We start from the raw sequence: 144,179 nt of genomic DNA, 5'->3' as shown, positions 1-144,179 counted from the left end.
GGGCCCATTGGAATCGTATGAACGACACTGATCCGTTTCTGGTATTAGATCTTGGTTTTGAGTACTTTGGAAAAATGACTTTTTTCACTCACCGAAATGGCCAAGTCTAGCACTTGAAGTCCTCCATATTGAACTTGTCCTTGGTCCTTTGATCACGCTTGATCCTAGGTTGGTCCAATACACCCGTAGACACAAGAAAACAAAGAAAATTAGTAAAACCAAATAAAATACTAAATATGCAATGCTCACAAGGAAAAGTATAAAGATCGAAAATCATGCATAACGGACACATATTTGGTTCGATGGGACATAATATATAGAGAGAACATGTAAAAAATGAGCTCTAAAAATGCGTAAAATATAGAGCCATCAAGGTCCATGACAGGTGGGCTGCCTAGTGCACCCGGGCCACCGTCATGAGGCAGCTTTGGGCGCGCCCACACCCGTGCTCGAGCGCCTAGCCAGCCTCGTCTGTCGGTGTCTCTTTGTGTTGGGAAACATAGCATGCAATTTCAAAAAAATTCCTACGATATCCCAAGATCTATCTAGGAGATGCATAGCAACGAGAGGGGAGAGTGTGTATACGTACCCTCATAGACCAAAAGCGGAAGGGTTTAGTAACACGGTTGATGTAATCGAACGTCTTCACGATCCAACCGATCCTAGCACCGAACGTACGGCACCTCCGTGTTCAGCACACGTTCAGCACGATGAAGTCCCTTGACCTCTTGATCCAGTTGAGGACGAGGGAGAGTTCCGTCAGTACGATGGCGTCGTGATGTTGATGATGAAGTTACCGGCACAGGGCTTCGCTTGAGCACTACGACGATATGACCGAGGTGGTAAACTGTGGAGGGGGGCACCGCACATGGTTGTCTGTTCTGCCTTTGGGGTCCCCCCCCCCGCCTTCGTATATAAAGGGGGGAGGAGGAGGTGGCCGGCCTAAGGGGGGAGTCATACTTGGACTCCTAGTCCAAGTAGGATTGCCCCCCCCCTTCCTTCCTTCCACCGGAGAGGGAAAAGGGGAAGGGAGAGAGAGGGAGAAGGAAAGAGGGAGGCTGCCCCCCTCCCCTATTCCAATTCGGTTTGGGCAACGGGGGCGCCCCTCTCATGTGTCCCTTCTCCTCTCCTCCAATAAGGCCCAATCGGCTCAATACTTCTCCCGGGGGGTTCCGGTAACCTCCCGGTACTCAGAAAAAATGCCCGAACCACTCGGAACCATTCCGATGTCCGAACGCAACCTTCCAATGCATGAATCTTTACCTATCGACCATTTCGAGACTCCTCGTCATGTTCTTGATCTCATTCGGGACTCCAAACAAACTTTGGTCATCAAATCACATAACTCATAAAACAAATCGTCATCGAACGTTAAGCGTGCGGACCCTACGGGTTCGAGAACTATGTAGACATGACCGAGACACATCTCCGGTCAATTCCCAATAGAGGAACCTGGATGCTCATATTGTCTCCTACATATTCTACGAAGATCTTTAACGGTCAAACCGCATAACAACATACGTTATTCCCTTTGTCATCGGTATGTTACTTGCCCGAGATTCGATCGCCGGTATCCTCATACCTAGTTCAATCTCGTTACCCGCAAGTCTCTTTACTTGTTCCGTAATCCATCATCCCGTAACTAACTCATTAGTCACATTGCTTGCAAGGATCATAGTGATGTGCATTACCGAGAGGGCCTAGAGATACCTCTCTGATATACGGAGTGACAAATCCTAATCTCGATCTATGCCAACTCAACAAACACCATTGGAGACACCTGTAGAGCATCTTCATAATCACCCAGTTACGTTGTGACGTTTGATAGCACACAAGGTGTTCCTCTGGTATTCGGGAGTTGCATAATCTCATAGTCAGAGGAACATGTATAAGTCATGAAGAAAGCAATATCAATAAAACTAAACGATCACTATGCTAAGCTAACAGATGGGTCTTGTCCATCACATCATTCTCTAATGATGTGATCATGTTCATCAAATGACAACACATGTCTATGGTCAGGAAACTTAACCATCTTTGATTAATGAGCTAGTCAAGTAGAGGCATACTAGGGACACTCTGTTTGTCTATGTATTCACACATGTACTAAGTTTCTAGTTAATAAAATTCTAGCATGAATAATAAACATTTATCATGATATAAGGAAATATAAATAACAACTTTATTATTGCCTCTAGGGCATATTTCCTTCAGTCTCCCACTTGCACTAGAGGCAATAATCTAGTTCACATCGCCATGTGATTTAACACCAATAGTTCACATCACCATGTGACCAACACCCAAAGGGTTTACTAGAGTCAATAATCTAGTTCACATCACCATGTGATTAATACCCAAAGAGTACTAAGGTGTGATCATGTTTGTCTAGTGAGGGAAGTTTAGTCAACGGGTCTGCCACATTCAGATCCGTATGTTTATATTTTGCAAATTTCTATGTCTACAATGCTCTGCATGGAGCTACTCTAGATAATTGCTCCCACTTTCAATATGTATCCAGATTGAGACTTAGAGTCATCCGGATCAGTGTCAAAGCTTGCATCAGTGTAACCCTTTATGACAAACTTTTTGTCACCTCCATAACCTAGAAATATCTCCTTAGTCTTCTAAGGATAATTTTGACCGCTATCCAGTGATCCACTCCTGGATCAATATCTTACCCCCTTGCCAAACTCATGGCAAGGTACAAATAGGTTTGGTACACAACAAAGCATACTTTATAGAACCTATGGCTGAGGCATAGGGAATGACTTTCATTCTCTTTCTATTTGTTGTCGTGGTCGTGTTTTGAGTCTTACTCAACTTTACAACTTGCAATACAGGCAAGAACTCCTTCTTTGACTGTTCCATTTTGATCTACTTCAAAATCTTGTCAAGGTATGCACATTCTGTTAGCACCTTTAGGATTGACAAAACCTTCTGGTTGTATCATATACAACTCTTCTTTAATAAATCCATTAAGGAATGCAGTTTTGACATCCATTTGTCAGATTTCATAAAATGTGGCAATTTCTAACATGATCCGGATAGACTTTAAGCATGGATATGAGTGAGAAAATATGATCGTAGTCAACACCTTGAACTTGTCAAAAACCCTTTTCGACAAGTTGAGCTTTATAGATAGTAACACTACTATCAGTGTCCGTCTTCCTCTTGAAGATCCATTTATTCTCAATGGCTTGCCGATCATTGTGCAAGTCCACCAAAGTCCACACTTTGTTCTCATACATGGATTCTATCTTAGATTACATGGCCTCAAGCCATCTGTCGGATTCTAGGCTCATCATCGCTTCCTCATAGTTCGTAGGTTCATCATGTCTAGTAACATGACTTCCAGAACAGGATTACCGTACCACTCTGGTGCGGATCGTACTCTGGTTGACCTATGAGGTTCGGTAGTAACTTGATATGAAGTTTCATGATCATCATCATTAACTTCCTCACTAATTGGTGTAGGCATCACTGGAACTGATTTTTGTGATGAGACATTTTCCAATTCGGGAGAAGGTACAATTACCTCATCAAGTTCTACTTTCCTCCCACTCACTTCTTTTGAGAGAAACTCCTTCTCTAGAAAGGATCCATTCTTAGCAACGAATATCTTGCCTTCGGATCTCTGATACAAGGTGTACCCAACAATTTCCTTTGGGTATCCTATGAAGACACATTTCTCCGATTTGGGTTCGAGCTTGTCAGGTTGAAGCTTTTTCACATAAGCATCACAGCCCCAAACTTCAAGAAACTACATCTTAGGTTTCTTGCCAAACCATAGTTCATACGGTGTCGTCTCAATGGATTTAGATGGTCCCCATCTAACGTGAATGCATCTGTCTCTAATGCATAACCCCAAAACGATAGTGATAAATCGGTAAGAGTCATCATAGATCGCACCATATCTAATAAAGTATGGCTACGACGTTCGGACACACCATTATGTTGTGGTGTTCCAGGTGGCGTGAGTTGCGAAACTATTCCACATTGTTTCAAATGAAGACCAAACTCGTAACTCAAATATTCGCTTCCACAATCAGATCGTAGAAACTTAATTTTCTTGTTACAATGATTTTCCAGTTCACTCTGAAAATTCTTTGAACTTTTTCAAATGTTTCAGACTTATGTTTCATTAAGTAGATATACCCATGTCTGCTCAAATCATGTGTGAAGGTCAGAAAATAACGATACCCGCCGCGAGCCTCAACACTCACCAGACCGCATACATCAGTATGTATTGTTTCCAATAAGTCAATGGCTCGCTTCATTGTTCCGGGGAACGGAGTCTTAGTCATCTTGCCCATGAGGCATGGTTCGCAAGCATCAAGTGATTCATAATCAAGTGATTCCAAAAGTCCATCCGCATGGAGTTTCTTCATGCGCTTTACACCAATATGACCTAAACGGCAGTGCCACAAGTATGTTGCACTATCATTATCAACTTTGCATATTTTGGCATCAATATTATGAATATGTGTATCACTGCGATCGAGATTCAATAAACCATTTATATTAAGTGTATGACCATAGAAGGTTTTATTCATGTAAATAGAACAACAATTATTCTTTGACTTAAATGAATAACAGTATTGCAATAAACATGATCCAATCATATTTATGCTCAACGCAAAACACCAAATAACATTTATTTTAGGTTCAACACTAACCCCAAAGGTAAAAGGAGTGTGCGATGGTGATCCTATCAACCTTGGAATCATTTCCAACACACATCGTCACCTCACCCTTAACTAGTCTCTGTTCATTTTGCAACTCATGTTTCGAGTTACTAATCTTAGCAACTGAACCGGTATCAAATACCCTGGGGTTACTATGAACACTAGTAAAGTACACATCAATAACATGTATATCAAATATACCTTTCACTTTGCCATCCTTCTTATCCGCCAAGTATTTGGGGTAGTTCCGCTTCCAGTGACCATTCCCTTTGCAGTAGAAGCACTCAGTTTCAGGCTTAGGTCTAGCTTTGGGTTTCTTCACGAGAGTGGCAACTTGCTTGCCATTCTTTCTTGAAGTTCCCTTTCTTTTCCTTTGCCCTTTTTCTTGAAACTAGTGGTCTTGTTAACCATCAACACTTGATGCTCTTTCTTGATTTCTACCTTCGCCGATTTTAGCATCGCGAAGAGCTCGGGAATCGTTTTCGTCATCCCTTGCATATTATAGTTCATCATGAAGTTCCTGTAACTTGGTGATAGTGACTAGAGAACTCTATCAATCACTATCTTATCTGGAAGATTAACTCCCACTTGATTCAAGCGATTGTAGTACTCAGACATTCTGAGCACATGCTCACTGGTTGAGCTATTCTCCTCCATCTTGTACACAAAGTACTTGTCGGAGGTCTCATAACTCTCGACTTGGGCATGAGTCTGAAATACCAATTTCAGCTCTTGGACCATATTATATGCTCTATGGCATTCAAAGCGTTTTTGAAGTCCCGGTTCTAAGCCATAAAGCATGGCGCACTAAACTATCAAGTAGTCATCATACCGAGCTTGCCAAACATTCATAATGTCTGCATCTACTCCTGCAATAGGTCCATCACCTAGCGGTACATCAAGGACATAATTCTTCTATGCAGCAATGAGGATAATCCTCAGATCACAGATCCAGTCCGCATCATTGCTACTATCATCTTTCAACTTATTTTTCTCTAGGAACATATCAAAAATAAACGGGGAGCTATAACATGAGCTATTGATCTACAACATAATTTGCAAATACTATCAGGACTAAGTTCGTGATAATTAAAGGTCAATTAATCATATTACTTAAGAACTCCCACTTAGATAGACATCCCTCTAGTCATCTGAATGATCGTGTGATCCATATCAACTAAACCATGTCCGATCATCATGTGAGATGCAGTAGTTTTCATGGTGAACATCTCTATGTTGATCATATCTACTAAGCGATTCACGTTCGACCTTTCGGTCTCAGTGTTCCGAGGCCATATCTGCATATGCTAGGCTCATCAAGTTTAACCCGAGTATTCTGCGTGTGCAAAACTGGCTTGCACCCGTTGTATGTGAACGTACAGCTTATCACACCCGATCATCACGTGGTGTCTCAGCACAACGAACTGTAGCAACAGTGCATACTCAGGGAGAACACTTATACCTTGAAATTTAGTGAGGGATCAACTTATAATGCTACTGCCATACTAAGCAAAATAAGATGCATGAAGGATGAACATCACATGCAATCAAAATATGTGACATGATATGGCCATCATCATCTTGTGCCTTTGATCTCGATCTCCAAAGCACCGTCATGATCTCCATAGTCACTAGCTTAACACCTTGATCTCCATGTCGTGGTCGTCTCGCCAACTATTGCTTCTACAACTATCGCTAACGCATAGTGATAAAGTAAAGCAATTACATGGCGTTTGCATATCATACAATAAAGAGACAACCATAAGGCTCCTGCCAGTTGTCGATAACTTATACAAAACATGATGATCTCATAAAATAACGTATATCATATCATGTCTTGACCATATCACATCACAACATGCCTTGCAAAAACAAGTTAGACATCCTCTACTTTGTTGTTGCAAGTTTTACGTGGCTGTTACGGGCTTCTAGCCAGAACCGTTCTTACCTATGCATCAAAACCACAACAGTGATTTATCAAGTTTGTTGTCTTAACCTTCAACAAGGACCGGCCGCAGTCAAATTCGATTCAACTAAATTTGGAGAAACAGACACCCGCTAGCCACCTTCATGCAAAACTAGTTGCATGTCTATCGCTGGAACCGGTCTCATGAACGTGGTCATGTAAGGTTGGTCCAGGCCGCTTCATCCAACAATACCACCGAATAAAATAAGACATTGGTGGTAAGAAGTATGACGATCACCGCTCACAACTCTTTGTGTTCTACTCGTGCATATCATCTACGCATAGACCTAGCTCGGATGCCATTGTTGGGGAACGTAGCATGCAAATTCAAAAAAAATCCTACGATCACGCAAGATCTATCTAGGAGATGCATAGAAATGAGAGGGGAGAGTGTGTCTACGTACCCTCATAGACCGAAAGTATAAGCATTTAGTAACGCGGTTGATGTAGTCAAACGTCTTCACGATCCAACCGATCCTAGCACCGAATGTACGGCACCTCCGTGTTCAGCACACGTTCAGCACGATGACATCCCTCGAGATCTTGATCTAATTGAGGACGAGGGAAAGTTTCGTCAACACGATGGCATGGAGACGGTGATGATGAAGTTACCGGCGCAGGGCTTCGCCTAAGCACTACGACGATATGACAGAGGTGGTAAACTGTGCAGGAGGTGTCGGTGTCAAAACCAGCGGATCTCGGCTAGGGGGTCCCGAACTGTGCATCTAAGGATCGAAGGTAACAGCAGGCAGGGACACAAGTTTACCCAGGTTCGGGCCCTCTTACTGGAGGTAATACCCTACTTCCTGCTTGATTGACTTTGATGAGCATAGGGGTTACAAGAGTTGATCTACCTCGAGATCGTAATGGCTAAACCCTAGATGTCTAGCCTGTATGATTATGATCTTCTCTATGGACTAAACCCTCCGGTTTATATAGACACCGGAGGGGGCTAGGGTTGTACAGAGTTGGTTTACAGAGAAAGGAATCTTCATATCCAAACGTCAAGCTTGCAATCCACGCAAAGGAGAGTCCCATCCGGACACGGGGAAAAGCCTTCTATCGTGTATCTTCACGGCCCATTAGTCCGGCCCGTGTCACATAGCTCGGATGCCCGAGGACCCCCTAATCTAGGACTCCCTCAGTAGCCCCTGAACCAGTCTTCCGATGTCGATGAGTTCGGCACGCAAGTTGTTTTCGGCATCGCAAGGCGGGTTCCTCCTCCGGATACTCCAAAGTAGTCTTTTGAACAAGAGATCTATATCTGGCTCTGTATAACAGGTTAACCCTTACAACCATCAAATCATAATACTTAAAATAAGATACATCCATCGACAGCTTTTTCTGGCGAAACGTCACGCTTAGCTCTTCTATCATTTCAAACCGTTTTTGGGCCTCCCGCCTCGCGGTCCAATACGCAACTCCCATTGACACGTGTTGTCAAAGCAAAGAGTGTGCTCCCTTATTGCGGGATTCTCATCAATATGAGTTTTGGTAATCTAACTGTGTTGTTTGCATGACCCCTTGGTAACCGGCGAGTTTTAAGGCTCGAGGGAGGGGGACGCTTGTTATTCACAGTCCATATAAGTGGATAGAATCCAACTCTTCCATCCCACGCCTCATTCTCTCTCTGCCTCCCCATCCTTGAGCTCCAACGCCCAAGTTCCAAGCTTTCCTCCCGTCCGCAACTCTTCCGACCATGGCCGGCTCTCAAGTCAAGTGGATGGTGTAAGGGCATTTTTATCCCTCAAGTAGTTTTGGTGATTGATGACAATACGTTTGCGGACTAATCGTGTGCACTAAGTGTTTCAGGTGATCTATTATAAGGGCACTTTGCGATTGTTCCCCTCGAGGAATTCACTTTAGATGGATTATTTTCCTTTGTTTCTTTTCGGTGGAATTGAGTCGTAGGGATAACCGTACTATCAAGAGGGGATCCGTTTCAGAAGAGTATGGGTGGAATCATCACGTAAACATTTTCCTTGCACCCTCGTTGTCTTCTCTGTTGGCGTTTTCGTGTTGTGCAAAACAAGTGGTGCCTTGTGCTACACGGTAGTACCGCCGATCGGCAGTAGTACCGCTTGTACTACCACCCCTGTTGTGGTCTCGACTTTTTCGTGTAGGGTTTTCGTAAAAGATCACGCAGGGGAGCGGTAGTAGGGACGGCAGTAGGGCGCGGTAGTACTGCTTGTTTAAGCGGTAGTACCGCTCCTACATTTGCTCCAACTGACGCACAGCATGTTGCCCTCCTCTGTTTTTCCAGTGGCTGTAGGGAGCAGCGGTACCGCTCACTAGCGGTAGTACCGCCCGCAGGGCAGTAGTACCGTTCTTGTGTGTGTACTTCTTCTTTCTCAGCCATGGTTGACCTATGCCTGCTTGCCATAGCGGTAGTACCGCTATGGCAGCGGTACTACCGCTCCATCAACGGTAGTACCTCCCAGATGCAGGCTGCGGGCTACATAACGGTTGGATGTGTCCCCCCACTATTTAAAGGGGTCTTATTCTCCAAGAAGACTTACTTCTTTTCCCCAAAACTCCATTGTTGCTCCACAAGCTCATTTTCTCCCGATCTCTCTCCCTAGCCAATCAAACTTGTTGATTTTCTAGGGCTGGTTGAGACGGCCCAGATCTACACTTCCACCAAGAGAAATTTGATTCCCCCACTAATCCCTTGCAGATCTTGTTACTCTTGGGTGTTTGAGCATCCTAGACGGTTGAGGTCACCTCGAGGCCATATTCCATTGTGGTGAAGCTCCGTGGTTTCATTGGGAGCCTCCAATTAATTTGTGGAGAGATCCCCAACCTTGTTTGTAAAGGTCTAGTTGCCGCCTTCAACGGCACCAATAGTGGAATCACGGCATCTTGCATTGTGTGAGGGCATGAGAATACGGTGGCCCTAGTGGCTTCTTGGGGAGCATTGTGCCTCCACACCGCTCCAACGGAGACGTACTTCCCCTCAAAAGGAAGGAACTTCGGTAACACATCCTCGTCTTCACCGGCTCCACTCTTGGTTATCTCGTGCCTTTACTTCTGCAAGCTTATTTGTGTTATTTCCCTTGCTTGCTTGTGTGCTTGTTGTTGTTGCATCATATAGGTTGCTCACCTAGTTGCATTTCTAGACAACCTACTTGGATGCAAAGTTTAAATTGGTAAAGAAAAGCTAAAATTGTTAGTTGCCTATTCACCCCCCCCCCCCTCTAGTCAACTATATCGATCCTTTCAATTGGTATCGGAGCCTCATCTCTTTACTAAGGACTTTGCCGTCCAAAGAGTATGGTTGACACCGTAGACGGTGCGGAGGAGCACTCCGGTGTGAATCCAATCTCGTCTATAGCCGATGGGGGAATCGTGGTCTCTCGTGAGGAATTCAATGTGGCCTTGGACACATTGAAAACCTCCATGACGACCGAGGTTGAAAGTATGTTTAATAAATTCATAGAAGGGCTTAAACCATCCACCGCACCATTGAGAGTGGGTGATCCCACTAACAAGGTGACGGATGCTAACTCTGACAATGGGGAAGCTACTAGTGATCAAGTCCCTTCTTCTAGTGGTAAAAATGGCACCGGCATCTTTGCCCATGTGGAACCTCCACTTTTTTATGGTGGACCGATTCCTTCCACGCATTTGACTCATGCTGGTCCTCCCCCCAAGATTGTGAAAAATGGGGACTTTGATTCTTGGGTCTATCGCTTTAAGCGTCATTTAAATCATGTGAATACTAATCTTTGGAGAATCATTGAAGAAGGTTTCTATCCATATGACCGAAGCAACTTCACTCCTAGAGAAGCCGCGGATAATCAATTCAACGAGAATGCTCTCTTCATCATCCAAGATGCAATTCCACCCGAAGATCTTCCTCATCTCCGACCCTTCACCATGGCCAAAGATGCATGGCATCAAGTTGTTTCCCTCTACAAGGGAAGCGCAAGCATTCAATGCTCCAACTATGAAGTGGTGCAAGATGAAGCCGATGAGTTTGCAATGAAAGAAGATGAAGAACCTCGTGAGGTTTATCGGAGAGTAACCAAACTCGCGGTCTCACTCCGAGATCATGGGAGCAAGGACACGGATGAAAATTGGATCAAGCGCAAATTCCTCAAGGCAATGATGCCTTACCACAAGACCATGTCCTCCGTCATTCGTCAAAGGCCAGACTTCCACACCTTGTCCTCAAGTGAAGTGTTGGATGAGTTTGTGGCCATGAGCATCTTGGACAAGACCGCCGACAATGTGGTGATACATTCTCGAAGAGCAAAGAATCCCAACCTTGCATTAAAGGCCAAGGTTAGTATGGAAGAAGAGGACGAAGAAGAAGAAGAGGAGAGCAACCCCGAAGATACAAAGTATGCCTATCATGAACACATGGCTCTTGCTTAAAGGCAATTTTGGAGCAAGAAAAACTCAAGGCCCAACTTCAACAAGAACAACTCAAGTGGCACGAAGGGCAAGCAACGTGTGAGGACTTGCTATAATTGTGGCAATGTGAGCCATTTTGTTGTGGAGTGCCCGTATGAGAAGAGGGAAGACAATGGTGTCAAGCTCATCCGAAAGGACAAAGCCAAGTCTTTCCCAAACAAGAGCAACTTCACCAAGAAGACTCCTCACCAAGCGTTCGTGGTACAAGAAGAGTACCATGAGGATGATGATGATGATGATGATGATGGTGAGTCGGTTGCCATGGCCTTCATTGCCATTGCAACAACTCCACGGGTGTCTCTCTTCGACTCACCTAATGATAACATCACCGCCAAGTGCCTCATGGCTAAAGCCACCAACAAGGTAACCCCCAACATCAAAACTATCATCATTAATAATCCCTCTTTGACGGATTGCATTGATGAACATGAGGGGTCTAATGTGGAGGAAAATGACTTTGAGTCTTTTATGAACAAACTCAAGGGTAAATCCAAGAAGCACTTTGTTGCTCTCTTGGAACAACTTGGTGAAGCCACTGACATGATCGAGGCTCACGAAGATACCAGCTCTAAGATGGAGGGGCATAGTCATGACTATGCCGATGAGATTTCGGATCTTTCCAATGCTCTTGAGGAAGAGTGTGGTCTTCTTTCGGCTCTTGAGGAGACACACAACAATGATCATGCTAAATTAAAGAACGATCTAGATCATGCTCTTGTTGTATCACGTGTGCTAATTTCCGAGAAGGCCAAACTTGGGGTTGATCTTGCTAGACTCAAGAAGGAGATTGATATACTTGACAAGGTCACAAGGCCTTGAAAGGTGTTCATGCTAGCCTCAACGAGTGTCATGATCAACTCCAAGTGAAGCTAACCAAGGAGAAAGCCACCTTTCCTCATATAGTGTTAAGTGATAATGCAAATGCTACTAACCCTTGTTGTGAGCATGTGCATCTTGTTGAGGAGAATTCTAAGTTGAAGGAGCAACTTGATAAAGGCCTTGTGTCATGCATGCAAGGTGAGAAGAACCTCAACGACCGTTTGAGCAATCAAAAGGAAGTTGTGGCCAAAGAAGGGATTGGGTTCGCACCCATGCCCAAGAACAAGAAGAAGAATGACAAGAACAAACGACCTCCCCCTCTCAAGCAAACCTTTGTGAATGAGGGAGAGGGTGCTTCCAAGGAGAAGAAGAACAATGTGAAGGGTGGTGGTGTCAAGAAAGGCAATGCCACTCCGTCCAACAAAGCCGGCGACTTTAACCCTTCTTATGTGTTGTGTCGTGCTAGTGATGGGCATGTTTATGCCAAATTTGTTGGTTCTCCCTATGAGTACATTGAATGGTCTATTTGGGTTCCTAAGACCCTTGTTACTAACATCAAAGGACCCATTACAATATGGGTACCTAAAACCAAGCATTGATTTCTTGTAGGTGTTTGCTTCCGGTGGGGGATCATGGTTGCTCGATAGTGGAGCTACAAATCATATGACCGGAAGCGAGGACTTGGTGGTGGACGTGCACAAGATTCCATCTATGCCCACCAATGTTGAATGGGGTGATGCCTCGTCTTCTAAGGTATTGGGACTTGGCAAGGTTGTCATCTCTCATGATCTCACGATCCAGAAGGTCATGCTTGTTGAGTCCCTTGCATACAATTTACTTTCCGTTCGTCAACTTGCACTCATGGGCTTTGCCACTTTCTTTGATATTGATACCATGGCCCTCTTGTGGAGCAAGACTCTTAAAGTAGCCTTTGTTGGGCATGTTGATGACGGTCTCTATGTGATTAACTTTTCGGAGCCACCCACTAAGACCGCGACATGCCTACTGGCTAAAGTTGACGTGGGATGGCTTTGGCATCACCGTCTAGCCCATGTCAATATGAGATATTTGCAAAGTCTTCTCAAGGGGGACCATGTCCGTGGACTAACAAATGTTAGTTTTGCTAAAGATCATGCTTGTAGTGCTTGTATCAAAGCAAAGCTACATGAGAAGGCTCACCCTCCCACGACTATCATTTACTCGAAGAGGCCTTTGGAGCTCCTTCATATGGATCTCTTTGGGCCTCCATCCTTTGATAGTCTTGGGGGAAGAAAGTATTGATTGGTGATTGTGGATGACTATTCAAGATACACGTGGGTATATTTCTTCAAGAGGAAGAGCAAGACCCAACAAACCGTCATTGACTTTGCAAATGAAGCTCAACATCAACACAATGCAAAGATCTTGACTATAAGAAGTGACAACGGCACCAAGTTCAAGAATTACACCTTGGATGAGTTTCTTAGTGATGAAGGGATCAAGCATCAATATTCCGCACCATACACCCCTCAACAAAATGGTGTAGCGGAAAGGAAGAAGCGGATGTTGATGGATGCGGCAAGGACCATGATTGCAGAGTTCAAGTCTCCATACAACTTTTGGGCCGAAGCCATCAACACCGCTTGTCATGCTTCCAATCGGCTCTACCTCCGCAAGGGCTTGAACAAGACTCCATATGAGATACTCACCGATAACAAGCCCAACCTCAAGTACTTTCGGGTGTTCGGGTGTAAGTGTTTCATTCTCAAGAAAGGTATTCGGTTGTCTAAATTAGAGGCTAGAGCTTATGAGGGAATATTTGTTGGTTATGCTACAAACTCTCATGCTTACCGTGTCCTCAATAAGTCCACGGGACTTATTGAGGAGACGTGTAACATGGAGTTTGATGAGAATAACGGCTCCCAAGTGGAGCAAAGTGGCACTTGTGATGTAGGTGATGAAATTCCTCCTCAAGCCATAAGAAGAATGGGAGTTGGTTTTATCCTACCCATCGAGGAACCCCTTGTGGACGAAGGATAAGGACAATGCTCCACTCAAGTGGAGCCATCACCAACCCAAGGCCCACACGCTTCCGAAGAACAAAGTGAAGGCCCTCAACCTCATGAAAAAGACCAAGGGCAAGATCGATCTCAAGACTATGTTGAATCACCAAGTGATGACCAAGGTCAAGTTCTCTCCTCCGAGCAAGTTCAAGATCAAGAGCTACCTCAAGATCAAGAACAAGCTCAAGACGGCGCTCAAGATGATCAAGTGACCGCTCCTCGACTCACCCCCGAGGAGGAATTGGAGCGTCGTGCCGCCAAGATTGCATCCACGCTCTCCACCAAGGGTCATCTCATGAAGAATGTGCTTGGAAGCATTCAAAAGGGGGTAAGCACTCGTAGAAAATTGGCAAACTATTGTGAACATCACGCGTTTGTCTCTTGTGTTGAACCCCAAAAGGTATATGAGGCGCTCGAAGATCCGGATTGGCTAAATGCCATGCATGAAGAACTCAACAACTTCCAGTACAACAAGGTGTGGAGATTGGTGCCAAGGCCAACGGGGAACCACAATGTCATTGGGACCAAGTGGATATTCAAGAACAAGCAAGATGCTCATGGGACCATCGTTCGCAACAAGGCAAGATTGGTGGCACAAGGCTACTCCCAAGTCGAGGGTATCGACTACGGTGAAACCTTTGCTCCCGTTGATTGCCTTGAATCCATTTGTTTGTTGATTGCTTATGCTTCTCATCACAACTTTAAGTTGCAACAAATGGATGTGAAAAGTGCTTTTCTTAATGGTCCTATTAATGAGTTGGTATATGTCAAGCAACCCCCCGGGTTCGAGGATCCCTACTTTCCCGATCATGTGTATCAACTCAATAAGGCACTCTATGGCCTTAAACAAGCCCCACGTGTGTGGTATGACCACCTTACCGAGTTTCTACAAGATCGTGGATTTGAAGTTGGGATGATTGATCCCACTCCTTTTACTAAGAAGGTCAAAGGGGAGTTGTTTGTGTGCCAACTATATGTTGATGATATTTTCTTTGGTTCCCCTAACAAAGCTTTCAATGAGGAATTTGCCGCTCTCACGACCTCTAAGTTCAAGATGTCTTTGATGGGAGAGTTGAAGTTCTCCCTTGGATTCGAAGTCAAACAAAGAAGAGAAGGAACCTTCATCAACCAAGCCAAATACACTCAAGACATGCTAAAGAGATTCAAGTTAAGTGATGTCAAGCCGGCTTCCACTCCAATGCCCACCAAGTGCCAACTTGACATTGATCCCAATGGTAAAGCGGTGGATCAAAAGGTATATCGCTCCATGATTGGCTCCTTGCTTTACTTATGTGCATCTAGACCGGATATCATGTTGAGTGTGGGAATTTGTGCACGGTTTCAAGCCACACCTAAGGAAAGCCACTTTGTGGCGGTCAAGCGAATCTTTCGATATTTGGCTCATACCCAAAACTTTTGCTTATGGTACCCAAGACGAGCAAACTTCAAGCTTGTAGGATATTCGGACTCCGATTGGGCGGGAGACAAAGTGGATAGGAAGTCCACTTCCGGAGGGTGCCAATTTCTTGGTTGCTCTTTGGTGAGTTGGTCTTCCAAAAAGCAAACTTGTGTGTCTCTCTCGTCCACCGAAGCGGAGTATGTGGCGGCCGTTAGTTGTTGTGCACAACTCTTATGGCTGAGGCAAACTTTAAAGGATTATGGTGTCATTTGTGACAAAGTGCCTCTTTGCTGTGATAATGAAAGTGCCATCAAGATTTCTCTCAACCCGGTACAACACTTCAAGACGAAGCATACTGAGATTCGGTATCACTTCATCCGGGATCATATTAGGTGAGGGGAGATTGAGCTCAACTATGTCAACACTCATTCAGGGAGTCCTAGATTAGGGGGTCTCCGGACAGCCGGACTATATCCTTTGGCCGGACTGTTGGACTATGAAGATAAGAGATTGAAGACTTCGTCTCGTGTCCGGATGGGACTCTCCTTGGTGTGGAAGGAAAGCTAGGAAATACGGATATGTAGATCTCCTCCCTTGTAACCGACCTTGTGTAACCCTAGCCTCCTCCGGTGTCTATATAAACCAGAGGGTTTAGTCTGTAGGACAATAGACAATCATACCATAGGGTAGCTTCTAGGGTTTAGCCTCTACGATCTCGTGGTAGATCAACTCTTGTAATACTCATATCATCAAGAACAATCAAGCAGGACGTAGGGTATTACCTCCATCAAGAGGGCCCGAACCTGGGTAAAGATCGTGTCCCCTGCCTCCTGTTACCATCCGCCTTAGACGCACAGTTCGAGACCCCCTACCCGAGATCCACTGGTTTTGACACCGACATTGGTGCTTTCATTGAGAGTTCCACTGTGCCGTCACCATAAGGCTCGATGGCCCCTTCAATCATCGGTAACGATGCGGTCCAGGGTGAGGTTTTTCTCCACGGACAGATCTTCGTATTCGGCGGCTTCGCACTGCGGGCCAATTTGCTTGGCCATCTAGAGCAGATCGAGAGCTACGCCCCTGGCCATCAGGTCAGATTCGGAAACTTGAACTACACTTCTGACATCCGCAGAGACTTGATCTTCCACGGATTCGAGCCCGTGTCAGGTGCGCCGCACAGTCACGACGAGCATGACATAACTCTGCCGTCGGACAGTATTCGGGAGATCGCATCTGCAAATACTCCGGCCGTCAATCTGGAGCAAATCGCGCCATCCGAGAGCAGAGGGATAGACCCCGCCATGGAGGCCGCACTCTCAGTGGAGATAGTGCCGGATACTGACTTCACCCCTTAGAGAGCCATGTCGCCGAACCACTGGATTCGTCTCTGGCCACGGACTCCGAGTCGCCTGCATCCGTGCCCATCGAATCTGACTGGGCGCCGATCATGGAATTCACCTCCTCGGATATCTTTCAGCAGTCAGCACTCACCTTTCGGCGATGTGCTAAATTCATTAAGGTCTCTCTCCTTGTCAGGAGAACCTTGGCCGAACTATGTCCGGCTAGAATGGGATGCGGACGACGAAGAAATTCACTGCCCACCCACCACCCACTTAGTAGCCACTGTGGACGATTTAACCGACATGCTCGACTTCGACTCCAAAGACATCGACGGTATGGACAACGATGTAGGAGACGAACAGGAACCACCACCCACAGGGTGCTATACCGCACCTCATCATATGATATATACATGGTGGACACCCCCAAAGAAGGCAATGGCGACGAGACAGCGGAAGATAACCCCTCCAAGAAGCAACCCAAGCGCCGATGTCAGCAGCGCCACTCCAAGTCCCGCCATAGCAAAAGTAGTGATACCGGCACAGGAGATAATAACACTCCAGATAGTGCCGAAGACAACCACAATCCCCTCCAGCACGATGTAGAGCAGGAAGATGAACAAGCTAGTGTGGCGCCCCGAGACCGTTCCGCCAGGTGTCTTCCAGTTATTCGCTGTTGTTGCCCTGTCTTTCGCTTGCGTGTTGCATCTTGCCATGGCATCTTGTGCATTGCATTATCATGTTTCGGAACTTGCAACCATCCCGGTCTCCCCGTTTCTTTCGTTGTCAGTTCGGAGCCCAGACACTTTTGCACGCGCCCGCGGCACGTCCGAAATATTATTTTATAGGTGGCCGGAAAATGTTCTCAGAATGGGATGAAAATTGGCGTGTGGTCTTATTATAGTGTAGATAGACTGCCTGTCAAGTTCCATCGCATTTGGAGTCTATTTGATGCCCCAACAGATAACTATAGCGGCAGTATAGTTGGTCTTTTCGTCAGACGTTTTTCGGTCTCCGATGATAACCGTGCAGGTGACACAACCGAGCTCAAGGAGGAGCTCGATGAAGATCGTGTTCGTTGGGTTGTTTCGTTTTCCTTTCGATCAGTAGTGGATCCCAGTTGGGGCGATCGTGGATCTATTGCATTAGGGGTTGTCTTTCTTTATTTGGTTCCGTAGTCGGACCTTGATTGTATTCTGGATGTTGTAATGCTATATTTATGTATTGTGTGAAGTGGCGATTGTAAGCCAACTCTTTATCCCTTTCTTATTCAGTACATGGTATGTGTAAAGATTATCCCTCTTGCGACATGCCTACTATGCGTCTATGCCTCTAACTCGTGCTCCGACACATGGGAGATATAGCCGCATCGTGGGTGTTACAAGTTGGTAATCAGAGCCTTCCCCGACTTAGGAGCCCCCTGCTTGATCGAATCACTGGCGTTGTTGAGTCTAGAAAAACGTTTTGAGTCTTCTAGGATTATATATATCGGAGAGTTGGATTCTTTTTACTCCTCGGTCCCTTCGTCGCTCTGGTGAGGCCTCCTGACGTAGAGTTATGACTTTTCTCTTCTCAAATTTCACGAATTTTTTTTAGGATCACGCGGGTATCTTGGAATCGTTCCGATGGTTTTGTGACAAGAACATTGTTCTTGGTGCCTCCTGACATTTAGGGGTTGTGGCAGTGTCCCGGGGAGTTGAGCTCCGAGGTCTTGTCGTCACAATTTTATTGTTGCAGTTCTGGAATGCCTGAGTTCGCCGACATCGAAAATCTCTTTTATGCAGTTGTTGGTGAGATAACCTCGATGCCACCCAGTACTGGGGCGGGAGTTCGGGAGTATCGCCATAACTCGTATAACGGATGCTTTTCAAATGTTGAGGTAAATGATTTCTGAAGATTTCTTGGTTATGTGTTGAAGGATGGATACAGCTGGATGTAGGATTTGTTAGTTTTGGGTGAGATATTATGCTTCCCCTGTATCCCCAACACCTGATTGCATAACCAGAAAGTTTCGGGATTTCATAAGTGGGAATTCAAGTATATCGTAGGATATCCGTCCAAAAGACACATGATATGACATGGGGTCTATCTTATGTTTGTTTCTGGCTTATTTTGCAAGCCAATCCTTTGTTTTGTTTTTAATCGGGTTGCTTCAATGTCAAGTGTTGATTCCATACCTTTCCTAAATGGTGTTCTCATATTTCTATGGGAATATTAATCCTTCTTGATCATCGAGTTTGTCATCTCAATTTCTTCTCAACCGGTGTGCTCCTCTTCAAGTGGATCTGATCATTTCAACATCCGCAAGATCACCTCCCGGTTTTTCCCAATGTTGTTCGTTTCATCTGTCCCCAAGTTGCCTTTGTTTTCCCACCCACCCACCCCTTTTTCTTCAAGGACTCAGATTTCTTAATCAAATATCCATTTTATTGATATGAAGTCTCTCCATTCTTTTCTGTCAATGTTCTTATCCGGTGATTCTCATGAAGATACTAACGGAGTCTTATCTTCATCTTTATTCGTTCTCTTTCCTCTCCGGTGGATTCAATTCAAACTTTGTTGATCATATTCCTTTCATTGTTTCAAATGATTTCCCGTGCAGTTGCACCTCATAATCATCCACTCCTCGCTATTCATTTGTCTGGAGTGCTGTAGAGATTTCAGAAGGCTCGTCTTTTCATTCAAGATCAGTTCAACCTATTTCGAGGTTGTTATCTCATTCAAGCCATTTAACTCAACCGGTGCAATCTCTCTTTTCAAGTAATTGTTCAACGGTGTTTATTTTGAGTGGGCCCTAACCCACAGATCTTTTCCCAGGATATTACCTGACTCCTCTATTTTCTCAGAGCTGCTCTCAAATTCTTCTCCAAGTTTGACGTAAGAATGAATTATCATCATTCATATGTATTTCTCCAAGATCTGTCAAATTCTTTTCATCGTTGGTTCAACCTCTTCGCTTCTGATTCTCCCAGAGTGTCTAAACAATTCTTGGTGGTGTTTCTCGTCGTCATTCTCAGATTTTGAAGACCGAAGAAGAGTTTTCCTCCATATCTTCCTCCATTCTCTTCAAGATTCATGGCTCTAGCTTCGTGCTATCCTCTCATAATTTTTTTTTATTGTGAGAATTATTTTCACCCATCCGGAGAAATTCAAGAGTCTTTTCAGTTTGATTCTTCGGAGCCCATCACCTCAGAATTATTCATTCCAGCTTTCAGCTCTTGTTCTCCAAATCCTACCGGTGCATCATTCAAATATTCTCTAGTCAGTTTGTGATCTATTTGCTCTCATGTATGAAATTCCCTCAAGTATCTTCATTCGTTTTCTAATTATTCCCGGTGTTTCCTTATCTTTTCTTCGTTCGTTTTTAATTCTTACGGTGGTTCATTCAAGATTTCTCTTCCTTCGTTATCATATCAATTCATTCGTTCTTTCCAAATCCTACCGGTGGTTCGATGAAGACCTTCCTCAAGTTTGGCTATATCTTGTCAATCTTTTCAAGAAGAATAAGTAGTATGCCAAATCCGTTGCTGGTCATCAAGTTAAGTTGACGAAGGATAAACATACAGTAAATCTTATTCTTGTTTTCTTTGAGGTGATTCTATTCTTTTCTTCCGGAGCTCATTCATGATATCAATTCTTGGTTTCTAGTGTTTCACCTTTTCTTTTCCTGGAGTTTCAAGCTCTCTATTATATCATCGCGAAGATCCATCTAAATCATTGCAAGGCTTCAACCTTATTCTTTTCATCCTTCATTTCGCTTGATCATTCTCTTATTACCGGAGTTCTTCATGGAGGTTCTACATGGTGGTTCGTCAAGGATTCTTTTCATCTCTTCATTGTTCCCTATTCAATCATTGTTTTCGGTGGCAGAATTTCATCTCAAATTTTGAGATGTTTTCCTTAAGCCCACTACAAGCTTATTCTTTTCGTTGTTGATTTCCCAACAACCCCATGCAACCTTTTTCGCAAGGATGCTTTCCAAGTTCATTTGTGGTAGAAGTTGTCTTTTTCTCCTCCGTTCTTTCGTTCCGACGATCTACCTTTTATTCCTTCATCCGGAGGCATTGTGATGTTGCTCTCTTCACTCATCATCTCGAAGCATGAGGATCTGTTCTTTTCATGTTTACCCATTCAACCGGAGTGTCATGTCCTCCATTCAAGTTCTTTCATCTTATCAAGTTTTGCCTCCCTTCTCAACCGGAGTGCTGTCTGGAATCCTTCTTACCCTTTGTGCCATTCTTTCAATAGTATCCTCTCGTCTTGTCAAAATCATGCTCTATTCCTTCCATTTTCAGTCGGAGTGCTGCCCAAATTATGTCATTCTTATTCCTTCTCTATCTTGTTTTAACTGGAGTGGTTTCAATATCTATCTTGCCACTGAACCTCTAGATTCTCGTCGTATCCCATGTTCCTCTTACCTATCGGAGTGTTTTCAACTTCTTGCATCTTTATTGGCTTCCTTCTTTCAATTTGTTCAACCTCTCAAGGTTCATTGGTTTCACTCATTTGTCAAAGAAGCAACTTAGTTTTACCTCCTCTCTTCCTCTTCCATTTCCCTCCGGTGACATCCTAGATCTCGGGACGAGATCCTCTCATAGTGGTGGAGTGTTGTGGCGCCCCGAGACTGTTGCGCCGGGTGTCTTCCAGTTATTCGCTGTTGTTGCCTTGTCTTTCGCTTGCGTGTTGCATCTTGTCATGTCATCTTGTGCATTGCATCATCATGTTTCGAAACATGCAGCCCTCCCGGTCTCCCCGTTCCTTTCGTTGTCAGTTCAGTGCCCAGACACTTTTGCACACGCCCGCGGCACATACGAAATATTATTTTATAGGTGGCCGGAAAATGTTCTCGGAATGGGATAAAAATTGGCGTGTGGTCTTATTATAGTGTAGATAGACCGTCTGTCAAGTCTCATCACATTTGGAGTCTGTTTGATGCCCCAACGGATAACTATAGCGGCAGTATAGCCGGTCTTTTCGTCGGACGTTTTTCGGTCTCCGGAAACCGTGTTGGGCTGCATCTCTCCCCTCTTCTCTTAGACCAACCCACTCTCCACAGTCCACCTAGGCCCATGCCTACCCCTCTTTGCACAGTGCATCGGCCCCTCGCGCGCGTCCGAAAGTTGTCCCGAACCCGACCCGAGGAGTCGTCACCGTTGGGTCCGGATCATCCCCAAACATCTACAAAACGTCTCCGTTTTCTTATTTGGACTCCCTACCTATTTTTTTCTCGACCCTCAAATTTTGATTGGAGGGGCTAGGTCGCCCATAGTCTAACCCACATGCTATATATAGGTCCAACCCTAGGATCTAGGCAGTTTGTCCCATCCTTCCCACTCCACCGCCGCCACCATCTTCCTGGGGATCCAACCCGAGCCAACCACCTCTCCACCTGCTCGATCCAATCCATTGACCCACTGTCGTTTTCCCCAGCCAACCACCTACCCGAGCTCCTTCCATTTGCTCTCACCCCCTGGCGCCGTCGCCGCCGATGCTCCCAGCCACCTGGACCGCGCCCCATCTTCCCCGTTGGCCAGGACCGTCCTCGACCCTCTCTCTCTCCCTTCGTTCTCCTCCTCCCGTCGTTTTCTCTCTCTCTCTCAATCTGAAGCTCATTTTGAACAGAGGACGTGCGTTGCCTCCTCCAGCTCCGTCGATCACGCCACCTCGCCGGAGAACGCCGCCACGCGTCCGGATCCGCTCGTCTCCGCCACCTCCCCAAGTTCTGTCGCTGCTGCTCCAGCGTCGTCCCGCCTCTGTGTGCTTCCTCGCGCTGGGACCGAGCAACCTTGCTCCCTTGCCGTCCGTCGCACCGCCGACAACCAGCTCGCCAGAGCAGAGCTCCTCCTGCCGACGCCTGTTGACGTCTTCCCGGCGACCACCACGGCAAGCTCCGCTGCCTCCCTCGCTCCAGCTCCACCGCTGCTTGCGTCTTTGCCAAGACCTGTCGTCGCCGCGCCAAGTTCCTCTGCCTCCCCGCACAAGCATGGGAGCGCGTCTGCTTCCTCCGGCCACCAGAGCCTCTTACCAGCCTCGCCGCGTGGACCTCCTCCCCCGGCTGGCAGATCCGGCCTCTCCTACCCGGTTGCGGCGCCGTTCGTCTTCGACTAGCGCCGCCCCGCCATGGTGTCCTCTGCATCGAGTGGGACAGCGAAACCTTCTCGATCACTTGCCTCGGTTGCGTTGACTAGTCGCCTCGCCTCGTCCCGATTCCCACCCTGCGTGAGCCAGCCTAGCAGCTCCCCTGTGCCGCGCCAAGGCCCAGCCGGTCCATCTTCTCCTCTGGGCCCAAAGTGAGCAGCCCCCTTGTGCACTGTTGGGCCAACCTTTTTTCGGCCCGTTTCTATTTTTTTAGTTATGCAAATTTGTCAATTTTCCAGAGACTGCGGTTTTACAGAAAAACCCTTGAACTTCATGCATATCCTAACTAATTAACCGTGCATCAGATTAAAACAAACTTTATATATGAAAAATGCTTAAAATTGTGTCTAGTTTCATAATATGCAACTTTCAACCATGTTTAAAATGTTTAAACTGTTGTTTGATTAAATTTGCTTAAATAACATGTTAAAATGTTTTATTTCATAACTAAATAACCATAGGTCCATTTTAAATAATCTTTATATGTAATTGGGGTATAAAAATGCATAGATTAACTTGGTGTACTTGCTTTGCATGTTAAAAAACTCTAAAATATGGTTTAGGGCAGAACATTACCAAACCTAAAATATGCTCATGAGGATTTTTCCGGACTTGTTGCTTGTTGTTCTGGCCTCATTTAAACTTGCCTAGATAGGTAGTTTTCATATGCTTCACCCTTGCCATGTTAAGAACTTTTAATATTGTTGGGGTACATATACGAGAGAGAACTAAATAATCAAATGTGGTGTCCAGCAATATGCAACTCGTTGCATATTGAGCTCCACTTAACTTGTAGTATTGTTTGTGCACTTTGCCATGCCATGCCTCTTTAAACCGGACATGCATCATACTTGGTTGTGCATCATGCCATGCTTATGTGATGGTTGTTTACCATGTTGTTTGCTTCTTTCCGGTGTTGCTTCTTTGGGTTAGTTCTGATAACGTCGCGTTTGTGAGGATCCATTTGACTACGTCCATTTGTCTTCTTCATGGACTCGTTCTTCTTCCTTGCGGGATCTCAGGCAAGATGACCATACCCTCGAAATCACTTCTATCTTTGCTTGCTAGTTGCTCGCTCTATTGCTATGCCGTGATACCTACCACTTGCTATATCATGCCTCCCATATTGCCATGTCAAGCCTCTAATCCACCTTTCCCAGCAAACCGTTGTTTGGCTATGTTACCGCTTTTGCTCAACCCCTCTTATAGTGTTGCTAGTTGCAGGTGAAGATGAAGTTCATTCCATGTTGGAACATGGATTATTGTTCGGATATCACAATATCTCTTATTCTAATTCATGCATCTATATACTTGGTAAAGGGTGGAAGGCTCGGCCTTATGCCTGGTGTTTTGTTCCACTCTTGCCGCCCTAGTTTCCGTCATACCGGTGTTATGTTCCTTGATTTTGCATTCCTTATGCGGTTGGGTTATAATGGGAACCTCTTGACAGTTCGCTTTGAATAAAACTCCTCCAGCAAGGCCCAACCTTGGTTTTACCATTTGCCACCTAAGCCTTTTTCCCTTGGGTGCTGCAGACTCAAGGGTCATCTTTATTTTAAACCCCCGGGGCCAGTGCTCCTCTGAGTGTTGGTCCAACCTATCAGCAGCCGGTGACCACCAGGGGCAACTCTGGGTTGGCCTACCAGAATCTTGGACAATCCGGTGTGCCCTGAGAACGAGATATGTGCAGCTCCTATCGGGATTTGTCGGCACATTCAGGCGCTTTGCTGGTCTTGTTTTACCATTGTCGAGATGTCTTGTAACCGGGATTCCGAGTCTGATCGGGTCTTCCTAGGAGAAGGAATATCCTTCGTTGACCGTGAGAGCTTGTGATGGGCTAAGTTGGGACACCCCTGCAGGGTTTTGAACTTTCAAAAGCCGTGCCCGCGGTTATGGGCAGATGGGAATTTGTTAATGTCTGGTTGTAGAGAACTTTACACTTATCTTAATTAAAATGCATCAACCGCGTGTGTAGCCGTGATGGTCTCTTCTCGGCGGAGTCCGGGAAGTGAACACGGTTCTTGGGTTATGCTTGAACGTAAGTAGTTTCAGGATCACTTCTTGATCACTTCTAGTTCACGACCGTGCTTTGCTTCTCTTCTCGCTCTCATTTGTGTATGTTAGCCACCATATATGCTAGTGCTTGCTGCAGCTCCACCTCACTACCCCTTTTCCTACCCATAAGCTTAAATAGTCTTGATCGCGAGGGTGTGAGATTGTTGAGTCCCCGTGACTCACAGATTACTTCAAACAGTTGTAGGTGCCGATGATAACCGTGCAGGTGACACAACCGAGCTCAAGGAGGAGCTCGATGAAGATCGTGTTCATTGGGTTGTTTCATTTTCCTTTCGATTAGTAGTGGAGCCCAGTTGGGGCGATCGGGGATCTATTGCATTAGGGGTTGTCTTTCTTTATTTGGTTCCGTAGTCGGGCCTTGATTGTATTCTGGATGTTGTAATGCTATATTTATGTATTGTGTGAAGTGGCGATTGTAAGCCAACTCTTTATCCCTTTCTTATTCAGTACATGGGATGTGTAAAGATTACCCCTCTTGCGACATGCCTACTATGCGGCTATGCCTCTAAGTCATGCTCCGACACGTGGGAGATATAGCCGCATCGTGGGTGTTACAGCTAGCCCTCCAGAGTAGGCGACAGATGGAGACCCAAAAGAGGACAATTACATGCCCCCCTCCGAAGACGAGGTGAGCCTCGGCGATGAAGAATTTATCATACCTGAGGATCCCGTCGAGCAGGAGCGCTTCAAGCGCCGGCTTATGGCCACAGCAAATAGCCTGAAGAAAAAGCAACAATAGCTTCAAGCTGATCAAGACTTGCTAGCAGACAGATGGACCAAAGTCCTAGCGGCCGAGGAATATGAACTTGAGCGCGCCTCCAAGAATTACCCAAAACGCAGGTTGCTACCTCACCTCGAGGAGGAAGCATTGAAACCTCCATCACTAGTGTACGATGCGGCTGACCGGCCACCGCGTGGCCGAGCCAGAGAGGCGTTTCAGCCTAAAGTTCAACCTGCACCCCGCCGCCACTCAATCAAAAATACCAAGGCCCGGGGCAACACACGGGACCTGCGAGACGTACTGGACAGCAGGGCAAAACTTGCAAGGTCAATATACGGGTCACGGGCACGCGCGCCAACACGGGACGATGATCGCCGCTCCGAATACACCAAAGGTAAATCCGGCCGGGCCGAATACAGTAGACAAGACTCATATGAACTGCTCGTGATATAGCCCGGCGCAGAGGCGCCGCACACCCCCTATGCTTCACTGATGAAGTTATGGATCACGAATTCTCGGAGGGTTTTAAACCCGTAAATATCGAATCGTATGATGGTACAACAGATCCCGTTGTATGGATTGAGGATTTCCTCCTTCACATCCACATGGCTCGCAGTGACGATCTACATGCCATCAAGTACCTCCCACTCAAACTCAAAGGACCAGCTTGGCATTGGTTGAATAGCTTGCCAGCAGACTCTGTCGGCAGTTGGGAGGATTTGGAAGACGCATTCCTTGACAACTTCCAGGGCACTTATGTGCGACCACCGGATGCTGATGACTTGAGCCATATAACTCAGCAGCCAGGGGAATCGGCCAGGCAATTCTGGACACGGTTCCTGACCAAGAAAAACCAAATTGTCGACTGTCCGGATGCAGAGGCCCTAGCGGAATTCAAGCATAACATCCGCGACGAGTGGCTTGCCCGCCACCTCGGCCAGGAGAAGCCGAAGTCTATGGCAGCCCTCACGACACTCATGACCCGCTTTTGCGCGGGCGAGGATAGCTGGCTAGCTCGCAACAACAACACATCAAGGAATCCGAGCACTTTGGATACCAAAGATGCCAATGGCAAACCACGTCGTAACAGACCAAAGCGCCGCAACAATGGCGATAACAACGATGATACGGCAGTCAATGCCGGATTCAGAGGCTCTAGATCCGGTCCACGGAAAAAAGCCATTTAAAAGAAGTACTCCGGCTCCGTCCAGTTTGGATCGCATACTGGATCGCTCGTGTCAAATCCACGGCACCCCCGACAAGCCAGCCAATCACACCAACAGAGAATGCTGGGTGTTCAAGCAGGCCTGCAAGTTAAATGCCGAAAACAAGGACAAGGGGCTGCATAGTGATGATGATGAGGAGCCCCGGCCGCCAAACATGGGAGGACAGAAGGGGTTCCCCCCACAAGTGAAGACAGTGAACATGATATACGCAACCCACATTCCCAAGAGGGGCGGAAGCGTGCACTAAGGGACGTCTATGCGATGGAGCCCGTCACCCCAAAGTTCAACCCATGGTCCGCTTGTCCGATCACCTTTGTTCGCAGGGACCACCCCGCTAGTATCCGTCATGGCGGATCCACCGCACTGGTCCTAGACCCCATCATCGACGGATTTCACCTCCTTCGAGTCTGGATGGCGGCAGCAGCCTGAACCTGCTCTATCAGGATACAGTGTGAAAAATGGGTATCGATCCCTCGAGGATCAAACCCACCAAAACCACCTTTAAGGGCATCATCCCAGGTGTAGAGGCCCGTTGCACGGGCTCAATCACACTGGAAGTGGTCTTCGGATCATCGGACAACTTCCGAAGCGAGGAGTTAATCTTCGATATCATTCCGTTTCGCAGTGGCTATCACGCACTGCTCGGACGAACAACATTTGCAAAATTTAATGTAGTACCGCATTACGCATACCTCAAGCTCAAGATGCCAGGACCTAGGCGGTCATACCAGTAAATGGAAACACAGAACGCTCGCTCCTCACGGAAGAGCACACTGCGGCCCTCGCAGTAGAAGCACAAAGAAGCCTTTTAAGGCAAACCATTAATTGTGTTACATCCCCCGGACACCTTCAAGCGAGTCCGGAGTAAACTACAACAGGATCTCCTGGTACGTTCAGAGCTCGCCTAGCAATTCGGCCCCCGTCCCAGTCCCAGTCAAGCGACGAAATCTATGCCACGCGTACATAATTACGCACTGAAAATACCATGGACATAGGCGGGGGCACGATCAGGGCACGTCCCGCAATGCGGCTTAACCGCCCTAGGGGTTGTATACCTTTATCATTTCTTTTCTCTTTCAGGGCCTAACTCTCTGGAAGCCCTTTCCGGCAGTATGATTGCCGGACACATTACGGGAAGGAACAACCAAGGCGGCAAGAAGCTAAGATGTACACGGGAACCCCCAGGTGGTCTCTAGTAATAATTGATATACCCGCTTTCTACTATCCATACGTAGCTTGCCCTTGGATAGGACATTTCGAATAGTCCTACTTTCTGCTTATTGCACTACTTGTACTAGTACGCTTCAACGTATTATTGAAATAACAATGCATAGCATTAGTCTATTATTGCATTATGTATCCTCTCTTTTTTCTTATATGTCCATTTATGACAATCCGCACCCGTACATTCGGGTATGGTCAGTATGCGAGGGGCTTTCGTTTACCCCATAATACGGTGCGAGAAGTCCGAACACTTTCGACAGTGCGGCACCCCGAACTTATAGTACCATATGCATCAGCTCTGAATCATGTCTTGGGTCAATAGTTGGGTATGCCCGGCTCCCATGCTTTTGTACCTTACGTTCCGCTATATCGGCTAAGGTAGCGGTGGGAGAACTACTACGATTGTGTCCCGGTTCTTCCGGACGAGCACCTCAGTAGAGAAAGCCGAAAACTGACTGTCATGATAAGGCGAGAGACTGGTCACTGTTCAAGAGGTCTCAAGTCCTTAAAGACTTTTTCCGCTTCGGGCAAGGAGTCGGCCTTGCCCAGCTTAGGCATGTATAGCGCCCCAAATTCGGCCTTCCGACTACTAGGGGCTTCACCAAGATTTAAAATTGTAGACTTCTATGGCTAAGTGAGAGTGATAAAGCCTTATAGTCTGATTGCATGGTTCGTTGTGCTGAACACCTCCCTTGATGGACCCAAAATTGGGGTAAAGAGTGCTCAGCTTTATCCCAAACACCCCAGTACTAGTTACATGGGGGCAGAAGCCGACGACTGGCCTACTCTCAGATTTTATAAACAGCCGCATAGAAGGTAATATTTTAAATTAAAAAAAAGTGTTGCATAGCGCAGATGAACTTGTTTCACATTATAGGATCACATGAGCAGGTTCATTCAAAAATTACATCCCTGGCACATTCATCTGCCACAAGGCGGGAACCCTTTAGGACACTCTCATAATACATCTCGGGGCAGCGATGCTCCTTGCCCTCCGGTGGCCCCTCCTTCACCAGCTTCACGGCGTCCAGCTTCGCCCAGTGCACCTTCACCCGGGCAAAAGCCTTGCGCGCACCCTCGATGCAGACGGACCGCTTTATGACTTCAAGCCGTGGGCATGCATCCAGAAGCCGCCTCACCAGACCGAAGTAGCTGCCGGACAGGGGCTCGCCGGGCCACATCCGGACTATAAGGCCCCTCATGGCCTATTCGGCCGCCTTGTGAAGCTCGACCAGTTGCTTCAGTTGGTCGCTCAAGGGCATTGGGTGTTCGGTCCCAGTATACTGAGACCAGAACAACTTTTCCGTCGAGCTCCCCTCCTCAGCTCGGTAAAACTCCACGGCATCCAGTACACTGCGGGGAAGATCTGCGAAGGCTCCTGGAGAGCTCCGAAATCGGGTAAGAAAAAGGGAAATTTCCTTCACATGCTTGCTTTGGATAATGAATGCCTTACCTGCTACTATCTTCTTCACCGCGTCAATCTCCTGGAGGGCCTTTGTGGGCTTCGGCCTTGCGCTCCGGGCGCTTTCAAGCGCCTGCGCGATCTCGGACTCTCGCGTCTTAGAGTCAAGCTCCAAGGACTCATGTTTTTTGGCAACCTCGAGCTCTTGCTGCACCTCGCCCACTCGGGCTTCTTGCTTCTCCCGCTCGATGCGCTCCTTGGCCACTTTGTCTTCGGCCTCAGACAGCGCCTTCTTCAGGGTCGCCACTTTGGTCGTGGCCCCTGGTAAATTCATGATGGTCCTATTATTTTACAACCGAACTTCTTTTCAAAGCGTAGATAAGGTATTTCTTACCTTTGCTCTCCTCGAGACGCCTCTTGGTAAGGCCGATCTCGTTCTCGGACCGCTCCAGGTCCTGCTTCAGTGCAGAGACCTCCGCAGTACGTGCGGAAGCGGCCAGCAGTGACGCCTGCACATACACATAGACATATTCTGATTAGACTCCTGAGTCATCATTTGATCCTCTATTCGGCCTTTCTTCTTGAACGCCGAATAGAGCATCAGGGGCTACTATCTATGCGGTAATATTTTCCTATATTTTGATTGCTTACCTCAAAGCCTGTTAGAAGCCTGGCGCAAGCTTCGATCAGTCCATTTTTGGCGGACTGAACTTTCTCGATCACCGCACTCATGATAGTGTGGTGCTCTTCGTCGATGGAAGCGCTGCGAAGCGCTTACAGCAAGTTGTTCGGTGCCTTTGGATGGACAGAGGACATCGGCACGGGCGGCTGGCCCCCCTTAACGGGGGATCGCCTGCCGGAGTCCGGAACCATCGAAGGTTCCGGTGTAGTGTTCGGCTAGGGGCCAAACTCGGAGCATGTGGGAGTTTTGCTCCCTTTGTACCCAGGGTCCGGGAGGTCGCCTCGAGGCGCCCCCAGGACCACCACCCCTCGGCTCGGTGCCTTTCGAGACAACACCTCGACATTGTCCGTAGGGCAAGGGGTGGAGGCGGTCGGAAGAGAACCACTGTTCATATCCGACGAGTCCAATGAACCGCTCGACGAGGATACGTTGAGATGAGCTCGGGACGGACTGCATAATCATGTTCGGCATGAGGAGAAGCAGTGCAATAAAACATACCATGAATTACTATGGTATCCGGATACTTACGACTTCGCCAGGGGCTTGACCTTAGGTAGCCACTCGTCGCCGCTATAGGCGGCCGTCGTGGAGCAGTCCGGAGGGAGGGTCCTTCCCTTCTTGGACCCTTCGACCTCCCCGGTTGGGTCGGCCTTCCTTTTCTTGTATCCCCTGGCTGGGGGAGAGAACTTTCCTCCTCCTCTTCGTTTTCGTGGGAGGAGTGCGCGTCGGAGTCGTCGGACGATAAGTCTGATACAACCTTGCACCGGAGACCCCTTCGGGTCCCTGTGGCCTTCTTCTTGGTCTTCTTCACCGGCACCTCGTAAGGTGCCGGAGCCAGCATCTCCGTTAAGAGAGCATCCGCGGGATGTTCCGGCAGGGGGGCTGGGCAATCGAGCTGCTCCGCTGTCTTTATCTAGTCGTGTTAATGGCATGGGAGCTTAGATCCCGCACATCATTTAACTGGGGCAAATAAATACCTTGTGAGATACAAAAACTTACCGGATTGGCACGGCGCTTTGCGCTGAGTCTGTGGTCCTCGGTGAGGGAAGGAGGTAACTCAGCGCCCTTGAACAGCACCCTCAGACGTCCTTGTGCGTCGTGTCATAGAGCTCTCGCAGCGTCTGGTGCTGGACTATGTCGAACTCCCACAAATTGAATGCCCGTCGTTGACACGGGAGAATCCGGTGGAAGAGCATGACCTGGACCACGTTGACGAGCTTGATTTTCTTGCTCATCATGTTCCTGATGCAGGTCTGGAGTCCGGTCAGCTCTACCGAAGAACCCCAGGTCAGACCCTTCTCTTTCCAGGAAGTGAGCCGCGTGGGGATTCCGGATCGAAATTTGGGGGCCGCCACCCAGTTAGTGTCGCATGGCTCGGTGATGTAGAACCACCCCAATTGCCACCCCTTTATGGTCTCCACATATGAGCCTTCGAGCCAGGTGATGTTAGGCATTTTGCCCACCATGGCACCTCCGCACTCTGCTTGCTGGCCGACCACCACCTTCGGTTTAACATTGAAGGTCTTCAGCCACAGCCAAAGTGGGGCATGATGCGAAGGAAGGCCTCGCACACGACGATAAAAGCCGAGATGTTGAGGATGAAATTGGGGGCCATATCATGAAAATCCATCCTGTAGTAGAACATGAGCCCGCGGACAAACGGGTGGAGGGGAAACCCCAGTCCGCGGACGAAGTGGGTAAGAAAAACTACCCTCTCATGGGGTTCGGGCATAGGGATGAGCTGCCCTGCATCTGGCAGCCGGTGCACGATATCCGCAGCTAGATATCCGGCTTCCCGTAACTTTGTGATGTTCTCTTCTGTGACGGAGGAGACCATCCACTTGCCTCCCGCTCCGGACATGCTTGGAGTGGTTTGAGAAGAAAGACGCGAACTTGGGCGCTGGAGCTCGAGTGTGCGAGAATGGGTAAGCAAGGAGGAAGAAGGCGTCGGTAAAAAGGGTGAATCCTTGTCCCTTTATAGGGGCGGAAGAGGCGATGCGCCTCCCCACTTGCCTGGTAAAATCACTTATTCCCCAAGCACCGTAATTGATGGCGCGGTTGGGTTACCCACGTTCGTACTGATGAGAATCCCATAATAAGGGGGACACAATCTCTGCTTTGACAAGACGTGTCAAGAAAACCGCCTCGCGATATGTGCGGTGCTGATTGAGAAAAAAGGGTTCGAATAATGACCGGGCCATGACATGATGTCGTGCTGTCAAAACGTGTCAACAGATTAGATTTGTGGAAATATTATTCTCTCTACGGTGGTGTGTGGAACTTGTTTTGCAGAGCCGGACACTATCCTTGTGTTCAAAATCTTCCATGGAGTATTCGGAGGAGGAACCCGCCTTGCAATGTCGAAGACAAAACTGCGCGCCGGACTCATCGTCATTGAAGCATGGTTCAGGGGCTACTGAGGGAGTCCTGGATTAGGGGGTCTCCGGACAGCCGGACTATATCCTTTGGCCGGACTGTTGGACTATGAAGATACGAGATTGAAGACTTCGTCCCGTGTCCGGATGGGACTCTCCTTGGCGTGGAAGGCAAGCTAGGCAATACGGATATGTAGATCTCCTCCCTTGTAACCGACCTTGTGTAACCCTAGCCCCCTCCGGTGTCTATATAAACCGGAGGGTTTAGTCCGTAGGACAACAGATAATCATACCATAGGCTAGCTTCTAGGCTTTAGCCTCTACAATCTCGTGGTAGATCAACTCGTGTAATACTCATATCATCAAGAACAATCAAGCAGGACGTAGGGTATTACCTCCGTCAAGAGGGCTCGAACCTGGGTAAACATCGTGTCCCCTGCCTCCTGTTACCATCCGCCTTAGACGCACAGTTCGGGACCCCCTACCCGAGATCCGCCGGTTTTGACACCGACACTCATGATAACCTTGCGGATATTTTCACGAAGCCCTTGGATGAAGCAAGATTTCACGAGTTAAGGCATGAGCTAAATATCATTGATTCGAGCAATGTGACTTGAACCCTTGCACACCCCACCACACTCATCTTAATGTCTAGTTTAGATGTAGGCATGGACATAGGGGGAGTGTTGTTCTCTCAATGAACTCTTCCTCCCCCCCATTATGCATAAATTGATCGAGTCTCTCACATTAGCCATTTTTTATGGTTCTTGTGCTTCAAAGACGAGTTTGGGTCATGGGCCCAAGGATAATTCTTCGCGCGCCATACCATTTTCTCAAACATAGGTGGCCTCGGCCACCGCCCTCTCTTATCGAGAGTTTGTCTATGTGTTGTTTCTTGTTGCTTGTGCTTCTCTCTTTTGAGTGGTTGTGTTTTGGTTTGGTCGTGTTCGGGTTTGGCTTGTCATGTCTTGTGTGGTTCTTTTGTTTTTCTGCTAGTCGGGCGTAAGCCATATTTTTCCCCTTATTCCTGCTTTGGGGCGCCTGAGCGGTACTACCGCGGCAGCAGAGTGGTACTGCCGCTTATACAAGCGGTACTACCACCCGGCCGACACGGTACTTGCTACCTCTTGAGCACCGCGTTGGTTTTCCCCGAAGAGGAAGGGATGATACAACAAAGTAGCGTAAGTGTTTCCCTCAGTTTTTGAGAACCAAGGTATCAATCCAGTAGGAGGCTACGCACGAGTCCCTCATACCTGCACAAAACAAATAAATCCTCGCAACCAACCCAAATAGGGGTTGTCAGTCCCTATAAGGCCACTTACAAGAGTGATATCTGATAGATAACATAAGATAATATTTTTGGTATTTTTATGATAAAAGATGCAAAGTAAAATAAAGGCAAAGTAAATAGCAAAGTAAATAACTAAGTAGTAGGAGATTGATATGATGAAGATAGACCCGGGGGCCATATGTTTCACTAGTGGCTTCTCTCGAGAGCATAAGTATTCTACGGTGGGTGAACAAATTACTCTTGAGCAATTGACAGAATTGAGCATAGTTATGAGAATATCTAGGTATGATCATGTATATAGGCATCACGTCCGAGACAAGTAGATCGACTCCTGCCTGCCTGCATCTACTACTATTACTCCACTCATCGACCGCTATCCAGCATGCATCTAGAGTATTAAGTTAAAAACAGAGTAACGCCTTAAGCAAGATGACATGATGTAGAGGGATAGACTCATGCAATATGAAGAAAACCCCATCTTGTTATCCTCATTGGCAACAATACAATACGTGCCTTGCTGCCCTTACTGTCACCGGGAAAGGACACCGCAAGATTGAACCCAAAGCTAAGCACTTCTCCCATTGTAAGAAGATCAATCTAGTAGGCCAAACCAAACTGATAATACGAAGAGACTTGCAAAGATAACCAATCATACATAAAAGAATTCAAAGAAGATTCAAATATTATTCATAGATAGACTTGATCATAAACCCACAATTCATCGGTCTCAACAAACACACCGCAAAAAGAAGATTACATCGAATGGTTCTCCACAAGAGAGGGGGAGAACATTGTATTGAGATCCAAAAAGACAGAAGAAACCATCTAGCTACTAACTATGGACCCGTAGGTCTGAGGTAAACTACTCACACTTCATCGGAGGGGCTATGGTGTTGATGTAGAAGCCCTCCATGATCGATGCCCCCTCCGGTGGAGCTCCGGAACAGGCCCCAAGATGGGATCTCGTGGATACAGAAAGTTGCGGCGGTGGAATTAGGTTTTTGGCTTCGTATCTGATCCTTTGGGGGTACGTAGGTATATATAGGAGGAAGGAGTACGTCGGTGGAGCAACAGGGGGCCCACGAGGGTGGAGGGCGCGCCTGGTAGGGGTGGGCACGCCCCCCTACCTCGTGGCCTCCTGTTTCCTTTCTTGATGTAGGGTCCAAGTCTCTCTGGTCTTATTCGTTGAGAAAATCACATTCCCGAAGGTTTCATTCCGTTTGGACTCTGTTTGATATTCCTTTTCTTCGAAACCCTAAAACAGGCAAAAAAACAGCAATTCTGGGCTGGGCCTCCGGTTAATAGGTTAGTCCCAAAAATAATATAAAAGTGGATAATAAAGCCCAATAATATCCAAAACAGTAGATAATATAACATGGAGCAATCAAAAATTATAGATACGTTGGAGACGTATCAAGCATCCCCAAGCTTAATTCCAGCTCGTCCTCGAGTAGGTAAATGATAAAAACAGAATTTTTGATGCGGATTGCAACTTGGCATAATTTTAATGTAATTCTTCTTAATTGTGGTATGAATATTCAGATCCGAAAGATTCAAGACAAAAGTTCATATTGACATAAAAAATAATAATACTTCAAGCATACTAACAAAGCAATTATGTCTTCTCAAAATAACATGGCTAAAGAAAGTTATCCCTACAAAATCATATAGTCTAGCTATGCTCTATCTTCACCACATAAAGTATTTAAATCATGCACAACCCCGATGACAAGCCAAGCAATTGTTTCATACTCTAAGTTTTTCAAAACTTTTTCAATCTTCACGCAATACATGAGCGTGAGCCATGGATATAGCACTATAGGTGGAATAGAATGGTGGTTGTGGAGAAGACAAAAAGGAGAAGATAGTCTCACATCAACTAGGCGTATCAACGGGCTATGGAGATGCCCATCAATAGATATCAATGTGAGTGAGTAGGGATTGCCATGCAACGGATGCACTAGAGCTATAAGTATATGAAAGCTCAAAAAGAAACTAAGTGGGTGTGCATCCAACTTGCTTGCTCATGAAGACCTAAGGCATTTTGAGGAAGCCCATCATTGGAATATACAAGCCAAGTTCTATAATGAAAGATTCCCACTAGTATATGAAAGTGATAACATGAGAGACTCTCTACTATGAAGATCATGGTGCTACTTTGAAGCACAAGTGTGGTAAAAGGATAGTAATATTGTCCCTTCTCTCTTTTTCTCTCATTTTTTGGGCCTTTTCTCCTTTTTTTATGGCCTCTTTTCTTTCTCTTTTTTTATTTGGGCTTCTTTTGCCTCTTTTATTTTTCGTACGGAGTCTCATCCCGACTTGTGGGGGAATCATAGTCTCCATGATCCTTTTTCTCACTGGGACAATGCTCTAATAATGATGATCATCACACTTTTATTTTTCTTACAACTCAACAATTACAACTCGATACTTAGAACAAAATATGACTCTATATGAATGCCTCCGGCGGTGTACAGGGATACGCAATATGACAATGATGGAGTGTGTTATAATAAACGGAACGGTGGAAAGTTGCATGGCAATATATCTCAGAATGGCTATGGAAATGTCATAATAGGTAGGTATGGTGGCTGTTTTGAGGAAGGTATATGGTGGGTGTATGATACCGGCGACAGGTGCGCGGTATTAGAGAGGCTAGCAAAGGTGGAAGGGTGAGAGTGCGTATAATCCATGGACTCAACATTAGTCATAAAGAACTCATATACTTATTGCAAAAATCTACAAGTTATCAAAGCAAAGTATTACGTGCATGCTCCTAGGGGGATAGATTGGTAGGAAAAGACCATCGCTCGTCCCCGACCACCACTCATAAGGAAGACAATCAATAAATAAATCATGCTCCGAGTTCATCACATAACGGTTCACCATACGTGCATGCTACGGGAATCACAAACTTCAACACAAGTATTTCTCAAATTCACAACTACTCAACTAGCATGACTTTAATATCACCATCTTTATATATCAAAACAATTATCAAGTATCAAACTTATCATAGTATTCAACACACTCATAAGAAAGTTTTATTATTAATCTTGTATACCAAGCATATTAGGATTTTAAGCAAATTACCATGCTATTAAGACTCTCAAAATAATCTAAGTGAAGCATGAGAGATCAATAGTTTCTATAAAACAAATCCACCACCGTGCTCTAAAAGATATAAGTGAAGTACTAGAGCAAAATTATATAACTCAAAAGGTAAAAGCGAAGCACATAGAGTATTCTAACAAATTCCAAATCATGTATGGCTCTCTCAAAAGGTGTGTACAGCAAGGATGATTGTGGTAAACTAACAAGCAAAGACTCAAATCATACAAGACGCTCCAAGCAAAACACATATCATGTGGTAAATAAAAATATAGCTCCAAGTAAAGTTACCGATAGAAGTAGACGAAAGAGGGGATGCCTTCCGGGGCATACCCAAGCTTTGGCTTTTATGTGTCCTTAGATTATCTTGGGAGTGCCATGGGCATCCCCAAGCTTAGGCTCTTGCCAGTCCTTGTTCCATAATCCATCAAATCTTTACCCAAAACTTGAAAACTTCACACCACAAAACTTAAAGTAGAAAATCTCGTGAGCTCCGTTAGCGAAAGAAAACAAAAGACCACTTCAAGGTACTGTAATGAACTCATTCTTTATTTATATTGGTGTTATACCTACTGTATTCCAACTTATCTATGGTTTATAAACTATTTTACTAGCCATAGATTCATCAAAATAAGCAAACAACACAAGAAAAACAGAATCTGTCAAAAACAGAACAGTCTGTAGTAATCTGTAGCTAGTGCAAGATCTGGAACCCAAAAAAATCTAAAATAAATTTCTGGACGTGATGAATTTATCTACTAATCATCTTCAAAATGAATTAACTAAATAGCACTTTCCAAATAAAAATGACAGCAGTTCTCGTGAGCGCTAAAGTTTCTGTTTTTTACAGCAAGTTCAACAAGACTTTCCCCAAGTCTTCCCAATGGTTCTACTTGGCACAAACACTAATTAAACACAAAAAACACAATCAAAACAGAGGCTAGATAAATTATTTATTACTAAACAGGAGCAAAAAGCAAGGAATAAAAATAAAATTGGGTTGCCTCCCAACAAGCGCTATCGTTTAACGCCCCTAGCTAGGCATAACAAGCAAGAATAGATCTAGGTATTGCCATCTTTGGTAGGCAATCCATAAGTGGCTCTCATAATAGATTCATAAGGTAATTTAATTTTCTTTCTAGTAAAGTGTTCCATGCCTTTCCTTCATGGAAATTGGAATCTAATATTTCCTTCCTTCATATCAATAATTGCACCAATCGTTCTAAGGAAAGGACATGAAGGATTGCAATCTATGTCAAGAACAATAAAATCTACAGGCACATAATTCCTATTGCAACAATAAGAACATCATTAATTCTTCCCATAGGTTTCTTAATAGTGGAATCCGCTGCAAGTTTAGAGAGCAATCATCAAAATCATGGAATCCTAACAAATCACACAAAGTCTTTGGAATTGTGGAAACACTAGCACCCAAATCACATAAAGCATAGCATTCATGATATTTAATTTTAATTTTTAATAGTTGGTTCCCACTCATCATAAAGTTTTATAGGGATAGAAACTTCCAATTCAAGTTTTTCTTCATAAGATTGCATAAAGGCATCAACGATATGTTTAGTAAATGCTTTATTTTGACTATAAGCATGAGGAGAATTTAGCACGGATTGCAACAAGGAAATACAATAAATCAAAGAGCAATTTTCATAGTTAAATTCCTTGAAATCCATAATAGTGGATTTAGCAACATCTAGAGTTTTAATTTCTTCAATCCCACTTTTCTCAAATTTAGCATCAAGATCAACAAATTCTGAATTCTTGGAACGCCTTCTAGGTAAAGGTGGATCATATTCAGTCCCATCATTATCAAGATTCATATTGCAAAACAAAGATTTAATAGGGGACACATCAATAACTTTTAGATCTTCATCTTTATTTCCATATGAACTAGAAGAACACTCTCTTATAAAGGCATCTTTCTTAGCACGCATCCTAGCGGTTCTTTCTTTGCACTCATCAATGGAAATTCTCATGGCTTTGAGAGACTCATTGATATCATGCTTAGGTGGAATAGATCTAAGTTTCATAGAATCAACATCAAGAGCAATTGTATCAACGTTCCTAGCCAAATCATCAATCTTAAGCAATTTTTCTTCAATCATAGCATTAAAAAAAATTGCAAAGTAATAAATTCTTTAATATTAGATTCAAAATCAGAGGGAATCTTATTATAATTTCCATAAGAATTGTTGTAGGAATTACCATAATTATTAGAGGGATTTCTAGGATAAGACCTAGGATTAAGATTTCCTCTATACGCGTTCTTACCAAAATTGTTCCTACCAACAAAATTCACATCCATAGATTCATTATTATTCTCAATCAAAGTAGACAAGGGCATATCATTAGGATCAGAAGAAACACTCTTATTAGCAAATAATTTCATAAGTTCATCCATCTTTCCACTCAAAACATTAATTTCTTCTATCGCATGCACCTTTTTATTAGTAGATCTTTCAGTGTGCCATTGAGAATAATTAACCATAATATTATCTAGGAGTTTAGTAGCTTCTCCTAAAGTGATTTCCATAAAAGTGCCTCCCGCGGCCGAATCTAAAAGATTTCTGGAAGCAAAATTCAATCTGACATAAAAATTTTGTATAATCATCCACAAATTTAAACCATGAGTAGGGCAATTACGTATCATTAATTTCATTCTCTCCCAAGCTTGTGCAACATGTTCATGATCAAGTTGCTTAAAATTCATAATATCGTTTCTAAGAGAGACGATCTTAGCGGGAGGAAAATACTTAGAGATAAAAGCATCTTTGCACTTGTTCCATGAATCAATACTATTTTTAGGCAAATATGAAAACTAAGCTTTAGCACGATCTCCAAGCGAAAAAGGAAATAGCTTCAATTTAACAATATCATTATCCACATCTTTCTTCTTTTGCATGTCACACAAATCAACGAAGCTATTAAGATGGGTAGCGGCATCTTCACTAGGAAGGCCGGAAAACGGATCTTTCATGACAAGATTCAGCAAAGCAGCATTAATTTCACAAGATTCAGCATCGGTAAGAGGAGCAATCGGAGTGCTAATAAAATCATTGTTGTTGGTATTGGTGAAGTCACACAATTTAGTATTATCTTGAGCCATCGTGACAAACAAGCAAACTAACACACAAGCAAACAAAAAGCAAGCGGGCAAAAAGAGGCAAATAGAGAGGGAGAGGGAGGAGAGAGAGAGGGCGAATAAAACGGCAAGGGTGAAGTGGGGGAGAGGAAACAAGAGGCAAATGGCAAATAATGTAATGCGGGAGATAAGGGTATGTGATGGGTACTTGGTATGTTGACTTTTGCATAGACCTCCCCGGCAACGGCGCCAGAAATCCTTCTTGCTACCTCTTGAGCACTGCGTTGGTTTTCCCCGAAGAGGAAGGGATGATGCAGCAAAGTAGTGTAAGTATTTCCCTCAGTTTTTGAGAACCAAGGTATCAAACCAGTAGGAGGCTACGCGCGAGTCCCTCGTACCTGCACAAAACAAATAAATCCTTGCAACCAATGCAAATAGGGGTTGTCGGTCCCTATAAGGCCACTTACAAGAGTGAGATCTGATAGATATGATAAGATAATATTTTTGGTATTTTTCTGATAAAAGATGCAAAGTAAAATAAAGGAAAAGTAAATATCAAAGGAAATAACTAAGCAGTAGGAGATTAATATGATAAAGATAGACCCGGGGGCCATAAATTTCACTAGTGGCTTCTCTCGAGAGCATAAGTATTCTAGGTGGGTGAAAAAATTATTGTTGATAAATTGACAGAATTGAGCATAATTATGAGAATATCTAGGTATGATCATGTATATAGGCATCATGTCCGAGACAAGTAGACTGACTCCTGCCTGCATCTACTACTATTACTCCACTCATCGACCTCTATCCAGCATGCATCTAGAGTTTTGGACATTGTTGGGCTTATCAGTACTACCGTGGAGTGGTTCACTGAGCGCGGTCGATGAGTGGAGTAATAGTAGTAGATGCAGGCAGGAGTCGGTCTAATTGTCTCGGACGTGATGCCTATATACATGATCATACCTAGATATTCTCATAACCATGCTCAATTCTGTCAATTGCTCAACGGTAATTTGTTCACCCACCGTAGAATACTTATGCTCTCGAGAGAAGCCACTAGTGAAACCTATGGCCCCCGGGTCTATCTTCATCATATCAATCTCCTGCTACTTAGTTATTTCCTTTGCTATTTACTTTGCCTTTATTTTACTTTGCATCTTTTATCATAAAAATACCAAAAATATTATCTTATCATATCTATCAGATCTCACTCTCGTAAGTGTCCCTATAGGGATTGACAACCCCTATTTGTGTTGGTTGCGAGGATTTATTTGTTTTGTGCAGGTACGAGGGACTCGCGCGTAGCCTCCTACTGGATTGATACCTTGGTTCTCAAAAACTGAGGGAAATACTTACACTACTTTGCTGCATCATCCCTTCCTCTTCGGGGAAAACCAACGCAGTGCTCAAGAGGTAGCAAGAAGGATTTCTAGCGCCGTTGCCGGGGAGGTCTACGCAAAAGTCAACATACCAAGTACCCATCACATACCCTTATCTCCCGCATTACATTATTTGCCATTTTGCCTCTCGTTTTCCTCTCCCCCACTTCACCCTTGCCGTTTTATTTGCCCTCTCTCTCTATCCTCCCTCTCTTTCTCTATTTGCCTTCTTTTTGTCCGCTTGCTTTTTGTTTGCTTGTGTGTTAGTTTGTTTGCTTGTCGTTATGGCTAGTCCCTTATCTTCTCCGTTGTCTCCCCAGAATGAAATTCTAAATTTTAAGCAAAGGGAGGGTGAAAATCTAAACGATGCTTGGTATAGAATTTGCAATGCTCAAAATAAATCTACTAGGAAGCAATCTACTACCATTCTCCTTCGCAATTTTTATGTAGGCATTACTCCTTGGCACCATTATGTTCTTGATACTATTATCGGAGGGAACTTTTTGGGTAGCCATACTTTTGATTCTTGTAATAAGGTTGCTACCATAGAGTTAATTGAAAATTTGGATAAAAAGATCCATAGCCGAATCTCTCAATATGGATCTAAAGTAGGAGTCACTTTGAAAGATATTAAAGAAAAGGAACCCATAGTTAATGAGAAAATAAATCATGATTTCGTTAGGATCAATAACTTGAGAATATTATTACCAACTTGGGAACCGCTTTTTCTTCCGTAAAGAATACTCCAAGTCCTTCCACTAAAGTTGCCAAGCTTACGTATGTTCCTAAAAACAAGGGTGAATCATCTAGTAAGGAAAATGCGGATCTTAAATCTATAAGTGTTCATCCCAATCTTTTGGCTATCATTAAGGAACCATTTGTTACAAATGAATTTTTCGATCTTGTGCCTAAAAGTTTGATAATTAATAAAAATAAAGAAATTCCTAAAGATGGTAGATGCCTCATTGAAGAATTGCTTACCAAAGATGGCAATACCTAGATCTATTCTTGCTTGTTATGCCTAGCTAGGGGCGTTAAACGATAGCGCTTGTTGGGAGGCAACCCAATTTTATTTTTATTCCTTGCTTTTTGCTCCTTCTTAGTAATAAATAATTTATTTAGCCTCTGTTTTGGTTGTGTTTTTTGTGTTTAATTAGTGTTTGTGCCAAGTAGAACCGTTGGGAAGACTTGGGGAAAGTCTTGTTGAACTTGCTGTAAAAGAACAGAAACTTTAGCGCTCACGAGAACTGCTGTCATTTTTATTTGGAAAGTGATATTTAGTTAATTATTTTTGCAGATGATTAATAGAAAAATTCCTCACGACCAGAAATTTATTTTAGAATTTTTGGGGTTCCAGATCTTGCGCTATCTACAGATTACTACAGACTGTTCTGTTGTTGACAGATTCTGTTTTGCGTGTGTTGTTTGCTTATTTTGATGAATCTATGGCTAGTAAATTAGTTTATAAACCATAGATAAGTTGAAATACAGTAGGTATAACACCCATATGAATAAATAATGAGTTCATTACAGTACCTTGAAGTGATCTTTTATTCTCTTTCGCTAACGGAGCTCACGAGATTTTCTACTTTAAGTTTTGTGTTCTGAAGTTTTCAAGTTTTGGGTAAAGATTTGATGGATTATGGAACAAGGATTGGCAAGAGCCTAAGCTTGAGGATGCCCATGGCACCCCCAAGATAATCTAAGGACACCTAAAAGCCAAAGCTTTGGGATGCCCCGGAAGGCATCCCCTCTTTCGTCTACTTCTATCGGTAACTTTACTTGGAGCTATATTTTTATTTACCACATGATATATGTTTTACTTGGAGCGTCTTGTATGATTTGAGTCTTTGCTTGTTAGTTTACCACAATCATCCTTGCTTTACACACATTTTGAGAGAGCCATACATGATTTGGAATTTGTTAGAATACTCTATGTGCTTCACTTATATCTTTTGAGTTATATAATTTTGCTCTAGTGCTTCACTTATATCTTTTAGAGCACGGTGGTGGATTTGTTTTATAGAAACTATTGATCTCTCATGCTTCGCTTAGATTATTTTGAGAGTCTTAATAGCATGGTAATTTGCTTAAAATCCTAATATGCTTGGTATGCAAGATTAATAATAAAACTTTCTTATGAGTGTGTTGAATACTAAGAGAAGTTTGATGCTTGATGATTGTTTTGAGACATGGAGGTAATAATATCAAAGTCGTACTAGTTGAGTAGTTGTGAAATTGAGAAATACTTGTGTTGAAGTTTGCAAGTCCTGTAGCATGCACGTATGGTAAACGTTATGCAACAAATTTGAAACATGAGGTGTTATTTGATTGTCTTCCTTATGAGTGGTGGTCGGGGACGAGCGATGGTCTTTTCCTACCAATCTTTCCCCCTAGGAGCATGCGCGTAGTACCGAGGTTTTTGATGACTGCTACGTCTTGAGCTTGCATTGGTTTTCCCCGAAGAGGAAGGGATGATGCAGTAGAGTAGCATAAGTATTTCCCTCAGTTTTTGAGAACCAAGGTATCAATCCAGTAGGAGGCCACGCTCAAGTCCCTCGTACCTGCACAAAACGATAGCTACTCGCAACCAACGCGATTACGGGTTGTCAATCCCTTCACGGTCACTTACGAGAGTGAAATCTGATAGATATAATATTTTTGGTATTTTTGGTATAAAGATGCAAAGTAAAAAGTAAAGGCAAAGTAAAAGGCAAAGCAAGATTAAAGTGATGGAGATTGATATGATGAGAATAGACTCGGGGGCCATAGGTTTCACTAGTGGCTTCTCTCAAGAGCATAAGTATTCTACGGTGGGTGAACAAATTACTGTTGAGCAATTGACAGAATTGAGCATATTTATGAGAATATCTAGGCATGATCATGTATATAGGCATCACGTCCGTGACAAGTAGACCGAAACGATTCTGCATCTACTACTATTACTCCACTCATCGACCGCTATCCAGCATGCATCTAGAGTATTAAGTTAAAAACAGAGTAACGCCTTAAGCAAGATGGCATGATGTAGAGAGATAAATTCATGCAATATGAAATAAACCCCATCTTGTTATCCTTGATGGCAATGATGCAATACGTGCCTTGCTGCCCCTTCTGTCACTGGGAAAGGACACCGCAAGATCGAACCCAAAGCTAAGCACTTCTCCCATGGCAAGAACTACTAATCTAGTTGGCCAAACCAAATGGATAATTCGAAGAGACTTGCAAAGATAACCAATCATACATAAAAGAATTCAGAGAAGATTCAAATATTATTCATAGATAGACTTGATCATAAACCCACAATTCATCGATCTCAACAAACACACCGCAAAAAGAAGATTACATCGAATAGATCTCCACAAGAGAGGGCAAGAACTTTGTATTGAGATCCAAAAAGAGAGAAGAAGCCATCTAGCTACTAACTATGGACCCGAAGGTCTAAGTAAACTACTCACACTTCATCGGAGAGGCTATGATGATGTAGAAGCCCTCCGTGATGACGGCCCTCTTTCGGCGGAGCTCCGGAACAAGCCCCAAGATGGGATCTCATGGATACAGAAAGTTGGGGCGGTGGAATTAGGTTTTTGGCTCCGTATCTGGTTGTTTGGGGGTATGTATGTATATATAGGAGGAAGAAGTACGTAGGTGGAGCATCGAGGGGCCCACGAGGTAGGGGGCGCGCCCTAGGGGGGCGCGCCCCCACCCTCGTGACCGCCTCTCTGATGCCTTGGCGTAGGGTCCAAGTCTCCTGGATCACGTTCGGTGAGAAAGTCACGTTCCTGAAGGTTTCATTCCGTTTGGACTCCGTTTGATATTCCGTTTCTTCGAAACACTGAAATAGGCAAAAAAAACAGCAATTCTGGGCTGGGCCTGCGGTTAATAGGTTAGTCCCAAAAATAATATATAAGTGGAAAATAAAGCCCAATATAGTCCAAAACAGTAGATAATATAGCATGGAGCAATCAAAAATTATAGATACGTTGGAGACGTATCAGGAATCCCCAAGCTTAATTCATGCTCGTCCTCGAGTAGGTAAATGATAAAAAGGGAATTTTTGATGTGGGGTGCTACTTGGCATAATTTCAATGCAAATCTTCTTAATTGTGATATGAATATTAAGATTCAAAAGATTCAAGACAAAAGTTCATATTGACATAAAAATAATAATACTTCAAGCATACTAAAAGCAATTATGTCTTCTCAAAATAACATGGCCAAAGAAAGTTATCCCTACAAAATTGTCGGTGTTCTGGGAACGGGGGTCCCCAGACTTGCCTGCCTGCGGCCTGCGGTGTGGCTCAAAAGGGGGCCCAGCGCGGCCCATCTTCATCAACACAGACCCAAGACCCTTGCGAGAGGCCAAGCCTCGCGGGGCGGATGACACGGAGCTTCCGCGATCACGGCCTCATCAGTCTAGCTCGCGAGGAGGCGGAGAGATCAAGGCGGGGTACCTCACGAGGTGCCCGTGACGCAAGCCATGACGACCAAGGGCGCCAGGCGGGCGTCAGCCGCGCAGTGTCCTCCTTTCCTCTTTGGTGCAAAGGGAGCAAGCGCAGGCGAGAGCATCAAGCAAAAGCACCCGTTTCGGTACAACGAGACCAAGACCAGTCCAACGGCAGGGAGGAAGTCATTGTGGAGCCCAAGCCAGTGTCACCACCAGAGTCTTTGGCAGGCGAGGACCAACTTTAGTCAGGATAAGTGTACCAGATGTTCCCCTTCAAAATGGCCAATTGTTGGCGCCCTTCCCGCTCAATATTTGGGAAGAGGCCTAGGGCCTCTGCCTATAAATAGGACTAGCCACCCACAGGGTAGGGGGAGAAGAAAATCGGATCGAGTAGCATCACACACACACACACAGAGAGAGAGAGAGAAGGGTGGCCGAACTCCTCCTAGCAGTTCATCCCCTTAGCCAAGAACAGACCCTCGCGAGGTTGTTCTTCCTTGTATTGCTCATCATCATCAGCCCAAGAGGCAATCCACCACACCACACACTAGAGTAGGGTATTACACCACAACGGTGGCCCGAACCAGTATAAACCATGTGTCTCTTGTGCTGTCCTTTCAATAGCTTAGATCTTTGCGAGGCGGAGGGGTGCAGGTAGGTAGAAGGCGAAATCTCCGCGCGCATCCCAGTGTTCGAACCTCAAGGGTCTGCCAGAACCTGAAATCCGACATTTGGCGCGCTAGGTAGGGGTGCGCCGGAATTCGTCTTCCACCACCCCGTTCTCCTCCGACCATCGCATCCATGTCTGACGCTCGCCGGGCCCGCGCCGAGTGCCGGGCCGCTCTCGCTTCCCGCGTCGCCCAGACGGCTCCTGTCGGCGGGCGCCCTCGCCGTTCCCCGTCACCTGCCGTCAACGCCGCCACCGGCCTGGCGGGGGACGAGCAGCAAGCGTCGTCTCAGCATCCATCCGTGCATCAAGACGGCCGCACCGCTACTCCCTCGCTCACCCCAGCTGGTTCTTCGTCCCGCGCGCTCCGTGCACCCATGGAGGCTCGAGCTACGCTCATCGCGGCGAACGAGCCCCTGCGCTACCATCCCGTCGATGACGTCTATGAAGAATGGCTCGACCGCGTCGCCGAGCTCGTCCGCGCCGCAGGGGGCTCTCCTGCGCCGTCCGTTCTGCTGCACCGCACCCCGCCCCGCGCGGGCGACGAAGCTCCGGCGGCGCCCCGGCCGCCTCCTCAAGAAGGCGCCATGGCTCCAAGGCGCGTGGCCCCTGGGCGGAACCCGCTCCGTCAGGTGCCAGCGCGGCAAGAGCAGAGCTGCCAAGAAGTCCCTCGCCCACAAGAAGCTGCCCAGGCGCTCCCTGCTCTAGCACGTCGCGACCATGCTCCTGCTCCCGCACGTCAAGACCCCGCACTGCTCCCAGCTACAGCGCGTGGGGACATGCAAGACCAAGCTCTCCGTCACCCAAGGCCTCCCGTGGCCATAGCAGGCTGTCGTGCCTTCACAACCGAGCTACGCAGCGTCGCGTGGCCCGGCAAGTTCAAGCCAGACCTGCCTCCTGTTACGACGGCACGGCCGACCCTGCGGAGTTCCTCCAGCTCTATGAGCTGGGCATCGAAGCTGCCAACGGAGATGAGAAGGTCATGGCGAACTGGTTTCCCATGGCGCTCAAGGACGGGGCCCACACCTGGCTCCTGAACCTGGCTCCAGGCACGATCTCCTCCTGGGACGAGATGCACACCCACTTCATCGCCAACTTCCAAGGTACTCGCGACCGGCCACCCGCCGTGAGCGACATGCACCGCATCAAGCAACAACCCGGAGAGACCCTGCAGAAGTACATCCAGCGCTTCAACAACACACTCCTCAAGATTCCCAGGTGACCGAGGAGGCCATCATCTCAGCCTTCTCCGACGGCGTGCGCGATGTCAAGATGAAGGAGGAGCTGGCGATGCATGAAGACCTGTGCACTTCCTTGGAGTTGTTCAACTTGGCAACCAAGTGCGCCAGGGCTGAGGAAGGGCGTCTCTCCCTCCTCGAGCTGCCTGCCGCAGACCCAGAAGAGAAGAAGCCCAAGGCCAAGGATGTGAAGCGCAAGGGGGCTGCCGTGCTCGCGGCAGAACCAGACACCAAGCGGGGCAGAGATCAGCCCGAATCTTCCAAGGGCAGTCGGTACTGTGTGTACCACGACCTCCACACCCACAACACCAACGAATGTCAAGAGCTCCGAGCCGTGCGAGAAGGAAGGATCGGCCGTCGCCCCGACCGCGGTGACCGGGGCTACGGTCGAGGAGGAGGAAGGAACGCAGGACGCTGGGAAGACCGCTGCCCGCGCCAAGGGTGGCGCGATCGACCTCGCGAGGATCGCTGGCAAGACCCGCCTCGCGAGGGAGACTGGAGGGATCAGCCTCGCGAGGATCGCCCGCAAGGCAACGCAGGCCTCCCTCCGCTGCCGCCGCAGCCAAGGAGAAACGAGGACCGCCATCAGGACGAGGGGGCTGGGGGCTTCCAGGAGCCGCGCGCGATCGCCTGCATCCTGGGCGGGGCTCAAGCCCCAGCCTCTCAACGCATCTTCAAGCAGTTCGCCCGCGAAGTGAATGCAGTCCTCCCCAAGCTCGAAGCCACGCGCCCTCTCAGGTGGTCGGCATGCGCCATCACGTTCAGCTCAGCAGATCAGCTCAAGTGTGCGGCCACAGCCGGAGTCCTCCCGATGCTTTGTTCCCCAATCATCAGCAACATGGTGGTCACCAGGACCCTCATCGATGGCGGGGCAGGGCTCAACGTCCTGTCCGTGGAAACATTCAACAATCTCCAAGTGCCCTACAACCAGCTTCAGCCAACCAAGCCTTTCTCCGGAGTCACCGACGGCTCCACGGTCCCGATTGGGCAGGTCCGCCTCCCTGTCACCTTCGGGGCACGTGACAACTACCGCACCGAGCTCATCGACTTCGACGTCGCTCACATTCGCCTGCCGTACAACGCCATCCTTGGGTACCCAGCGCTGGCCAAGTTCATGGCCGTAACTCACCACGGCTACAACGTCCTCAAGATGCCAGGAAGTGGCGGAGTCATCACGGTGCCCTGTGAAGAGAAGGACGCGGTGTGTTCCCTGGAACGAGCCTTTCAGGCCGCATCACTGGAAGACCCGGATCGCGGAAGCAGGAGGCTTCCCGAGACCGCCCCCAAGAAGAAGAAGACATCGTCCGGCCCGGCCCCTCAGGAGGCAGGCCCCTCAGGGCCCGCGCCTGCCCAGGGGGAACCTCCTTCCATCGCATAGGAAAGCGCGCCCGGCGCCCTCCTCAGGCAGGGCTCGGGGGCTCTCCCCTGGAGGGCCACCGACCTGGCTAAGGTCACGAGGGAGGCGCTTGGGCACCACATGGAGGCGTGTTTCGAAGCACGTTTCCCTCAAGAAGGAGTAAGGCAAGGAGAGCCAGACCCTCAGGAGTTCGTCAGCAAGGCCATTCAGGAGCTACAGGAGTCAAGAGTCATGAAAGGCGGCCGCCGCCTACCAGCTGTGGCTCCCCATCCAGGCGAGGATGGTGGGCTGCGCGTCTGCATCGACATACCAGGGCTCAATCGAGTCGCCTCTCTGGAGCGCCTCTGGCCCTCGCGAGTGGGGCGCTGCGAAGGTCCACCCCACAGCTACGTTCGCATGCCTTACGGCTTGCCGAACGCGGCTGCCACGTACCAGCGCCTCATGAGGGGCATCATGGAGGCTCAAGAGGCCAGGCGTTCCGCAGCCCTGGCGGAGATGGAGATGGTCCGCGAGGAGCCACCAGCGCCTCCGGAGCCTCCCGAGGCCCCTGGGCCTGGGGGCTCGTGAGGATCGGCTTCCGCAGCCCACCGAGTCTGCTACACCAACACTCCTTCGTCCTCAACATCATCAGGTGACATCTTTCAAGTTTCATTTCCAGCTGGGAGCGCCCCCCAGGGCTGCATTATTCCCAGGCCGCGTGGGTCCGTCCCTGCGGCATGTATCCCTTTTATTTCATGTTGTTAGCTTACTTTGTTGGGGGCGCCCCACGGGCTGCATCATCCCCAAGTCGCTCGGGCCTGACCCAGTGATGTCCGCCTTCCCAGCATCTATTTGAATGAATCCACTCCTTCGCGGCTAATGTGTTTGACCTAGTTGCCCGCTCAACTGACGCCAACTGACGGAGCTGCTCCCAAACGGCACGACGCTTGCGCATGGGTCCGTCCCTGCAACGCCGACAAACCTGAATGGCTGAGCTCTGGCCGCGGCAGCCCCGCATGGCGCCACCTCGTCAAGCCTTCAGTGCCTCATCGCCCCTCGGAAGCAACCAACGGCTGACTGTCAATTGTCATGGCAACCCCTCGTTCTTTCTATGATGGGTCTACAGGATCTCCTAAAGGAGCTGCGTCAGGCGAGGCCCTTGCGGTGTCTCCTTCACTCTCATCCGCGCGAACCGCTTGCACGTTAAAGGGGGGTGCCTGAGCATCGCGACTCAGGGCTCCTACTGGCTCTCCAGCCCTCACCCTCTGGCCTTGTCCACGGCATCGCGACCTGGCATACCAGCGACGGCTGAGACTCGCTCGAGGGCCGGGACCCGAGGACGTAGAGCAGAAAGGGGAGCAAAGGCGAGAGGGGAGGGACACGCGAGGACCTCGCCGAGCAACCTCACGCCTGCCGATGCACGGACCCGGCGACACACCAGAGAGCGGCCCCTGATTCTCGAGATAAGTCACCACCCGGAAGCACCAGCTACCGTGGCACCATCCCCGCACCTAATGCAATCCCGTGTTAGCGACGCCGCTCTCCTTTCTCACCGAACGACGGCTGCTTGAGCGCCAAAGGGGACCTCCTGAGCATCGCGACTCAGGGGCTCTTACCGGACCCCGGGTCGCTCACCTCCTGGCCTTGACCACGGCATCGCGACCTGGCATACCAGCGACGGCTGAAGCCGCCTTGGGACTGGGACCTGTCGGCGCAGAGCACCAAGCCCTCGTGAGGTTCGAAAGGGAGAACTGAGCTAAGACGGAATGAGCAACTCGCACAATTCTACGACAAGGGTTATATTAACAAAACAGGATCACAGGCACCTTACAAGCCCCCACGGGACGCGTCTTTGATTCCTCGCAGGGAACAGATCCTAAAAGGACGCTAACTACATGCGCCCCTGCAAAAGACGCCATCATCAACAGTGGGCCGTCAAGCACCGGCGCCAACCCCATCCAGATTAGAGTCGGCGACGGCCTCACGAGCCCGCCCTGCTCCAGGAGCGGCGCCGGCTCGGGGGCTCGTAGCTGTCATCGCTCGTCTCCGGAGTCGCGAAGAGCTCGCCGGAGTCGCTGGAACCTCCGACGCCTCCGCCGCCTGAGGAGCCGCCAAGGGAGCGGTCGGCGGGCCCAGTCCTCGCCGTAGCAGGGTCCCGACCACCTCTCCCGGGGCAGCACTCCAGCCGGCGCCCGTTCGCATCGAAGACCTTGAAGAACATCACCGAAGCACCGTCGTACTCCAAGTGGATCGCGAAGGCGCCTCTTGTCCTGCAAACCCGGGCGATTTCGCTCCAGCCTCGAGTCATGAAGACCTCGCCCAGGGCAACGACCGCGACCTCTGCCTCGGTCGCGAGGGTGCTGCAGCCGGCGTGCTGCAGCCAAAGCTCCAGGAGTTCTCCCTGCGGGATGATGGAGGCGAAGAAGGGAGGAAGGCGAATCCAAGACTGAGGAGGCATGGCGGCGTGGAGCACGAACTCTCGGGAGGAGCCCTCGGTGTGAACCCCAGGGGGGCGACCCACACCTTCGTGACCCGTCGGCGCCGACGGCGGCGCCGCCCGTGGCGATCGGCATCGACTCCTTCAGAGCCCTCGATGTGGGCGTACAAGGGAAGCGGGAACCCCGGCGGTGGCCGCTCGCACCAGGGCCTCGACACCACCTGATGGGCCCCCTCGTCCCGGCCGCGGAGGGCGAGCCATTTCTTCGGCGGGAGCGGGTCTGGTTCCTCTCAGGGAGCCTTTCCCTTCTCTGCCGTCGAGAACCGACGGATCGGAGCCATCGCAGCAAGACGGAGCAAGGACCGGGAAGAAGGAGAAGCAAGAAGGGATGGATTGGAAGGGTGCGCGCCATTCCGTACTTATGGCCGGTGAAGGCCAACCGCCGACCTCCACAATCGCATGTAATCATGACCCGCTTTGCATGCAGGGACTTGTCCAATCCATGCAGTTGCCGAGGCGCCATGGGGAAGTGGAGATGCCCACGTCCAATCAACCGCCACGCGGCGCCCAAGGCCGCAGGCTGTTAGGGGCCGCGGCGCTTCGCTCTTGCCCTTTCGCCTCCCTGCACGGCCAAGTCCGGGGGCGCCTTGGGCCCGGGGGCTACTGTCGGCGTTCTGGGAACGGGGGTCCCCAGACTTGCCTGCCTGCGGCCTGCGGTGTGGCTCAAAAGGGGGCCCAGCGCGGCCCATCTTCGTCAACACAGACCCAAGACCCTCGCGAGAGGCCAAGCCTCGCGGGGCAGACGACACGGAGCTTCCTCGGGCACGGCCTCATCAGGCTGGCTCGCGAGGAAGCGGAGAGATCAAGGCGGGGTACCTCACGAGGTGCCCGTGACGCAAGCCATGACGACCAAGGGTGCCAGGCGGGCGTCAGCCGCGCAGTGTCCTCCTTTCCTCTTTGGTGCAAAGGGAGCAAGCGCAGGCGAGAGCATCAAGCAAAGGCACCCACTTCGGTGCAACGAGAGCAAGACCAGTCCAACGGCAGGGAGGAAGTCATTGTGGAGTCCAAGCCAGCGTCACCACCAGAGTCTTTGGCAGGCGAGGACCAACTTTAGTCAGGATAAGTGTACCAGATGTTCCCCTTCAAAATGGCCAATTGCTGGCACCCTTCCCGCTCAATATTTGGGAAGAGGCCCAGGACCTCTGCCTATAAATAGGACTAGCCACCCACAGGGTAGGGGGAGAAGAAAATCGGATCGAGTAGCATCACAGAGAGAGAGAGAAGGGTGGCTGAACCCCTCCTAGCAGTTCATCCCCTCAGCCAAGAACAGACCCTCGCGAGGCTGTTCTTCCTTGTATTGCTCATCATCATCAGCCAAGAGGCAATCCACCACACCACACACTTGATGGGTATTAGACCACAACGGTGGCCCGAACCAGTATAAACCATGTGTCTCTTGTGCTGTCCTTTCCATAGCTTAGATCTTAGCGAGGCGGAGGGGTGCAGGTAGGTAGAAGGCGAAATCTCCGCACGCACCCCAGTGTTCGAACCTCAAGGGTCTGCCGGAACCCGAAATCTGACAAAAATCATATAGTCTGGCTATGCTCTATCTTCACCACACAAAGTATTTAAATCATGCACAACCCCGATGACAAGCCAAGCAAATGTTTCATACTCTAACTTTTTCAAAACTTTTTCAATCTTCACGCAATACATGAGCGTGAGCCATGGATATAGCACTATAGGTGGAATAGAATGGTGGTTGTGGAGAAGACAAAAAGGAGAAGATAGTCTCACATCAACTAGGCGTATCAATGGGCTATGGAGATGCCCATCAATAGATATCAATGTGAGTGAGTAGGGATTGCCATGCAATGGATGCACTAGAGCTATAAGTGGGTGTGCATCCAACTTGCTTGCTCATGAAGACCTGGGGCAATTTGAGGAAGCCCATCATTGGAATATACAAGCCAAGTTCTATAATGAAAAATTCCCACTAGTATATGAAAGTGATAACATGAGAGACTCTCTACTATGAAGATCATGGTGCTACTTTGAAGCACAAGTGTGGTAAAAGGATAGTAACATTGTCCCTTCTCTCTTTTTCTCTCATTTTTTTTCTTTTTTATTTTTTTATTTGGGCCTTTTCTCTTTTTTTATGGCCTCTTTTTTTCGTCCGGAGTCTCATCCCGACTTGTGGGGGGATCATAGTCTCCATCATCCTTTCCTCACTTGGGACAATGCTCTAATAATGATGATCATCACACTTTTATTTTTCTTACAACTCAACAATTACAATGTGATACTTAGAACAAAATATGACTCTATATGAATGCTTCCGGCGGTGTACCGGGATATGCAATATGACAATGATGAATGTGTCATGATAAGCGGAATGGTGGAAAGTTGCATGGCAATATATCTCGGAATGGCTATGGAAATGCCATAATAGGTAGGTATGGTGGCTGTTTTGAGGAAGGTATATGGTGGGTGTATGATACCGGCGAAAAGTGCGCGGTATTAGAGAGGCTAGCAAAGGTGGAAGGGTGAGAGTGCGTATAATCCATGGACTCAACATTAGTCATAAAGAACTCATATACTTATTGCAAAAATCTAGAAGTTATCAAAGCAAAGTATTACGCGCATGCTCCTAGGAGGGATAGATTGGTAGGAAAAGACCATCGCTCATCCCCGAACGCCACTCATAAGGAAGACAATCAATAAATAAATCATGCTCCGACTTCATCACATAACGGTTCACCATACGTGCATGCTACGGGAATCAAAAACTTTAACACAAGTATTCTTTAAATTCACAACTACTCGACTAGCATGACTTTAATATTATCACCTCCATATCTCAAAACAATTATCATGCTTCAATCTTTTCTTAGTATTCAACACACTCAAAAGAAAGTTTCACAAATCTTGAATACCAAGCATATTATTATTAAGCAAATTACCATGCTATTAAGAGACTCTCAAAATAATTGAAGTGAAGCATGAGAGATCAATAGTTTCTTTAAAACAAATCCACCACTGTGCTCTAAAAGATCTAAGTGAAGCACATAGAGCAATATTATAATGCTCAAAAGATATAAGTGAAGCACATAGAGCAAAACTACTTAGCTCAATAGATATAAGTGAAGCACATAGAGTATTCTATCAAATTTTAATTCATGTATGGCTCTCTCAAAAGGTGTGTACAGCAAGGATGATTGTGGCATACTAAGACACAAAGACACAAATAATACAAGACGCTCCAAGCAAAACACATATCATGTTGGTGAATAAAAATATAGCTCCAAGTAAATTACCGATGGAAGTGAACGAAAGAGGGGGTGCCTTCCGGGGCATCCCCAAGCTTTGACTTCTTGGTGTCCTTGGATTATCTTGGGGGTGCCATGGGCATCCCCAAGATTAGGCTCTTGCCACTCCTTGTTCCATAATCCATCAAAAGAATTCACCCAAAACTTGAAAACTTCACAACACAAAACTTAAAGTAGAAAACTCGTGAGCTCCGTTAGCGAAAGAAAACAAAAGACCACTTCAAGGTACTGTAATTAACTCATTATTTATTTATATTGGTGTTACACCTACTGTATTCCAACTTCTCTATGGATTATAAACTATTTTACTAACCATAGATTCATCAAAATAAGTAAACAACACACGAAAAACAGAATCTGTCAAAAAACAGAACAGTCTGTAGTAATCTGTAGCTAGCGCAAGACCTGGAACCCCAAAAATTCTAAAATAAATTTCTGGACGTGAGGAATTTATCTATTAATCATCTGAAAAAATAATTAACTAAATATCACTCTTCAAATAAAAATGACAGCAGTTCTTGTGAGCGCTAAAGTTTCTGTTTTTTACAGCAAGTTCAACAAGACTTTCCCCAAGTCTTCCCAACGGTTCTACTTGGCACAAACACTAATTAAACACAAAAAACACAACCAAAACACTGGCTAAATAATTTATTTATTACTAAGCAGGAGGAAAAATCAAGGAACAAAAATAAAATTGGGTTGCCTCCCAACAAGCGCTATCGTTTAAGGCCCCTAGCTAGGCATAAAAGCGAGGATAGATCTAGGTATTGCCATCTTTGGTAGGCAATCCATAAGTGGCTCTCATGATAGTTTCATATGGTAATTTTATTTTCTTTCTTGGAAAGTGTTCCATGCCCTTTTTTAATGGAAATTTGAATCTAATATTCCCTTCCTTCATATCAATAATCGCACCAACCGTTCTAAGGAAAGGTCTACCAAGAATAATAGGGCAAGAAGGATTGCAATCTATATCAAGAACAATGAAATCTACGGGCACATAATTCCTATTTGCAACAATAAGAACATCATTAATCCTTCCCATAGGTTTCTTAATAGTGAAATCCGCAAGATGCAAGTTTAGAGAGCAATTATGAAAATTACGGAAATCTAGCAAATCACACAAAGTCTTGGGAATAGTAGAGACACTAGCACCCAAATCACACAAAGCATAAAACTCATGATCTTTAATTTTAATTTTAATAGTTGGTTCCCACTCATCATAGAGTTTTCTAGGGATAGAAACTTTCAACTCAAGTTTTTCTTCATAAGATTGCATCAAGGCATCAACAATATGTTCGGTGAAGGCTTTATGTTGACTATAAGCATGTGGAGAATTTAGCACGGATTGCAACAAGGAAATGCAATCAATTAAAGAGCAACTTTCATAATTAAATTCCTTGAAATCCAATATAGTGGGTTTAGCAACATCTAGATTTTTATTTCTTTCAATCCCACTTTCATCAATTTCATCATAAAGATCTAAATACTCTGAATTTTTAGAACGCCTTCTAGGTAAATGAAGATCATATTCAGTTTCATCAAGATTTATATTGCAAAACAAAGATTTAATAGGTGACACATCAATAACTTTTAGATCTTCATCTTGATTTTCATAGGTATTGGAAGAACATGCTTTAATAAAGGCATCTTTGGAAGCACGCATCCTAGCGGTTCTTTCCTTGCACTCATCAATGGAAATTCTCATGGCTTTGAGAGACTCATTGATATCATGATTTGGAGGAATAGATATAAGCTTTAAAGAATCAATCTCAAGAGAAATTCTATCAACATTTCTAGCCAAATCATCAACTTTAAGCAATTTCTCTTCAAGCAAAGCATTAAAATTCTTTTGTGAATTCATAAACTCTTTAACACTATTCTCAAATTCAGAGGGCATCTTATTATAATTTCCATAAGAGTTGTTGTAGGAATTCCCATAATTATTAGAAGGATTACTAGGGTATGGCCTAGGATTAAAATTCCCTCTATAAGCATTGTTACCAAAATTATTCCTACCAACAAAATTCACATCCATAGATTCACTATTATTCTCAATCAAAGTAGACAAAGGCATATCATTAGGATCAGAAGAAACACTCTTAGTAGCAAATAATTTCATAAGTTCATCCATCTTTCCACTCAAAACATTGATTTCTTCTATCGTATGCACTTTTTTATTAGAAGATCTTTCAATATGCCTTTGAGAATAATTAACCATAATATTATCTAGGAGTTTAGTAGCATCTCTGAAAGTGATTTCCATAAAAGTGCCTCCCGCAGCCGAATCTAAAAGATTTCTAGAAGCAAAATTCAATCCGGCATAAAAATTTTGTATAATCATCCACAAAATCAAACCATGAGTAGGGAAATTACGTATCATTAATTTCATTCTCTCCCAAGCTTGTGCAACATGTTCATGATCAAGTTGCTTAAAGTTCATAATATTGTTTCTAAGAGAGATGATCTTAGCGGGAGGGAAATACCTAGAGATAAAAGCATCTTTGCACTTGTTCCAAGAATCAATACTATTTTTAGGCAAAGACGAAAACCAAGCTTTACCACAATCTCTAAGCGAAAAAGGAGCTTCAATTTAACGACGTCATTATCGACATCTTTTTTCTTTTGCATATCACATAAATCAACGAAGCTATTCAGATGAGTAGCGGCATCTTCACTAGGAAGGCCGGCGAATTGATCTTTCATAACAAGATTCAATAAAGCAGTATTAATTTCACAAGATTCAGCATCGGTAAGAGGAGAAATCAGAGTGCTAAGGAAATCATTATTATTGGTATTGGTGAAGTCACACAATTTAGTATTATCTTGAGCCATCGCGACAAGCAAGCAAACTGGCACACAAGCAAACAAGAGCAAACGGGCAAAAGAGGCAAATAGAGAGGGAGGATAGAGAGAGAGGGCGAATAAAACGGCAAGGGTGAAGTGGGGGAGAGGAAAACGAGAGGCAAATGGCAAATAATTTAATGCGAGAGATAGGGATTGTGATGGGTACTTGGTATGTTGACCTTTTGCATAGACTCCCCGGCAACGGCGCCAGAAATCCTTCTTGCTACGTCTGGAGCTTGTGTTGGTTTTCCCCGAAGAGGAAGGGATGATGCAGCAGAGTAGCGTAAGTATTTCCCTCGGTTTTTGAGAATCAAGGTATCAATCCAGTAGGAGGCCACGCTCAAGTCCCTCGTACCTGCACAAAATGGTAGCTACTCGCAACCAACGCGATTAGGGGTTGTCAATCCCTTCACGGTCACTTACGAGAGTGAAATCTGATAGATATGATATTTTTGGTATTTTTGGTATAAAGATGCAAATTAAAAAGTAAAGGCAAAGTAAAAAAGCAAAGCAAGATTAAAGTGATGAAGATTGATATGATGAGAATAGACCCAGGGGCCATAGGTTTCACTAGTGGCTTCTCTCAAGAGCATAAGTATTCTACGGTGGGTGAACAAATTACTGTTGAGCAATTGACAGAATTGAGCATAGTTATGAGAGTATCTAGGCATGATCATGTATATAGGCATCACATCCGTGACAAGTAGACCGAAACGATTCTGCATCTACTACTATTACTCCACTCATCGACCGCTATCCAGCATGCATCTAGAGTATTAAGTTAAAAACAGAGTAACGCCTTAAGCAAAATGACATGATGTAGAGAGATAAATTCATGCAATATGAAATAAACCCCATCTTGTTATCCTCGATGGCAACGATGCAATACGTGCCTTGTTGCCCCTTCTGTCACTGGGAAAGGACACCGCAAGATCGAACCCAAAGCTAAGCACTTCTCCCATGGCAAGAACTACCAATCTAGTTGGCCAAACCAAATGGATAATTCAAAGAGACTTGCAAAGATAACCAACCATACATAAAAGAATTCAGAGAAGATTCAAATATTATTCATAGATAGACTTGATCATAAACCCACAATTCATCGATCTCAACAAACACACCGCAAAAAGAAGATTACATCGAATAGATCTCCACAAGAGAGGGGAGAACTTTGTATTGAGATCCAAAAAGAGAGAAGAAGCCATCTAGCTACTAACTATGGACCCGAAGATCTGAGGTAAAGTACTCACACTTCATCGGAGAGGCTATGATGATGTAGAAGCCCTCCATGATGACGGCCCTCTTCCGGCGGAGCTCCGGAACAGGCCCCAAGATGGGATCTCGTGGATACAAAAAGTTGCGGCGGTGGAATTAGGTTTTTGGCTCCGTATCTGGTCGTTTGGGGGTACGTATGTATATATAGGAGGAAGAAGTACGTTGGTGGAGCATCGAGGGGCCCACGAGGCAGGGGGCGCGCCCTAGGGGGCGCGCCCCCCACCCTCGTGACCACCTCTCTGATGCTTGGCATAGGGTCCAAGTCTCCTGGATCACGTTAGGTGAGAAAATCATGTTCCCGAAGGTTTCATTCCGTTTGGACTCCGTTTGATATTCTGTTTCTTCGAAACACTAAAATAGGCAAAAAAAACAGCAATTTTGGGCTGGGCCTCCGGTTAATATGTTAGTCCCAAAAATAATATAAAAGTGGAAAATAAAGCCCAATATAGTCCAAAACAGTGGATAATATAGCATGGAGCAATCAAAAATTATAGATATGTTGGAGACGTATCAATGACTTGTAGATTTTTGCAATAAGTATGTGAGTTCTTTATGACTAATGTTGAGTCCATGGATTATACGCACTCTTACCCTTCCATCCTTGCTAGCCTCTTCGGTACCGTGCATTGCCCTTTCTCACATTGAGAGTTGGTGCAAACTTCGCCGGTGCATCCAAACCCCGTGATATGATATGCTCTTTCACACATAAACCTCCTTATATCTTCCTCAAAACAGCCACCATACCTACCTATTATGGCATTTCCATAGCCATTCCGAGATATATTGCCATGCAACTTTCCATCATTCCGTTCATCATGACACATTCATCATTGTGATATTGCTTAGCATGGTCATGTAGTTGACATAGTATTTGTGGCAAAGCCAGCGTTCATAATTCTTTTATACATGTCACTCTTGGTCCATTGCATATCCCGGTACACCGCCGGAGGCATTCATATAGAGTCATCTTTTGTTCTAGTATCGAGTTCTAATCATTGAGTTGTAAATAAATAGAAGTGTGATGATCATCATTTTCTAGAACATTGTCCCAAGTGAGGAAATAAAAAAAGGCCATAAAAAAGAGAAGGCCCAAAAAAAGAGAAAGGCATAAAAAAGAGAAAAGTCCCAAAATAAAAAATGAGAGAAAAAGAGAGAAGGGACAATGTTACTATCCTTTGCCACACTTGTGCTTCAAAGTAGCACCATGATCTTCATAGTAGAGAGTCTCTCATGTTATCACTTTCATATACTAGTGGGACTTTTTCATTATAGAACTTGGCTTGTATATTCCAACAATGGGCCTCCTCAAGTGCCATAGGTCTTCATGAGCAAGCAAGTTGGATGCACACCCACTAGTTTCTTTTGTTGAGCTCTCATACATTTATAGCTCTAGTGCATCCGTTGCATGGCAATCCCTACTCCTTGCATTAACATCAATCGGTGGGCATCTCCATAGCCCATTGATTAGCCTCATTGATGTGAGACTTCCTCCTTTTTTGTCCTCCCCACATAACCCCCCTCATTATATTCTATTCCACCTATAGTGATATGTCCATGGCTCGCGCTCATATATTGCGTGAAAGTTTATAGGTTTGAGATTACTAAAGTATGAAACAATTGCTTGGCTTGTCATCGGGGTTGTGCATGATGATAGCATTATTGTGTGACTAAAATGAAACATGACTAAACCATATGATTTTGTAGGGATGAACTTTCTTTGGCCATGTTATTTTGAGAAGACATAATTGCTTAGTTAGTATGCATGAAGTATTATCATTTTTATGCCAATATGAACTTTTGTCTTGAATCTTTCGGATCTGAATATTCATACCACAATAAAGAAGAATTACATTAAAATTATGCCAAGTAGCACTCCGCATCAAAAATTCTGTTTTTATCATTTACCTACTCAAGGACGAGAAGGAATTAAGCTTGGGGACTTATTTGCAGTCACTATTTTGTGCAAATAATGTGTTGTCATCAATCCACCAAAAGGGGGAGATTGTAAGGACATTTTTATCCCTCAAGTAGTTTTGGTGATTGACGATGGGTCTACAAAGTAGCCCCTGGTATGTATGCGGCTATCCCAATGCGGATGCGTTGCATATGTGATCGGCAAACAGTCCTTCATGTAATACAGAAAAAATCACGAAAGATTTTAATAAGTCGCCGAGTGGTTGACCAGCTCTCGCCGTATCATGACAGTCAGTTTTCGGCTTTCTCTTCGAAGGCGCTTAACCAAAACACATTCGCAGTAGTTCTCCCTTTACTACCCAACTATTGACAAAAGACAGGAACGTAAGGTATCAAACACAGGAGCTGGGCAACCCAACTATTGACCAAAGACATGATTCGGAGCCGATGCATATAGTGCCGAGCTTGGGACACCGAATTGTGCTATAAAGTTGTTCGGACTTTTGTTTGGCAACACATGTGCTGCCATATAGAGCCCCTGGCAATTTGTGCCGCAGTGTGTGCGTGAGGCAACTGAAGAGACGGAATAAAGTCTATAAGTAAAGACGATACTGAATAAGGATTTGGTTCACTGGAATCTCATTGATACATCAAAACGTAATCTTACAGAGGGTCATAATCACCAAGGACATTTTACATGCCGGGGGTCTTAGTCTAAGGGGAAAAGCTTTATACAGGTTCTTGAGTGAAGGTTGTGGTCTACAAAATCCTTTGCACCTTCCTACCGCACGTCTGCACCGCTTTCGCCTGAGTAAGAAAGATTCCTTGAGAGGAATGGTCTTCGACTATTTGTACGGAACCGGGCTCGGAGAGAGTCCTTGTGAGTCAGTAGGATGAGTAGGTTTTGATCCACCTGTGGTAAAAGAGAAAAAATAATTGAAGAAAAGGGGAAGGCCGTATAGGTTTGAACCGTACTATAGGCTTGTTCGTATTGTGCCTCCGCTGATGCCCAAGGTACTTTGAGTGCATAATTATGCATGTGCGGTATGGATTTCGCGGATATGCATGGCGATCAACGGAGGCGAAACTGCTAATCCAGCTCTGGAATTGCCGAGCTTTAGCATGCGGAATTGGCTGGCCTTGTGTAATAGAGACTGGCGGCTTAATAGCCGATGAGGTGTGCGGATTGAGAGGGCCGCTTTCTACTTCGGCCATGATAGCCGTGGTATGCTCCTCGGTACGGAGGGAGCGTTCCATGTTTTCCATTGATTGTAATGACGCCACGTGGACCGAGCATCTTGAGCTTTAGGTAAGCGTAGTGTGGGACCGTGTTGAAGCAAGCAAACGCAGTTCGTCCGAGCAGTGCGTGGTATCCACTTCGTAAAGGGATGATATCAAAGATCAAGTCTTCACTTCGGAAGTTGTCCAGCAAACTGAAAACAACCTACAATGTGATTGAGCCCATGCAACGGGCCTCTACACCAGGTATTACTCCTTTAAAGGTAGTTTTAGTGGGCTTGATTCTTGATGGATCAATGCCCATTTTGCGGATAGTGTCTTGATAAAGTATTGAGACTGCTGCCGCCGTCCATGAGGACTCGCATGAGATGGAATCCATCGATGATTGGATCAACGACCAGAGCTGCTGAACCTCCATGACGGATACTGGTTGGGTGGTCCTTTCAATCGAAGGTGATCGGGCAAGACGACCATAATGGGTTGAATTTTTGGGCGACCGGCTCTATGGCGTATATGTCCCGTAATGCGCGCTTGCGCTCCCTCTTAGGGATATGTGTGATATATATCATATTCACTGTTTTTACCTCGGGGGAAATTGCTTCTGTTCCCCTGTGTTTGGTTGACGAGGCTCTTAGTCATCGTCGTCGCTGGGCGACCCTTTTCCCTTGTGTTCGGCGTTGAGTTTGCCAGCCTATTTAAAGACCCAACAATTTATGTTGGTATGATTGGTGGGTTTATCGGGGGTGCCATGAATCTGGCAAGGCCGATCAAGTATTCTGTCTAAACTGGATGGGCCATCTCTATTTACCTTGAATGGCTTCTTCCGTTGACCGGGTTTGGAGCCGCTGAATTCGGCATTGACTGTCGTGTCTTGGGTTCCTTCGTTATTCTTTCGACGCTTGTGCTTGTTGCGTCGTGGCTTGCCATTGCCGTCCCTGGATTCGGAGGTGCCAGGGTCGCTGGTGCTATTGCATCTACGAGCAAGCCAGCTATCCTCTCCCGCGCAGAAGCGGGTCATAAGTGCGGTAAGGGCTGCCATGGACTTCGACTTTTCTTGGCCGAGGTGTCGGGCGAGCCACTCATTTCGAACGCTATGTTTGAAGGCCGCGAGGGCTTCGGCGTCCAGACAATCCACAATCTAGTTCTTTTTAATTAAGAACCTGGTCCAGAGCTGTCGGGCTGATTCTCCGGGTTGCTGGATTATGTGACTATGATCATCGGCGTCTGGGGGCCGAACATAGGTACCTTGGAAGTTGTCTCTGAATGCGTCCTCCAGGTCTTCCCAGCTACCAATAGAGTTTTCTGGTAGGCTGTTCAGCCAGTGCCGTGCTGGCCCCTTGAGTTTTAGGGGGAGGTACTTGATGGCATGTAGATCATCACCGCGTGCCATGTGAATGTGGAGAAGAAAATCTTCAATCCATACTGCAGGATCTGTTGTGCCATCGTATGATTCGATGTTCACGGGTTTAAACCCTTCTGGGAACTGGTGCGCCATTACCTCATCGGTGAAGCATAGGGGGTGTGCGGCGCCTCTGTATCGGGCAACGTCATGGCGCAGTTCAGATGAAGTCCGTATGCAGTTTTTGGCCCTGGTGAGGTTGTGTTTGTCGCGCCAGGCCTGATGGGCATCTTCTCGTGCTTGGGCACGCCCCCTTGATCCGTAGATTGACCTGGCTTGACCGGCTCTATTGTCCAGGTCCTGACGTAGGTCATAAGTGTATCCCTGAGCTGTTGTTTCTCTGCTTTTACGGCGAGGTGGTGCGTGCTGGTGTCCGGCTTGAGTTGTCGTTCTGTACCGGCCATGTGGTGGTCGGTCAGGTCTGTCAGCCGCGTTACGCGCGGGTGGCTCCAGCGCCTCATCGTCGAATTGGGATGGCAGCTTATGTTTTGGGTAACTCTTTGTTGGGTGTTCGAGGCCATATTCTTCGGCTGCTAGGACATTAGTCCATCTGTCGTTGAGCAGATCTTGGTCAGCTTGAAGCTGCTGTTGATTTTTATTTAGACTTCTTGCAGTGGCTATTAGCCGGTGCTTAAAGCGCTCTTGTTCGAGGGGTTCCTCTGGCATGATAAAATCTTCGTCTCCGAGGCTCACATCGTCCTCGGAGAGTGGTAGATAGTTCCTATCCTCCAAGTCTTTGTTCCCTGCTTGCTCCTCCGGGTCAACTTGCCCGTCCTCCCGATCATCCTATTCGGATGTTGGTTCGATGGGGTCTTCTTGGTCTTCGGTGTTCTCCGGAGTGTCATTGTCTCCGGTGCCGGTATTGCTGTCTTTTCCACTACGCGTTTTAGAGCGGCGCCGCTGAGGTCGACGCTTTGGTGGCATCTCAGGAGGTTAGTCCTCGACTGGATCCTTCTCATCATCGTCGTCGCCTTCTTTAGGTGTGTCCACCATGTGCACGTCGTATGAGTAAGTGGCCGTCCAGCGTCCGGTGAACGGCGGGTTTTGGGCCTGCTCTTCTCCGGCATCGTCGTCCATACCGTCGATGTCTTCGGAGGCATAGTCGAGCATGTCGGTTAGATCGTCGACAGTGGCTATGAAGTGGGTGGTGGGTGGGAAGTAAAATTCCCTATTTTCAACCCCTAGTCTGGGCTGGGCGTAATCCAGAAGCGGTTCCTCTGTGATGGCGAGGTATCGCATTAAGTCCAAAGCCTCATTTAAGAGCGAGGTTTGGACGGGGATAGAAGTTCCCGGGCCGAGCTTGCATGATGCGGACTTCGAGGGTTCGGAGCCAGTGTCCGGAGAAGAGTCCAACCTTGAGATGACCGTCGGTGACACTATTTTATCCGGTTCTCCAGTGTTAAGCTCTATGGCCGTAGAGAGTCCGGAGGGCTCTAGACTCCCGTCTCCGAACCTAGTGACGCGCTCCAGGTATAAGGCCAGAGCGGTGGTTGGGGTCACGAACCCTTGGAAGATCAAGTCTCCTCGGATATCGGCGACATAGTTTGATCTGCTCTAGGTGGCCAACCGAGTTGGCACGCAGTGCGAAGCCGCCGAATACAAAGATCCGGCCGGGGAGAAAAATCTCCTTCACGGCAGCATTGTCATAGATGATCGATGGAGCCATCGAGCCTTTCGACGATGACACAGTGGAACTCTCAATGAAAGCACCAATGTCGGTGTCAAAACCAGCGGATCTCGGGTAGGGGGTCCCGAACTGTGTGTCTAAGGATCGAAGGTAATAGGAGGCAGGGACACGATGTTTACCCAGGTTCGAGCCCTCTTAATGGAGGTAATACCCTACTTCCTGCTTGATTGACTTTGATGAGTATAGGGGTTACAAGAGTTGATCTACCTTGAGATCGTAGTGGCTAAACCCTAGATGTCTATCATGTATGATTATGATCTTCTCTATGGACTAAACCCTCCGGTTTATATAGACACTAGAGGGGGCTAGGGTTGTACAAAGTCGGTTTACAGAGAAAGGAAACTTCATATCCAAATGCCAAGCTTGCAATCCACGCAAAGGAGAGTACCATCCTGACACGTGGAAAAGCCTTCTATCTTGTATCTTCGCGGCCCATTAGTCCGGCCCGTGTCACATAGCTCGGACACCCGAGGACCCCCTAATCCAGGAGTCCCTCAGGAGGCACCGCACACGGCTAAGAGATTGTCTGTTGTGCCTTTGGGGTCCCCCCGCCTCCGTATATAAAGGAGCGAGGAGGAGATGGTCGGCCTAAGGGGGCGCGCCATAAGGGGTGAGTCCTACTTGGACTCCTAGTCTAAGTTGGATTCGGACCCCCTCCTTCCTTCCACCGGAGAGGGAAAGGGGAAGGGAGAGAGAGGGAGAAGGAAAGAGGGGGGCCGGCCCCCTCCCCTAGTCCAATTCGGTTTGGGCAAGGGGGTGCCCCTCTCACGTGGCCCTTCTCCTCTCCTCCAATAAGGCCCAATAGGCCGAATACTTCTCCCAGGAGGTTCCCGTAACCTCTCGGTACTGCGGAAAAATGCCCGAACCACTCAGAACCATTCCGATGTCCGAATGCAACCTTCCAATATATGAATCTTTACCTCTCGACCATTTCGAGACTCCTCGTCATGTCTGTGATCTCATCCGGGACTCTGAAAAAACTTCGGTCATGAACATTAAGCGTGCGGACCCTACGAGTTCAAGAACTATGTAGACATGACCGAGACACATCTCCGGTCAATAACCAATAGCGGAACCTGGATCCTCATATTGGCTCCTACATATTCTACAAAGATCTTTATCGGTCAAACCGCATAACAACATACGTTGTTCCCTTTGTCATCGGTATGTTACTTGCCCGAGATTCGATCGTCGGTATCCTCATACCTAGTTCAATCTCGTTACCGGCAAGTCTCTTTACTCGTTCTGTAATGCATCATCCCGTAACTAACTCATTAGTCACATTGCTTACAAGGCTCATAGTGATGTGCATTACCGAGAGGGCCTAGAGATACCTCTCTGATATACAAAGTGACAAATCCTAATCTCGATCTATGCCAACTCAACAAACACCATCGGAGACACCTGTAGACCATATTTATAATCACCCAGTTACGTTGTGACGTTTGATAGCACACAAGGTGTTCCTCCGGTATTTGGGAGTTGCATAATCTCATAGTCATAGGAACATGTATAAGTCGTGAAGAAAGCAATAGCAATAAAACTAAACGATCATTATGCTAAGCTAACGGATGGGTCTTGTCCATCACATCATTCTCTAATGATGTGATCCGGTTCATCAAATGACAACACATGTCTATGGTCAGGAAACTTAACCATCTTTGATTAATGAGCTAGTCAAGTAGAGGCATACTAGGGACACTCTGTTTGTCTATGTATTCACACATGTACTAAGTTTCCGGTTAATACAATTCTAGCATGAATAAGAAACATTTATCATGATATAAGAAAATATAAATAACAACTTTATTATTGCCTCTAGGGTATATTTCCTTCAGTTTGACCCAAGTGGGCTGTGTTGCTTGTGCAAGATGGCACTCCGGACTCGCAAGCTGAGCCTCCGAGCTGTCCATTTCTGGGTGGTGTACCGCTAGGGCTTCTCGGGGGCTCTATGTGCCACTGTTGGGACCCGGCTGGGCAGTACATGGCGGGTGGAACACGGGTGCACGCCAGGGGCCACCATCATTGCGTGGTATCGGCCGCGCCCGCGAGCGGCCTGCCGCGCGTTGCCCTGCGCGCAAAGGCATGCCCGACCCCACTTGTCAGCATCCTCGCCCCGTGTCGGGCTGATCCGGTCAAGATAGGTGGGGCGTGCGTTGCGTCCGCAACACCTGCTCGCACTAGGGGCCTGTTTCAGGTTGTTCCATTGGCCCCACCTGGGTAATCAGCGCTGAGTCCACCTAGGTGTGCAGAAGGTCGTTTAGTTGGCTGGGCGGAGGGCCACTTAGCCGGCTGTGCGGAGGGTGTGCCGAGTTGCGTTTTTCCTTGGACATTTCAGTCTTTTCCCATTGTAATTTTCGTGGGCATTTTGGTATTCTCCTTAAGGCGGTTCCGTTATCTTATAAATTCGTTGTTTTATGCCGCACGTAGGCATTCTCCGGGGTGATGACGTACAACCGCAAGGCCATTGGTGTGTGGAAGAGGTCATCACTATGGATGTCGGTGAGGCCGGTCTACGTTGGGCACACGTACGGACCGACGGACAAAACCAGATTTGGGACCTAATAAACAAACAAAGAGTGGATAACATTTGTGTCCGTTTGGATCTGCTCATTGAAGTTTTTTTCTTTTTGAATGGAACACTCGTATTTTGTTAAGACTTGGTTAAATCACCGGCCACCAAACGATTTACATGTCAGGAACCAACCTCTGGTTGAGATGGTTAAGTGGACAATGGTATCCCCAACCCACCAGGGTTCAAATCCTGGTACTCGCATTTATCTTGGATTTATTTCAGGAATTCCGGCAATACGCTTTCAGTGGGAGGAGGCGTTCTCGTCGACTACGAGGCGCCTACGATTCGCCTACGGTGACTTCGTAAAATCTCAAGATGATATGTCGGCTCAGTCTCTCGAAGGTGCTCATAGGGGTAGGGTGTGCGTGTGTGCGTTCATGTTAGGTAGGTTACAGTTGGACTTGTAGTTGTATTGTGTTTATATAGGATGTGGAGTCATGTCCTTGTAGGACACTTGTATCCTAGGCCTCTCATATATAGAGGGGGTAGACACACGATGTAACCTATGCCAACATAATAGCACCGGAACGCAGGGGAAGCCGGCGGCATGTGCCGGTGTCCAGGGCGACCGGGTGCGGTATTGTAGCGGTGTCATGGGGAGAAGTGCCCATAGTCAAGCCCCGGGGATGTAGCCATATTGGTGAACCTCGTTAACAAATCTCGGTGTCGTGCTCGTGTGACTGCTTGGTTCTCGGATGATCAACGGTATGCCTCGAATTTATTCTAACAAGTGGTACCAGAGCTAGGTTGTTCGAAGGCTGTGGATTGTTAATCTAGAGGAAGTATCAAGGTTGAGATGCAGTCGGTTTCGACGTGGTTCTCGACGAGATTGGAAAAGGCAATGGAAGCGGGAGTCGACGAGATTGGATCGAAAGAAGCAGGAGCTAGACGTGCGGCGATCGGTTGGTGGACCGGGCGAGCGTGTAGGCTGTGTGTTGTGCTCGAGGTTTGATCGTAGCGACGACGCAACACAACGCGGGGCAGCAGCAAGACTCTCAGTGGCAGCGGCGCGTGTCACGAGGCCAAGGCCCAGGTGTGGAAGGACCAGGGGCGGCAGCTAGCGCGATGCTTGGCTGGACGTGAGGCTGCGGAAGCTGCGTACTGTACACGAGATTTGTTTGGAAAAAAACGGACACGTGCGTTCAGGCAAGAGGCAACATCAGCGGATCAAATCGGCGTAAGAGAAAATCCATTGTGGTGATACGCATCTAGCGGAATTAGCAAGGGAGTTGGCAAGCAAAAACTAGCATCGTGGTTTGAGCCAAAGCAAGAGCCATCACGTGAAGACCAGCTAGTTGATCGCTAGTAGTCGCTAGTAGTACACGGAGGTTCTGTTCGTGCACTTGGGTATCACGGGAAGACTGCTTGGTTATTTTTCACGGAGTCAGCCATACAAAGAACTATAACGCCATCGGGTACCAGGTTTGAGGTGGAGAAGTTCAACGGAACTGGAAGCTTTGGGTTATGGCAGACAAGGATGAAGGATTTGTTTGGCACAACATGTATGCTTGAAGGCGTTGCGGGAAGTCATGTCAGCTGTGATGGAATTATCATGTGATGGATGGAAATTCTTGGAAGACGATTTGGGAGTCTCGAGCGTGTCATGTAGCCGGACATGTTCGGCTGGGTCGGACTAGACAGTCTGACGGATCGACGCGAGTCAATTGGTACAGAAGACGGTGGTGGAATCGGCGATGACGACATAGGTGCGTGATGCTGATAGTGACCGACTTCTGGGGCGTGGAAACACGTGGCACAGGCCCAGGGCTTGTGCGGCTTCGACAAGACTATGGCGCGGGGTTGATTCAAGATGGTGTATACACGGAGCTTGAAGTTGACGGGGCGCGTGGGTGGACTGGTCATCTACCATGAAGTCATGTTGAAGGTGGAGCTGGAGTCTAGAAGACTTCACTCTGTGCTGATTGAGGAGCTACGGCGTAAGAGCTCAGAGAGTCGAAGCCTATTCAGCGGGAAAAAGCGAGTGACACGTAGTTCGGACTGGAGCCCAGTGCTCTGATGGAAGTGTGAAACTCGTCATCGGTCTGTGATGATCGGTGGTACTCTGAATGGGGTTGAATGGTGTGGGTTCGCGACCCTTGAGACTCGACCAAGACAGCGAAGGCTCGACGCGGTCATAGCGGCGAGGCGTGCGGTATGCACGAGGCATGGAGACGGGCCAGGGCTCTGATGGTCATACATGTGGTGAGACAACTGCGAATTTGACTCGGGATGACTACAAGCAACGGTGAAATTCCTTCAAGTTTCAGACAAGCGGTCAAGAAAGGAGCGGTGATGTTGAATTCAGCTAACTCTTATGTGTAGCACCCAATATGTGAGTTGTTCACTTTCACACAGGTCAATGATCGGTGTGCGATGGCGTTGAACTGATGCTCTGGAAGTTGAGAGCGCAAACTAGAGTAATGTGAAACTTAATTTTGCTCGAGTGTTGACTGTGGTCAAGAAAAGGAGGGACTACAAGTTGCAGGTGGAGTCATATGGAGTCTTTGGAGTAGCAGCGGTGCTCATGGGATAAGCTCAAGTCCGATGAGACATGGAAGTTTGACGCATGGACGAATTCAAGGTGGTGGAGAATATTCGTCAAGGTGGAGTTTGTTAGAGTTGTGTCAAATATTGTGTACAAGATAGGTTACAGTTGGACTTGTAGTTGTATTGTGTTTACATAGGATGTGGAGTCGTGTCCTACTAGGACACTTGTATCCTAAGCCTCTCATATATAATGGGGGTAGACACACGATGTAACATATGCCAACATAATAGCACCGGAGCGCAGCGGAAGCCGGCGGCATGTGCCGGTGTCCAGGGCAACCGGGTGCGGTATTGTAGCGGCATCATGGGGAGGAGCGCCCATAGTCAAGCCCCGGAGATGTAGCCATATTGGTGAACCTCGTTAACAAATCTCGGTGTCGTGCTCGTGTGATTGCTTGGTTCTCGGATGATCAACGGTATTGCCTCGGATTTATTCTAACAGTTCATAAGGGTGAGTGTATGCACGTTTATATGAGCACTTTGCGTCTATACTGTATTCAAAAAGATAGTCCATGTCTATATATATAGAGAGAGAGAAAGAGCATGTATTTGATCTCTAAGAATAACTAGCCCATGCTTGAACTGTCATAGGCATTGGACTACGTAGCCGTGATCAGACTTTTGCAATCAGTCCCCACAATGATCCTTCCAATGCCCCTCTGCTCGGCCAACAACAGCGCCTTCCTGACAGCAAGTGCCACAACTGTTGCTTGTCGATCCTCCGGAAGTCCAAGGATATTCTAAATAACACGCAATGGGCCTCCACTATCAGTAAGGTGAAGACATACATCCTCCATCTCCAACGCACGCCACGGATGCTTACCTCTTTGCAGTTGAAAAAAGACTAGATGATGACACACGCTTTGTCGCACCGTTTCTCGCTTGTTAGTTAATTTTTTGTGGCTATTACGGTTAAAGATGAGCATTTTTACACTGAAAAACAAAGAACCAAACTGAATTGATTTGAGCAGCATTCTGATTTACTTAGTTTATGGTGTTCGTATTGATGTTTTCATCACTAGTTGTAAACCAAATTAATTATCAAACCGTTTACACAGCAATAGACCTTTTTTTTCTCTAACTCCCCTACCTTGCACACGTGCAGGTATAGTCCTAAACCCATGTACATTGCACACCCATGCATCCCAGGTCATTCGTGCCTCTGCTCTCAGAATCACTCCCCTTACATTAGTTTTTGTCCCCAAAAGGACTCTAGTCTCGCTACTAGTAGCCTCCCGAACTTAAGGTAATGAGGTCACGTTTAGTGCCATGAGGCATATCCACAATGGCTCTTCGACAGGTGCCCATGTTGTCTTGACTCTTCAACGTTTGATCTTTTCGTCCCAGCTCTCCCTAGCGCTAGCACAATGCCAGTCTTTCACAACGAACCCATTGCCCGAAGAGCCCAACGGGGGAAGACGGAGAAAGCAGTGACCCAATTACTCGCCGCGGAACCAACAAGCTGGCACCAGCCCCTCACAAACGCACAAAGCAGAAAACTAGTTTGCCTCCTCTACCGACAGCGAAATAGCCCGCACGCACAGGAGGTATCATTAAGCATGCAAGGCTTCGAAGGACGACCAAGACGTTCGCTTCGGTTGGCTACCAGCCCCCCTATTAGGCCTTAGCTTACCCAAAGAAGCGGAGAAAAAAATAAAGAGAAAAAAACTAATAAAAGTTGTCAAGATATTTCAAATGTTTAGAAAAAATAAAAAATATTCACAAATTTAGAAAATGATCATGAATTTAAAAATGTTTTTAGATTTGAAAAAAAACTGCTCGGGAATTCCTAAGATATTTTTAAATTTAGAAAATGCTTGTGAATTTCAGAAAATGTTACTCGCAATACAATCTTGAATTAAAAAAATATTCATGAATCGGGTAAATGTTCTCAAATTGCAAAATAAGTTCCTGAAATTCAAAAATGTCTATAAATTAAAATGTTAATGAATTTTAAAAACATTCACGGATTTAAAGATTTGTTTATCGATCAATACAGTAACGCCACGTCAATGTGTGAATAAAAATCCAACCGTAGCCTAAAATCGATCCATTTTCCGACATGTGGGGCCACAAATGCAAAAATCACCTTGCACTGGACAGCGGTCTAACATGTGCGGCCACAAAAATGCAAAAGTCACTTTACACTGGGCGACGGCCGGCACCGACAAGATACAGGCTGCGCACTTGTGAGAATGCCAGATGTGTGCATGTGCAAGAGTTAGATCCGAAGGCAGCGATTTAGTGTCTCGGCCTTGGTGACTTCACGTTTGGACTTAAAACGAAATACAAATTGATAAATCTTGCACAAGCGACACACAAAACACACTTCTGTATCCCGATTAAACCCCTAAAAAATTCAGTTTAAACCAACGCTTACTCCGATTAACCAATGGGGTCAACCATGAGGCCAAAGCCTGGATCGCTCACAGCTCCCTATTTCCACGGAGCTTAGGGCAACTCCAACGCACGATCCCAAATCGTCCGTCCGCATTTGTTTGAGGGTAAATGGACACAAACCGCCGTCCAATTCGCAGATTCATTTTTGGTCCGCTTTCGACCTATTCTCGGCCCAAGTTTGGGCCGCGTTTACGGCCAAACGGACAGCGCGCGCCCTTGTCCTCCCCTAACCCGCCTGTCGGGGACACACTCATCCCACTTTTCCTCCATTTCATCCTAACCTTCCCCCACGCCCCCTCCTCTCCCTCCTCCATGGGCGGCGACCTGGCGAACCCCGGCGATGCGGGCGCAGCCGCGCGCCCCCGCGGCGAAGAAGAAAGGTCCCGTGAGTGGCCTTGGCATTGGTGACTTGGTATGAACCTCTTGCCTTTTCATTTTGTGTCCATTCATGTTGGCATGCTTTTAGTTTTCATACATGTTGTGCCCTTCGCTATTACATTAGCATCATCATCAATGATTGTGTAGGCATTTCAATCTTTGGAAGCATTCAGGGCCCGACACAAGAACAAGCGTTCACTCTCACACATTGTTGGGCGCTCATTAAAGATTGTGCCAAGTTCAATGACCAATATGCCGCTCGTAAGAATAAAGGAGGGAAGAAGGTCGTGGTTGATGAGGGAGACTTGCTCAAGAGGCCGAGGGGCAAGACAAGCTCGAAGGCCGATGAGAGGCGTGATGCGTCTTCCATTGCCTTGCAAGGAACTTTGGAGAACATGACGAGCCAAAAGGAAGTGAGGGACGAGAGGAGGAGAAAATGAATAGATATCTAGAGCTCCGAACAAAGAAGCTTGCCATGGAGGAGGCTGCAGAGAGGAGGAAGCTTGAGATGAAGGAGGCAACGAAGAGGAGAAAGCTTGACATCGAGGAGGCCGCTCAACACAAGAAGTTCGAGATCGAGGCCACCATGGCGGACACCAAAACTAAAGAGGTGGCACTCGCGTTCATGAGCGTGGACAAGACCAACATGTCGCCGGAGAGGAATGCTTGGTTCACGAATCAACAGAAGGAGATGTTCGCCTGCGATGGCCTAAACTAGGTGAGGCCTCGGGCCGTGGCCGGTGTCCGTTCATTTTGAAGGATAGCTGGTGTGTCGGCCGCTGGCTTTGTTGCCGGCGTAAAAAACTTGTTCATTTTGAGGGCTGGCTCCTGTGTCGGCCGTTGGCTTTGTTGCCGGCGTGAAAGATGTCCTTTTAAAAGGTTGGCTCCTGTGTCAGTCGTTGGCTTTGTTGCCGGCATGAGACTATAGGTTGTTGGCTGTATTGCCGGCCGACGTGAACTAGTGCGAACCGCAGCAGCGGCCAACATCCTTGGTTCTCACGTTTGCATGCACGGGAACAAGATGCGGCCACACGTTGGGCACCCGGCCGATGCAAACCTAAATCTGAGCAAACACGACACTATTTTCACCCCAAACGAACGAAATTCGGACAAAACGAACATTCGTTTGGGTCGTGCGTTGGAGTTGCCCTTAGTATCTCTAGTGATGTCCACCATCTTCGAATAGGGCGTGTTTGGTTGCCCGCATTAGGCCCAGTCTGGCCCTCGCGGGAAGAAAGTGGCCCGTTTGGTTGCCTGCTTTCATTGTGCGGCCCGCAACGCGCAGAACTTAAAGCACGTCCAGGCCAGGCCCAGGGGAAACGCCCCAATCGACAGTAGCTTGCAAGCCTGGCTCGTGCGAGGCAGGGGAGGGCGACGTGCTTCTCCCCTCGTGCGAGCAGGGGAGATGGCGCGAGCTCGCTCGCGTCGCCAAAAAATCGGTGGGAGGATTTCGGCTCACCTCCCGCCGAGTCCATCCCTACTTAGTGTAACGCCCCGAGACCGATGTGCCAGGTGTCCTCCAGTTATTCGCTGTCGTTGCCTTATCATTTCTTGCATGTCATGCATTTCATATTATGTCATCATGTGCATTTCATTTGCATACATGTTCGTCTCATGCATCCGAGCATTTTCCCCGTTGTCCGTTTTGCAATCCGGCGCTCCCATGTCACCCGGTGTCCCTTTCTACCTTTTTCATGTGCGGGTGTTAAACATTTTCGGATTGGACCGAGACTTGTCATGCGGCCTTGGTTTACTACCGGTAGACTGCCTGTCAAGTTTCGTGCCGTTTGGACTTCGTCTGATACTCCAACGGTTAACCGAGGGACCGTAAAGGCCTCGTGTGTGTTGCAGCCCAACACCCCTCCAAAGTGGCCCAAAACCCACCTAAACCCCCTCCATCATCTAGATCGTTCGATCACGATCGCATGACCAAAAACCGTGCTCAATTTGGAGTCTCCTAGCTCCCTCTACCTATATATTTGTGCTCTCCTCCGAAATTTCCGCGCAGTCTAACCCTAGTGTCTTCCTCCTCGCGCCACCGGACATGTCCATCGCCGCCGGCCACCTCGCTCCGGCCAACCAGGGGCCGACACATCATCGCCGCCGCCCCCGCGCCCAATCCCGCAGCGCCACGCGTCGGCCGCGCGCCTCCCACCTCCCGCGGCCCGCCGGGCCCAGGGCAGGCCCGCCCGGGCCAGATCTGCTCTGCCGCCCGCTCGGTCGCGCGCCCGGGTCTAGCGCCTCGCCGCGAGCGCGCGCTGCCACCAGCGCGTGCTCCGACCGTCGCGCGCCGCCCCGCCGCCGATCTGCTCCAGCGCTCCCCGCTGCTGCTCCGGTCGTCGTCGCCTGCGAGCGCCGCCCCGCCTCCATCGTCGTTCGCCGCGCTCCTCCACCGACTCCGGCCGGACCTGCTCCACCCGCCGGCCTCCTCGCCTCCCGACGCTCGCCGGAGTCCACCTCACCACCGGAGCCGCCGGATCCTCGCCGGAGATGGCCGCCTCGTGGGAGATCGAGTCCGGTCAGATCTGGATCGGGTGGGATCAGATCCACCACCTCGACGAACCAAACACCGTCCCCGTCTCGGATCCCTCCGTCCCGCACCGTCCCGTCCCGGGTTGACTTTTTCGCGAGGGTATATTTCCACTAAGTCCCCGGATCTGCATATTTTTCTAGCCCTGTTCATCGCATCATAACTGTGCATCCGTGGCTCCGTTTTGGGCGTGTAGCATATCAAAGTGTTCGTCTCGACGAGTACATCATTTCATCTCATTGCATCATTTTCATTTGAGCTCATCTTGATGCCCGAAATGTTGTTGGAAGAGGGCTATGTGATGATAATTTCAGATCTGTTTCAGCAAATGCAATTTTGTCATTTTTGCCATGTTAATGTGTGCATGCTATGATCCTGAGCTCTACATGTATTTTGAAGAATGCCATGTCATCTTTACAGGGGTGTATGCCATGTATTTTTGTGATCTTTGTGGTGACTAGCACAAACATGCAAAGTAGTTTACTCAATGATGTTGATTTCAGGAACTTAGAATTTCACTAAGTCTTTGTCCTGTCATTATTTTTATGCCATATGTTCATGTTGTTTCCTAGTGATCCGTGCCTCTTTTGAGCATAATCAGTAAGGATGTTTTGTAGATAATGTTGTGCTCTATCCGTCCATGTCTTTGTTTGCAATTATGGAGCACCCTAGCTTGAGTCAATCCAGCTGTACTTTTGCTATAAAATGTTCCTGGCAGATTGTTAGCATGTTTAGCGATTTTGCCGAGCTTGTTGTTGTTGATCCATGCATGCTATGTTGTTGTTCTTGCCATGTATAGCTTCTATGCCATGTCTATTTTCTGGGTGTGTGCTTAGTTTGTCATGCAATGCCTCGTAGTGAGTGCATCTAGCTCGTAAACATGCCTACTCGTTATCTGTTTTGCCATGCTCCAGTTTTTCACTAAGTCTGAATCTGTTTATGTTTTTGCTATGTTCACATGCTTGAATTGTATTTTTTGATCCCTTTTGGCTCATGGTCACTAAGGGACTTTTGTTATATGCTTTGAGTAGCTTCATTTCATGCCTTGCTTTGCCATGATATGTTCCTGTAGCATGTAGTTATCGTGCTCTAAACATTGCTTCCTGATGATAAATTCCTGACTTGCTGTTAATTTCACTAAGTCTGTAACCTCTTATCTTTTGCACTTTTGCCATGCTTGTTTGAACCTGTTATTGAGTGAATTAGCCGTAGCTCAGTGTTCACCTTTTGTCAAGCATCATGAGTGGATCCCTGCCATGTATTTTGTTGCTATGTTTGAGTGCAGTAGCTTAATTATCTTGTTGCATTTAGAGGGTCACTTGCTGATTATCGCAGACCGGTGCCATATTTGTTTTGCTTGTCATTTCCAAACCGTGCATCCGATTCCGGTGATCTTTATATCGATTTCGACCGAAATCAACTCTTTTCAGTGGAAATCTTGGTTTTCCAAGTTGAGGCCAGGTTCAAGCATTCCTTTCCAAATCTTGTATATGCATCACATATCGCATCTCGCATAACATACCATGTTTGCATCATGTTGCTTGAGCATTGCACGTGGTTGATTGTGTCTCCCTTTGCTTGTTGTTCTTGCTTGGGTAGAGCCGAGAGATGAGTTCGTGTTCGAGGAGCCCGTTGAGTTCGTTTACGAGGATCAAGCTTTTCGTCTTCTCGGAGAACTTTGCAGGCAAGATGACCATACCCTCGAAATCACTTCTATCTTTGCTTGCTAGATGCTCGCTCTTTGGCTATGCCTATGCTACGATACCTACCACTTGCTTATCATGCCTCCCATATTGTTAAGCCAAGCCTCTAAACCACCTTGTACTAGCAAACCGTTGTTTGGCTATGTTACCGCTTTGCTCAGTCCCTCTTATAGTGTTGCTAGTTGCAGGTGAAGATTGGAGTTTGTTCCATGTTGGAACATGGATATTTTGTTGGGATATCACAATATCTCTTATTTAATTATTGCATCTATATACTTGGTAAAGGATGAAAGGCTCGGCCTTATGCCTGGTGTTTTGTTTCACTCTTGCCGCCCTAGTTTCCGTCATATCGGTGTTATGTTCCCGGATTTTGCGTTCCTTACACAGTTGGGTTATAATGGGAACCCCTTGACAGTTCGCCTTGAATAAAACTCCTCTAGCAATGCCTAACATTGGTTTTACCATTCGCCACCTAGCCTCTTTTTCCCTTGGGTTCCGCGGACTCAAGGGTCATCTTTATTTAAACCCCCCTGGGCCAGTGCTCCTCTGAGTGTTGGTCCAAACTAGAGCCCTGTGCAGCGCCCCCTAGGGGAAACTCGAGGTTTGGTTTTAGTTGTACGGAGTGCTCATCTGAGTGTGCCCTGAGAACGAGATATGTGTAGCTCCTATCGGGATTTGTCGGCACATTCGGGCGGTGTTGCTGGACTTGTTTTACCATTGTCGAGGATGTCTTGTAACCGGGATGCCGAGTCTGATCGGAATGTCTTGGGAGAAGGAATATCCTTCGTTGACCGTGAGAGCTTGTGATGGGCTAAGTTGGGACACCCCTGCAGGGATTTGAACTTTCGAAAGCCGTGTCCGCGGTTATGGGCAGATGGGAATTTGTTAATGTCCGGTTGTAGATAACCTGAAGTTGATCTTAATTAAAATGCATCAACCACGTGTGTAACCGTGACGGTCTCTTTCCGGCGGAGTTCGGGAAGTGAACACGATGTTGGAGTAATGCTTGACGTAGGTTGTTTTAGGATCACTTCTTGATCATAGTTGTTCGACCGTGCCTTTGCCTTCTCTTCTCGCTCTCTTTTGCGTATATGTTAGCCACCAAATATGCTAGTCGCTTGCTGCAGCTCCACCTCATACCTTTTACCCTACCTATAAGCTTAAATAGTCTTGATCGCGAGGGTGTGAGATTGCTCAGTCCCCGTGACTCATAGATACTTCCAAAACCAGCTTGCAGGTGCCGAGGATACCGTGCAGATGACGCAACCGAGCTCAAGGAGGAGCTCGATGAAGATCGTGTTCGTTATGTTGTTCCGTTTCCAGTTGATCAGTAGTGGAGCCCAGTTAGGTCGATCGGGGATTTGTGTAGCATTAGGGGTAGTCTTCTTTTATTTTGGTTCCGTAGTCGGACCTTGAGTGTATTTGGATGATGTAATGCTTTATTCATGTATTTGTGTGAAGTGGCGATTGTAAGCCAACTATGTATCCTTTTTCCCTTATTCATTTACATGGGTTGTTGTGAAGATTACCTCCCTTGCGACATTGCTTTCAATGTGGTTATGCCTCTGAGTCGTGCTTCGACATGTGGGAGATATAGCCGCATCGAGGGCGTTACATTTAGCCCCTCCCTCACCGCCCCAACTCCCACCACCATTCTCCCTCCGTTCGAGCTTTCCTTCCGACGCGCATCGGCACCGACGAGCAGGTAAGCAGCGCATCTTCATCGGCCGGAGGTCCACGGCGTCGGTGCTCCTTCACCGACCGGCGTTGATCTTCCACGACCATCCCCCCTCGTCCTCAAGCTACAGCCATGGCCTTTGTGAGTTCAATCCCCTTTCTCTCTGTTCCTTCTAGCTAGATCTGAGCTGTAGCTAGGGTTTGATCTAGATGCATGGTTGATTAGTGGTCTGATCTATGAGCTGATATGGTTGATTGCTATGTTGCGGTTGCAATTTGTGGCAGGGCTAGATGTTCAAGCATGTGGTAGGCTAGATTAGTAGTAGAGTTTGAAGTTGAACCTTGTGCTTGTGTTGAATCATGCTTAGATCTGTGATTTATAGCTATTGGTTGTCCATTTGTAGCATGATGTTTGTTGTAGTTGTATGTTCCTGCTCATAGATTGTCCGGTCTGCTTGGTAGGGTAGCAATGAAGCATGTGCTTATTATGATAGTGATGAACCATGTACATGTATGCTTCTGCTTTCATGGATTGTCCGGTATGTTGTGTGCTATGCTTACTGTCAATGCGTGCTACGATTGTAGGACATGACCACGCAGACGCAAGATCTTAGCCAGGCCCTTGTCTTGTCCGACAGTCAGTTTGCTCCATCGTTTGTCGAGGACTCGCAGCCTATGACCCAGATGGCACCTAATTCAGAGGTGTTCTCCTCTGATTCCCTCTATGTGCCAGTAGTGCTCGTTGAGCCAACAACTACTGATGTTGCTGCTGCCGCTGCACTCAAGCTAGCAGCAGCAAAGGCAAAGAAGGATGGTAGGTCGAACAACATGAAGTGGCAGCCGTTCATGTCCATGTTCATGCTAAACAAGATGCGTGAGCTCATCTCTGGTGGAGTTAGGACTGACAAGGCCTTCAAGGAGGTGCACTTGAACACCGTTGCAAAGCAGGTTTTCGAGTTTTGTGGGCAAGAGATGTCTGCCACCCAGGTGTACAACCACCTGAGGAAGTGGATAAGTCGATGGATCCAAGTGTCCAGGCTGAGAGACCTTAGTGGTGCCTCATGGGATGAGAACACTTGCTCCATAGTTCTGGAGGCAGAGCACTACGCCGGCCATGTCGCGGTTAGCTCACATCCCTCTTCCTTTTCATACTGTCCACCATTGCCTACCCTAATCGCAACTAAAAACACTTGTGTTTCATTCTTAGGACCATTCAAGGGACGCTGAGTTCCTCAACACACCCATACAGAACTACAACCAGATGCAGCACATCTTCTCTTTCGGGCTAGCAACTGGGAAGCATGCCATGGGCTCGGGGGAGCCTCTTGGTTCTCCCATGCCAGACTTCCCTGGGACCCCAGACGTCGAGGTCCTCGATGGCCATGACAAGCCCGCTGTGAAGCCCTTCGACAAGCCATTTGACCCCATCCATGATAGGAAGAGGAAAAGAGGAGGCCTGATGGAGGAGGAGATCAATGTCTTCTGCAGCATGACTGAGGCGGTGAAGGAGGTGGCAACAGCCATCAGGGAGTGCAAGCCCCTCGACGTCCACCCTGACCTATATGGCGCTATCATGACCTAGGATGGCTTCAACGATGAGGCTCTCATGGCAGCTCTCAACCACCTGCTTGACAACAAGGCTCAGGGTGTTGGGTTCGTTGCCATGGCCGACGCTCACAGTATGTTGTGGCTCAGGAGCTGGCTGGGCAAGCACTACTACTAAAGTAGTGTTGCCTGTGAGCGTGCATGATCCCCGACAGCGATGGCGGTGGCGACGACGACGACGATGACGACGTATATTTTATGTAGCTAGGGCTCAAAAACTATTTCATGGTCTGTATATTTTGGTGAGGTGGTATATACTAACCCCTCATGCTGATGGTGAACTTGTGATGGTAGGACGACACCCTTTTTTGGATGTGGTGATAGGTTAACACCAAGGTAGTGCTAGGAAGAACTTGCTATGCCATATGATCATGCATGCTTTACTTCTCTTCTGCTCCATTGTTGTTTGTGTGCTACTTGTGTGCTCCATTGATTTGCTGCTTCAACTCTTGCTCTTGTGCATTGCTAGAGCAAGTGGTATGCCGTGTTCGTCGGTAAGGTCTCAGGGGTTTATAGTTCATGGGAAGAGGCCAGTGCACAAGTGGCATGTTATAGCAACAGCACCATAGAGGGTTCAAGACTAGGCAGGCGGCAGAACAAGCTTACTCCGACTGGATGCGAACGCACGGCAACTGACAGTCGCAAGGTTGGAGGTGTCAACGTGAATCGTCAGTTTGGGCTGAACCTGAAGAACTTCATCATCTTCGCCCAGTTCATCGCCATTGTTGTGTTGTGGCGTTGGTGTGCTAGGTGTGGGTAAGCTCACCAACTAGGATGCAAGGTAAGCACAATATGTACGCCGTATGCAACCAAACGACATGTTTATGTGCCGCTCGGGTCAATGCAGGCAACCAAACAAAGTGCACTTGGGTATTACCTAATGCAGGGACACTAGATGCAGACAACCAAACAACTGGCAGATGGCGTATTAGAGTCTGTTTTTGTTCAACCAGGTTGATTTGGAAAATGTATGCGATGCAGACCCTGTAGCAAACGGCAACCAAACACGCCCATAGGCTTTGCATACAAGTGCATCTGGTATCTGTCTCTGCACCTTTCCTTTCTTTTCTGCTGTGCTCGTTGGAGTTGCATTCAGGGTTCGGGTTCAGGTCCTGGCAGTGCCTCAGCGACGTCGTCCCCAGGCTCTGCTTTCGCCGGTCGCCAGGCGCGCGATTTGGGCCACGCACCACTCACTGGCTTACCCCAGGCCAGGCAAGTCTGCGTTGATCCGACGCTGAGGGACGCCTCAGGCCAGGCAAGTCTGCGTTGATCCGACGCTGACCTGACCTGATTTCACCAATCGGGGACCTTCTTTTCAAACGCCTTGGCTGAATCGACCGCACCTGGGCGCCAGGGCCGCCGCCCGCCCCCGCCGAGCACCTCCGTCGCGCGGCACCTCGTCAAGTTTCGGCCGGGCAGGGAGCGTGCGCTGCCTCGCCGGCGACGACCGCCATGTAACCCCCCGCATCGCCCTTTTTCGCACCCCCGCTGCCTCCATCTGGCCGGTGTTCGTCGAGACTGACCTTGCTTCCCCTGCCCACCTCCTCGCAGGGCGTTCACGCGCCTGGAGCTGCGATGCCCCAGGGCGCTCGACCCCCGCCCGAGCTGGACCCTCGGCGAGGTCCTCACCGAGCTCGACGCACTCGAAGCCACCCGCCGCGCCGCGCCCCCCACGCCCCTCAAGCAGCAGCCGGAGTGGTATGTCGCATCTCCCTCGCAATTGTACGCTCGTTTTATTTGCCGATGAATTTGACTCTGCGTTTATTTTTTGGTCTATTTAGGGCTAGCGGTGGCAGCGCAAGGAAGAAGGCCTTTGTGATGCGGATTGAGGAGGAAGACGACACGGACGAGGAAGACGATAACGATAATGAGGATGCCCGGGCTCTTGTGACCGGAGCCAGGTTCTCATGTAATGATCTCGAATGCAGGTGAGAGCTTGATACTGCAATTTGGTTCCTGCAGTTGCATTTTTCTCATGAATTTTTTGTTTCATAGTTTGTCAATATCACCTGAAACGGACCGTCTGACATCTCCTAAGCTGAAGATGGCCTTTGGTCTTAGCGGCAACCTGCAAAGTATAATGGTACCATTGAGCCATTAACTATGCCTGCATCATTCTTTTCTTGTTTGCTATGCAGAATAATAGAAGTCTGCCCCGTGAGTGTATGTATGTTATGTGTTCTAAGGCTCAGTTTGACACTGAGGTGGATTATGATAAACTCATGGTGTTGAGCCGCCTTTGGAAATTGAGTGTTTGGTTACCTGCCTATCTTTCAATCATTCTATAACTTCTCATTGCAGAACACATTAGATGGAGTGTTAGAGGACAATCATTAGTCAACCCGATTTATCCACATTTAATTTTATTTACAAAGAAGAGCAATGAACTTTAGGGAATTCTTATCTGCAACAGCTTAAAAAATAAGCACATCACAGTTCATTTACCACATACTGAGCTAAGTTATCTCATTTATTTATTCCTAGCAGCTTTGAAGAATCAGGGGATGAATTAGATAGCGGTAGTACATCATACCACCTGATGGAGAAAAGGAGCCTAGAGAAAAGCATTCTGCTTGAGCTGGAACGCGATCATCATCTCAAAATTCAAGTGTGTACCGGAAATTCTACTCTGTTGTTCCTCTCTAATAAACACAGCATGCTAGTGATGTTTCCATGATTTTACCTTGATCTCTCAGTAGTAGAACACATTGCATTTTTGTCATTTGTCGTCATTACAGTTTAGGGTAACTGTTAGTTATACTGGGACGAATGTATTTTTTTTCTGCAAAGGTTTGTGTATTACAACTACCTTTTTAAGTGTTCCGGGCATGTGGGCACTTCACATCTTTTCGTCCATCTTACAGATTTAATATCTGGATGGAGCTTCTTGGTTCTGTTTAAGCTTACTGGACATGCTATGATGACAATTGATGGAACACACCTCGAGATTTTGAACATAATTTACATAATGAGACATGAAAGTTCTGCACAATAAAGATTACGATCCAGGAACCAAAGAAAAAAGTTGTACGTACTGCAGGAACAAAAAAAAAAAGAAGAATGGTACTTCTGTTAGTTGGCAACTTGACATGAGAATTTTGAACACATGAAAGTTTAGCACAGTGAATATTACGATCCAGGGAGTGAAATAACAGGGACCCCAAAGAAGTAAATTTCTTATTATTGCATCTGGGTAAATGTTGATTTGCCTATTCTACATACACTTATTGTCTTTTCTTTTGGGTGATTTTTTTTCGAACTTGGATTATAGCTGGATAGTGGAGAATAGATTTCTCCAGGATTTTAACAAAAATGTCATTTCTTAAGTTATGACACGTTTGATGTGATAATAGTACACAAAGTATAGAGATGCATTGTCGTAGACATGTATTTCTGTGATGACACTTCACTTTGCTGATCGAACAATATTCATTATGCAACTTTATTGAATTTAATTATTTAAATATTTTTTGAACAGTGTCATTGTCTTGCTTTGACAACGATCTACTGTGGCACAGCCCTTATTTGCTACTTTAAATAGTTTTATTTTGCACTCATGCTGTTTAATCTTCAGGAGGAAGTTAGAAGTAAGTTATCTTCGTTGGAGGTATGCCACCAAAATGAAATCCAGAGAACAATCTCTGCATTTGCTCGACTTCAGAAATATGCAGAATCACGAAAAGAGATAGATAGAAGGCTAGATGTCCAATTCCAGAGAAAAATGTACGTACTTATATTTTTTTATTTCTAGCGCCTCTAAAACTATATTGCAATTTTTTAGAATCACAGAAATTTTATATTTTACTGGATCTTTGGTTAGTAATACGTATTTAAGATGTAAGGGGAGTTCTCATACTAGTCCAGCATTAAGCTTCATATAGCATACTATCTTTAGTTACTGGTGACTTTTGGCACATAACAGTCTACTGCTAGTCTATAAGTTTAATTCTCTATTTGTTGTTTCTCCACCATACACAGTGTCCCTGATTATATTTTTTTGAAGTATGCTGTGTTGCGAGATCTTATGGGTTTCACCTCTAGCCTACCCCAACTTGTTTGGGACTAAAGGCTTTGTTGTTGTTGTTGTTGTTGTTGTATGCTGCTTATGTGAGCAAGGAGTGATTTTTTATAGAAGTTTTAGGTTTCAATGTTCAAGTGCGAACTAATTTGCATAATGAGTTTGCCTTTTTTTTGCTTACAACTTGTTAGAGTACGTAATGGGCCTAATGGCCTGGGCTGGCGGTATAGCCCGTTAGTCTTAGGGTTAATTAGAGATAAGGGTCGCTTGCTTAGGGGTCAAGTAAGCCTTGCTTGAGAGTCAAGTAAACCTCTCTATATAAAGAGAGGAGATGTATCAATCTAATCAAGCAAGAATTAAGAAGGAAATTCCTTCCATCTTGCCCGGCCGTCGGCAAAAGGCCCCCGGCCGGCCCTCTCGCGCCCTCCTTCTAGCAGCACCATAACAATTTGGTATCAGCTAGCTTCGGTTCGATCATGTCTTCACCGCCGCCCAACCCGTCTCTTCCGCTGCCGGTCACCTCGTCGCCTCCGGCGACCACCACGACTGTCGCCCCGCTCCTGCCCGCGCCGGGATCCTCCGTCGCGCCCGCCCCCGTAGTCCTCACCCCGGAGGTGTCCGGGGCGCTACGGGACCTAACACAGGCGGTCCAGGAGATCCGCCTGTTCTTGGTCGGGTCCTACGGGCCGCACCCGGCTGCGCCGCCCATCACCGCCACCGCGCTGCCGTGGCTGCCGCCGCACCAGGCGGCCCCCGCCGTGCTCGTCAGGCTGCTGCAGCAGCCGCTGCAGCTGCCATCCATCGCCCCGTCCTGGCTGTCGTGGCAGCCGCTGCACCAGGCGGCCTCCGCCGCGCTCGCCGGGCTGCTGCAGCAGCCGCTGCAGCTGCCATCCACCGCCACCACCGCCCCGTCCTGGCTGCTGTGACAGCCGCCGCACCAGGTGGCCTCCGCCGCGCTCACTGGGCCGCAGCAGCAGCTGCCATCCACCGCCACCACCGCCCCGCCCTGGCTGCAGTGGCAGCCACCGCTCCTGGCGACCTCCGCCGCGCCCGGCACTCCGCTGCAGCAGCCGCTGCAACTGCAACAGCCATCGCCGGTCAGCTCCGGCCCCGCATCGACCGCGCCGACGGGAGTCCCGATCCACCAGATCAAGTTCCCGCCGTCGCCATCACCGCTTCCTCAGGGCGTCCCCATCCAGCAGATCAAGTTCCCGCCGTCGTCGTCACCGCTTCCAGCTTGGATCACAACCCGCCACGTGTCAGCGGCGGTGAGGCTGCAGGCTGCTGCACACGGCCTCCTAGCGCGTCGGCGTGTGCGGGAGTTGCGTGGTCTGCAGCTGCCACTCCTCCCAGTTGCGTTTCGCTGCGCAAAGGACCTCGATCTCGTCCACTGCATCGGGGATCTTGGGCATGCTGTTTTCCCCACGAACAGCGCCCTCAAAGTCTGCGACATCGGCGGTTGGGGAGGCGCACCCCTCCTCGCCATTCTCCATCGACAGCCCTCCACTCTTCTATGTGCGGTGCCGACCAACAGCCGTCCGGCGGGGAGAAGGCATGGTGTCACCGACAAGAGCGCACCGCGTAGCACCACTGCATTCCGCCGCCGGCCGCCGCGAGGGCGCCTCTGCTGGTCGCTCTTGCGACCACTTCCAGGTGGCCATACACATGCACTCCTTTTGTCCAGATGGTGTCCATGGGATCCAGGTGGCTGTACACGTGCACGTCCGACGTGCAGATGGTATCCACTTTTTGTTAAGAGGTCCAAAATAAATCATCCCAGTCCATTTTAGGTTGAGAGTAATAAAACAAGCCGAGATGTAAAAGGCTTGTTTTTAGGTGTTAGGTCTGTGTTGCGTCGAGTCATGGTTATAAGTTGGTTAGGCTGCAGCTCGAGGACAAGCTGCATGTCCAGGTGGGGTGTAGTGTTAGAGTATTGTAGTGTTAGAGTATGTAATGGGCCTAATGGCCCGGGCTGGCGGTATAGCCCGTTAGTCTTAGGGTTAATTAGAGATAAGGGTCGCTTGCTTAGGGGTCAAGTAAGCCTTGCTTGGGAGTCAAGTAAACCTCTCTATATAAAGAGAGGAGATGTATCAATCTAATCAAGCAAGAATTAAGAAGGAAATCCCTTTCATCTTGCCCGGCCGTGGGCAAAAGGCCCCCGGCCGGCCCTCTCGCGCCCTCCTTCTAGCAGCGCCATAACATGTTAGAGTACGTAATGGGCCTAATGGCCTGGGCTGGCGGTATAGCCCGTTAGTCTTAGGGTTAATTAGAGATAAGGGTCGCTTGCTTAGGGTCAAGTAAGCCTTGCTTGGGAGTCAAGTAAACCTCTCTATATAAAGAGAGGAGATGTATCAATCTAATCAAGCAAGAATTAAGAAGGAAATCCCTTCCATCTTGCCCGGCCGTGGGCAAAAGGCCCCCGGCCGGCCCTCTCGCGCCCTCCTTCTAGCAGCGCCATAACACAACTAGAGCTGTGTCATGCATAATAATATGAACATACTCCATGTTCGTATGCTTGTAATGTGGAATTTGGCCAAATGATGAGAGTATGGGACCTAGGTTCTTGACTCTTGAAAACAGTGTTTGGTTATGTAATCTATTTGCTTTGGTACCATATATCTATCTTAGCATCCCAAGAGATCTTCTATTGGGGACCTGATATGATGACATCTTTTGTACCGACTGTCTCTTTTTCTTTATCAAAATGTCATTTCCCTGCTTGTTTCAGGAGTGTGTATGTTCTGTTAAACTACAAATTATATGATTATATTAACTTTCTAGTTCTGTGCGTTATTGTTACAATATCTGACAATTGTACCATTTAAAGCCTAACATTCCAATTCATTCTTCTTAGTTTTATGTTTTTAAGAAAGATAACCTTTGGTCTTAGGGACACAATCTGCCAAGTATAATGTTACCATTGAGCCGTTAACTATGTGACTTCTGAGTCAGAGACTCACAACATCACATCATGTATGTTGTAACACTTTTAATCTATAATAATCTTCTGTTAGACTCACTATCATGTTACCTTACTGCTTCTTGTAGTGCAGAAGTACTCGATAAACACTTATCTATGGTCCAAAGGGATCATGAACAGAAATCCCAGATTGTGGAACGTAGAATAAGAGATGATGCAGCTGTTGAAGAAGCTAAACGAAGGGAGCAATCTATGAAGGAAGAAAAAATAAAACAGGAAAGGGCCAGACAAGAAGCAGAGGTTTGTTTGCCCAGATTTGTCGTTTGCCTGGTCTGTTTTTATACACATGATGTGGTATTTGAGGCCCTAGTACATTTCTGTAACATTTGGTGTGGAGTGAGTTGTTTTGTATCGATCAAACTAATATTTTGTTGGTTGTTATTACTTCTTTCCTCCAGTTATGTACTCTGATTTTTCCTAGGTTTTTAATTAACAGTTGTTATTTCAGGAAACATTTTTCTTCAGTTAACTTCTAGTCAGTTAAAATGTCCGTGCACTTAACCTGAAAAGTTCATGAATGATGATGCAGGCCAGGCAGAAGGCAACTGCAAAATTAGCAGCTGACGCACAGAAAGCAGCATATGAAGCTGCTCAAAAGGAAGCTGTAGAAAAGGAAGCTGCTAAATCGAGGGCAGAAGCAGTTTCCACATCTAGCCAAATTTCTCAGAAAAGTGTCGCCCATGCAACAATAATGGCAATCAGTACTGAAATCAAATCAGAATTACCAGGTGTGTTTCACTTCTATAGAACTGATTTGCAAAGTCAAAAATTTTACAGTTACCTCTAAACTCTTGTAGCTAAACTCCATATTTTATGTCGTTTTGTGCACTTAAAGTGGAGTTAACGCTTGCATAAGTTATTATAGTGGATTTTCTCAAACCGGGTCAATTCACACCCAATAATGTCTCCTTTTGGTTCATTTCAAGAAGTTGTGTAATAAGTTGAAAAAATATTCATGAATCTTCATCCAGGCATAGCGTGTACACTTGCAAAAATTGATACGAACATAAAAAACTAGTACAGGGTAGAGTAGTTAATAGCATGCTATCCAAGGGTACAAAATTTGTTTCTCATGTGTATGCTGCATGGGGTCATATATTTCACCAAAAATTGCAGGTGTACACATATTAGCATGTTCAACACCATCCATATGTTTTTAAAATTATTTCATAACCTTCTGAAGTAGGGGAAAAAGAGAGAATACAGGGTGTGAATCAACCTGGGTGGAGATACACTTTTTGCAGAAATTATTTCTTACATTCTTCAGAAATTGTCAATGTGACAGCTTGTATTATTAAAATACCAGCAAATAACGGCGCAGTGCAATAACTTGCAAAATGCTCGTTCGGGACCCGTAACTTGGCTTGTGGGATCACGTAAGATCCATGTGGCGCCATGACGCTTATGCAGTGGACATAGCCATCCCACATGTGCGTGGACAGAGTCACAACTCATACGTGCGCCGGGCATGACGAGCCCACATATCTCCTATCCTCTATAGTTGTTGCAAGACCCCTGTTAGGAGCTAGGGTTCTGCCCGGTCTTGGCCGTAGGCAGTAGGGGAAAGAGGGGGCTGGGCGTGGTGATGAGCGGCCACGCCGGCGGCTGGGCGCCGTCGCGGGAGAGGAGGATGGCGGCGGCAGCGCAAGAGGCAGGGGGCGGCTAGGGTTCCGGCTCCTCTGGAAGCCGGGCAATAGAGATAATCTTCTTATTGCTTAATTCCAAAAAGAGTCTTACAGCCTATATTTATAACCTAGATAACTTGCAGAAAAATTAACCTAAGATAACTTGCATAAGAATTAACCTAAGATAACTTGTGGGTTAAGATTGCCCAGTGGGCCTAGCTAAACCGGCCATAACACTTCTCCCTACCTGCACAAACAGCTCGTCCTCGAGCTGTAAGGTGGGGAAGCGCTTGCGGAACTCCTGGAGGCGATCAACCAGCGTCAAACACCTTCTCGACAGCTGGGGCGGCCAGGTCGGCGACGACGGTGTCCTCCGGAATATAGTCTGCAACCTCCAGGTAGAAGAGTCGCGGGCAGGCATGGCCGGGCTTGTAGGGCTCGTCGCAGTTGAAGCATAACCCTTGGCGACGACGCTCGAGCAGTTCGGCTGATGTGAGCCGGCGGAACTGCCGCGCCGCGGTCGCGACGAGGGGTGTCGCAGAAGCCTGCGCAGGCCGACTGTCGGTGTACTAGAATAGGGGTACCCTAGTACCCCGAACTTGTGCACGGGCAGTTGCAGCACCCCGCGACGAGACTTGCCGGGCGAACGCCAAGATCCTCCGTGGTTCCCTTGAAGCCATGCAAGAGCAAAGTATTTAAGCTCAGGAGACAAGGCCCCGGCAAGAGGAGCTTGCCGGGAAGGCCAACCAAGGCACTTCAAGGAACTTGCCGCGACGCGCCACGCGCTCCGGCAAGGCAACAAGGCCCCGGCAAGAGGAGCTTGCCGGGAAGCCCAACCAAGGCACTTCGAAGCCCGGTGAGCGACAAGCTTCCGGACCCGACAAGATAGCAGCAGCGGCAAGGCGCTTGCCGCGGCAGGCGGCCACTCTGTGCCCACGCTCCAGCACATCCGCCAACGTGTCGCTCTGGGGGCCTCTCCAGGCGCGCGTGGCGGGAGGCTGTGCAGCTAGCGGTGCGCAGTGGCATGCGAAGCTGACAAGATCGCCATCGTGGCGAATGGTGGTGCCCCTAACGGTCCTTTTATACACTGTTTGGGCGACTCAGACGGGCATTTAATACCCTTGTCCCCTGCCGTCAGGGTTAGGTAGGGTGCACTGTACAAGTAACTGTACCAACCACCTCACTTTTTACATTTGTGCCCTTCTCTGCGTTGCCACCTGTCGGTGACCCCTTTAGCGTATAAAAGGAGGCCCATGCGCAACGTAGGGGGGTTCGGGTCGGTTCGATTCATTCGTACGCCAGAAAACACTACGCTCTCTCTCTAGAGCAAGAACACAAGATAATACAACCAGACAAGCAGCAGTAGGAGTGTTATCTCTCCCGAGAGCTCCGAAGCTGGGTAAACTGCTCGTGTGCCTCGCCTCGATCTGCTCTTCGTGCGATCTCCGCCCCCCGCCGAACCGAAAGGGACCCGGTCCGCCGGCCCCATAGGTGTTCGTGGATCAGTTTCCCCGACATCTTTGGCGCCCAGGTAGGGGGCGTCGAGATTGCGTGAACCTGATCCGGCGTTCACACGAGCTAGATCTTCATTCCCTTCATCAACATGCCACCGAAGAAGAAGACTTCGGCGTCAGCCACTCCGTCCATGTCACTTCCGCCACCGTTGGAGCAAACGGGTGGTGGAATGGACGCCGGCGGAAGAATGGACGTCGACGAGGAAGCTCATGATGCACAAACCTCGGCGACTGTACATGTTCGGCGCCACTCTCAGGAGGCGCAAGATCAACAGCGTCATGGCACTCGCAGTGCCATACGCGTGATAGGCCAAGACCAAGCTGGTGGATCTCGGGGCGCTCAAGACCAGCATGCCCGCCAGCGTGCTGGCACGAGCGCGACACGGTCGCCTGGACGGGATACTGCTCCTTCTAACATAGTTAGAAGTCCGAGCACGTCCCGCTCCTCGCGCCGTCCGCCACTGCCACCCACCACTCCAGCAGAAGCTTTGGCACGAGCTCAACTTCTCCTAGATTACCCACCGACGTCGGACAAGATCGACGAATGGAGGGCCACCATTCAGAGTCTCATCGGCTACGCCAACGGCGACACTCCACGGCAGCCGAGCGCGTCGCCGCCGCGGCAGGGTTGCCGGGCGCGAGCCGGTGGCGACGAAACGGGTGGAGGTGCAACTACCATGCAATCACCACCCCGAAGGCCAAGATCGCCGACTCGCCGGATCCACCTCGACAGCGACTCCACTGCATCGTCGGATCCACGAGCTCGTCGCGATCAGCGCCAAGTCCTTCATGATCGACAACAAGAAGACGCTCGAACTCGCATCGAGCGCCGAAGAGAAGCGCGACGTCAATCCAACAAGCGCGCTGGGCCCTCTGTTGACATGCATGCGCCAGGGGAACCAGGCGATCTGCCGTACGCGGTAGGTTGCCCTGCGTTCACTCGTGAGCTGCGGCAAGTCCAGTGGCCCAGCACGAAGAACTTCAAGCCAGACGTACCGGAGAAGTACGACGGCAAGACGCATCCGTCGGAGTTCCTCAGTATCTACACCATTGCGGTGCAGGCTGCCGGGGGACGGGATGACAAGATCCTTGCCAACTACTTCCCGCTGGTGCTCAAGCCCAACGTCAGATCCTGGCTCATGCACTTGCCGGACGACTCAATATCCTCTTGGGCTGATCTGTGCCATCAGTTTGTCGGCGCCTTCACAGGCGGACACAAGCCTCATGGCCAGGAGAGTGATCTTCATCTGCTCGCCCAGAAGGAAGGAGAGCCCCTGCGCAAGTACATTCAGAGATTCAGCAGTGTGCAACACAACATCCCAGACGTCCACCCTGCCGCGGTGATCAGCGCGTTCCATCAGAACGTGCGGAACCGCAGGATGCGGGAGGAAATGGCGATGTGCAAGATTAGGGACGTCAGTGAGTTATATGCACTGGCCGACAAGTGTGCACGTGCTGAGGAAGGGAGGAGACTCCCCGGAGAGAATGTAGGAGCGGGAGGATCTGACAGTGAAGATGCTGCCCCGGCAAGGAAAAACCGGCGGCGGAACAACAGAAGGAGGAAAGGCAAAGAGGTGCTAGTTGTTGAGCAGTCCGGCAACGGTGGTGGCGCCAACAAAGCAAAATCTGGTGACTCCGGCAAGGAGGTTGCCGCGGAGGTGGCGGTCGCCGACAAGCAGGACGGCACCAACAAGCAGTATTGCAAGATCCACCGCACCAAGGGCCATGATCTCCAGAGCTGCAGGAAAGTCGAGCAGCTTGTTGAGCAACAGAAAGCTGAATACGAGCGGCGCGACAAGGAGAAGGCCCAGGAAGGTGCTGGGGGATCCGGCAAGAAACGTCCCGGCCGAGGAGGACGTCGCGGCAAGGCCAAGCAGCGGCAAGGAGACAGACCTCCTCGCGGCCGCGACAAGGATGAAGATGACGACGACGATGAAGACATGGATGATGAGGAGACTGATGAGCAGGAGTTCCAGAAAGCCACGGAGGTCTTGTGCGTTGACGGTGGTGCTTCTTTGCACACCTCGCACCGCCAGCTCAAGCAGTGGGTGCGGGAAGTTAATGCAGCAGAACCACCCGTAGAGTCACGCAAGCCTCTGAAGTGGTCCAGCACGCCTATCATCTTTGATATTGAGGACCACCCTGATTGCATAACTGCGGTCGGGTGCTTGCCAATGTTGGTTTCACCAACAATCCGCAACCTCAAGTTCACTAAGATGCTAGTCGACGGCGGGGCCGGCTTGAACCTAATCTCCTCCGCGGTGCTCCAAAAACTTCAGATCCCTGACAGCGAGCTCGAATAGACCGGTACATTTCAAGGAATCAACCCGGAAAGAAGCAAGCCGAAGGGGAAGATCACGTTCAACAACAACAACAACAAAGCCTTTAGTCCCAAGCAAGTTGGGGTAGGCTAGAGGTGAAACCCATAAGATCTCGCAACCAACTCATGGCTCTGGCACATGGATAGCAAGCTTCCACGCACCCCTGTCCATAGCTAGCTCTTTGTCGATACTCCAATCCTTACAATGAAATCCTTGGCCGTCCGGCACTCGCCAAGTTCATGGCAGCCTCTCACTATGCGTACAACGTACTGAAAATGCCGGGCCCGATAAGTGTCATCTCTGTCCCTGGCGACAAGAAGGATGCTCTTATCTGTGCTGACAAGATCTACCGGGAAGCAGCAGCCGCAGCAGAACGCAAGACACTTGCCGCTGAAGCTCCCGGGGGGAAGAAGAAGACCAAGTCCGGCAAGAGCTCTGATGCCCACTCCGGCAAGCGCACCTCTTCGGAGTGCTGCGCTACCGTCGAGGACGCACCATCGAGCTCCACCGGCAAGTGTAAGAAGGCAATGGCAGCTCCACCTGAGACCAAGAAGGTGTCCGCCAAGGAGGACGGCGCTGGTGGTACCTTCACCATCAGCGCCACTCTTGACCCCAAATAGGAAAGCGCGCTCGTTGCTTTCCTGCGGGCGAATGTCGACGTGTTTGCGTGGCAACCGTCTGATATCCCCGGTGTTCCCAGGAAAGTAATTGAGCACCACCTTGCCGTCTGCCCTCATGCGCGGCCCGTCAAGCAGAGAGTCAGAAAGCAGGCGGTGAAGCGCCAAGAATTCATCGCAGAAGAAATCAAGAAGTTAGAAGCAGCAGGCCTTGTCAGAGGAGTGCTCCATCCCACATGGTTGGCCAATCCTGTTGTCGTGCGCAAGGCTAACGGGAAATGGAGGCTTTGTATTGACTTTATTGATGTTAATAAAGCTTGTCCCAAAGACCCATTTCCCTTACCGCGCATTGACCAGATTGTTGACTCCACAGCCGGATGCGATTTGCTTTCATTTCTTGATGCATACTCAGGATACCATCAGATCTTCATGGCAGAAGAGGATGAAGAGAAAACCGCATTTATCACCCCGTGTGGCACGTACTGCTTCGTACGGATGCCTTTCGGTTTGAAGAATGCTGGTTCAACATTCGCAAGGGTAGTTCACCACGTTTTTGAGCCGCAGATGCACAGAAATGTGGAAGCCTACATGGATGACATAGTGGTCAAAAGCAAGAACAGGGCGACCCTGATTCAAGATTTAGACAAGTCATTTGCAAATCTGCGCAAGATCAACCTCAAGCTTAACCCCGAGAAGTGCGTGTTTGGAGTCCTTTCCGGCAAGCTTCTTGGGTTCTTCGTGTCTCAGCGGGGAATTGAAGCCAATCCCGACAAGATCAAGGCCATTCAGCAGATCGAAGCACCAAAGCGCGTCAAGGATGTACGAAGGCTTGCCGGTTGCGTGGCTGCTCTCAGCAGGTTTATCTCTAAATCTGCTGAGCGCGCCCTGCCATTTTTCAAAATTTTGAAAAAGGCAGGTCCAATGAAATGGACTCCGGAGGCGGAGGCTGCGCTGCAGGACTTGAAGAGATACCTGTCCTCCACTCCAACACTTGTCGCACCTAAGCCGCAAGAGAAGTTGCTGCTGTATATAGCGGCAACCAATCAAGTGGTTAGTGCTGCGTTAGTGGCGGAGAGGGAGGCAGATGATGAGCCAGCAACCACGGCAGATGCATCCAGCGACAAGCAGGGGGCTTCGCCGACAAGCTCTGGTCCCGACAAAGATGGATCTGCGCAGGAGCATGATAAGATGCAGAAGAGAATGGTGCAGCGTCCAGTTTACTTTGTCAGTTCCCTTCTACAGGGGGCTAAATCAAGGTACTCTGGTGTGCAGAAGTTGCTTTTTGGCCTCCTCATGGCCTCGAGAAAGCTGCGCCATTACTTCCAAGCACATGAGATCACAGTCGTCACTCGCTTTCCGCTGAAGAGGATACTGCAAAATTCAGAAGCGACAGGCAGGATTGTCGAGTGGGCGCTGGAACTGTCAAGCTTTGGCCTCAAGTTTGAGAGCACTTCAACTATCCAAAGCAGAGCATTGGCAGAGTTCATAGCAGAATGGACGCCAACCCCAGATGAAGAAATTCCAGAGACGAGCATCCCCGTCAAAGAGGCAAGCAAAGAGTGGCTGATGTACTTTGATGGTGCTTTCTCGCTGCAAGGCGCCGGTGCGGGCGTGCTGCTTGTCGCGCCCACCGGAGAGCACCTCAAGTACGTAGTCCAGGTGCACTTTCCCAAGGAGCAAGCAACCAACAATACTGCAGAGTATGAAGGATTGCTTGCCGGTCTCAGAATCGCAGCAGACCTTGGGATCAAGAAGCTCATTGTCAGGGGTGACTCACAGCTTGTCGTCCGCCAAGTGAACAAGAACTACCAGAGTCCATTGATGGAAGCATATGTTGATGAAGTGAGGAAGTTAGAAGAACACTTTGACGGCCTACAGATGGAGCATATCCCAAGAGCTCAGAATGACATTGCTGATGGCCTGTCAAAGTGCGCCGCACTAAAGTTACCTGTGGAACCAGGGATCTTTGTGCTCAAGTTGACTCAACCATCCGTAACACCATCAACTGGACAAAGCAAGAAGAGGAAGTTGGTTTCTGGTGACTACTTTCCGGCAGAGCTCCCCGAAGCCGCCGCCAAGAAAGTCCCCAAGATCAACACCAAGGATGCTGAGGGGCAGTCTGCTCCGGCAAGCCTTATGGTTTGTTCCGTTGAAGCAGACGCTCCCGACAAGTTTTGCTCCGGCAAGCTTGCCGGGGAACATCAAGCTCCGGCAGGGCCGCAAGTCCTTGCCGTAGAAGCGGATGTTCCCGCAGCAGCAGATGTGCCTTTAGTCCTTGTTGTCGAGCCACAAGCTCCAGCATGGGCACAGCAGATTGTCCATTTCCTTCAGACAGGAGAACTTCCCGAAGAGCAAGAAGAAGCGGAAAGAGTAGCCCGGCAGTCAAGTATGTACCAGTTTGTCGATAGCATACTGTACAGAAGAAGACTCAACGGTGTGAAATTGAAGTGTATTTGCCGGGAAGATGGACAAAAGCTGTTGGCAGAGATACATGGAGGCATATGTGGCCACCACATTGGCGCAAGAGCACTTGCCGGCAAAGCTTTCCGGCAAGGTTTCTTTTGGCCGACAGCCCTCCAGGATGCAACTGCACAAGTAACCAAGTGTGAAGCGTGCCAGTTCCACTCCAAACAGATACACCAGCCAGCTCAAGCTCTCCAGACGATCCCTTTATCCTGGCCATTTTCGGTCTGGGGGCTCGATATCCTCGGCCCTTTCCCCCGAGCTGTCGGGGGCTTTGAGTACTTGTACGTCGCAATCGACAAGTTCACAAAGTGGCCGGAAGTGCAGCCAGTGAGGAAGGTGACAGCACAGTCAGCAGTCAAGTTCTTCAGGTCAATTGTTTGCCGTTTCGGGATCCCTAACAGGATCATCACCGACAACGGCACGCAATTCACGAGCCGCACCTTCATGCAGTACGTCCAAGACCTTGGCGCCAAGGTCTGCTTCGCTTCTGTTGCTCATCCGAGAAGCAACGGTCAAGCAGAGAGGGCAAATGCTGAAGTGTTGCGCGGGCTCAAGACCAGAACTTTCGACAGGCTGCGCAAGTGCGGAAGAAACTGGATCGAGGAGCTGCCGGTGGTTCTTTGGTCGATCAGAACGACGCCAAATCGAGCCACTGGCCAGACACCTTTCGCTCTAGTCTATGGAGCAGAGGCAGTTCTCCCCACGGAACTCGTATACGGATCGCCTCGAGTGCTCGCTTATGATGAGCTTGAGCAAGAACAGCTGCGACAAGACGACGCGCTGCTCCTTGAGGAAGATCGTCTTCAGGCTGCTGTACGAGCTGCTCGATACCAGCAAGCTTTGCGCCGCTACCATAGCCGCAAAGTTAAGGCCAGAAGCTTCGAGGAAGGCGACCTTGTTCTTCGGCGCGTTCAGTCCGCCAAGAATTCCAACAAGTTGACGCCGAAGTGGGAAGGCCCTTATCGGGTGAGACGAGTCACAAGGCCCGGCGCTGTCCGCCTTGAGACCGAAGATGGCATTCCGGTGAGCAACTCCTGGAACATAGAACATCTTCGTAAGTTTTTCCCGTAGGGCGCGGTTGCCGGAACCCCGTTCCGGCAACCACCTTTTGTACAAGTCTTGCCGCTGTTGCATGTAATCCTTTGTACAAAGCCGGGCGCAGATCCCGTGCATAAGTAAAACCCCATGTGCTCCGCACAACTTGTCCATTTCATGCATTAGTTTCTTTCTTGCATGCGTTATCTGACACTTTGTGCAGCACCTACATCCGGTAAGCAATAACGAGCCGAAGGGCTCCATATCATTATTTTCTCTTCTTTCTTCTTTTCAACAAAGGAAAAGAAGGTTCCCTCGCACACATGTTTGCCGGGGGGGAAGGAGAAGATTGTGGTATGGACCAGGCGTCGTTCAAGCAAAGTTTGCCTTGCCGGGAAGCAAACGACAGAAAAGCTAAGTTGCCAAAGTTTGAGCAATCAGTTTTTAAATTTTTGAGTTATCTTCCTCGAACGACCCTGCTTTGTATGGAAAACCTGTGCGCGGAGGAACCAACTCGTGGCTAGTTGCGCCCTTACTTTGTTTCGAGTCCGCTCAACAACTTAAGTGTGCTGCATCTAGTCGCGACAAGGTTTCTTGTCGGAAGCAGCGCCGCCAGCAGGCTGCTGAAGTTCCGCACTCAGCGCTCGCGGCTCGGGTGCCTGCGCCGACAAGTTCCCTAGAAGCGTAGGGTAAAAACATACAAAGGAAGGAATCTAGTAGAGGAAATAACATAGCAATTGATAACAGAAATAAAGTTATATTACAAGATAACTTGTCGCAGCTCTAACAGAATGTTTTCATAACATGATTAGCAGCGACAAGGGAAAAGAAGAAATGGGCGGCCTAGTCTACGCGTCCGCCCTCGACCCTCTTGATCTCGCTCACCTTGTCCACAATGGGTGCGACAAGGGCCTTGAGTGCGTCCCGATCGGCGTCTGGCGGCAAGGACTTGAGGACGTTGGTGAAGCTGAGGCCTGGATTGCGGAAGGCCACCTTCATCAGCACCTTCTGGAGAACCCCGGCGCAGATTTTGCGCGACTCGTCGGCCAGCTGCTTTGGGATCCTCTCCCGGAGCCGCTGGAGTGCCGTCGCCACGCCCTTGAAGAACAGGCTGAGCTTGGCGCTGGGTTGGAGATTCTCGTCGGAGGGATACCCAAAGTCCTCCATCCCCAGCTGCGCCAGCTCCTCGTTGATGACTGCGGCAATATTCACCAGACCCTCGGTCCAGTGCTCCACAGTGTCTCTGAACGAGTTCTGGGTAACTGCGATGCTCTCCAGCAGCGCCTGTCAGCCTTGACCTTCTCCGACAAGGTCTTCTCCCGCTCCTTGGCGGCCTCCAGCGTCTGCATCAGCGTGGCCAGCTTCAACTCCAGGTCCGCATTGGAATCCTTGGCGGCGCTGAGCTCCTTGCCCCTCTCAGCGAGAAGACCTTGCAGCTCACCGTGGGCGGCAGCATCCTTCTCACGCTCACGCTTGAGCGCGGCAAGCTCCTCGCCGCTCTTCCCAATGTTGGCCTCCAGCTGCGCCACCTTCTCCTCCAGCTCTTTCTTGGCAGCCTCTGCGATGCGGCAGCGTCCTTTGCCTCCTTGAGCGCCCCGCCAAGTGCTTGCTCGCGCTCGGCGAGCTCCTCCTTGTAGCTGTCGAGGTTGGCCTTCCGCTGCACCAATTCACCTTCTCGCGCGGACTGCTTCTCGGCGGCCAGCCTTTGCTCCTCCTCAGCTTCGGCCTTCTCGAGAAGGAAGGCCGTGCGCTCCTCGTCGAGTCGCTCCCGCTCCTGTGCCAGGGACCGGAGAGCTTCTTGATTGTGGCCCCGGAGCTCCTCCGCGCGCTTCTCCATGTCAACTCCCGCCTTCGCGACAAGCCCTTCCCGGGAAGCCAGCTTGGCTTGCCGGGCGCGGTAGAGTGACAGCAGCTTCCGCAGCAGCTGCTCCTTCTCAGGCTCACCACTGCTGCTGCTGGGCGCGTCGACCAACGACAGTCCAGCAGAGGCGAGCACCTCCCCGTCGAAAGTTTCCCCCTCGACTGGCGCCCTGGAGCTCGACGCCCAGGGTAGCTTGATGAAGATGTCGTCGCCGGCCTTCAAGTAGGCGCCGGGCTGGGGCTCCTCGGAGCCCGGCTCCGCAGAAGCGGCAGAGGGATCGGCGGTCGGCGCAGCGCCTGGCGCTCCTGCGGCCTCAGGGTCGTCAGTGCGATCGCCCGACCCCTCACCGGCTTCTGCGGCGGCAGCCTTGGCGGCCTCCTCGCCGGCGGTCTCATCAGCACCAGCCCCTTCCTCGCCGGCGCCCTCTGTCTTCATTGGCTCAACCGCAGATGGGTCTGAAGAACGAAGAAGGGAGGAAAATCAATCAAAAAATCAAGAGAAGAAAATCAGAAGAAGAAGAACCCAAGGGGAAGTTTTTGGACAAGTGAATTACCTGTGCCAAGATCTGCAGTTGCGGTCTCGGCCGCCGCAGGATCGACGGTGCTGCCCCTTGCCGGAGAGTTCTCCCTTGCCGGAGAGCGCTCCCTTACCGGGAACCCCTCCCTTGGCGGCGTAGTCGAAGCGGATGGCACTTCGGGACCAGCTTCCGGGCGCTCCTGATGTGGCTGCTCTGCTCCTACACAAATCAACAAGCAAGATATCAACAAAGGAAAAAGCACTCATGCGCGCCCGACAGCAGAAAGCTAACTATGAACTTACGCTGGGGGCTGCGCTGGGGGCTGCTTTGAGGAGTGATTGCCGGGTCCGTCAAGGTGGTCTCGGACCCACCCCCTGCTGACACGGTGGGGTCATCTTCGATGACAATCACCGCGGCCTTGGCCCTCTTCGCCGCTCTCTGGGCCAGCGTCCTGAAAAGAAAGGAGTCCAGATTGAAGCAAGTCAGATACAAGATATAAACAGCAAGATTGAAGAACTACAAGAGCACCAAAGAAACTTACTCTTCTTCCTCCTCGTCGGAGCTGAGCGCGAAAAGATCGAAGTCCGGCCCTCCTCGGTGCGGCGAGGCGGAGGAGTAGGATCCCTTGCCCGCTTGGCGGGGGCGGTGGCGGTGGCCCGGGAAGATCCCGCTCCAGTTGCCGCTGCTGCGTGAGGCGCTCCCGCGGCAACATTGCTTGCCGCGGTAGAGCGCGTCGCACGGCTCGGCGGCTGTTGACCCGGCTGCCGCCCCGCTGCGTCCCCGGCCCTGCGAAGGCGCCTTCTTGGCGGGGCCGGGGGCTCCGCCTGCGGCAAGTTTTCTGAAGGCTCGGGCTCTTCCTCGCCGGCCTCGCTCGGCTCAGCTTCAGAGCCGGCAGGCTCTTCCTCGCCAATGAACTCCGCGCGCTCGGCAAGGTTTGCCGCCTCTGCAGCCTCCGCCTCCTCCACAGTGAACCCGAACACGCCCGCGGCAGCTGCGGCCGCAACCTCTTCCGCCCTAGTGGCGATGCGCTGCAGCTCCTCGTCGGTGGTGTCACGGGTGAGGCTCTTCTGCTCGTCAGCGTGGACCGGCACTTCTTCCAAGTTGTCGAAGAACGCTTGCACGACGTCATCCGCAGGCTCTTGCCAAGTTGGAACGATTCCGTGTGAATCGCACAACGGCATCATGGCGCGGATCCGGTCAAGCGAAGAATTGTTGCACAAAGGGAACGACGCCCCTCGGCAGCGTGAATGGGTGCTGGGGGTCGCGTTTGAACAACTCCAGGAGCATTGCATCCAGCTCCAAGACGGTGAAGTTGTAGTTGAGGCCCGGCCGCAGCCTCATGATGTCCGCCGAGTTCTTGAATTCCCAGGCGGGCCTCCCCCTCTCCTGCAGGGGGCGATGCGGCGGCGGAGGAAATCTGCGCCTACAGCGCCTACAGTGAGCCCGGCAAGCCTGAGGCGAAGGATCCTAGTAATGGCGATCTTCAGCCTCTCGTCTTCCGGGGCCACGTTGCTCCAGTCATTGCCGCGCACTATTGGAGCTTGGCGCACGGCGGTGAAGGGCTGCGGATTCTCCTCGACGATCCAGCACCACTCCGCTCTCCACTCATCCCACTTGCTGCGGAGCTCACCCTCCAAGTACGCCTCCTTCTTGCCGACTCTCGAGATCCAGGCGATCCCTCCGGCAAGCGGCTCTCCTCTCTCTACCCGAGGTATGAAGAAGTGGCGGAAAAGGGCAACATTGGGGTGGACTCCGACAAAGTTTTCGCACAAATGTGCGAAAACTGCCATGGTCAGAACGGCGTTGGGGGTGAAGTCAAGGAGGCGGAAGCCGTAGGTGTTCATGATATCGCAGAAGAACTCCGAGAAGGGCGGGCAGAGCCCGCAATAGAAGAATAGCGCGAAGAATGGGTACCCGTTTGGAGCCAGCTCCGAAGCAGCGGCCGGGAGTACCCTCGTGCGCGGATGCGCACGCGTCTCCGTCGCCCAAAAGAGGTAGAAGTACTCCCTCAGCTCCTTGCACGCCGAGCTGGGGGGAGAAGATCGCCCGCTCCTTCCGCAGCGCCGCGAGCCGCTGCGCCTCGGCCGACTTCACGCCCTTTCCCTTGTCGGCTTTCGGAGCCATGGCGGAGGTGGTGGGGGAGGTCGACGGCGTTGGTGATGCTGGTGGCAATGGGGGGCGGAGCGCTGCTCTCTCGGCTTCGAGAAGAAGGGGGGGAGCGGCGGAGGTTCGTGAAGATGGAGTAGTAGCAACCAGCGAGGGGGAACGAACTGCCCCTGTTTCCTCTGCTTATAAAGAGGGACGGGGCGGACGTTTCGCCCTTCCGAATAAAGAACCACCCACGATCTCTCCCACGATGCCGCATTCAACGCGTGCCGTTAGGGGAGAGCGCGGTGGATACGGAGCGAGATTCGGCGTGGCCCAGTCCGCGTGTGCCCGTGCCCTGTCTTGGGCCTGGCCCAACAGCGCTCGGCACCGTGTCTGGCCCAGGCCCGGGGGCTCCTGTCGGTGTACTAGAATAGGGGTACCCTAGTACCCCGAACTTGTGCACGGGCAGTTGCAGCACCCCGCGGCAAGGCTTGCCGGGCGAACGCCAAGATCCTCCGTGGTTCCCTTGGAGCCATTCAAGAACAAAGTATTTAAGCTCAGGAGACAAGGCCCCGGCAAGAGGAGCTTGCCGGGAAGGCCAACCAAGGCACTCCAAGGAACTTGCCGCGACGCGCCACGCGCTCCGGCAAGGCAACAAGGCCCCGGCAAGAGGAGCTTGCCGGGAAGACCAACCAAGGTACTCGAAGCCCGGTGAGCGACAAGCTTCCGGACCCGACAAGATAGCCGCAGCGGCAAGGCGCTTGCCGCGGCAGGCGGCCACTCTGTGCCCACGCTCCAGCACATCCGCCAACGTGTCGCTCTGGGGGCCTCTCCAGGCGCGCGTGGCGGGAGGCTGTGCAGCCAGCGGTGCGCAGTGGCATGCGAAGCTGGCAAGATCGCCATCGTGGCGAACGATGGCGCCCCTAACGGTCCTTTTCTGCACTGTTTGGGTGACTCAGACGGGCATTTAATGCCCTTGTCCCCTGCCGTCAGGGTTAGGTAGGGTGCACTGTACAAGTAACTGTACCAACCACCTCACTTTTTACATTTGTGCCCTTCTCTGCGTTGCCACCTGTCGGTGACCCCTTTAGCGTATAAAAGGAGGCCCATGCGCAATGTAGGGGGGGTCCGGGTCGGTTCGATTCATTCGTACGCCAGAAAACACTACGCTCTCTCTCTAGAGCAAGAACACAAGATAATACAACCAGACAAGCAGCAGTAGGAGTGTTATCTCTCCGGAGAGCTCCGAAGCTGGGTAAACTGCTCGTGTGCCTCGCCTCGATCTGCTCTTCGTGCGATCTCCGCCCCCCGCCGAACCGAAAGGGGCCCGGTCCGCCGGCCCCATAGGTGTTCGTGGATCAGTTTCCCCGACACCGACCCTGCGCGGAATCCGGCCCGGGTAGCAACCCGGCGGTCCGGGACGGTGATTCCTGCTGGATGGCCACCGCGCGGCGCTCGAACGCGCGGGCGTAGTACATGGCCGTCTGAAGGTCTTGTGGCCCCTTCATCTCGACGTCCACGCGGATGTGGTCGGGAAGGCCGCCGACGAAGAGCTCCGCCCGCTGTAAGGCCGTCACACCAGGCACGTGGCATGCTAGTGCCTGGAAGCGGTCGGTGAAATCCTGCACCGTGGAGGTGAACGGTAGGCGGCCCAACTCGGCCAAGCGGCTCCTGCGTACCGGTGGTCCGAATCGAAGAAGACATAGCTCGCGGAAGCGATCCCACGGTGGCATGCCGCCCTCGTCCGGCTCGAGGGCGTAGTACCATGTCTGGGCGGCCCCGCGGAGATGGTAGGAAGCCAGCCAAGTGCGCTCCGACGCGGGCGTGCGCTGTCCACGGAAGAACTGGTCACACTGGTTGAGCCAGTTAAGCGGGTCGTCCGAACCGTCGTACGTGGCAAAGTCGATCTTTGCGAACCAGGGCGGCTGCTGGTGTGGCGCGCCCTGGCCCACTGCCTCGGCGGTACGGAGGGCTGATGACGGAGCTCGGTCCAGGGTGGAAGGGCCGGCGTAGTCCCCTGTGGCTCCCGACGCCTCGGGCTGCAACTGGAACCCTGACGGCGGCCGGGCCTCTGTGGAAGCTGACGGCGGCCCGTGGAGCCAGCCAGGAAGTGGCGACGATGACGAAGGGAAACGGACCTCCTGGATCGGAAGGCCGCTCGGCGAGGACCGGCCCAGGCTAGGGTTGGGCGGGGGCGGTGGTGGAACCTGCACCGTTGCCGCCGGGAGGGATGGCGCGGGCTGCGGGGCCCAGGTCAGCCACTGCGGTCCCTGGGTGGTGGCGAGCGGCGCGGTTGGCACCGCGAACGGCGTCGGCCACTGCGGCCAAGGCGGCGTCGAAGCCGCCGGTGGGGAAAGCGCCGGGTAGCCACCGGTGGTGGCCGCCGGTACTGAGTACCATGGCAGCGCCTGCTGGCCCGCGGACGCGGCCGGATGAAGCAGTGGAGGCGGCCCGTACGGGCCCGCCAAGTAGAGGCGGATGCCCTCGACCGCGACGACCAGGTCGTTGAGCATGCCGGCCATGGCCTTCGGTGTGAACTGCGGCGGTGATGGGGGAGGCGACGGCGGTGGTTGCTGGTGGGGGGTTTGTGGCTGGCCCTGGCCCGGCGTGGTGCCGGGTGCGGGGGAGATTGGCGCCGATAGGGAGGCCGTGGTGCCCGGCGACGCAGCGGCGGCGTTGGTGGAATTGGTGGCAGCGGCGGTGGGGGAGGCGTTGGGCAGCGGTGGTGGCGGGTTTGGAGGCGGTGAAGACATGGTCGAAACCCGGGTACCTGATACCAAGGTGTTAGGAGCTAGGGTTTTGCCCGGTCTTGGCCGTAGGCAGTAGGGGAAGGAGGGGGCTGGGCGTGGCGATGAGCGGCCGTGCCGGCGGCTGGGCGCCGTCGCGGGAGAGGAGGATGGCGGCGGCAGCGCAAGAGGCAGGGGGCGGCTAGGGTTCCGGCTCCTCTGGGAGCCGGGCAATAGAGATAATCTTCTTATTGCTTGATTCCAAAAAGAGTCTTACAGCCTATATTTATAACCTAGATAACTTGCAGAAGAATTAATCTAAGATAACTTGCATAAGAATTAACCTAAGATAACTTGTGGGCTAAGATTGCCCAGTGGGCCTAGCTAAACCGGCCATAACAACCCCCCCCCCCCCCCCCCCCCCCCGCACGAACTTTAGTAACCTCGTAATCGCGTCCATGTACCCAATTGATTTGACGTACTCGAGGAGGCAGGAAGCAAGTGGGCACACAAAGGAAGAACCGGGTCCGGAATAATGATATACGGGATAGAGTTGGGGTAGCACCTATTCAAGAGAAGCTTGTCCAACATCGTCTGAGATGGTTTGGGCATATTCAGCGCAGGCCTTCAGAAGCTCCAGTGCATAGCGGACGGCTAAAGCGTGCTGATAGTGTCAAGAGAGGTCGGGGTAGACCGAACTTGACATGTGAGGAGTCTGTAAGGAGGGATCTGAAGGACTGGAGTATCACCAAAGAACTAGCCATGGACAGGGGTGCGTGGAAGCTAGCTATCCATGTGCCAGAACCATGAGTTGGTTGCGAGATCTTATGGGTTTCAGCTCTAGCCTACCCCAACTTGTTTGGGACTAAAGGCTTTGTTGTTGTTGTTGTTGAGGCAGGAAGCGAGTGATACAATGGCGACTGCTCGGCAGCCCGCGATCTCTGGTGCATTTTATTTAAGTCAGGTTGTGGTTCAGGCGTTGGTAGTAGTCCTTGTCGAAGTTCCCCGTCGTCAACGAAAGTGTACACTTTCACCACCCCTCCGCTTGCAGTCTGGGCTATCAACCAGCTTCCAATACAGTTTCATCCTCCTCCATCACTTGGCCGATGACGAGCCCATGGCAGCTCCAAATGACCTGTTTATGGAAGCAGCTGCTGCAGCTCCCAAGCTTCTGGCGAGGAATGGAGGCGACGAGGCACAAGGGAAGGACGATTGTGAGGTGTATTTTTTGAACTGTATGTGCCACGCAAGCCAAGTCCAGGGTGCCAAACAAGTGTTTTGTGAGATATTGGACTAAAGTGCCCCGCAAGCCAAGTTGTTGTACTGCGGGCATTATTTACTCTTAAAATTCTGTGTTGGATTTTGGGAACCATGCTAAGGATTGTCCAGTGCTTGCATGAAACAACATTGGTATTTGCACCTTCATGCACTCACAGTTTACCAATAATATTCTATTTCTATATCAAGTTTGCTATCTATCCAAACCGTTGGTTCCCAACTGCATTGTTAAGTGGGGTGAGGTGTTTTCCCTCATTTGAGGAAAAAAAATTATCTGCTGTAGCTTGATTTATTGGATTGTGTTTAATGAATTAATTAACTAAAATTTATTCCAGGAATAAAAATCTATGCTGATAGTTCTGCATTAGAAGCGGAATCACGGAGGCTTGCATTACATGACCAAGTGCCATCAAACATTTACCTCAGCAAGGTCTTATTCTCTGAAGGATCTTTGTCCTCAATTGCAATTTTGAACAACTTGCTGCAACTGCTTGATTTGCTAATTCTGATCTGTCAACCCTTTCCGGGTTTCTACTGTACCGCCATATGTCAGTCCCTGATCTATATTTAGTACGCTGCTTACCTGTATGGCTGTATTTGACTGATACCATGTTATATTGTGCAGGAGTATAGCCGATATGACCGACAAATTGGAAAGTCTATCAGTAAACTTATGCCAACTACCGACAGTGTCAAGTGAGTATACAACTAACAAATACTCCCTCCGTCCCAAAATAAGTGTCTTGACCTTATTACAACTTTGTACTAGAGTTAGTATAAAGTTGAGACACTTATTTTGGGATGGAGGGAGTACAATACTCCTTAAATGCCAGAGTTCAGTTCAGATAAGGACACTTAAAATACAAGAAAGCTACCATTGTGACAACCTGGAACTAACTTGACAAGGGCTGTTGGAAAATTGAAGAATCATCCACAATTCCACATTGATGCCATATTTTTAAGAAATGACAACCATAATACATGCAGTAAGGCATCAAGGTTAAAGTTACTAGACAATACCTCGCGTGTTGCTGCAGCAATCCTCTATTCTTAAATGCATAAATAAGTGCTAAATAAACTAAAACTAATGTAAAAGCATTTTGCATGAAGTTCCTAAGAAGACATGCATGAGTTGATGAGGTGGCGTGTTTTGCTTGAATATTAATGCCAAAAAAGTAACTTATGACTATGGAGAGGAAAATTAGATAGTGGGTTGCAACTATTTAGGAATAGAGGATTTCCAATGCTTTGGGGTCCTTCACAAATATTTTTGTATCACTTTGGATTAAAATAGTGGGAACAGCTGTCTCTTAGACTGATATGCAAACTTACTACCAGTAACTTGTTTCTTCAAGAAAAATGCTTGTTTCTGTTGTTGAGTGACAGAAAGAGGAATATCAAATGCAGTAACTAATTAGTTATTCATATACCCTAGTTAAATCAAGTGGTAATTCCTTTTTGTAAACAATCACAATGGTTCTAAATGAATGCCACATCGGAAGTGGTTCAATATGCTCTCACCAGAGGTGAAATGATTGCTATGCATTGAGGGACTGAATTGTGATATGTTCATTGGAAAGATAATATATATATATATATTGAAGTGATTCAATATGGTTTGGGAAATGAGAAGCGGGCTACATCACTGTTTTATATGCCACCAGAATAATCTGGCATTCCTTACTGTCATATTAGCAATTCAAGTTAATGTTTATCAGGCATAATCCATCATTAGCTTGCACCATTCAATTATTGCTCAAGTTGTGGATGCTTGCTTCTAAGCATCTGTTGCTGTCAATTTTACCACCATGCCTGCATGGTTGTCAGTTCTGATTTATTGTTCCCTTGTCTTCTTTCTTTCTTAATTGCTTGTGCATGATAAATACAAATACTAGTTAGTTTGTTCATACCTGTTGCTGGTTAGGTCAACATTTGGTATGAGTTCTTATTTAACTTGAATCCTTGCTTAATTGTTCCTTGCAGGGCCAGGGCTAGTGAGCTTATTAAAGCTTTAGATGGACAGGATTGTCCTCGTCCAATCGCTTGTCGTTTATTTGCAGACAAGGTAGCTACATGCCTACATTTATCTGCTATATTTTCTTTTTAGAAAACATCATGATATATGTCTGGCTTATCAAACCAGTCCACGGGCCTATAGAATGATCATGCGTTCATGGTTATTGGCAGGATTGGTTCTATTTAAGTATCAGTAGAGTTACATATGTAAATGAAAACTTAAGCACTTGCTTTAGAAACATGAATCATTAGCAAATCATGGTTTTCTTGTTTATGTACTTTAGCTGGTGCGTTGATGGTGACACCTTCTGTTTTGGGGAGAAACATGGTATTACTAATTGATTTGTTATATTTACATAGTCTTTATACTACAGTCTAGATGGTATGTTTTCTGTAGCTGCTGATATCTTGTTTTGAACATAGTTACGCACCCATGCATGAATTGAAACTAGCATTGTGGAAAGTTACGTGACTTTTACTCATATTGACCCATTTTCTCAATATTGTACACTTCAATAATTACGTGATATTACTTTACAGATGATTTCAATAGTCAAGAGTCGGAATCCGACGGACAAAACCTTTGGAAAATTGGCCTTTGCTTGTGGATATGTCATGCTACTAGTTACCAATCAGGTATCTTTTTCGCTTTGCAGAGTGTTACTGCTCATTAGTCATTACTGAGTCTGAGTGGATTGATCACTACAATTTGCTATTTTGTTGGTGTCATTTCAGTATATGTAACAGGCAACATGACTATATAATTAAGTAAATCTGAAAACTCTTAACTTTCTGAACAGATAATATGTGGATAATTCTTTCTTGCAGGTCTGGTACATGTAACATATCTTTGATATTCTGGTAGGCACAAGTGCACATGCTGCAGTTTTGTTTACCAGGACTTATTGTGAACTTGTGATAGTTAAAGTAGTCTTGGTGAAAATATAGTTTGCTTGCATGACATATCAGCTTGAATTGTGTGGAACTGAGGTCTGACAACAATTATTTTGTATTTAATTTATGCTAATTTAAATGGTCTCTGAGTAGCTCAGATACAGAAGTGCGACATGGTGTAACATACATATGCTGTCAATTTGTTTGTCTTAAAAGCAATTATGCGTCCTCAGATTGCTATCAAGATGAAAATTTTCCTATTTCATATGGCTTCAGATGTGTGCAATCTTTGCTGCAGCTCTAGTATGATGATAATCAATCAGTTACAATTCTGTGTGTAATTCAGGTACCAGATGCAATGGATTATCTTCTGGCTGAGTTCAACAAAGTTTGCATGTACACAGTTCCAAAGCATCTCCATGCTTTAAATGTACGTCTTGATGTGACTGAACTTTTTAGCAGCGCTTTCTTATCTTCTTGCTTATATTTGAGGTGGTGAAAAAACAGAAGCCGTTATGTTTTTGGTGTTGCCATTTCTTGGAGGATGTGCCCAAAAGATACAATATTTCAAATCTCAGAGTTATATCTATGTTTAAACTGTGAATGCACCTGATTTTATGGTTTGGAAATGTGTACTATTTTGATATTTTTTGGCCCATATATTTGGCTTATATTTTGGATTATCTCATCATCTGTAATTGCTTAGGCACAAGCACGAAACACAGATTACTTCAGGCTTATTGGCTACCAGGAAGAAGATGGAAAACTTCAGAGCACTGAGAAGTATTTGGTAAATGTTGTTGCATACGTCAAACTCTATGCTGCCATGATTCAGGTGTGTATAGTCCTTGTCTGACATAATCAGTTTGGTAAAAACATCAATTAAGTCTGATTGAGATTTGGTAGTAAATATGCATTTTATGTTCTGTCCTTTCCGTAACAATAGGCTGTTTTCCTGTTAACTGCAATCCATTATTTTTAATTTCAGCACAGTGATAACAAGTTACGTTTTGCCATGGTTTGTGCAATGACAACATGATGAACCTTGACAAGTTATTATGTACTCCCTCCGTCCCAAAATTCTTGTCTTAGATTTGTCTAGATACGGATGTATCTAATACTAAAACGTGACTTGATACATCCGTATTTAGACAAATCTAAGACAAGAATTTTGGGATGGAGGCAGTACCATGTTGTATGCTATCACATTATACTTAAATAGAAGACTTGTGTTCAACAAACTGCTGTTTTTCAGTAGAGCAGAAATATGACCGCATAACTTTGTCTACAGACAGAAATCAAAGGTGTGCGGCATCCACATGGCTTAGCCGAGGGATGGAAATGGCTTGCAATGTTCCTCAATACTATCCCGGCGATCCCTGCCACTGCTTTTGCTCTTCATGCTTTCCTCAAGGTAGAGATCCGCATCAGGACTTGTGTGCCGTGTGTCTGACTATCTGTGTATGCAGACTTGTAGCTAACCAGGATTGTTCTTCTTTTAGGTCGCTGGTTTTGCGCTTCACAAGAAATATGGATCACAGTTCATGAAAATTCTAGATGTAATATCGCGGCACTTCATACCAGCTTTGAAAGCACAAGGTTCGAAAGTTCAGCCAGAGGCTATCAATAATCTACAGAATTATCTGAATGACAAAATTTATCTGGAGGAGCCAGAAGGGCAGTACCTTGCCCAGCAGCTGCTATCGAAAATGTTCTTGTGAAAATTAACATCAGATCGGCATGGAGAGCTATCAGCTATGATTAGCAGCAGTAGTTGCCAGTTGGTGCATCTATTTCGTCCGAGGGAGTAAGCTCCGTGGGTGTAACTTATGGAGAAGCCTAAAATTGTCTTGAAGATTATTTTGGATGGACTTCCACCATGTTACTCCCTCCGATCCAAATTACTTTTCGCTCGAATGGATGTATCTAGCCTGAAATATGTCTAAGATATGGATCGGGGGGAGTAGTAAATTAGGATAGAAGTGCCACTTGGTGGAGGTCATGCGATTTCTTGTGATGTATACTATGGGATGCAAACCTTATGTCAGTTTGAAGTCAACGTTGTTCTGAATATAATTCATCTGCGTTGATCAAATTATTGTTTGTAACATAAACACTTGATAAATCATATTAGATGTCATATATCTGCTTATGAATTATTGGTAGTCGTAGCACCAGGATGTTCAGTGCAGCTGTGCACGCCCTTTCCATGCATCTCTTTCAGGCCTCAGCATCAGTCCAGTTCTCCGGACCCCACAAGGTCTGCAGTTGCACTCTCCTTGGCCAATTGCAGAGCCGAGTATGAGATGGGGATAAAGCTACGGCTAAAAGCCTAAAACCTCCTGCCTGAGAGCAAGCCAAGAAAATGGCAGCACCACCTCTCAGCCTCGCACGCCGCGTCGCCGGCGCCTCCTCCCCTGCCGCCGCGGCGCATTCCTCCTCCTGTCCCCGTTACTTTCGTCCTCGCCTGCTCCCTTCAAAGGTACGCGGTTTTGTCTCCTGCGTTTTCCTGTGCTCTTTCTGTGCCCTGAGCTGCCGGTGGTTGTGTGCGTGCAGCGGTGGAGTGGGGTGGTGAAGATGGGGGCGGCAGTGGGAGGCGGGCAGGGGGGCGAGGAGGAGGAGACGAGGCAGGCCAAGGAGATGGCCGCTGCCAGGAGGCGGTGGGAGACGCTGGTGAGCTCACGCCTTTCTACTCTTCTCATTTCGTTTACACTACGCGTCTACAGTACCACCGGTTGTGCAAACCTCCTCTGAAGTTGCTTTCATCTCGGAATCACGGCGCTCTTAGCTTAAGCTTTGTCGTTTGAATTCGGCATCCATGTGTGTAATGCATGTATGAATCTCTAAATGATGAACTGCTGTTATTTGTATGGCTGTGGAATGCTCTGCTTGAAGATCAGGGAGCAGAAGATCAAGACCCTTACACCAAGGGAAGCTGGCTATACATTCAAACTCACGGACAAGGTCCTTCTGGATGTTAGGCCTTCAAATGAGCGTCAAAAGGTTGGTGGTAGGACTAACAACCATTTCTAGTGTTGGTTAATCGTCGATGCTCACATTTTCCTGTCCTTTGCTCGTATCGCAGGCCTGGGTGAAAGGTTCTACCTGGATTCCAGTATTCGATGTGGATACATCGTCTGATTTGAATGGCCTCAGCAAGAAAGCATTCAACTTTATGATTGGTATGCCAAATGGAGTTCTGGCTACATCGTTGGATCTGACTGTTGCTAGCACTACTGTCTTGAAGGCATTTGTTCAACTTTGTTCGCACTATTTCATTATAAAAGTTGCCATAGAAGGACCATAGCATGGAGTGATTCTTCAGAATAGACAATCCAGACTGGAGACTAATAAGCTAATAGTGCATCAAACACAGTTACGAGATATAAAACAGGCCTTTTCTTTCAACATAGATTGACTTATTTTCAACTCATACAATACCATCGTTTGTAGTATGTCAGCTCATATGGTACCACCATTTGCAGTTCTAGACTTCAAGTGTGACTAAACTCTCATCACTCTTGCATAATAGGTGGCTGGTGGAGTGGCAGCTCAACAATGTCATTCAATAAGTATGCTTGGCATTTGTTAAAACTTGGGCCTCTCATGAATTGTATTTTAAAACCAATTTGATTGACTGACTTTACAACAAATTCCTAGGAACTTTGTACAGCAGACCGAGGAGAAGTTCTCAAAAGATGCAGATATCATCCTAGTATGCCAGAAGGGACTGAGGTAATTGCTTGTTAGCTCACTTTCTAAGTTTCTGATGTTGGATTTGTACTGCTTATTAGCTCATTTTCTGACTTTCTGATGCTGGATTTGCACTGCATGACACACTGACAACACATACTCGTACCTTTTCACCTTGCTGGCCTTCATGGAAGTTAAATCATCTCATCATCCTATGTTCTTTATGGAGCACTGTTTTTTTATGCTGTATTTAGACTCACCATGTGACTAGAAAGGTCTCTACCGTTTCCTGGACACCGGCGCATACCACTTCTTAAACTTGAGCTTTGTGTGGCATGCTGCTCATACACACAAGATGCTATTTCAACTACCTAAATCTTGGACAAATGATTCTAAAAGAAATCTTGAACAAAATATCACTCTTTCAGTCATTGCACTCTAGTAATTTAAGGTTGCATCTGCCCATCGTATTGGTGCTACTGCTACATCTTGTAGCGTCCATCATAGAACATTTGCGATTCAACGTCCGGTGTGGATTTTTGTCTGACAGTTTTGATATCCCCAAAAATGTTTGGCAGATCAATTGCTGCCGCAGAGCAACTTTACAATGCTGGCTTCAAAATTTTATTCTGGGTACAAGGAGGATTGGAAGCTGCTGAAGAGGAGGTAGGAGTAGGAGTCATCTTATGATCTTCTATTTTGGAGTTATATTAATTTCATGTTTTTTTCTCTTTATAGGACTTTGAGCGGGAAGGTTCCCAGCCTTTCAAGCTTGCTGGTATCGGTGGGGTTTCTGAATTTTTTGGGTAAGTTCCAGGACCTCAACACCTATGATAATGTCAGTGTGACGGTGTTATTTTCCTCACCAAAATGTGTGCACCAAGGCCTTGTATTAAGGTTGAAGATTTTCCTGTGAGATACAAGCTACGAGCTTGCCACCAACCTAAGACCTGAGCGATCAGATTACAGTACACATGTAGATAAGCATGATACTGTGTTTTCTAATCATTCTGAGATGATCCAAATATGTTTCAGCATTCCACAAAAGCATTCAGCATCGTTAGTGAAATGACATCCACTAGGGTACTAATCCTGAATCTTTTTTGACAACTTGGTTTCAGCTGGACGGATCAGCAACGTGCACAGGCTGCAAAGGAAGGATGGGGATATCGGCTGCTCTTCACGGGCCGATTGGTAATTCGTTTTGAAAAATATGCATGTACTTAACTCTTGTCTGCAATGGAAAGATCTTTAAACATTCTTCTTCTTCCTCGAACCACACAGGTTGGAGCAATTGTGCTAGCAGATGCTCTGTTTGTGGGTGCCCAAAGTATTGGCCCTCTGCTTCAACAATTACAGCCTCATTAACTGATCGATTCCGAGGAAGATGCTGTGGTGTTCAAGCTAACTTGAAGGCATCATTTCGGGCGTTCATCTTGAGAGAGACCCAAAACAACTGCACGAGGACACAGTTAGGCCGTTCCTCATGCCTGCTATGATAACACACGGAGACGGAATGTTCTTTCCTAGAAGTATCTAGTTATGAATCTAGAGCCTCATTTCTGACTCGATGAATTACAGAAGTTCAGGCCGCACAGGATAATTATGATTTCGTGGAATTCTCCTGTTGAAAATTCTGTTCAGAAAATCTTGAGTCTCAAAATATCACATAAAAAATATCACATGTGTGGATATAAATCTCATTGTGTTAGTGACCCTGCCCAAGAAGGCCCACATGCCAGGATCGTCAAGACAGCCAGCGCCGCGCGCACAAGAGCAACCCACGCTACACCGGCCCAGAATGGGTGAACAAGGCCGGCCCGACCCGGAGCACTACTGAAGCCAGCGACCCCCTCCTCCTAGGGTACCCGGTGGATCACGGCAAACGGCACCCGGCGGCTACCAACTCCTGATCCGATCCCCTTTCTTCCTCCTCGCTAGAACCCTAGCTACCTCCTGAACTGTGTAATTGCTACCTAAATTTGTATCTATGAGTGAGATTGCCACCAAATACTTGAGCTACCTAGTGTGTCCCTTACATCTGGTATCAGTCGCCACCACCACCATTCCTATCGCGTGGTCTGGCGCAGTTCATCGAGACGCGAAGTCTGCGTCACGCACGACTGCAATTGGAGCACATGGATCCCGCGGTCAAAACCTACCTCGACAAGCTTACCTCCATGATGGAGGCCAACACCGCGGCGCTCACGGCGGTCACCACCCGCCTCGACGATCTGGCGGCGTGGCGGCCCGATCTGGAGCGACGCGTGGCCGATCTGGGGGGACGCGGTCGCTGTGCTTCAGCAAGAGCGACCCGGCAACAACGACACCAACGGCGGGGGCACCCAGGCGCCAGCTCCCATGGCGCCACCGCCAGCGGCCCGTGGCACTCCTCTACGTGTTGCGGAGGGCGCGGCGGATGCTTCACGCGGGTCCGATGACCACGACGTGTTCCATCTGCAACGGGTGACGTCGGCGGTGTCATTCCAGACACCACCGCCGCTCCCGCCCAACGGTCAGATCGAGATCCCTTCTCCTAGTGCTTTACCATCACCGTTCGCGCATGCTAGTCAAATGCTGGCGGGGCTGGGTCAGGCGCATCGTCGATAGCCTTTTCGCAGTTCTCGGGGGAAAATCCCAATCTGTGGAAGACTATGTGTGAACAATACATTAACATGTTCAGGATACATGACTCTTTTTTGGTTCCCATGGCCGCCCTGAATTTTTCGGGCTCGGCTGCTATATGGCTTCAGTCCATCCAGAAGAAACTAGGATCATTTACTTGGGAGTCCTTTGTCGCTCTGCTTTGTACTAGATTTGGGCGAGATAGACAACAAATGCTAATTCGCCATTTCTACACCATTAAGCAAACTACCTCAGTAGTTGATTTCATAGAGAAATTTGAGCTTATTACAAATCGTTTGAGTTCATATTCAGACGCGATTCACCCATTCTACTTTCTTACTCGTTTTGTGGAAGGGCTAAGACCGGATATCAGGGCGGTGGTCATGGTGCAACGACCACCGGACCTGGACACAACGTGCGCCCTGGCTCTGCTGCAGGAGGAGGTGGCAGACGGGGCGCACACAGAGCCATTCAGGCAATCAGCGGCGCGGCCGCCTGACCATACGGCACGATTGCCAACAGCGCTGCCCCTGCCTCCTCCACCAGGACGTGCCCCGCCACAGGCAGGGGCGACTGATCGGCGCGGCACGGATGCAGCAAGAGCAGAAGCAGCAAAAATCAAGACCCTCCAAGATTACCGAAGGGCACGAGGATTATGCTTCAAGTGCGGCGAGCGCTAGGGCCAAGAACACGTGTGCCCCACCTCGGTGCAGCTCCACGTCGCGGAGGAGCTGCTGGAGCCCTTCGGCATCGACGCGTCGGCAGAAATGCAGGACAAAACACCAGAAGAACCAGGACAAGCCATAGTCATGGCGATCTCGAGATCAGGAGCGATAGGAGGTGTGTCCCAGAAGGCGTTTCAACTCCGCGCTTGGATTCAGGGCCGAGAGGTGCTGATGTTGGTCGAATCAGGCAGCACCAACTCCTTCATCAACAAGCGTTTTGCCGAGGGAATCAAGGGCGTGCAGCCATTTTCAAGGGCTTACAAGGTGCGCGTGGCGGACGGAGGGGAGCTGATATGTTCCTCACATGTGCCAGAATGCACATTGTGCTCCCAGGGGCAGGGGCACCAGTTCTGTGACGCCCCCGATTCAATCATACACTAATCATACACGCAAATGTGTACGATCAAGATCAGGGACTCACGGGAAGATATCACAACACAACTCTACAAATAAAATAAGTCACAAGCATCATATTACAAGCCAGGGGCCTCGAGGGCTCGAATACAAGAGCTCGATCATAGACGAGTCAGTGGAAGCAACAATATCTGAGTACAGACATAAGTTAAACAAGTCTGCCATAAAAAGGCTAGCACAAATAGGGATACATATCGAAAGAGGCGCAGGCCTCCTGCCTGGGATCCTCCTAAACTACTCCTGGCCATCGTCAGCGACCTACACATAGTAGTAGGCACCTCCAGCATAGTAGGAGTCATCGTCGACGGTGGCGTGTGGCTCCTGGACTCCGTCATCTGGTCGCAGCAATCGGGTATAGAAAGGGGGGAATGGGGAGCAAAGCAACCGTGAGTACTCATCCAAAGTACTCGCAAGCAAGGAGCTACACTACATATGCATGCATTGGTATCAAATGGAAAAGGGATAGCATATGTGGACTGAACTGCAGAATGCTGGAATAAGAGGGGGATAGCTAGTCCTATCGAAGACTACGCTTCTGGTAACCTCCATCTTGCAGCAGAAGAAGAGAGTAGATGGTAAGTTAACCAAGTATCATCGCATTGCATAATCCTACCCGGTGATCCTCCCCTCGTCGCCCTGTGAGAGAGCGATCACCGGTTGTATCTGGCATTTGGAAGGGTGTGTTTTATTAAGTATCCGGTTCTAGTTGTCATAAGGTCAAGGTACAACTCCGGGTCGTCCTTTTACCGAGGGACACGGCTATTCGAATAGATTAACTTCCCTGCAGGGGTGCACCACATTTCCCAACACGCTCGATCCCCTTTGGCCGGACACACTTTCCTGGGTCATGTCCGGCCTCGGAAGATCAACACGTTGCAGCCCTACCTAGGCACAACAGAGAGGTCAGCACGCCGGTCTAAATCCTATGGCGCGGGGGTCTGGGCCCATCGCCCATTGCACACCTGCACGTTGCGAGTGAAGGAAATATGCCCTAGAGGCAATAATAAAGTTATTATTTATTTTCTTATATCATGATAAATGTTTATTATTCATGCTAGAATTGTATTAACCGGAAACATAATACATGTGTGAATACATAGACAAACAGAGTGTCACTAGTATGCCTCTACTTGACTAGCTCGTTAATCAAAGATGGTTATGTTTCCTGACCATGAACAATGAGTTGTTATTTGATTAACGAGGTCACATCATTAGTTGAATGATCTGATTGACATGATCCATTCCATTAGCTTAGCACCTGATCGTTTAGTATGTTGCTATTGCTTTCTTCATGACTTATACATGTTCCTATGACTATGAGATTATGCAACTCCCGTTTGCCGGAGGAACACTTTGGGTGCTACCAAACGTCACAACGTAACTGGGTGATTATAAAGGAGCATTACAGGTGTCTCCAAAGGTAGATGTTGGGTTGGCGTATTTCGAGATTAGGATTTGTCACTCCGATTGTCGGAGAGGTATCTCTGGGCCCTCTCGGTAATGCACATCACATAAGCCTTGCAAGCACTGCAACTAATATGTTAGTTGTGAGATGATGTATTACGGAACGAGTAAAGAGACTTGCCGGTAACGAGATTGAACTAGGTATTGGATACCGACGATCGAATCTCGGGCAAGTAACATACCGATGACAAAGGGAACAACGTATGTTGTTATGCGGTCTGACCGATAAAGATCTTCGTAGAATATGTAGGAGCCAATATGGGCATCCAGGTCCCGCTATTGGTTATTGACCGGAGACGTGTCTCGGTCATGTCTACATTGTTCTCGAACCCGTAGGGTCCGCACGCTTAAGGTTACGATGACAGTTATATTATGAGTTTATGCATTTTGATGTACCGAAGGTTGTTCGGAGTCCCGGATGTGATCACGGGCATGACGAGGAGTCTCGAAATGGTCGAGACATAAAGATTGATATATTGGAAGTCTATGTTTGGACATCGGATGTGTTCCGGGTGAAATCGGGATTTTACCGGGTTACCGGGAGGTTACCGGAACCCCCCGGGAGCCATATGGGCCATCATGGGCCTTAGTGGAAAGGAGAAAGGGGCAGCCCAAGGGGGCTGCGCGCCTCCCCCCTTCCCCTAGTCCTATTAGGACTAGGAGAGGTGGCCGGCCACCCCTCTCCCTCTTTCCCCCTTGGGAATCCTAGTTGGAATAGGATTGGGGGGGGGAGTCCTACTCCCGGTAGGAGTAGGACTCCTCCTGCGCCACCTCCTCCTGGCCGGCGCCTCCTCCCCCCTTGGCTCCTTTATATACGGAGGCAGGGGCACCTCTAAACACACAAGTTGACACAAGTTGATCCACGTGATCGATTCCTTAGCCGTGTGCGGTGCCCCCTGCCACCATATTCCTCGATAATACTGTAGCGGAGTTTAGGCGAAGCCCTGCTGCTGTAGTTCATCAAGATCGTCACCACGCCGTCGTGCTGACGAAACTCTTCCCCGACACTTTGCTGGATCAGAGTCCGGGGATCGTCATCGAGCTGAACGTGTGCTCGAACTCGGAGGTGCCGTAGTTTCGGTGCTTGATCGGTTGGATCGTGAAGACGTACGACTACTTCCTCTACGTCGTGTCATCGCTTCCGCAGTCGGTCTGCGTTGGGTACGTAGACAACACTCTCCTCTCGTTGCTATGCATCACATGATCCTGTGTGCGCGTAGGAAATTTTTTGAAATTACTACGAAACCCAACAGTGGCATCCGAGCCTAGGTTATTGATGTTGATGTTATATGCACGAGTAGAACACAAGTGAGTTGTGGACGATACAAGTCATACTGCCTACCAGCATGTCATATTTTGGTTCGGCGGTATTGTTGGACGAGACGACCCGGACCAACCTTACGCGTACGCTTACGCGAGACCGGTTCCCTCGACGTGCTTTGCACAGAGATGGCTTGCGGGCGACTGCCTCTCCAACTTTAGTTGAACCAAGTATGGCTACGCCCGGTCCTTGCGAAGGTTAAAACGGAGTCTATTTGACAAACTATCGTTGTGGTTTTGATGCGTAGGTGAGATTGGTTCTTACTTAAGCCCGTAGCAGCCACGTAAAACATGCAACAACAAAGTAGAGGACGTCTAACTTGTTTTTGCAGGGCATGTTGTGATGTGATATGGTCAAGGCATGATGCTGAATTTTATTGTATGAGATGATCATGTTTTGTAACCGAGTTATCGGCAACTGGCTGGAGCCATATGGTTGTCGCTTTATTGTATGCAATGCAATCGCGATGTAATGCTTTACTTTATTACTAAACGGTAGTGATAGTCGTGGAAGCATAAGATTGGCGAGACGACAACGATGCTACGATGGAGATCAAGGTGTCGCGCCGGTGACGATGGTGATCATGACGGTGCTTCGGAGATGGAGATCACAGGCACAAGATGATGATGGCCATATCATATCACTTATATTGATTGCATGTGATGTTTATCTTTTATGCATCTTATCTTGCTTTGATTGACGGTAGCATTATAAGATGATCTCTCACTAAATTATCAAGAAGTGTTCTCCCTGAGTATGCACCGTTGCCAAAGTTCGTCGTGCCCAGACACCACGTGATGATCGGGTGTGATAAGCTCTACGTCCATCTACAACGGGTGCAAGCCAGTTTTTGCACACGCAGAATACTCAGGTTAAACTTGACGAGCCTAGCATATGCAGATATGGCCTCGGAACACGGAGACCGAAAGGTCGAGCGTGAATCATATAGTAGATATGATCAACATAACGATGTTCACCATTGAAAACTACTCCATCTCACGTGATGATCGGTTATGGTTTAGTTGATTTGGATCACGTGATCACTTAGAGGATTAGAGGGATGTCTATCTAAGTGGGAGTTCTTAAGTAATATGATTAATTGAACTTAAATTTATCATGAACTTAGTCCTGGTAGTATTTTGCAAATCATGTTGTAGATCAATAGCTCGCGTTGTTGCTTCCCTGTGTTTATTTTGATATGTTCCTAGAGAAAATTGTGTTGAAAAATGTTAGTAGCAATGTTGCGGATTTGATCCGTGATCTGAGGTTAAATCCTCATTGCTGCACAGAAGAATTATGTCCTTAATGCACCGCTAGGTGACAGACCTATTGCAGGAGCAGATGCAGAAGTTATGAACGTCTGGCTAGCTCAATATGATGACTACTTGATAGTTTAGTGCACCATGCTTAACGGCTTAGAATCGGGACTTCAAAGACGTTTTGAACGTCATGGACCATATGAGATGTTCCAGGAATTGAAGTTAATATTTCAAGCAAATACCCGAGTTGAGAGATATGAAGTCTCCAACAAGTTCTATAGCTAAAAGATGGAGGAGAATCGCTCAACTAGTGAGCATGTGCTCAGATTGTCTGGGTACTTCAATCGCTTGAATCAAGTGGGAGTTAATCTTCCAGATAAGATAGTGATTGACAGAATTCTCTAGTCACCATCACCAAGTTAGTAGAACTTCGTGATGAACTATAGTATGCAAGGGATGATGAAAATGATTCCCGAGCTCTTCGTGATGTTGAAATCAACGAAGGTAGAAATCAAGAAAGAGCATCAAGTGTTGATGGTTGACAAGATCACTAGTTTCAAGAAAAGGGCAAAGGGAAAGAAAGGGGAACTTCAAGTAGATTGACAAGCAAGTTGTCACTCCCACGAAGAAGCCCAAAGCTGAACCAAAGCCTGAAACTGAGTGCTTACACTGCAAAGGAAATGGTCACTGGAAGCGGAACTACCCTAAATATTTGGTGGATAAGAAGGATGGCAAAGTGAAAAAGGGTATATTTGATATACAGGTGTTTGATGTGTGCTTTACTAGTGTTTATAGCAACCCCTCGGTATTTGGTACTGGTTCAGTTGCTAAGAGTAGTAACTCGAAACGGGAGTTGCAGAATAAACAGAAACTAGTTAAGGGTGAAGTGATGATGTGTGTTGAAAGTAGTTTCAAGATTGATATGATCATCATCGCACACTCCCTATTCTTTCGGGATTAGTGTTGAACCTAAATAAATGTTATTTGGTGTTTGCGTTGAGCATGAATATGATTTGATCATGTTTATTGCAATACGGTTATTCATTTAAGTAAGAGAATAAACTGTTGTTCTATTTACATGAATAAAACCTTATATGGTTACACACCCAATGAAAATGGTTCATTGGATCTCGATCGTAGTGATACACATATTCATAATATTGATGCCAAAAGATGCAAAGTTAATAATGATAGTGCAACTTATTTGTGGCACTGCCGTTTGGGTCATATCGGTGTAAAGCGCATGAAGAAACTCCATAAAGATGGATTTTCGGAAATCACTTGGTTATGAATCATTTGATGCTTGCGAACCGTGCCTTTTGGGCAAGATGACTAAAACTCCGTTCTTCGGAACAATGGAACGAGTTACTGACTTGTTGGAAATAATACATACCGATGTATGCGATCCAATGAGTGCTGTTGCTCGTGGCAAGCATCGTTGTTTTCTGACCTTCACAAGATGATTTGAGCAGATATGGGTATATCTACTTGATGAAACATAAGTCTGAAATAGTTGAAAGGTTCAAAGAATTTCAGAGTGAAGTGGAAAAATCATCGTAACAAGAAAATAAAGTTTCTGCGATCTGATCGCGGAGACAAATATTTGAGTTACGAGTTTGGTCTTCAATTAAAACAATGTGGAATAGTTTCACAGCTCACGCCACCTGGAACACCACATCGTTATGGTGTGTCCGAACGTCGTAACCGCACTTTATTTGATATGGTGCGATCTATGATATCTCTTTACCACTATCGTTTTGGGGTTATGCATTAGAGACAGCTGCATTCACGTTTTAAAATAGGGCACCATCTAAATCCGTTGAGACGACACTGTATGAACTATGGTTTAGCAGTAAACCTAACCTGTTGTTTCTTAAAGTTTGGGGCTGCGATGCTTATGTGAAAAAGGTTTCATCCTGATAAGCTCGAACCCAAATCGGAGAAGTGCGTCTTCATACCCAAAGGAAATTGTTGGGTACACCTTCTATCACAGATCCGAAGGCAAGACATTCGTTGCTAAAATGGATCCTTTCCAGAGAAGGAGTTTCTCTCGAAAGAAGTGAGTGGGAGGAGAGTAGAACTTGATGAGGTAATTATACCTTCTCCCTTATTGGAAAGTAGTTCATCACAGAAATCAGTTCCAGTGATTCCTACACCAATAAGTGAGGAAGTTAATGATGATGATCATCAAACTTCAGATCAAGTTACTACCAAACCTCGTAGGTCTTCCAGAGTAAGATCCGCACCAGAGTGGTACGGTAATCATGTTCTGGAAGTCATGTTACTAGACCATGATGAACCTACGAACTATGAGGAAGCAATGATGAGCCCAGATTCCACGAAATGGCTTGAGGCCATGAAATCTGAGATATGATCCATGTATGAGAACAAAGTGTAGACTTTGATTGACTTGCCCGATGATCGGTGAGTCATTAAGAATAAATGGATCTTCAAGAGGAAGACGGACGTTGATAGTAGTGTTACTATCTACAAAGCTAGACTTGTCGAAAAAGGTTTTTGACAAAGTTCAAGGTATTGAATACGATGAGATTTTCTTACTCGTATCGATGCTTAAAAGTCTGTCCGAATCATGTTAGCAATTGCCGCATTTTATGATTATGAAATTTGGCAGATGGATGTCAAAACTGCATTCCTGAATGGATTTCTGGAAGAAGAGTTGTATATGATGCAACCGGAAGGTTTTGTCGATCCAAAGGGAGCTAACAAAGTGTGCAAGCTCCAGCGATCCATTTATGGACTGGTGCAAGAATCTCGGAGTTGGAATATACGCTTTGATAAGTTGATCAAAGCATATAGTTATTGTACAGACTTACAGTGAAGCCTGTATTTACAAGAAAGTGAGTGGGAGCACTACAACATTTCTGATAAGTATATGTGAATGACATATTGTTGATCGGAAATAATGTAGAATTATTCTGCAAAGCATGAAAGGATACTTGAATAAAAGTTTTTCAAAGAAAGACCTTGGTGAAGCTGCTTACACATTGAGCATCAAGATCTATATAGATAGATGAAGACGCTTGATAAGATTTTTTCAATGAATACATACCTTGATAAATTTTTGAAATAGTTCAAAATGGAACAGTCAAAGAAGGAGTTCTTGCCTGTGTTGCAAGGTGTTAAGTTGAGTAAGACTCAAAGCCCGACCACGGCAGAAAATAGAAAGAGAATGAAAGTCATTCCCTATGCCTCAGTCATAGGTTCTATAAAGTATGCCATGCTGTATACCAGATCTATTGTATGCCATACCACTGAGTTTGGCAAGGGAGTACAATAGTGATCTAGGAGTAGATCACTGGAGAGCGGTCAAAATTGTCCTTAGTGGAATAAGGATATGTTTCTCGATTATGGAAAAAGGTTCGTCGTAAAAGGTTACGCCGATGCAAGTTTGAAACTAATCTAGATGACTCTAAGTCTTGATCTAGATACATATTGAAAGTGGGAGCAATTAGCTAGAGTAGCTCCGTGCAGAGCATTGTAGACATAGAATTCGCAAAATACTTACGGATCTGTATATGACATACCCGTTGACTAAGATTCTCTCACAAGCAAAACATGATCACACCTTAGTACTCCTTGGGTGTTAATCACATAGCGATGTGAACTAGATTACTGAATCTAGTAAACCCTTTGGGTGTTGGTCACATAGCGATGTGAACTATGGGTGTTAATCACATGGTGATGTGAACTATTGCTGTTAAATCACATGGCGATGTGAACTAGATTATTGACTCTAGTGCAAGTGGGAGACTGAAGGAAATATGCCCTAGAGGCAATAATAAAGTTATTATTTATTTCCTTATATCATGATAAATGTTTATTATTCATGCTAGAATTGTATTAACCGGAAACATAATACATGTGTGAATACATAGACAAACAGAGTGTCACTAGTATGCCTCTACTTGACTAGCTCGTTAATCAAAGATGGTTATGTTTCCTGACCATGAACAATGAGTTGTTATTTGATTAACGAGGTCACATCATTAGTTGAATGATCTGATTGACATGATCCATTCCATTAGCTTAGCACCTGATCGTTTAGTATGTTGCTATTGCTTTCTTCATGACTTATACATGTTCCTATGACTATGAGATTATGCAACTCCCGTTTGCCGGAGGAACACTTTGGGTGCTACCAAACGTCACAACGTAACTGGGTGATTATAAAGGAGCATTACAGGTGTCTCCAAAGGTAGATGTTGGGTTGGCGTATTTCGAGATTAGGATTTGTCACTCCGATTGTCGGAGAGGTATCTCTGGGCCCTCTCGGTAATGCACATCACATAAGCCTTGCAAGCACTGCAACTAATATGTTAGTTGTGAGATGATGTATTACGGAACGAGTAAAGAGACTTGCCGGTAACGAGATTGAACTAGGTATTGGATACCGACGATCGAATCTCGGGCAAGTAACATACCGATGACAAAGGGAACAACGTATGTTGTTATGCGGTCTGACCGATAAAGATCTTCGTAGAATATGTAGGAGCCAATATGGGCATCCAGGTCCCGCTATTGGTTATTGACCGGAGACGTGTCTCGGTCATGTCTACATTGTTCTCGAACCCGTAGGGTCCGCACGCTTAAGGTTACGATGACAGTTATATTATGAGTTTATGCATTTTGATGTACCGAAGGTTGTTCGGAGTCCCGGATGTGATCACGGGCATGACGAGGAGTCTCGAAATGGTCGAGACATAAAGATTGATATATTGGAAGTCTATGTTTGGACATCGGATGTGTTCCGGGTGAAATCGGGATTTTACCGGGTTACCGGGAGGTTACCGGAACCCCCCGGGAGCCATATGGGCCATCATGGGCCTTAGTGGAAAGGAGAAAGGGGCAGCCCAAGGGGGCTGCGCGCCTCCCCCCTTCCCCTAGTCCTATTAGGACTAGGAGAGGTGGCCGGCCACCCCTCTCCCTCTTTCCCCCTTGGGAATCCTAGTTGGAATAGGATTGGGGGGGGGAGTCCTACTCCCGGTAGGAGTAGGACTCCTCCTGCGCCACCTCCTCCTGGCCGGCGCCTCCTCCCCCCTTGGCTCCTTTATATACGGAGGCAGGGGCACCTCTAAACACACAAGTTGACACAAGTTGATCCACGTGATCGATTCCTTAGCCGTGTGCGGTGCCCCCTGCCACCATATTCCTCGATAATACTGTAGCGGAGTTTAGGCGAAGCCCTGCTGCTGTAGTTCATCAAGATCGTCACCACGCCGTCGTGCTGACGAAACTCTTCCCCGACACTTTGCTGGATCAGAGTCCGGGGATCGTCATCGAGCTGAACGTGTGCTCGAACTCGGAGGTGCCGTAGTTTCGGTGCTTGATCGGTTGGATCGTGAAGACGTACGACTACTTCCTCTACGTCGTGTCATCGCTTCCGCAGTCGGTCTGCGTTGGGTACGTAGACAACACTCTCCTCTCGTTGCTATGCATCACATGATCCTGTGTGCGCGTAGGAAAATTTTTGAAATTACTACGAAACCCAACAGCGAGGGTGGCCGGAGAGCAGACCTAGCAACCTCCATTACAAAGGAAGTTGTGTTACGCGGTCCAACCCGGCGCGCGCCGCTCAGTCGCTGACGTCACGAAGGCTTCGGCTCATACCACGACGTCGAGTGCCCATAACTATTCCCGCGTAGTTGGTTAGTGCGTATACGCCAGTGGCCAGACTCAGATCAAATACCAAGATCTCGTTTAGCGTGTTATTTAGAAATAACCGCGGACGCCGACTAGGGCCAGGCCCACCTCTCTCCTAGGTGGTCTCAACCTGCCATGTCGCTCCGCCACAGTGTAACAGTCGGGGGCCTTCGGGAACCCAGACCCACCTCTACCGGGATGGAGCCACCTGTCCCTTCAGCCCCCAACATCGAAATCACTCGCGGGTACTCAACGAGCCGACCCGACTTTAGTCACCACCTGTATAGTATGTATATATGTATGTATATACCCATGATCGCCTCCCGAGTGATCACGGCCCGATAGTATAGCATGGCAGACGGACTAGAATGTAGGGCTATTGATGAAGTACTAGCAACCTATACTAAGCATGTAGGATTGCAGGTAAGGTATCAATAGTTGTAGCAACAATGACAGGCTATGCAACAGAATAGGATTAACGTAAAGCAGTAACATGCTACACTACTCTAATGCAAGCAGTAGAGAAGAATAGGCGATATCTGGTGATCAAGGGGGGGCTTGCCTGATTGCTCCGGCAAGAGAGAGGGGTCGTCAACACCGTAGTCGTACTGGGTAGCAGCGGCGTCGGTCTCGGTGTCTAGCGACAGAAGAGGGGGAAGAAACAATAAATATTAAGCAAACAGATGCATAGCGATGCATGACATGACAAGTATTGGTGCTAGGGATGCCCTAACGCGGTATGAGGTGGTACCGGTCAACGGGGGAAACATCTCCGGTGTTTCGCGTTTTCGGACAGATAAACCGGAGGGGGAAAGTTGCGTGTTCGCTATGCTAGGGCTGCGTGGCGGATGAACGGGCTGCGCATCCGGATTCGTCTCGTCGTTCTGAGAAACTTTCATGTAGAAAGTATTTTCATCTGAGCTATGGTTTATTTTATATGATTTTCTAAGGTTTTAAAACATTTTTAGAATTTATTTAATTAATTTAATTCAACATTATCCAGAATAGTGCAGGCTGACGTTAGCATGACGTCAGCAATCAACAGGGGTGTTGACTGGTCAACCTGACCAGTGGGTCCCACTGGTCAGTGACACATTTTAATTATCCAATTTTAATTAACCTAATTAGAATTAATTAGGTGTGGGCCCCACTATCATTGACTGATTAATTAATTAACTAACAGTTTAATTAGTTTAGTTAATTGATTAGTTTAATTAATCAAAATTAAAGTTAATTAATTCTTTAATTTAATTTAATTAATTAATTGTTTTTATTTACTTTTTATTTTTAAATTCTTTTTTTAACAAAAACGTTCTGGGGCCGTGGGGCCCCCGTGTCATAGGGTCAGGGGCACAAGCAGGCACGGGCACGCGGGGGAGCACCCGACAGGGCGCGCGGGTGACCAAGGCAGCGGCGAGCCGGGGCACGCGCTCGCTGGAGGCGGCGACTGGCGCGGCAGTAGGGGGGTTCTGCGGCGCGGCCGTGGTGAAGCAGTGGAGCGCAGGGGACGGCGTGGGCGCGGGTGCGCGAACGGGTGCGGGCGCCCGACAGGGGCGAGCCCGGGCGCGGCGTCGCCCGAGCGGGAGCGAGGCGACTGCGGGGCGCGGCCGGCGAACGGCATTAGGGGCGGCAGCGAGAGCCGCGGTCGACGGCGGGCGCGAGCGACGCACGAGGGCGCGGTGAGCGCGGCGACGCAGGCGAGGCAGCAGCGGGGCTGCGGGAGGCGGACACGGCGAGGGCACTAGGCGGGGCAGCGGGAGCAGTGGGGCGTCGGGGCAGTGCGCGGATGGGCGCCGACGCCGAAGGTGGCTGGAGAAGCACGGGGCCAGCAGAGTGGAGTGAGGTGCGGGACAGCGTGTGCAGGCAGACGGAGGCGACGACGCCGGCGGGCAGAGGCGGCCAGCGGGCGAGACGAAGCAGCGGGCAACGGCGTGCGGGTGAGCTAGCGGGGCGCGCTGCGTCGGGACGAGGTGCGCGGCGACAGGGGAAGGAGGAGAAGGAAGGGGATGGTGGCTCACAGAGGCCGTAGGGTTCGAGGCAACGGGGGGCGAGGAGGTTGTCGGGGACGTCGGCATTGACGGAGAGGACGGCGTCGATGGCGTCCGTCGATGGGTCGCGGGGGGACGAGCGGCGCGGTCGATCCCGCAAGGGAGATCCGACAATGGTAGTGGGCACCGGGGCGCCGGCGAGGTACGACGGGGTGGTGCGTGGCATCGGCGTCGGCGAGGTCGGGGGCGCGGTTGCCCTGATCCCGATCCAGACGGGGGAGGAAGGAGAGGAGCGAGGCGTCGGGGAAAGTGGGATGGGCCGATCTAGGTCACAAGGGAGTGGGAGGTTAAGGGGGGTCGCCGGCTGGGCTGGCCTTGCTAGCCCAGTGGCTGGCTGGGCCACGGCCCAGAGGGATGGGATCTTCTCCTTTCATTTGTTTTGGTTCGCTCTTTTCTTTTTATTTATTTTCCATTTTTTTCCTTTTATTTCTAAAATGGTTATAGTTTTATAAAATACACAAATGGTTCCTAAATTAGTATTATTATATTTACTACTTCCACATCAATTTGGGTAACTAAATAAAATAGTTTTGTAATTATTTATTATTTAAAGGTATTTAAATAATAGTTCTTACTATTGCTTTATTATCATTTGAATATTTAAACATTTATTAAAGTGTGGTTTCTCCATTATAATTACCTATGCATTATTTGGCTCACTCCGAACATTTTAGTTTTAATATTTGAAAACTTTTATTGTTTGCTTAATTTTGAATTTGAATTTGAATGGGTTTCGAACTAACACGAGATTAGCAATAGTAATCGAGGTGACGTGGCATCGTTAGCGCGGGATTACTGTAGCCTAATTATCCGGGCGTCACAATTCTCCTCAACTATAAGAAATCTCGTCCCGAGATTTAAGAGGTAGAGTAAGGGGGAAAGGTCTGGTTACGAAATTATAACAAATCTTCCCGGTCTTGGTTGCTCTTCTCGAAGAGGTTGATCCATTATGTTGATGTCTTCATTTCTCTTCTTTAGGTCATCGTGATGAAGTCGGCATCCTTTCTTCAGGAACTCCATCATACTTACGAAAGAATAAAGGGTGGGTATTCCAGAAGAACGGACCTCTGCAAGGTTGACTATCTGGTCGATAACATCGAGGAAGGTGGCGGAAAGTAACTCTCGAATTGAAACTTCAGAAGATATCAAGAGTGAAGTAAGGAGGTATCATGGGAAGTTTCAAGCAGGTAGGCAATCGTCCGTTGCCTGAAACAAAGTGTGAAAGGGGTCCAGAGCAACGAGAATAAGTATTGCTTATGTTACCAAAATAGATCACTAGGAAGGTGGTCCGTGAATTACATACGAGGCCACGCACGAGGAACAACCTTGCGAATAGGGGGTGTATAGGAGAGTCAGGTTTCGATCATGTGGAACTAGGGGTTATGGGCCCACCATGTGGGCTAATAGTAGGAAGAGGGGTGATGTCTTGCACGATCATGTAAGCAAGGCATGTCAGAGTATAGCTTGTCATTTATGTTGGCAACAACATCGATACCAAGGGCAAGGGACGAAGAGAACCATTATCCTGCTCGTTGAACGAGGTGGACCAATAGGCAAAGTTCTTGTCCATCGGTGGCTACCGGAATGTCATCAACAATAGTAACAGGGTCTTGCTGACAGAATTGTACAACGAGGTGTTTACATAAGCAGGAAAATATTACTGCTTAGATCATATAGATCACAAGAAAGGTTAAACAAAACAATGAAAAGTAAAATGTGATCATCAGATTAAACAGAACAATGGAAAGGAAAAGGGTGTTGATACACATATTCCAGGGGTATATCCTCTACAAGGACAAGCAGAGCATAATATCCATGACAGGATATAACGTAGAAAACTCTTTAGGTAGGGAAGAGAAATTTCATGACATTACCCATACAACGGTGTTTGGATAATTGAGTAGGAATCATTTAGCATTGGGCTTCAAATGTTCTTGTTAAAAAAATCAAAGTACCACAGACATGCTTCGAGATAGCATTGACATGGTCTTCAAGCAAAGGTTGGACTTGGATATACAAAGGATTCATCAGGAACAACTTATAGAATAAGTCTTACAATTTCCTCATGGAAGAATGGTTAACCTTGCTAAAATGGAAACTATAACAATAGGTCCTCCGGCCAAGTGTACTAGGATGACATCACCTTACTGGGCCATGTAAGGACCAATGTTATGACTCTTGGAAAAATGTTCTAACCATCATATCTAACCGAGATTCAGATCTGATCGGTGTCAAAATACCTCAGACTCGGGATGCCTGAGAGGAAAAGGTGTAATACAAATTGACAAGATGACATTGTAAAATTCTCGAGAAATGAACTATGGAAGTGAGTTCCGAAACAACATCATTAAAACAAGGAGAGGGTGAGGAGGTAGCTGATGAATTTAGCGACAATTCATTGAGATTTCCAAAAGGTGTACGAAATAAGGGCTAAGGTAGCATGATCAATGTTAGTATGGTGATTTGATAATCAATACACAAAGAATGAACAAGCAATAGGGTTGCTAGGAGTACAAAACCTAAGCAGCATCGTTCACTTGTTGGTATCCCAGTTAGAATCAACATGGGGACCAAGAAGGAATGGTGATGGTGAGAAGTATCACTATACCCAGAATTCTTAAGGGGTGGAGCAATTCTTGCAACATCCCTGACATAAAAGATGGTATCAAGGTAGATCATAATACAAACTAGATAGCAAGGAAAACAAGATACAACACAAAACGTGAACAAGTTTGTGTTGGGGGGAAGGCAAGAATGTTGTCAATGATAACATGAATCATCGAGGGGGAAGGATGGTATTTCCCATCATGAATTGGATTGATATCTTGGAAAATCTCAGAATGTTGATGATGATTATGACACAAATGTCGAGAGATTACATGAAGATGTAATCGACTAGCGACGACATCAAGCAAAAGGAATGGTGAAGCAAAAGACTACTGGAACCACGGATACGACACAAACTCAGAATCAAGCTTGTTGTTCAAGGCAATATGATAAGACGAGGACGGTGGACGTAAGCTTAGCTCATCATCGAAAATTGTGCTCCGGGAAGAAGGACAAGGTAGCACAGTTAAAATTTAGCATGATAAGGATATAGCCAATCAGGCTAGGAATGACTTGAAGGATTATTAAACTCATAATCAACGAAAAATTACTTAAGATTTATAGAATCGGAGTGCGGAATAGATTCACTTATTGGTGTTCTCGAGTGACAAACAACCAAGCACCCGTGAAGTGACAATGAAAGGGAAAGGTAGTATTTCATCAAAAAATTCATAAGATGTAGTGCAATGGCATGATATCCTCGAGATACCAGGGGTAATACTCGAAGGTAGATCATAATAGAGGTTGGGCAGGCATATTGATCTGTAGAAGACAAGTGCTTTAACTTGTCTGGGAAATGGGATCAAGGAAGAACAATCATGGTCGGAACCATGTTTGAAAAGGATTAAACATAGATACAAGATGAATTTATAACAAGGGGATTATTATCATTTACAAGAAGCTTCGATGATAAGTTCCACATCGGGTCCATGGGCATGAACGCAAAGGCTCAAGGTCGACTCCCACTTCTTCAATGCATAACTTTTCATTTTACTTCCCGCTTTTGATGAGGATGTAGTGTAGAAATTTTATCTAGCCAAATACCAGAAGAGTATGACTCGTGAAAACTTTTGAATTCACACATATTAAGGAAGGCATAGGTTCAACCCGTCAGGGTATCGTGGAAACATATACCACAAGCTTCAATCGTAAATACCACCAGCTCGAAAACAGAGCATGGTTAAGAAAACAGAGGATACAATTTACCAGAGACTTTATATATCCGTGGAAAGGCTCACAAGCTTATTGAATATGAAGGATGTTGTCGGATAAATTTCCGTCAAAGGGTCTGGTGGTCCACAAGACATCTGATGTGAGCATCGGTACTCAACCAGAGGAAGAAAGAATGCAAGGAGATCAGATTATAGAAGCAACTGACTAGCTCAAAGCTCAAATGTAGAGGAATTATGAATTCCAAGACAAGGGATCAGAAGCAGATCTCTGATTAGGGATGGATAAGTTGAATAGCCTTAGGGGTACAATCGATGGCAATTTGATTGGTCGAGATCCAGCTCATGTTTTAAATGACGTCTGAGCTGGAAGGACGAAATGAAGGATCTGATTAAGGATTGTGATCATTCGCAACATATTGAATCAACGTACTCAAAATGATAATGACAAAGGATGCCAATAAGATTACCAGACTTATGGGATTAATCATAATGCAAGCAAGCAAGAATTTCAAGAGCAATAGGTTGTTGAGGATTTTCAGAGATCGATTGGTATTTCGAAGACTTTTATGAAAAACATGTATCCACTGGGGATGAGCGGATACTTGATAAGTGCGAGAAATTATTCGTAGGGGTATTCAGGTTGCAAAGAACTGCAAGGGCAGTGGGCACAAGGTATTTTCGGAACAATAGAGAGAATTTCGGGGTATCTTGTAATAACAAGATTAACTGGGAATAAAAGTAAGGATGACAGGTGTAGGTATTTATCCATAGGGATATTTCGGTGGTAGGGGATGGCAAAAGCAATGGGCACAAAGTCTCGAGAGAACAACGGAGAGTATCTTCGGAATCCTTCGGTACATCAGGCGATCATCTGTAACAAGGGGCTCTTCGGGTGGATGTGATCACGAGACCCTAATGTTAAGAGTTAGTAAAAACCATTTCACCCGAATAGAAGAGAGATCAGAATCCCAGAGTAAAGATCGAGGAGTAAAAGATCCTAATACCACCCAATGGCGACGTGAGCCCGTAAGACACACAGCCATGTTAGTAAAAGTTTTTCATTGACTAGACTCGAGTTCGGCCAATGAGTGTGGAAGGGGAATTCCTACAGGCAGTCGGCTCTGATACCAACTTGTGACGCCCCCGATTCAATCATACACTAATCATACACGCAAACGTGTACGATCAAGATCAGGGACTCACGCACGAACACGAAGAACACGAAGAGAGCAACAGGAACCCGCATGAACCCTAACGGATCTACAAGGAAAAGAGGGGAAGTTTACCGCAGCGGTCGAGGTAGCGGTGATGCGTCATGCTTTTCTGATGCAACCGGATCGATGCAGCGGCCAACAGAGAGGTAGAGGCGGAGCTCGATGACGACGGCGGCACTCGGGTGCAGGGGCGTCGCAAGGAGGAAGAAGAAGCGAAGGAGACGAAGGGCGAAAAGAGAACGGCCCTTGGTCCTATTTATAAGGCGAACCGATAAGCGACAAGTGCGTGAATCGAGGAGCTTAAAATGAATAGTTAATAAGGATGTCGCCTCGATGGTTGGATATTCATTAATGAAGGGTATCTACGGATCTAAGGATGACGTCACAGTGGTTTACCAGATCCATACGAAGGTGCCGGGGCAAGAATTTTTCTAAGTATTGAAGATTGACATGAACAAGTTCAAATCATATGGGGCCTAATGTTGGGAATATGACTACTGGAGGTAAACCGACTAGGAGTGGCCGGCTTAACTCCATGAATATAGAAGCCCATAAAGACGTGAGGATGGCGGCGCTTTACGAAGGCCCAAGGCCTAAAGGCAGGTTAAGGCATGTAGATATAAACTAACTCTTTCATGTAACTTGTATTGTAAGTTAGAAGGAATAGAGACCGAGCCGGACACGTTTATGATCCGGCCTCGAGACTCTGTAAACCGGCGGGCGTCAACCTATGTATATAAAGGGACGACCCGGCAGCGGTTTAGGGACAACAGACAACAAGTCGAGAGCCACGCAAAGCGGATTCGCTCCCTGGTCATCGAAACCCTAGCAATACCAACACAACTAGACGTAGGCTTTTACCTTCATCGAAGGGGCCGAACTAGTATAAAAACCCCTCGTATCCCTTGTCCGGTTTAACCCCTTTAAGCTAACCCATAGCGATGACTCCACGAATAAGTCCTTTCACGAGGACATCTGCCGTGACAAACCCATGGCCCAGAGGGATGGGGTATTCTCCTTTCATTTGTTTTGGTTCGCCCTTTTCTTTTTATTTATTTCCCCTTTTTGTTTTCTTTTATTTCTAAAATGGTTATAGTTTTATAAAATACACAAATGGTTCCTAAATTAGTATTACTATATTTACTACTGCCACATCAATTTGGGTAACTAAATAAAATAGTTTCGTAATTATTTATTATTTAAAGGTATTTAAATAATAGTTTTTACTATTGCTTTATTACCATTTGAATATTTAAACATTTTATTAAAGTGTGGTTTCTCCATTATAATTACCTATGCATTATTTGGCTCACTCCAAACATTTTCGTTTTAACATTTGAAAACTTTTATTGTTTGTTTAATTTTGAATTTGGATGGGTTTCGAACTAACATGAGATTAGCAATAGTAATCGAGGTGACGTGGCATCGTTAGCGCGGAATTACTGTAGCCTAATTATCCGGGCGTCACAAGTTCTCCACCAACATGAAGTCGCTCGACCTCGACGTCTATGACATCATTTTGGGCATGGATTGGCTCGAAGAGCACAGTCTTATGATGGTTGATTGGCGTGCCAAGCTCATCCAGATCCCATCGACAGAAGGCTTGATGAGCCTACACGGCCAGGATGAATCGTCATCAACCTGCATCGTCATCAATGCTCTACAACTACACGGCTTGTGCAACAAAGGAGCCATCTCTCACATCGCTCATGTGTACGCGCTGACAGGCGAAGATGGGGTTGTGATGCCACCACCTCCCTGTATCCAACAGGTCGATGACGACTTTGAAGATGTGTTCCATGAGCCAGTCGGTCTGCCACCTCGGCGCGCCTGTGACCACCGCATTCCGTTCATTCCTGGAGCACAACCATTCAGCATTAGACCATATCGTCACAAGCCGGACCATAAGGATGAAATCGAGGCACAAGTTGCAGAGCTCCTCCGCACATGCATCATTCGACGTAGTACCGGTCCTTTCTCATCCCCAGTCATCCTAGTCAAGAAAAAAGACGGGACGTGGAGGCTCTGCGTCGATGATAACCCACAAGTATAGGGGATCACAACAGCTTTCGAGGGTAGAGTATTCAACCCGAATTTATTGATTCGACACAAGGGGAGTCAAAGAATATTCTCAAGTATTAGCAGCTGAGTTGTCAATTCAACCACACCTGGAAACTTAGTATCTGCAGCAAGGTATTTAGTAGCAAAGTAATATGATAGTAGTGGTAGCGGTGGTAAAAGGTAATAGTAGCAAAACTAATATGATAGTGGTGGTAACGGTAACAAAAGAGTAACGAAAGCAAAGTAATGTTTTTGGTATTTTGTAGTGATTGTAACAATAGCAACGGGAAAGTAAATAAGCGTAAACCAGTATATGGAAAGCTCGTAGGCATCGGATCAGTAATGGATAATTATGCCGGATGTGGTTCATCATGTAAACATTCATAACATAGGGTGACACAGAACTAGCTCCAGTTCATTGATATAATGTAGGCATGTATCCCAATATAGTCATACGTGCTTATAGAAAAGAACTTGCATGACATCTTTTGTCCTACCCTCCCATGGCAGCGGGCCCTAATTGAAACTAAGGGGTATTAAGGCCTCCTTTTAATAGAGAAGCGGAACAAAGCATTAGCACATAGTGAATACATGAACTCCTCAAACTACGGTCATCACCGGTAATTATCCCGGTTATTGTCACTTCGGGGTTAACGGATCATAACACATAATAGGTGACTATAGACTTGCAACATAGGATCAAGAACACTCATATATTGATGAAAACATAATAGGTTGAGATCTGAAATCATGGCACTCGGGCCCTAGTGACAAGCATTAAGCATAGCAAAGTCATAGCAACATCAATCTCAGAACATAGTGGACACTAGGGATCAAACCCTAACAAAACTAACTCGATTACATGATAGATCCCATCCAACCCATCACCGTCCAGTAAGCCTACGATGGAATTACTCACGCACGGCGGTGAGCAAGATGAAATTGGTGATGGAGGATGGTTGATGATGACGACGGCGACGAATCCCCCTCTCCGGAGCCCCGAAAAGACTCCAGATCAACCCTCCCGAGAGGTTTTAGGGCTTGGCGGCGGCTCCGTATCGTAAAACGCGATGATTTCTTCTCTCTTATTTTTCTCTCCCTCAAAGCAGATATATATAGTTGGAGTTGGAGTCGGGAGGTCTCCAGGGGGCCCACAAGGTAGGGGGCGCGTCCTAGGGGGGCGCGCCCCCCACCCTCGTGGACAGGGTGTGGGCCCCCTGGTCTTCATCTTTGGTGAGGATTTTTTATTATTTATTGTAAGATATTCTGTGGAGTTTTAGGTCATTCCAAGAACTTTTGTTTTCTGCACATAAAACAACATCATGGAAATTCTGCTGAAAACAACGTTAGTCCGGGTTAGTTCCATTCAAATCATACAAGTTAGAGTTCAAAACAAGGGCAAAAGTGTTTGGAAAAGTAGATACGATGGAGACGTATCAACTCCCCCAAGCTTAAACCCTTGCTTGTCCTCAAGCAATTCAGTTGACAAACTGAAAGAAATAAAGAAAATCTTTTACAAACTCTGTTTGCTCTTGTTGTTATGAATATGTCAAGCTAGCATTCAAGTTTTCAGCAAAGATTATAACTAACCATATTTGCAATAATTCTCAGGTCTCATGATTACCCATATCAATAGGATAATCAACTAGCAAGCCATAGTAATAAATCTCTGATGACAACACTTTCTCAAAACAATCATAATATGATATAACAAGATGGTATCTCGCTAGCCCTTTCTGAGACCGCAAAACATAAATGTAGAGCACCTTTAAAGATCAAGGACTGACTAGACATTGTAATTCATGGTAAAAGAGATCCAATCATAGTCACACCCAATATAAATTAACAATGATGAATGCAAATGACAGCTGCGCTCTCCAGCTAGCGCTTTTAATAAGAGGGTGATGACTCAACATAAAAGTAAATAGATAGGCCCTTCACAGAGGGAAGCAGGGATTTGTAGAGGTGCCAGAGCTCGGTTTTGAAATAGTGGTGAATAATATTTTGAGAGGTATACTTTCATTGTCAACATAACAACCAAGAGATGGCGATATCTTCCATGCTACACACATTATAGGCGGTTCCCAAACAGAATGGTAAAGTTTATACTCCCCCTCCACCAACAAACATCAATCCATGGCTTGCTCGAAACAACGAGTGCCTCCAACTAACAACAGTCCCAGGGGGAGTTTTTTTTGCAATTATTTTGATTTAGTTTACATAAAGCATAGGACTGAGCATCCGGTGACCAGCCATTTTCTCGTGAGTGAGGAGCGGAGTCCACTCCTCTTGAGAATAACCCGCCTAGTGTGGAAGATATAGACAACCCTAGTTGATACATGAGCTATTCGAGCATACAAAACAGGATGATTATTTGAAGGTTTAGAGTTTGGCACATACAAATTTACTTGGAATGGCAGGTAGATACCGCATATAGGAAGGTATAGTGGACTCATCTGGAATAACTTTAGGGTTTAAGGGATTGGATGCAAAGAAGTATTCCTGCTTAGTATAGGTGAAGGCTAGCAAAAGACTGGGAAGCGACCAACTAGAGAGCGACAACAGCCATGTACATGCATTAAAATTAATAAACATTGGATGCAAGCATGAGTAGGATATAATCCACCATGAACATAAATATCGTGAAGGCTATGTTGATTTGTTTCAACTACATGCGTGAACATGTGCCAAGTCAAGTCACTTAAATCATTCAAAGGAGGATACCACCCCATCATACCACATCATAACCATCTCAATAGCATGTTGGCACGCAAGATAAACCATTATAACTCATAGCTAATCAAGCATGGCACAAGCAACTATGATCTCTAATTTTCATTGCAAACATGTTTATTCATAACAAGCTGAATCAAGAACGATGAACTCATCATATTTACAAAAACAAAAGAGGTCGAGTTCATACCAGTTTTTCTCATCTCAGTCAGTCCATCATATATCATCATAATTGCCTTTCACTTGCATGACCGAACGATGTGAATAATAATAAGAGTGCACGTGCATTGGGCTAAGCTGGAATATGCGAGCATTCAATAAACAGGATAAGACAAAGCAATATGGGCTCTTGGTTAAATCAACAATAAAGCATATAAGAGCAACTTCAACAATTTAATCATGGTCTTCTCCTACTGACCCCCAAAGAAAAGAAAAGAAATAAAACCATTTACACAGGAAAGCTCCCAACAAGCAAAAGAAGAACGTGAAATATTTTTGGGTTTTCTTTTTAATTATTACTACAGCAAGAAAAGTAAACTAACTAAAAGCTACAACTAATTTTTTTGGTTTTTCTTAAGGTTAATTAAACACACAAGAAGAAAGCATAAAAAGGAAAATAAACTAGCATGGATGATACAATGAAAAAGTATGAACACCGACATATAGCAATGAGTGTGTGAGCATAAATGTAATGTCGGTGAGAAATACGTACTCCCCCAAGCTTAGGCTTTTGGCCTAAGTTGGTCTATGGCCACGGCTGGCCTGGCTGATATCCATAATAATAGTTGTTGGGATCGTATTGTGATGAAGAAAACTCTGACTTCCATTGGCTGACAGTCATCTCCGGATCCCAAGAATAAACAGACCATCGTGGAGGCTCCTCTTGTGGTTCCGGTTCCGGGGCTGGTGCAGGGTTTCGGTATGCGTGAATAGCCGCCAATGGAACAAGGTACGTGCCTACAGTCAAATCAAACAAAGAAGGAACAGGCAAGGTAATAGTCTCAGGATGATGTTTATTAAAGAACAATTGATATTTAAGCTCTCCTTCCCTATTCTTAACAATAAAATCATGTGCTACCATGCTTTTATAATCTAAATAAACACGAGGCAGCACCTTTTCTTCCTTCTCATAATGCCTAATAGGTATGTTAAAATGTGCAGCGAGGTGTGAAGCATAAATGCCTCCAAAGATGGGACCCTTAGTACGGTTCATACTTAACTGTCTAGCAATAATGCCGCCCATACTAAAAGATTTATCACCGTATAAACCGTGGTGAAAAATAATAATATCAGGGATACTCAGGTTTCCACAGTTTTCGCGACCAATTAAGCAACGACTAGCAAATAATGCAAAAAAGCGTAAAATAGGAAAATGTATGCTAGTGATTCGTGCATCGGAAACCTTCCTTGTTTCCCCTACAGTGATAGTGTCAATAAATCCCTCCACATCATCACGATGTGGTTCTTCTGTCTTGCCCCCAAAAGGGACTAAACAAATCCGACAGAAATCATAAAGTGACATCTCCTTATGCTCATCATATAAATGAAACTCCACCGTAGGTGGTGAGTTCCTAGAATGAAAATGAAAGTTTTGCACAAAGGTATTTGTGAGTAAGAGATACTGATCGCATTGGTCGTGGAGGAAAGCGGTGAGGCCTGCATTATGAGCCAATTCATGAAAATCTTCATAAATCCCGGCTGCTCTCAAGAAATCCTCGGAAGGTCATTCACACGCCCGAACCTCCGCGGTGCGCGGCAAATTATACTTAGGCTTCGGTGCCTTTTCCTTCGAGCTTTGGCTCGATGAGCCCCTCAATAATATCTTCATCATTTTTTGAAAAATTCCGAAATTTTTAGTAACTTCAAAATAGAAGTAAACCAAACTCAATAATATTGATAGCAACCACTCCTACAAGTGCCTAGGGCCTATATCATGCATCAAAACTACTTTTAACCATATAAATTTGGCATGCAAGCTCAAGAACAGGGTCACCTAAGCAGCAAAAATTTGCAATGAATAAAGCATTAGAACAAAAACTAATTAGACCGATGGAGGAGTCACATACCAAGGAACAATCTCCCCAAGCAGTTTTGTGAGAGGTGCTTTGAGCAAGGAGATCGAAAATGGCAACAAAGAGGGTTGGAACTCGTGCTTGAGTTGGTTTTTCGTGTTTGTGGGAGGAAGAAGAAGAGGATGGATGCAGGAATAAGTGGAGGAGGGCCACCATGGGCCCACGAGGCAGGGGGCGCGCCCTAGAGGGGTGGGCGCGCCCTCCACCCTCGTGGCAAGGTGGTTGGCCCCCCTGGTGTATTCTCTGTTCCATAAATCCTCAAATATTCTAGAAAAAATCATATTTAATTTTCAGGGCATTTGGAGAACTTTTATTTTCGAGGTATTTTTATATTGCACTGATAATCAGATAACGGATAGACAAATATTTATTTTTATTTTATTTCAACTAAATAACAGAAAGTATAGAGAGGGTACAGAAGGTTGTGCTTCTAGTTTCATCCATCTCATGCTCATCAAAAGGAATCCACTAACAAGGTTGATCAAGTCTTGTTAACAAACTCATTCCGATTAACATGAAACCGGAGAAATTTTGAATAACACTAGGTTACCTCAACGGGGATATGCACATCCCCAATAATAAGTATATCATATTTCTTCTTGACAGTAGGAAGAGGAAATTCAAAACCTCCAAATATAATCGATGGAATTTTTCCGATAGAATTGATACTATGAACTTGAGGTTGTTTCCTCGAAAAGTGTACCGTATGCTCATTACCATTAACATGAAAAATGACATTGCCTTTGTTGCAATCAATAACAGCCCCTGCAGTATTAAGAAAAGGTCTTCCAAGAATAATAGACATGTTATCGTCCTTGGGAATATCAAGAATAACAAAGTCCGTTAAAATAGTAACGTTTGCAACCACAACAGGCACATCCTCACAAATACCGATAGGTATAGTAGTTGATTTATCAGCCATTTGCAAAGATATTTCAGTAGGTGTCAACTTATTCAAGTCAAGTCTACGATATAAAGAGAGAGACATAACACTAACACCGGCTCCAAGATCACATAAAGCAGTTTTAACATAGTTTCTTTTAATGGAGCATGGTATAGTAGGTACTCCTGGATCTCCAAGTTTCTTTGGTATTCCACCCTTAAAAGTATAATTAGCAAGCATAGTGGAAATTTCAGCTTCTGGTATCTTTCTTTTATTTGAAACAATATCTTTCATGTACTTAGCATAAGGATTCATTTTGAGCATATCAGTCAATCACATACGCAAAAAGATAGGTCTAATCATTTCAGCAAAGCGCTCAAAATCCTCAACATCCTTTTTCTTGGATGGTTTGGGAGGAAAAGGCATGGGTTTCTGAACCCAAGGTTCTCTTTCTTTACCATGTTTCCTAGCAACAAAGTCTTTCTTATCATAACGTTGATTCTTTGATTGTGGGTTATCAAGATCATCAGCAGGTTCAATTTCTACATCATTATCATTACTAGGTTGAGCATCATCATGAACATTATCATTAGCTTTATCACTAGTTTCAGGTTCATTACCAGGTTGTGTTTCAGCATCACACATAGATATATTATTTGGATTATCAGGTGGTTCATGAAGGAAATATGCCCTAGAGGCAATAATAAAGTTATTATTTATTACCTTATATCATGATAAATGTTTATTATTCATGCTAGAATTGTATTAACCGGAAACATAATGCATGTGTGGATACATAGACAAACATAGTGTCACTAGTATGTCTCTACTTGACTAGCTCGTTGATCGAAGATGGTTAAGTTTCCTAGCCATAGACATGAGTTGTCATTTGATTAACGGGATCACATCATTAGGAGAATGATGTGATTGACTTGACCCATTTCGTTAGCTTAGGACTTGATCGTTTAGTTTGTTGCTATTGCTTTCTTCATGACTTATACATGTTCCTATGACTATGAGATTATGCAACTCTCGTTTACCGGAGGAACAGTTTGTGTGCTACCAAACGTCACAACGTAACTGGGTGATTATAAAGGTGCTCTACAGGTGTCTCCGAAGGTACTTGTTGGGTTGGCGTATTTCGAGATTAGGATTTGTCGCTTCGATTGTCGGAGAGGTATCTCTGGGCCCTCTCGGTAATGCACATCACATAAGCCTTGCAAGCATTGCAACTAATAAGTTAGCTGCGGGATGATGTATTACGGAACGAGTAAAGAGACTTGCCGGTAATGAGATTAAACTAGGTATTGAGATACCGACGATCAAATCTCGGGCAAGTAACATACCGATGACAAAGGGAACAAACGTATGTTGTTATGCGGTCTGATCGATAAAGATCTTTCTAGAATATGTAGGAGCCAATATGAGCATCCAGGTTCCGCTATTGGTTATTGACCGGAGACGTGTCTCGGTCATGTCTACATTGTTCTCGAACCCGTAGGGTCCGCACGCTTAATGTTACGATGACAGTTTCATTATGAGTGTATATATTTTGATGTACCGAAGGTTGTTCGGAGTCCCGGATGTGATCACGGACTTGACGAGGAGTCTCGAAATGGTCGAGACATAAAGATCGATATATTGGACGACTATATTTGGACACCGGAAAGGTTCCGGGTGAGATTGGGACAATACCGGATCACCGGGAGGTTATCGGAACCCCCGGGAGGTATATGGGCCTTATTGGGCCTTAGTGGAAAGGAGGGGAAAGGAGCAAGGGAGGGGGCGCGCCCCCCAAGCCCAATCCGAATTGGGAGGGGGGCCGGCCCCCCTTTCGTTCCTCCCTCCTTCCTCTTCCTTCCCTCTCCTACTCCTAATAGGAAAAAGGGGAGTCCTACTCCCTGTGGGAGTTGGACTCCCCCCTAAGACACGCCACCCTCCTTGGCCGGCCCCCTCCTCCACTCCTTTATATACGGGGGCAGGAGGGCACCCCATAGACACAACAATTGATCATTGATCTCTTAGCCGTGTGCGGTGCCCCCCTCCACTATAATCCTCGATAATATTGTAGCGGTGCTTAGGCGAAGCCCTACGACTGTAAAACATCAAGATCGTCACCACGCCGTCGTGCTGACGGAACTCATCCCCGACACTTTGCTGGATCGGAATCCGGGGATCATCATCGAGCTGAACGTGTGCTAGAACTCGGAGGTGCCATAGTTTCGGTGCTTGATCGGTCGGGCCGTGAAGACATACGACTACATCAACTGTGTTGTGCTAACGCTTCCGCTTCCGGTCTACGAGGGTACGTAGACAACACTCTCCCCTCTCGTTGCTATGCATCACCATGATCTTGCGTGTGCGTAGGATGTTTTTTGAAATTACTACGTTCCCTAACAGTGGCATCCGAGCCTAGGTTTTATGCGTTGATGTTATGCACGAGTAGAACACAAGTGAGTTGTGGGTGATATAAGTCATACTGCTTACCAGCATGTCATTTGGTTCGACGGTATTGTTGGATGAAGCGGCCCGGACCGACATTACGCGTACGCTTATGCGAGACTGGTTCTACCGACGTGCTTTGCACACAGGTGGCTGGCGGGTGTCAGTTTCTCCAACTTTAGTTGAACCGAGTGTGGCTACGCCCGGTCCTTGCGAAGGTTAAAACAGCACCAACTTGACAAACTATCGTTGTGGTTTTGATGCGTAGGTAAGAACGGTTCTTGCTAAGCCCGTAGCAGCCACGTAAAACTTGCAACAACAAAGTAGAGGACGTCTAACTTGTTTTTGCAGGGCATGTTGTGATGTGATATGGTCAAGACATGATGCTAAATTTTATTGTATGAGATGATCATGTTTTGTAACTGAGTTATCAGCAACTGGCAGGAGCCATAGTGTTGTCGCTTTATTGTATGCAATGCAATTGCACTGTAATGCTTTACTTTATCACTAAGCGGTAGAGATAGTCGTGGAAGCATAAGATTGGCGAGACGACAACGATGCTACGATGGTGATCAAGGTGTTGCGCCGGTGACGATGGTGATCATGACGGTGCTTCAAAGATGGAGATCACAAGCACAAGATGATGATGGCCATATCATATCACTTATATTGATTGCATGTGATGTTTATCTTTTATGCATCTTATCTTGCTTTGATTGACGGTGGCATTATAAGATGATCCCTCACTAAATTATCAAAGTATAAGTGTTCTCCCTGAGTATGCACCGTTGCGAAAGTTCTTCGTGCTGAGACACCATGTGATGATCGGGTGTGATAGGCTCTACGTTCAAATCCAACGGGTGCAAAACAGTTGCACACGTGGAATACTCAGGTTTAACTTGACGAGCCTAGCATATAACAGATATGGCCTCGGAACACGGAGACCAAAAGGTCAAGCGTGAATCATATAGTAGATATGATCAACATATTGATGTTCACCATTGATACTACTCCATCTCACGTGATGATCAGACATGGTTTAGTTGATTTGGATCACGTGATCACTTAGAGGATTAGAGGGATATCTTTCTAAGTGGGAGTTCTTAAGTAATACGATTAATTGAACTTAAATTTATCATGAACTTAGTACCTGATAGTATCTTGCTTGTCTATGTTTGATTGTAGATAGATGGCTCGTGTTGTTGTTCCG

General features: G+C 47.4%; 2 protein-coding genes across 4 annotated transcripts; both read left to right on the top strand.

Annotated features, from left to right (window-relative positions):
* Positions 1-81,798: 81,798 nt before the first annotated feature.
* Positions 81,799-110,670, top strand: LOC123127596 (protein GLE1). 3 transcript variants are annotated; one of them, XM_044547346.1, is made up of 15 exons: positions 81,799-82,073; positions 82,171-82,317; positions 82,401-82,547; positions 83,104-83,227; positions 84,194-84,342; positions 87,686-87,857; positions 88,147-88,345; positions 106,001-106,095; positions 106,291-106,361; positions 107,649-107,730; positions 108,222-108,317; positions 108,922-109,005; positions 109,282-109,410; positions 109,867-109,989; positions 110,078-110,670. In XM_044547346.1, coding segments are annotated over exons 1-15 (1,839 nt in total). In that variant the 5' UTR covers positions 81,799-82,071; the 3' UTR covers positions 110,297-110,670. The 3 variants fall into 3 exon arrangements, with proteins under 3 accessions (XP_044403281.1, XP_044403282.1, XP_044403283.1); XM_044547347.1 differs by having other exon boundaries at positions 81,805-82,073; positions 83,107-83,227; XM_044547348.1 differs by lacking the exons at positions 81,799-82,073; positions 82,171-82,317 and adding an exon at positions 82,615-82,702 and having other exon boundaries at positions 82,402-82,547; positions 83,107-83,227.
* A 103-nt stretch (positions 110,671-110,773) lies between these two features.
* LOC123127597 (rhodanese-like domain-containing protein 11, chloroplastic) lies at positions 110,774-113,916 on the top strand. Its single transcript, XM_044547349.1, has 10 exons — positions 110,774-111,057; positions 111,132-111,248; positions 111,471-111,578; positions 111,661-111,757; positions 112,108-112,147; positions 112,236-112,310; positions 112,847-112,934; positions 113,007-113,074; positions 113,390-113,462; positions 113,553-113,916. The coding sequence occupies exons 1-10, from the start codon at positions 110,941-110,943 to the stop codon at positions 113,634-113,636; spliced, it is 867 nt and encodes a 288-aa protein (XP_044403284.1). The 5' UTR covers positions 110,774-110,940; the 3' UTR covers positions 113,637-113,916.
* Positions 113,917-144,179: the final 30,263 nt, after the last annotated feature.

This window comes from Triticum aestivum, chromosome 6A (genome assembly GCF_018294505.1).
Source record: "Triticum aestivum cultivar Chinese Spring chromosome 6A, IWGSC CS RefSeq v2.1, whole genome shotgun sequence".
Taxonomy (NCBI): domain Eukaryota; kingdom Viridiplantae; phylum Streptophyta; class Magnoliopsida; order Poales; family Poaceae; genus Triticum; species Triticum aestivum.
The sequence above is the reverse complement of the archived record's forward strand: the minus strand, read 5'-3'. Positions and strand labels throughout refer to the sequence as shown.

Bases quoted from the DNA above. Each gene is read 5' to 3' on its own strand.
- LOC123127596 (XM_044547346.1), top strand. The intron at 82,548-83,103 runs GTGAGAGCTTGA...ATTTATTCCTAG, and splicing joins TGTAATGATCTCGAATGCAG to CAGCTTTGAAGAATCAGGGG. The intron at 106,362-107,648 runs GTGAGTATACAA...TGTTCCTTGCAG, and splicing joins CCAACTACCGACAGTGTCAA to GGCCAGGGCTAGTGAGCTTA.
- LOC123127597 (XM_044547349.1), top strand. From the start codon at position 110,941: ATGGCAGCACCACCTCTCAGCCTCGCACGCCGCGTCGCCGGCGCCTCC. The intron at 112,311-112,846 runs GTAATTGCTTGT...AATGTTTGGCAG, and splicing joins GTATGCCAGAAGGGACTGAG to ATCAATTGCTGCCGCAGAGC. The intron at 113,075-113,389 runs GTAAGTTCCAGG...ACTTGGTTTCAG, and splicing joins GGGGTTTCTGAATTTTTTGG to CTGGACGGATCAGCAACGTG.